Source organism: Phoca vitulina, unplaced genomic scaffold (assembly GCF_004348235.1).
Source record: "Phoca vitulina isolate PV1807 unplaced genomic scaffold, GSC_HSeal_1.0 scaffold6, whole genome shotgun sequence".
Classification (NCBI taxonomy): Eukaryota; Metazoa; Chordata; class Mammalia; order Carnivora; family Phocidae; genus Phoca; species Phoca vitulina.
Window position 1 is genome coordinate 7,113,816 of NW_022589709.1, and position 144,179 is coordinate 7,257,994.

The 144,179-nt window shown below is 35.6% G+C and overlaps 1 protein-coding gene and 1 non-coding gene across 3 annotated transcripts; both read left to right on the top strand.

Annotated features, from left to right (window-relative positions):
* The first annotated feature begins 17,156 nt into the window (after positions 1-17,156).
* GABRG2 (gamma-aminobutyric acid type A receptor subunit gamma2) lies at positions 17,157-119,295 on the top strand. Of its 2 annotated transcripts, XM_032403670.1 has the most exons (10): positions 17,157-17,686; positions 44,496-44,647; positions 46,164-46,231; positions 48,675-48,895; positions 51,945-52,027; positions 54,810-54,947; positions 101,627-101,779; positions 113,758-113,963; positions 115,940-115,963; positions 117,305-119,295. In XM_032403670.1, exons 1-10 carry the CDS (start codon positions 17,580-17,582, stop codon positions 117,578-117,580), a joined length of 1,428 nt encoding a protein of 475 aa, XP_032259561.1. In that variant the 5' UTR covers positions 17,157-17,579; the 3' UTR covers positions 117,581-119,295. The 2 variants fall into 2 exon arrangements, with proteins under 2 accessions (XP_032259561.1, XP_032259562.1); XM_032403671.1 differs by lacking the exon at positions 115,940-115,963.
* A 7,245-nt stretch (positions 119,296-126,540) lies between these two features.
* Positions 126,541-126,647, top strand: LOC116632543. The gene has a single exon (XR_004299458.1). It is a non-coding gene; the product is annotated as a U6 spliceosomal RNA (small nuclear RNA).
* Positions 126,648-144,179: the final 17,532 nt, after the last annotated feature.

Genomic DNA, 144,179 nt, shown 5'->3' on the forward strand with positions numbered 1-144,179 from the left:
TCTACTTTATCCGTTTTAAATGTTGTATAGTACTCTATGGAACTCCATGCTCTTCTACAATGCACCAAGCTTATTTAGTCACACATGTATGTAAGGGCCTTTCTATTTCCAGGGCTTTTGTTTGTTTGTTTGTTTTTGCTTTTACTTACAAGTAAGGTTGCAATATATATATTTTATTTAAATTGGACATATTCCTAAGATTTCTAGTATTGCTAACTGGGACAAGATGAAGTAAACATTTTAGTTTATTGACAGTTATTTACTGGTGATTATCCAACATGTCACAATGATTTATATTATCACTGGCAGTGTTTGAGACCTCATCAGGCTACTTTGGGCTGCAATGAACAGAAAATGTCAATTTAGTTTATTTAATAAGAAGATCCACTATCTTGCCGAACTCTAAGTTCAGAGGATGAAAGGGTAGTCTCCATGTCTCTTTCTTCTCCTGCTCCGCTATCCTTATATAGCTCTCCAAGGTATTGCAAGAAGCTGCAGCTGATCTGGAACAGACACCTAGAGGAGCTGCAGCCTTTGTTTGTGTATTCATTTGTCTTTTAGATTACACATGAGTGAAATTATATGGTGTTTGACTTACTCTGACTTACTTCATTTAGCATAATATCCTCTAGATCTATCCATGTTGTTGCAAATGGCAAGATCTCATCCTTTGTTATGACTGCATAATATTCCTGTGTGTGTGTGTGCGTGTACCACATCTTTATCCATTCATATATTAATGGACACTTGAGTTGCTTCCATATCTTGGCTATTGTACATAATGCTGCAATAAAGATAGGGGTGCACATATCTATTCATATTAGTGTTTTCATTATCTTTGGGCAAATACCCAGTAGTAGAATTATTAGGCCATATGGTATTTCTATTTTTTTAAAGATTTTATTTATTTATTTGACAGAGAGATAGAAAGCACAAGCAGGGGGAGCGGCAGGCAGAGGGAGAAGCAGGCTCTTTGCTGAGCAGGGAGCCGGACGTGTGGCTTGATCCCAGGACCTAGGATCATGACCTGAGCCGAAGGCAGCCGCTTAACTGACTGGGCCACCCAGGTACCTTGGTATTTCTATTTTTAATTTTTTGAGGCACCTTCATACTGTGTTTCACAGTGGCTGGTACCAATTTACATTCCTACCAGCAGGGCACAAGGATTCCTTTTTCTCCACATCCTCACCAGCAATTGTTATTTCTTGTCTTCTTGATTTTAGCCACTTTGATAAAAGTATAAGGTGATAGCTCATCGTGGTTGTGATTTGCATTTCCCTGATGATTTGGTGTTGAGTTGTAGAAGTTCTTTATATATTTTGGTATTAACCCCCTTACTGGTTATATCATTTGCAAATATCTTATCCCATTCAGTAGGTTGCCTTTTTGTTTTGTTGATGGTTTCCTTCACTGTGCAAAAGCTTAGAAATGGACTTCTTGATCTGTTTTTTAAAGAGTGTGCAAATCTGCAGAATTTTACCAGATTTTTTCCTCTTATCTCATTGACCTGAGTTATGTGAGAAATCCACACTTAAACCAATCACTGGAAATGGATTGGCTCAACAGGGTTCAACCCTGGAATTGCAAGTAGGGTCAGCATATTCTGCAGTGTCTATTACAAGCAAGAGGGAGGGCGAGGGAGAGATAGATATTAGGTAGACTTGAAAAGATTCGTGTGTATTGATCCAACAATAGAGGAGGGCCTTCAGAGTGTAAACCTCTCATCAGAACTGGATCCAACTTCATTTATTCCACTTCACAAATGTTCTCTTTTCCTACTGGTCTTGTTCTCTTTACTTCTGTGTAGGAATTTATCTCAACAATAACCTTTGCCTCTTGTTAATGTCTTTGAGGGGTGATAAATAACCTGCGGCAGTATGGAGGTAGTTATACAAATAGAGTTTAGGTTTTTCATTGAAGGGGGCACAGTCCACATGTAATGAAACATATAATTTTCAAAAACAAAATAGAATCCAAAACTTTAAAGATTATAAGTGCACTAACCTTTCAGTTATCTGGGCTGAAGATTTAGAATTTAATACCCTATTAAACTGTGTAGTGTCTGATAAGTACCAAAATATTTGAAAGCTTTTGCAAATAAGTATCTTTCTAAAGTATATTTATCTATTTATTTTTAAAGATTTTATTTCTTTCAGAGAGAGAGAGAGAGCATGAGTAAGTTGGGGGAGAGGCAGAGGGAAAGGGAGAGAATCTCAAGCAGACTCCCCACTAAGCATGGAGCCTCTCATGACCCTGAGATCATGACCTGAGCCGAAATCAAGAGTCTGATGCTTAACTGACTGAGCCACCCAGGCGACCCTCTAAAGTGTATTTATAGAATTTCTGACTACATATATAGAGTACTAAAATATACGGAACATAAAAAACACCTTGATGATTCAGTTTAATTTTACAGTGGCCATTTATTGAATGCATAGTAGATGTGCATGAATTAAATGAGAAATATAGGGATTTCTTTTGACTGGAAGTTTTTCTTCAAGGACCAACTCGAGCCATAATTGAAAGGGTGAAAGAGGGAAGGAAGAAGGGAGACATGGCATGGGTGGCAGAGGATCTGAAAGACTTTCTTCTGATAGCATGGAATAGTGAATGGGGATATAGCCTCTGGTATCAAGAAGATCTAGTTCCCAGACCAAGTTCTGACACTTCCTTTGTAAATATAATTTAATCTCTTTAAATTTTAGTTTTCTACTTATTTGTGAAAGTAACAAAACACTACTCCCTATTTCAAGGAGTTGTGAAGACTGAAGGAGATCACACATAAACCAGCTGAGATGGTGCTTGGCACAAGCACTCACTAATTCCTCTTCTGAGGCAGCTAAGATAGAGGGTCCATGTCAGTGACCACGTCTGTACCTTGTGACCCTGTCCTCTGGTCATAGTTGATTTAACAAAGGCATTTATCTTATACACACCAGTCCAATTTTTCTCCCACTGAGAAATGTGTCTTTTCTAATAGAGAAAAACACAAAGATTAGAAGGCTGTTGGCCTGCTTCTATTGCTCTTTCATTATATTATATTAGGCAGTCACTTAGCATTTCCAGACTTCAAATTATTTTTAGTGAAATGAAGAGGTTTTATTGAATTATCTGTCACTAAGATTCATTCAACAGATAACTGTACGGTTGTATTTGAAAACAATACTATATATATTTTAAATTCATTCTTCTTAATTGTGGGGATATTAAGTTCTCAATTCTGCATGTAAGGTAAAAAATGAGAATAATTAAAATAACCTTGAAAATACCAAAACAGTCCATGAAATTCATTTTATTCAACAATAATGTCATGTCAGACTTGGTAGAATGTTCACACTCTTAGTGGCATGTAGGAAATGAAGATAAATAAGGCCATAAAGAATTCATTTACTTCATCGTCTGCTTTCTCTGGGGTGTACAGTATGTTTAACAATAGAAGTCATGGGGAAAAATCACCTGGTCTTTACTTTCTCATTTTTGAGATTTCACTCTCTGGCTCTCAAGTTTGTGCTCACTTTCTCTTATTTGCATTTTCTACCCACTGTGATTACCATTCTTCATGACTTCATAGATCATTATATGTCCATATCTTTCTCACAAACCTACACATAATAATAGGTGATTGATAAATGTTTATTGAAACAAAAATCAAATTTAAGAATTTAAATGTTTTATGTTTACAGTGAGATGCTAATATCTAATGTAAAATTTTGCATATAGCAAATCATGTATAAAAATAGTTACATTGTAATATTAGCAGTAAGTGTTCACTATTATGATATTGTTCATTATATGCTTAGTATTATGTTAAGTACTTGATTGGGATTATCTTATTTTACTCCCAATGATCTGTGAAGTAGTTAACACTGTTACCTACCTTTTACAGATGAGAAAACTGAGGCTCAGAAAGGTTAAATAATAGGTATTGAAATATAATTAATACAGAGCTAGTGAATTTTCAGCCTATATCCAATCAATTAATTCTAGAAGCCAAAATATATTCATTCTAAGTATCAATCTGTCTACCATCCACTCATCTCTCTCTCGCTCTTTCTCAACTATCAATAATTTTTTAACTTTATTAAAATCATGTAATTATACCTTTTAACCCTGCTTATTTAGCAAAATGTCACCAATATTTTCCATGTCACTAAATACTTTAATATAGTCTTAATGAAACATATATATTTCCTTGTTTTTAACATTCTTGTTTTTCATCAAATGTAAATTGTGCTATTTTTATTTTCTTGTTAACCTATGCCTCAATACAAATTAATCTTGAGCTTTTTAAAAAATTCAAGAAGCATGGCATTTTACTCAAGAATTATTCATAAAATAAGTAAAATGTGGCTCTGAATATAAGTATGTATTCATTAATTAAGTATGCTTAAGAACAAAACAAAGCAAAACAAAAACAGCCCCTTTAAGTAGCTACATATCACACTGGAGTTTGAATTTTCCGAGAATTTTTCATTCATTTAAAGACTGAAGTGCAAAATCTGAAATAAAATGATAAATGACCAAATGGGTCCTCCCCCAGCATCTGGAGATGACAAGGTTAATATGGTGTAAAGGAAAATGAAAAATGTTTGAAAGCATAGATTTTTATGTTCAGAAAGAACATTTTTTCATATTTCTTTGCTCATACTAAGAGCTTAATGCTAGCTTAGTTGAACAAATTTGTCTCAAATAGAAATAAAACTTCTAATCACTGCTTACATTGCTATACAAAGTACTTTTAAAAAAAGTAATAAAAATAAAATACTTGCTTGTCAGTTGGGTAATTACCTGGGTAGAATCAAGATTCCAAGAAAGAAATAAGACTATCTGAAGGGAAGCGTAGGAGGTTGAGAATGTTACCAACACTGTGGTTCAAACCAAGTTGTATCATTAAATTATACTTATAACCAACTGAAACTACCTAACTGAATACGCCCACAACCTGCCTTTCAGGAGTAAGCACTCCTTCCTTCTACATCCCCAGTGTCATAAATGATAACTGGCCTTCTACTAATTTGAAGAGTTAAATAGCAAGACCCAATGAAAAGTAAATTATCCTTTAAGACTGGATAAAATAAACAGGAAAGAATTTCATATATTTCATCATATTCAAGAAGTACTGAAACAAATATTTTATGGTAACAATCTCCAACTTTGTCTTAAACTATAAACTAAAGTTGTTTTCTTGTGGTTTGGGAGAGGCAGATGAGGTTTTGTAGTTTGAAAATTGACACTTCCTATCCTGACTCTGTTATTAATTAGCTGGGTAACTTTGGATCAGTCATTAAACCTCTCTGGGCCTAATTCTCTTTTTTGTACAAGGAGAAGCATTGATTGGATATTTTCAAAAATCAATTTCAGGCTCTACATTATATTCCATGACTTTTTCACTGAGTAATTTGATAGCGATTAATGCAAATATGGGGAAGGTAATAAAAGTATTAAAGTATCTAATTTTATAAATAGAACATCAATGAACTACAGTAATTTCAAAGAGGTTTAGTTGATATTCTATTCAATATCAAATTCCCACAACCAGCCATGTGTAATCTCTTAGAATGTCAGCAAATACTCATCTTCTTAAGTCATTTCTCCAAAATGTACGTATAGTGCCCTGAAAGTGAACACCAGGCTGCCCTCGTAATGAATCTGTATAGGGGTTAAGGACAAAAGTCATGGCTTAGTCACCTTTATATTGCCAGCACCTGGTGCAGTGTCTGACACCTCATTGTTTTGTTTTGTTTTGTTTTTAGAGAGGGAGAGAGAGGTGAGTGGAGAGGCAGAAGGAGAGGGAGAGAGAGAATCTTAAGCAGGTTCCACACCCAGCGTGGAACCAGATGTTTGGGCTTGATCTCACAACCCTGATATCATGACCTGAGCTGAAAGTAAGAGTCAGACACTTAACCAACTGAGCCATCCAGACGTCCCAGCGTCTGACACCTTAGTTGACAATTAAAAGTTCTTGTTAAATGAATGAATGCATGAATTGATAAATTAACTTGAAAGCATACCGGTTTGCTTAGGTGTCTAGAGAATTAAGTTAGAAAGAATTTTCTATTAGAAAAAGGATTCAAGCGAGTTGGAATAAACTTTGTAAGTAGCGGCTTTACTAATATGAATTGAGGAGTTAATGTCAAAGGAATTCTCTCTTATTATTGTCATAATGTTGTGCAACCATCACCACCATCCATCTCCAAAATACATTTCTTCTTATAAAACTGACACTATACCCATTAAACAATAACTCCCCATTTCCTCCTCACTGCTTCCTCTAGCAACCATTCTGCTTCCTGTCTCTATGATTTTGACGACCCTAAGTATCTCATATAAGTGGAATCATGCACTTTTTCTTTGTCTTTTTGTGACTGACTTATTTCACTTAGCACTACGTCCTTAAGGTTCATCCATGTCATCACATATGTCAGAATTTCCTTCCTTCTTAAGGTTGAAAAATAGTCCATTATATACGGGCACCACATTTTGCTTATCTATTTATCTACTGATGCACCCTGGCATTGCCTCCACATTTTAGCTATTATGAATTCTTCCCTTCGTTTTAGGCCACAGGGCTGGAGTTCAAGAGAACCAGTCAAAGAGAATGATAGAAGGTCCTTGGTAAATTAGGGGGACAGAGGATCTGCATATGACTCAGAATTCTGTCTAAAGACAAGAGGCTATGACTAGAGCTTTCTGGTAGCAGAGGAAGAGACTGCGTGCATTGGAAACATTCTGTACTTTCAGAGCTTGGCAACAAATTTGTGTTTTCTATGAGTCAGATATGGCTCCCAAGGAAGAGGGTCGGCTATGGGCTGTCTTGAAAGATTCCACGTAAAGCATTTCTGATCGGTACAGAGACGGAGATCTACCTGGAGATGCACAAGCTGAGGGAATCATCAGCACCATTCAGATACGTTGTCTATCCCAGGAAAATTTTGGCAGCTCTTTGTGGGGTATCTTTTAGGAACCCTCAAAGGTGCTTCGTAAGACCGAGACAGTAATTGTGTATCTAAGGCCCTTGCACTGGATTCGAATATACCAATCAAGTGATATCTCCACTTCCACCCCTTGTTAAAAAAAACCCAGCCATAAGGTGTGTACATGTTTGTGTGTGTTCGCTGTGTTTATGTGGGGGTTTCCCTGTTAGGGACAGAATTAAGGGGAGGTATACCAAGAAAAAGCAGAAATGTCCATTAGTCTCCCCCTGCCCTTTTCAGATTTCTTATCCTGAAGTAAGTCTTCACTACAGCACCAATGTTCTACATTGGGAAGTGTATAAGAGATTTATGTTAAGTTGAATTGTACATGTTGATACCTGGTAAATACCTATTCATTTGTTAGCGGACAGTGCTGGGAAAAGCTGTGCGATGTGCCTGGAATTTCATGTGGAAGAAAGAAGAATGAGTGCATGGAGGGACTTGAAATGAATTTTTGTGAGAAAGATCTTATAAGAACTTATGTCTTAGAGACTGAGTTTAGATGCTATGAAACAGAAAGGAGGAGAGGGAAAGGGCTTGCTTTGTGTGCTAAGAGTGAGCATGGTAGAAAGTTAACTGGCTAAGCTGTAATCTCCCCAAGGGCACGAAATGGGTGTAAATTAACTTGGTTTAAATGATGCCTAGACGGAGGCCTGGTAACTCTTAGGTACTAATAAATTTTTTTTTTTTTTTAAGATTTTATTTATTTGCGAGAGAGACAATGAGAGACAGACAGCATGAGAGGGAGGAGGGTCAGAGGGAGAAGCAGACTCCCCGCTGAGCAGGGAGCCTGATGTGGGACTCGATCCCGGGACACCAGGATCATGTCCTGAGCCGAAGGCAGTCGCTTAACCAACTGAGCCACCCAGGCGCCCCCAGGTACTAATAAATTTTGATGAATGTTGTTAAATACTAGGAAAATACATAATGATAATAGGTAATTATTGAACTTACCATATAGGCCGTAGATTGTGTAAATAAATTATTATATATTAATTTACGTAACCCACAAAGCATTATTATTATTAGTCCATATGCAGATTGAGACAAATGTAAAAAAAAAAAAAAAAAAAATCTCTATCAGTTGTGCCCCAGGCATGTTAGTAAAATTTCTAATAAGGCTTAAAACGTGGATTAATTTTTCTTGCTGACCCCTCTCACTTTTTGACAAAGACAGTAGAAGTTTTCACATATTTTCTGTGGCTTTAAAGAAGCCATGTTTTCTTTTAAGTATTAATTTTGAGGTGCTGAAATTAGTTTCCTCAGTAAAATAGTCTGATAATTTTAAGCTGAATGTTTTTACAATTTGATAGCTCCATATTGAGTATTTTCAGTTTTCACATGTGTTTTCTGCTGCTGCAAACTGTGTCAAAGAAGCTGTGATGTTTCAGTAATTATTGTACTTATATTTGTGTTTTCCACCACAATTAAAATTTTTAAAAAATGAAATCATTTAAAAGATGATTGACCTTTCAACTGAACAACAACAACAAAGGAAATTAAATGCATTTGAAGAATGCCATAAATTATCACTATCATCATTTGCTGTCATTTTCATTGGTCCTTATTTTCCCCTGTGGTTTACAGTCCTCTTGTATGGGGTACTTGATTCTGGAGCCAGTGGGGGGTGGGGGAGTTTATACTACAGCTCCAAGCCTGTCTGTCCCACCAGTCCCATCCACTAACATTGTCACACTAAATGACACTTCTGTGACTCCAGAGTCTAAGAGAAAATCCCTGGGAGGCACATCGTTAACGGTGAGAGACATTAGCCTGGGAAAATTCCACTTTACTGTGTCATGATTGCCTGGAACATCTGAGAATCATTACAAGGTAATTCACAGCATTGATCAAATTCTTACATTGTGTGCCATGCTAAGTAAATGTTGAGAAGGCCTGCAGTTTTCAGACCACAGTTTTGATATAAAAAAAAAGATTATACCCAGTGATTTTGAAGGAACGGCCAACATGGCCTTAATCCACTGTTACTGCAAATGTAAACTTCATTTGTTTCTGGAGGATACTTTGTAAGACTCAACTTTGAGATTTTAGTAAATATTCAATGAGCAAATACTATGTGCCAAGCCCTCTTCTTAGGTGCTGAGGAGAGTGCACTGAAATTAAAGCAAGTAAATGCCCTGTTGTTATGGAGAACTGATGTTTTTACATGATGGCAAGAGCATTCCAAAGAGATGAAGATAAAAGTGTAGATGCCCTGTGAGGCTCAGACTTCAGAACTGACACATCTGTACATTCTATTGGACAAAGCAAATTCACGGTCAGTCTAGAGTCAAGCATGGGGAAATAGACTCCACCTGTGAATCTGGCTCATCCAGTACCCTGAGCAGTGAGGTCCTTTGAGTTTCCCAGGAGACCGAAGGAGACTGAGATTGAGATACCCAAGCCAATTGTGCAATAACATAGACATCAACCCTGTTAATGTCACGCTGTAACGTATTTGGAGGAACTATAGATACTCCATCCACTCTACTACCCCTAAACTGCTATTGGAATTATGGGTTACTAAATGTTAGAACTGAAAGGATCCATCTATATCACCTGTATCATCCCTCATTTTATTGATGAGAAAATAAATCCTAAGGGAATGAAGTAATTTTCCTAAAGTCACAGAGTTCATGACAAAACCTGACTCTGGACTCTGTTCTTTGTATTATTATCATGTGCCTCTAAAGTTTTATTATAGCTCATAATTAGAGAAGACAATAACTTTTTTTTTTAACCACCATTATGTTACTCAGAAACTGTATACTCATGCTTAAGAGTTCAGTTTTTCTTAAATTACATAGCCTATGTTTAAAATCTACTCTGCCATGGACTATATAATAAGTGTGGGTTATCTTGGGCAAATAATTTAACCTCCCTAACTTCAACCTTCCCATGTGGAAAATTGCAAGGGAATTGTACCTGCCTTGTAGTTTTTCAAGGACGATAAAATAATGCCTGTCACACAGCACTGTGCCTGATGCAAATTATGCTTATTGATAAGGATGCTATTTATTTTATCAATAACATTTAATATTAAAGTGAAATTAACATACAGTGAAATGGTTAGATCTTAGTGTAAATTTGATAAGTTTTATCAGTAGATAAGCCTGTGTTTAATAACCTTCCTAATCAAGATAGAGAATATTTCCTTCATCCCAGAAATCTCTCCTGTTCCTCAACCAGTCAATTTGCATCTATTCTAGGGAAGCTCCATTCTGATTTTAGTCACATAGACTTCTTTTGCTGCCTCTGAAGCTCATATAACTGGAATCTTTCATTTATTTATTTTTGGCCTGGCTTCTTTTGCCTAACATAGTATTTTTGAAATCCAACTATGTTCTTGAATGCATATATGTATAAATATGTTTATATATATTTATATATGTGTATGTATGTGTGCATGTGAATAAGTTACTCTTAAGAATATCACTAAATAATGCATTTTTCCATTTTATAAATATGGCATGGAATCTGATTATCCATTCTCCTATTGATGATATTGATGATATTGTTTCAAATCTAATAAATCTTCTACAGATTTCTTGTACAGGGCTTTTTTGGGGGGGCACATATTTTTATTTTTCTTTGATACGTACCTGTGTGGAATCACTTTGTCATATGGCAAGTGAATGTTTAACATTGTAAGAAACTGCCAAAATCTTCTGTAAATGGTTGTACCATTTCACAGTCTTACCAGAAAATGTATGAATTTTAGTTGCTCTCTACACTAAAAAAATTTGGTATTGCCAGTTTTGTTAATATGAAGACGTATCATTGTAGTTTCAGTTCATATTTTGTTGATGAATGCTGACAATGAGAACCTTTCCATGTACTTTTTAGATACACCATTTTTTTTCTTAAATATCTATTCAAGTATTTTGACCATTTTTATTAGGTTGTTGGCATTTTCACTAATTAGATGTAGGATCTCTTTATGTATATTGGATACAAGTTCTTTGCTGGATATTTTCATTGTTAAAATCTTCTCCTTATATGTGACTTGCCTTTTCATTATTTTTAGTAGAATCTTTTGATAAACAGAAATTTTGATTTTTCTGAAGTCCCAATTTATCAATGTCATATTTTATGCTTAATTTTTATACATTCTTTAAGAAATTTTTGCTTACCCCAAAGTCATGAAGATAGTGTTTCATTCTAAAAACTAATTTTTAGCTTTTGCATGTATGATGGAATAAAAGACAAAGGTTATTTTTTTTTTTAAATGCCTACTTTGGGAGTGCCTGGCTGACTCAGTAGAGCATGTGACTCTTAATTTCAGGGTCATGAGTTCAAGCCCCACATTGAGTGTGGAGCCTACTTAGAAAATAATAATAATAAAATAAAATTTATCCATCTATTCCAACATCACTCTTAAAATATTAAGCTGTCCCCTTTGAAATGCCTCACTTTTTTGAAAATCAAATGGATATGTATATGTAGAACTCATTAATTTATTCTTTTTCTAGCTTCTAAAGCCAGAAGCTTAGTTAATTGATTTTAATTTTTCTTCTTTTCTATATTTTAACAGTTAAAAATTTTCCTCCAAGTCCTGCTTTAGCTCCACAAAACAAATTTTGAGATGTTGTGTTTTCATTTGTTTTGAGGCAACTGTGGTTTCCTCTTTGATCTATGAATTAGTTAGAAGTACACTGTTCAATTTTCAAAATTTTTGGAACTTTTCTACCTATCATTGATTTCAAATTGAATTCTGTTGTAGTAAGAGAATATACACTGTAAGCTTTCAAAATTTGAAATTTATTGAGGGTTATTTTATGAACAGTTGAAAAGTATGTACATTTGCTAATTTACTCTGCAATTATTGAGTAAAGTGTTCTGTAAATGAGAAGTCAGAAGACTTACTATTGCCAACTGTGTGGGATATATCTATTTCTACTGTGAGTTTTTGCTTCATTTCATTTTAAGCTGTATTATCAGGTGTGTAAAATTTTATAATATTTATGTCCTCTTGATGAACCTATCCTTTTGTATTATAAGAAATAGTGCTTTATCTCTTCTCGTACTCCTTTTATTTATATCAATTTTCAGCCAGCATTTTGCTATTTGTATTCTCCTTGTCTCATTGTTTTCTCCCCATTCTGTCATTTTCTGCCTTTTCATTTATTAATTATTTTTTAGTATTTGGTTTTAATTTCTCTAGTAATTTTTAGCTATACCTTTCTATATTATTTCCAGTGGTGCTTTAAGGATTGCCATATTCATTTTTAATTTATCAAAGTCTATTTACAGTTCCTATTATGTCACTTCATGAAATAGAAGAAACTTGGAACAGTATAATTTACTTAACCCCAGCTCTGGGATACTTGTGCTACTATGCACGTATGTGTTATAAACTCCAAAATGAGCTGTTACAATATTTGCATTTAAAAGTCAGATCTCTTTTGGGGCGCCTGGGTGGCTCAGTTGGTTAAGCGACTGCCTTCGGCTCAGGTCATGATCCTGGAGTCCCTGGATCGAGTCCCACATCGGGCTCCCTGCTCGGCGGGGAGTCTGCTTCTCCCTCTGACCCTCCCCCCTCTCATGTGCTGTCTCTCTCATTCTCTCTCTCAAATAAATAAATAAAATCTTTAAAAAAAATAAATAAATAAAAATAAAAGTCAGATCTCTTTTAAAGGGAATACAATAAAATATGTGTTTTTTTTTCCTCAAATATTAACCATCTTCGATGTTCTCCATTTGTATAGATCTGGATTTCCATATGGTATCACTTTCCCTCAGCCTGAACAATTTATTATTTCTATCTCAGCTCTGCTGGTGACAAATTCTCTCAGCCTTCATTTATTTGAAAATGTCTTTTTCTTTTTTTTCAATTTTGAAGGATCCATTTACTAGATATAGAATTCGATGTATGCATTTTCTTTCAGCACTTTAAAGATGTCACCCACTGTTTCCTGGCCCTGATTGTTTTGATCGTCAACCATCATTGCATTGCTGGTCTCCAGCAATTAATGTGTTTCATTTTTCTCTGAATATTTTTAAAGTTTTCATTTAATCTTTAGTTTTTAGATGTGTGACTAGAAAGTTCCCAGGAGTAGTTTTCATTATGTTTACCCTGATTGGGGTCCACTGAGCTTCTTGGATCTAATGTAATATTTTTCACCAATTGTGGGAAATTTTTTGGCCATTATTACTTTAAATATGTTTCTGCTTTATTCTCTCTTTCTTCTCCTTCTACACAACTTTATTAGGCTTGATATTGTCACACAGGTTTTTAGTAGCGCTTTTAAATTTTTTTCAACACTTTTCTATGATTTTTATGTTAGATAATTTTTACTGATTTATCTTCAAGTCTACTGATTATTTCTTCTGCTATCCTGCAATTGCCAATCTGTTATTAAAACTCATACATAAACTTTCCTTGCAGTCATTATAAATTTCAGTTCTAGAATTTTCCATTTTTAAAAAGTTTCCATTTCTTTGCTGAGAGTCTCTACACTCATTGACCACATAAACATCATAACCATATTTTCCTTTAAGTCACTGAACTATTTAAAATAGTTGACTGAATATCCCTTATTTGCTAATTGCATCTCAGGTTTTGTTGGTTTATATTGAATGCTATTTTTTTTAAAAATATGTGTCCTATTATCCTGTACTTTGTGTGTCTTACTTTTTTTTTTGGGTTTTTTTGGCCATGTATCAAAGAATTTTACCATGTATCCATACAATTTATATATTTTGACATTCTGATTTTTAAAAATCCTCTAAAGAATGTTGATTTTTGTTTTATTAGGAGTTAAGTTATTAGCAAATGACCTTCATCTGGTGCAGGCTTAGTTTATACTGTTTTCAGGTTAGTTTCAGTTTTGTCCTTAGTTTAGAGCAAATACTTAGTCCTAGAATAGGAAGGGTTTTGGTACTGCTAGGGTTTTTAAGGAAAGTGTGAAGTATTTATTATGATCCTCTAACTTGGTGGATTCAGACTCCAAACTCGGTGTCCCCTGCAGTGATTGGAAGCTGAAATACTGGTTCAGCTTTTTCAGTCTTTAAGTTTTTGCTTTTCTCCAGGTTTCTTGGCATCTTTCCCCGTTTCACCCAAAAACAAACATCTAAGGGAAATTTGCATACAGATTTGGAGTCTTACCTCCCTTTATTGTTGCTGATTTTCTGTGATTTCTGCCCTCAGTTTGAGAGGCTCTGGCAGCCCCACACCCTCCTTTTAAATCTCAAACCAGTAAATTGCTGTGTTTGGATTCTAGTCATCCAGTCCCTCTGGGATGGAGGCTTTTCCTAGAATGTGGGACTTCCCATGCTAACACCAGGCAAGTTCATGGCAAATAGGGAAAAATTGGTCATCCTTTAACTGCCCTCAGTGGAAAAGCCACATAACCTTAGATCTCCTCCAATTCAGTTTCATCTTTCTGTGGCCAAATGTTCAACACTTTCTGCTTGTTTGGGGTAGTTTTCTAGTACTTTACACAATTGTTTATTTTATATCTTGTCTACCACTTAAAATTATTATATGCAGGATGGCTAGCCAATTTCATCATTATCAGAACTAGAACCTAAGTAATATGTTTTATTTCTCCAAATGATAAGAGATTTGGTATCAACAACCAAACTGGTCCAACTTTTGACCTCATAATTCACTTTTGAGCATAGTAATAATATAATAGTAATAATAAAATATGTCAAATTAAAAATAAAAATAAAACTTTAGTCAGAAAAAAACTGTAAAACTCCAGCATTTTGAGAATGGCTTGCTTGGATGACAGGATGCAGGTGGTAGTTTTTTCCTTTCTGTTTTACATTAATTTTTAAATTTTAATATAAATATATGTCTGTGAATACATATATAATTTACTGTGAAAATATAAGCATCATACTTATCACATAATGGTTATTTAAATATGCATTATAAACATACTTTCTTAAGTATGTAACTAAAAGGTAATTAAAAAATTTAAAATTTTTTAAAAAATAGAAAAAAAAAGAAATTAGTAGATAAGGTGTCTTGCAATTACCAGTGAATTCAATATGTATTGCAAAATCTTAAAAAATACATTAAAATAATTTTCTTCAGAGCACACATTAGATAGGAAAGGTCCACAGAGGCAAACTGAAGTCTAACCAGGAATAGTGCAGGTAAAATTGTACCCAAATACTATAAAAAGTAAAATTTCCTCTATGGATTCTCTTAATATGCTGAGAGGTAGTCCATTATTAAAATGGATTAGAATTTATGGAGATCATTGTGAGACGGATAAGGGATCAGTATATGAATTACTACTTTGTGAATGTGATAGCATTCATTCTTTCAGGTTAATATGCTTGTTACTAAACTTGGGGAAAAAAACTTACGTTGCAAAATTGGAAATTTTCTGTATGGTAGAAGACAGAATTGTCACATGAACTTTTTACGTGGTATGGAACAATATTTGTAACCTAATGGCCTGCCTGGGTTTGGTGTGTCCTCCTTTGTGTTTTAAAAATTAGGATTTCTCATAATTTTATTCCCATATCCTCTGGCAACTCTAACTGGAAGGGGGCAGTGGCAACTCCATTCTGATGGGGTGTAGTTACTCATCAAGTGTGTATGGTTTCCACTACTTTACTGATTCAGAAACAGCCCTTTTCTTTCATTTATCTCCCTGGCTTGGTTTTGGTAGGCATTGGGCCTTGGCTTACAAAAATACAATATAATATCTTCACTAAAAACAAAAATACGGCTATTAACAACCCAGCATCTTTTTGTAAATAAATGTAAATATGAGGAGGGCCAAATTTCCTCACAGCGCAGCAAGGAACAAGAGAATTACAAAGATAGGGATTTACATTTGTTCTCCCTCTATTTTAATCACAATAGAAAGAAGTCAGCTGCTGCCTGTGAATAGTGTTGTTTTGATTGGCTTTTGTTCAAATGACACAAAGTAAGGCAGATTTCTAAAGGCGTGGAATCCTCAAGGATTCCAGGTGTGTCTGTTAGGCCTTTTGTGCTTCATTGTCAGAGTCTCCTCAACTTCTGTCATTGGCAGGAGCTGCTAGTAATTCTTCTGTCCTTGGACAGTTTTTAGGGTTGAGGATGGGGTGTGGACCTACTCGTTTCATGTTCTATTCGTAGGCCTCCTGGACTCCATACTCAAGTTCCCTACCTGGAAGACTTTCCTCCTGTAGAAAAGGCACAGGTTTTGAAATGAATCCCTGCTATATACCAGCAGGGGGTCTGATTTGTCCTCTTCACCTGTATTTCTCCATGTACATCTTTGCTGTGGTCTGGACTCTACAGAAAAGTTGAAACACTCTTTCACTTTCTTCTTTATGATGATGAGTAAATGGGGTTTCCTCTGTGGCAGATGAACTAGGATGGCACAGAGGGATATCTCCCATGTATCAGTATCCATGGTAACATTCCAAGCAAGAAGAAAGCATGCTAACACGACTCATCCAACCCCACAAATTTTCAGGATTGTCACCAAGCAGAACGAAAAAAGTCAATCCCCACACAGCAAATAGAAATCTCCTTATATTGTTAAATGTCCTCTCAACCTTCCCCCTTTGTCCAAGTCTCTTCAAAAAGCAGCCCCTATTTTGTGGTCTGTATTCTCTATGCAAGCAGCTGTGTCAATGCAGTTATATTCTTCAACCTTCAAGTAGTTTGTGTCTTTATATTTTCACTGGGGATGGGGAACAGAAAAGGGAGGAGTGAATCTGGGGGAGCATGGAATTTTTTCATGTCTTTTAATTCTATCCATGTTTTCTCCCTTCATTCAAATTGAAAATTCACCAAATCTGTTTCCCTACAGGATGTTACAGAGAAACAGCCATTCCTCCCCCACTGTCTGCCCCTCCTCCTGCTACAGTGTAACCATGATTTCTAAGACTGCATGATTTTAATAAGGATTCTTGGCAGATCTGATGAGACAAACCTTCTGTCATTGGTGATACAGTTTACTGGCTTGTTAAGGCATCTCTTGTCCGCATGAAAGTCAGTCCTTCCATGCTTGTGTGTGCAGTAAGGAGTTTAAAGGCGCTGGGAAGACACCACGCATGTGTTAATTCGTGCTGCAGCAGCGAGCATCTCTTCCACTTTGACCTCAGTTAATCTGCGTGATAGTTAATCGCACAGAGACTCTTTGATCTTTTTTAAATTTCTTTTAAACACACACACACACACACACAACCCTATCCCAGCCTTCGCACGCTAAAAGGAAAAAAAAAAAAAAAAAGAAATCAAAACAGAGCAAACAAATAAACAGACCTAAAATGATGGACCTGGGGGACTATGTGTGAGTGTGAGGGGCATGAGTATGTGTAGAGTGTGCGCGCATCTCTCTCCCTTATTTGTATCGGTGTGCGTCTCTCTCTGTACCCTCCCCCTGCCTCAAATACATTATTCCCCTAGACTTGGAAGCCGCTCCCAGAGCTGACGCTTTGATGGTATCTGCAAGCGTTTGTGCTGATCTTATTTCTGCCCCCTGAATATTAATTCCCAAAGCTGGTGGCAATACAGTTCCCCAGTGACGGGACCTACTAGAGGCAGGTGGGGGGAGCCACCATCAGATCATAAGCATAATAATAATACAAAGGGGAGGGATTCTTCTGCAACCAAGAGACTAGAGGCAGAGGAGGAAAAAAAAAGCGATGAGTTCGACAAATATATGGAGCACAGGAAGCTCAGACTACTCGACTCCTGTATTTTCACAGAAAATGACGGTGTGGATTCTGCTGCTGCTATCGCTCTACCCTGGGTAAGATGTGTTGTTTTCAGCGTTGTTTTGTTCCAGAGGGGTGGGGGAGGGGGTGGGGATGTGGAACTAGGGAGACCACCCAGATTTTAAACACTGTTCTAGGATATGGGGTTATAATTTAGGGAAATGTGAAAATATAGGGTAGAAAATAGACGGATGAAAGAGGAAGGTCACTTTCGTTTATTTATTAATTTATTGGATTTTATTTGTTTTGTTTTAGAGTAGAAAAGCTAACGTCATAAAGACTTTGTGTTTGGGGAGTAGCATTTTGATAATACTGCAATCTGATGTCGAGGTGGGCTGTGCTGATACAAGCCGGCATTTGAGGCCATGTTGGAGGCGTTTTGGGTGGGGGTCTGGAGGAGATAACTGCAAATGGGATCCTGGAGAACACCCAGGAGATGTGTGTGTGTGTGTATGGGGATGGAGGGGTTCTGTTCCTGTACACCAAAGTATTGCTTGCTCCTGCACCTGGGCATTCTTAAAATCAGTCAGCCAGATTTTCTATTCAGCCCCATTGACCTGGCAGCAGATTCCCTGCTGGGCAAACATGGTTCAGCACCAGGGACAGCAGTCCCAGTTAGGGCCAAAAGGAAAGAGGTTTATCTAACCCCATAGGGAAATCTAATTCTATCCAGGACATCCCTATAGTACAGACAGAAGGCCAAAGGAGCCAAGGAGCACTAATGACTTCTGGGAGCCCTGTTTTGATTTCCCTACCCCCTCCTTGAAGATGGGAGGGGGCATGGGGTGGAGAATGTAGTTGATGAAAGCATAGAGGATACATGACTAGAAAAGACTTGGTCTTGCTGCAATGTTGAAAAAAATAAGCTGAACCAGGTGAATGTTAAGCCAAAATTGTCAAGTTATGCATTGATGCCTTAAAGCCTTGCTGCACTATATGGAAAAGATGGGAAGGGGGGAGATGAATTCCCCAAAACCCTGAGCCAGTGTGTGCTCTGAAGTGTTTTGCTCCTAAATTTTCTTGAACTTCATTGCACCAAAAGTATCAGTGAATATTCCTCCACCTATAGGTCATTATTTATCTACACACCCAAACAGCCCCTGGCACCACACATATTCATTCCCTCAGGATGTCCAGCCAGGACCAAAGGCAAGTTAGAGGTTCACTATTTACATTTCATGCTTTCTTCTATACTGTCATTTTAAAATAAACTCTATAAGAATTACTCTCATACCCCTTCCCCCCCCCCCAAAAAAAAGAAGAGAAAAAACTAGCTATAGAAAAAAGCCATTGCCCTAAGGTTTTCATGGGAGTTGACATTCTTATGTAGTATTTGTAACAAAAGGAGATAAAAGGGATAGGGGTTAAACTATTATTAAAAAATTTCTAGTTAACTTCTCTGGTCTTCCATTCTCTAGGGTAGGTAATGGGAGATGCAGATTTCTGATTAAGAAGAGACCCAGGGAAAATAAGGTGTGAAAGCTTTTTTTTTTTTTTTTTTGGAGTTTCTAAGCAGACAGGGTCTGCTTAATTATTTCAGCACTTTTCATACCTTTCTCCTTTACTTTAAAATAGAATGTGTTTTCATTAAGAGCATGAGATTAAATAGCTTTCTCAAAAGTGGAGACAGCCTTTTACTGGAAATGTTTCATGTGCATTACATTTGAGTGGAATCCTGGAAAAACATTTTTTCTATCTAAAATTTGCACATGTATTTTTCTGTTTAGTGTTATATGTAGCTCTTAATTTGTTTCAGAAGTTAGAGAGTTGATAGTTGCTTATGGATAGAAAATCATTCTCATATTCTTAGCATTTATGAAACCTGTGGATTGAAATTTAGACAAGACAGGGAAATAGGTCTTTCCTTCCTACTCATGTCTATCTTAGTAAACAGTTTTTTAACAAAATCGATGAATACATTATTATTATCTCCAATGGTCTTGTTTTAATGAAAAAATGTAATTTTATTATTATTCATAATGGTATGTTTAAGATGTCTTTTTATTGCCACACCTCTGACTTTTCCAATATTATGTAAAAAGTAAAACTTAGTGATACATTTTAATTTTTAATTCTTTGCATACTAGCCTAGATGAGCTTTGTAAATAGCCCTGAAAAAGGGAACTGTGTGTCATGTAAACTCTCCAATAGGATTTTCACATTTTCTCAGTAATGAGAGGGAATGGAGTCATTGCAGTTTAGTGCAGAGAATGTGATCAGAGTTTTAGTTTGCTGCAATCCCATAAAAAAAAAAGCCATTTGAGTGGCTGAATAGGGCTGGATGGAAATAGAAGCTTTGATTTCTAAAGCTGGTTCTAAAGAAGGACAAAAATCATCCGGGAAAATGTGGGACCCTGGAAGCCCATTTAAAAAGAGGCTTTTTGGGTAAATAGTGGCAGTACAAGCACTTAGAAAGTTGAAGGGGAATTAAAAAAACAAACATTTCATTGACTTTTTCATTTCCATAACTGCAAAGAATAAGTTTTTCTCCTTTATTAAATTGATTAAATTTATTATATTGTGTTTATACAAAAGTAAAACAAGGAAAGATATAAAGCATTGAGGTGAGGATGTTAATAGCTAATATCTCTTATGTGTGAAATATTAATTTCTGAACCTCAAAGTTATATAAACTGTCCTGTATCTTGTATATAGTGCTATCGAAAGAAACACCTAGAAAACTTGCTTAAATGGAGATTCCTGAACCATACACTGAAAGATTCTGAATCATTATGTCTGGGATGAAACTCAGGAATATTCATTTTCAACAAGTACCCTAGACCACACATTGAAGAAAAGTGGTATTTACTTTGCTGATTTCCAAAAGTTTATCACCGTATTTAATATTTACAAGTGGTTTGATTATTGCTACTTCACTATTCAACTGAGCATAATGAGTCAATTTCACATATAGAATTTTTTATTTGGAAGTCATTGGGCATATTATACAAACAACAAAGGATAAGGAATACCTATAAAGGATTTTAATAAATGCAACTCATGTGTGAGGAAACATGGGCTGAAAAATAAAATATGCATATATGTATGAATGTGTGTAATTATATTCACAAACTACATACATTCCATGTACAACTACTCATACATATAGGTTTTAAAACAAATTTCACAATCTATAAACTCTTTCAATGTAACTATTTTCCATCTCAGAGTAAAAATACACTAACAAGAAGAAATAGAGATACAACAAAAAAATTTTTAGAATAAATAGGAATTAAGTGTTAAAAGTAAATATATTTTGGGGTGCCTGGGTGGCTCAGATGGTTAAGCATCTGCCTTCGGCTCAGGTCATGATCCCAGGGTCCTGGGATGGAGCCCCAAGTCGGGCTCCTGGCTCAGCTGGGAGCCTGCTTCTTCTCCCTCTCCCTCTGCCTCTCCTCCTCCTCATGCTCTCTCTCTCTCTCTATCTCTGTGTCTCAATTGAATAATAAAAAAAAAATCTTTAAAAAAAAAGTAAATATATTTTTCTATTGGAATAAAATAAGATTTTTATAACAAAGAATTTTTTTTTCAAGGAGAGTAGAGATGAATTTGATTGACTTTTTGATCCTCAATGTGACCCTTACTTTGAAATGCTAGCAACTGAATTTTAAAAAAGAAAATTGAGTTAAAGATTCATAAATATTTTCTGTTCTTAGCTGTTGCCTGAACAGAAATGCTTCAGGAGACTTTTCTTGTGAGCTGCTAAAGTTTTGTGTTTTTTTTATCCCATAATCAATGTTTTCATAGTTTTTAACTTTAAGCAGGCTATGATCCTTCATGTAGAGGGGACATTGTGGTTCTTCCTTCTAACCCTGTTAGTTAACAATTATTCTCTACATACAACCTTAACTCTGTCCTATCTTTCCAAATGCTCCACTTGGTTTTATCTAGAAAAAAATAATTTCCTCAGCATACTTAATTGCTAAGTTGTTGATAGAACATTTCAAATAATCTACCCTGAGGCAAACATCTACCTGGGGGGAAAAAAAAAGAAAAGAAATATTATCACCCAGTATTTCTCAGAATCCAGCTGCTCACCACTCCAGACAAAACATTTAGATTGTAGGCAGGAATTTAAGAATTGGCTTTTAATTTAAATAGTTACATCAATGTCTCTCTGATAGCTTAGACTTCATTTAGAATAATCTTCTCAAAATAATTGGATCACAGAATATTTAATGATCAAGGTCTCTGTTCTACACACTTGAAAATTTGCTTCCATGTCAATAATTTTTCAAATTGAAATTAAGACTAACTTTGAAAATTTTATCTTTGTTGTAAATATGGTAGTAGGGCTATGGCTTCTTGTCACTGTCACAATTTCCTAGCCATTCCAAGACAGAATTTTCACAGTTTAAATACAGGTAGGCTTTGCTGGAATGACATACATTGTGGTTGAAGGGGAACAGGTATATATTTTTGTCTCACTACATAGACTTTGGTTCTACAACTAAACTTGAGTTCATGGCAGGGTTTCAATTATTATAAAGGATCTTTGCTTAAAAAGCATTCTTGTTTTCCCCACTATTATGTTATTTGGTATTCATATGGTTTTCCTTATTAATGGGTGGAGAGTATAATATCAGTGCTAGTTATTTAGTGTTTACATGGCACTTTATCTATAGAGTTATACAATGATTTTTATAATGATACAGAATTATTACCATATTTTGCACTCTTATCATAATACTATAGGGATTAATATGATTGGGAGTTAAATTTTATTTTTACTCTAAGCCACTAATGTGTAACTTAAAGAAGGCTTTTTATTTTCTTTTAAAGGATATTTATTCTCTAGAATATGGGAGAAATGAATAGCAAATAACCCTCCCAGTAAAGTCAACTGGAGAGGGCTTTTATATCTCAAAACAATCCAAGTATTTTCTTACCTTTGGAAAGAAGAGGGCTGGTTATACTTGTGTAGTTTGGATTATTGCCCTAGGAATATGACTAGGGGAGTTTTAATCCTGCTTTACAACTAATATTCAAGAAGACTTGAACTAGTGCCTTAATTTCTCCATATTTCATTTCCTACAGCTATTATACTATCTTCCTTATCAAACTCAGGAGACTAAACAGAGAATAAGAATGTGCATGCAAATATTCTCAGAAGAAAATGAAGCCCCAATTTCTAGTTGTAACTTCATATTCCTTTAAAATTAAAGCTTATGCACTTTAATATTATCGCATGCCAAAGTTAATCAAGCAGTTGCTTGTATGATTGAGGTGATTAAAATGTCAACTGTAAATATTTACATATTGCAGATCGCAGTGCCTGTGTGGCTCAGTCAGTTAAGCCGCAGACTCTCGATTTCGTCTCAGGTCATTATTTCAGGATTGTGAGATCGAGCTCCAGTTTGGGCACGCTCAGTGCAGAGTCTGCCTGTCCATTTCCTCCTCCTCTGTGCCACACCTCTCCACTCCCACGCCCCAGCATGTGTGTGTGTGTGTGTGTGTGTGTGTGTGTGTGTGTGTGTGCGCGCGCGCGCTCAGTCTCTCTCTAAAATAAATAAATGAAATCTTTAAAAAAAATACATATTGAAGTTACTTTACATCTTTCATTTTTTCTAAGGATTTTTGTAGATCTTTAATTTCATGTCTTCTATTAGATGATACTTAAAATCTGCCTGTATTTCCCAATAACGGATTTATTGAGCATGCTGCACTTAGGTCAATATAGTCTAAAAATTATATTTCTCTTCAAATCTTATCTGTTGAATCTCTTTTCCCCATACCTGGACAATATCTAAGGTAAATCCCATAAATTTTCTATTCATTTCAAAGTTTAGAATAATCTCATTTTTAGGTATTAAATTCTCACCTAAATTCATCTTTCAATCTCCCATTGAGTTTTGTTTTTTTCTTCTATTCTCTTATCAGGCTTAACCTAAGATTTCTTTAGTCTGACACTACTTCTTCACTTTTTTGTTAGGCCTTTCCTTCTCTCTTAGTATGTTGCTCTTGACTTTTGTGAGATTGGAGTGGAGGGAAAGAAGATAATTAAAGGAGCAGAAAGATCTTAAATTGTGTTATCTGGGTGACAGATACCTAGATGCTGAGTTATTCTTTCATGGGGGTGTTGGATGGGTTCCATGAAGATAACCCTCTTTCTCCTTTCCACTTTTGGGTACCTCCAGCATTGCACTATTCCCTGACATGAGTTATGCTATATGATGGCTGATGTCAGATGACACCCCTTCAGCTTCACTCCAAAATACATTCACCCCGATTCTCTGCTAGCATTACCTCACCAAATAGACAGTTTTTAAAAGATGTTTCCAACATGACTATTTTTTGACATCCATTTAGCTTGGGAGAGGGAGGGAAGGAAGGAAAGAAGAATGAATGGACTGAGGGATGGACTTAGCAAAACTGCCTGTCAGATTCTGGAAGTGAAGGTCTTTCTCACTCAGATTCACTATTCGGGTTATTCAAACCAGCCTATTACCTTTAGACTTTTTCAGGAAAGAATCAGGCTACAGTAGTCATTTGGACTGCTCAGATTATAGAGAATACAGGGCATATTTACCTAAGAGTTCTCTATCCACTTTGTGTTCATAGAGCACTAACAAGCAGGTATGCAAGTTTTCTATTTGGGGTAAAGATAGCATTTGCCTTTGTTAGTTTTCCATCACAGTAGACATCTATGAGTGGATTTCTTGACTTCCTTTTTTAATTGCCTTGAGCTAGAGGTGGTGCAAATATCTCCGCGGGAGGAGGGAATATGAAATTGCACAGCTCTTTCTACTCATAGGCCAATAAACTTCTTATACAAGAATGCCTCTCTCATTGAATCCTTAAACTTCTATTATGTGGCTACAAGTTGGGTGAAGGAAAAGGAACCCATGACTGGTTTTTAGCCTTCTCTAGAAAGTTCTGCCTCTTTTTGGCAGCCTTCCACATTCGTACTAAATGAGAGTCTAACACTCCTTACTTATATTTTCCCTGTTCTGAGACATTGGTTATGATAACAACAGGGAAAGTATATTTAATATTCTGTTCCCTATGCATTGTATTTCTCCCAGATATCCATTGGCTAATTCACCTACTCAAATATTACCTTCCCAATTATACTGATCATTCAGTGTAATATTGCAAACAACATTCAGCCTTCTACTCACAATTCCACTTATTCTCATCTATGTTTTATGCTTCCTTATACCTTGAGACTTCAGTAATTAAGTAGATAATTTTATACTATGTTGCTTACTGGTTTATTATTTTTACTTTTTATTTTCTGTTACCCTCAGTAGAAGCCAGGATTGATGAAAGCAAAGACACTGTTTTGTCTACTTATATAACCCAGGCTTTTAGAGAAGTGCTTTGCTTCTAAAAATGCTTAATAATTATTTTTTAATTAAATAATGAAAATTGCATTTTATTTTCCCTGTAATTTGTCTTATTTTAAAAAAGGAAGAAAGACGGGCGCCTGGGTGGCTCAGCATCTGCCTTCGGCTCAGGTCATGATCCCAGGGTCCTGGGATCGAGCCCCGCATCGGGCTCCCTGCTCAGCGGGAAGCCTGCTTCTCCCTCTCCCTCTCCCCCTGCTTGTGTTCCCTCTCTCTCTCCTGCTGTGTCTCTCTCTGTGAAATAAATAAATAAAATCTTAAAAAAAAAAAAAAGAAAGAAAGAAAACCCTTTTTATCTTCCCAACAGTATCTCACTCTAAGTTCGGTATATAGAGCTGTTAACAAAAACAAAAAAGCAAACAGGTCCTAAAGTACAGTGTGGTCCTTAAAGAGTATGAGCTGTGGAGCCACACTTGACCAGAATTTAAATTTCTATCCCTACCATTACTTGCTGGCCCTCAGTTACTTTCATAGAGCCTTAGTCTCTTCATATAAAGACAAGGAAGATAATAATTCTTCGTAAGTTTGAGTAGTAATTGATATGATACATGGTAAGGGCTCGACACATGGTAATCATCCCTTATATGTTGTCGTTGTTTTTGTTACTACTACAGGGTCATTATTTCCTGGGGATATTCCTAGGAGCAGAAGTATCTTCTCCACCTCTGTTAAATCGAAATTTTGGGAGAGTGCAGGAGAGGGTTTCTTAATAAGAATTCTCTTAATTCTTCAGTCCCCTACCTTAAGTTGTGTAAGATAAGAAAATAGGGGAAAGGTCCCTAAGTTTGTAGAATGCCTATACCAGTCATTCATTTCAGATCATTTTTGTAAACTTAATATTTCTAACATATGTAGATTAGATCCCAGTATAATAAGAAAATAAATGCTGACACATGGAACTTCTTGAAGAAGTTTCTCTAATGATATGCAAATAAGGATCTTTTTCCAGAGATAGTGTGAAACCACTGTCTTTGAGTTTCTGAGCAAAATTACTCAACCTATTATTCAGAGCAAACCCATGTTGTTACTCTTGATGGCAACATCTATATTAGATTTGAAATGGAAGCAATGGGTCGAATCTGGAGAGTAATGAGGAAGGAGACAATCCAAGCTGATATTTTGCTATTCAGGGTCATGACTAACTTCATTTTTCTTTGTGCCTAATAGGTCTGATCATAGAATTAAACTCAACATCATCTGTCACCTAGGTTACTAAATCAGTCACCTAAAGTACTTTCTGATGCCAGTTTTGCTGTCTTATTAATTTACTACACAGCAGAGAGATATTTCTCCTATTAAATATTTTCTTAATTATATAACTGAGATGTAATAAACTGTTCAGAATTTAGGTGTACAGTTAGATGAAATTTTTTCAAATGTATGCAGTAGTATAATCACCGCTCCTATATACATATGCATACACACACACACACACACGTTTTCAATATATATTAGTTCAGTCACATCTGCAGGTTTTCTTATGTTCCTTTTCAATTAACTACCTCTCTACTCTCCCTTTCCTCCCTTCTCCTGATAGTCTCGCTTGTGATTTTTCTCACAACAGACTATTTTTTTTTCTATTCTAGAACTTTATATTGATGAAACCAACAGTTTGTGTCTAGTTTCTTTTGCTAAACATAATGTTTTGACACATAATAATGTTGCATATATCATGAGTTCCTTTTTATTTTTAGGAATCCCATGGTATGAATTGTAACATGTTTACCCATTCTCCTCTTGATGTATACAATTTGAGGCAGTTTGGACAAAGCTGGCATGAACATTACGGTACAAGTGTTCCATTGGACCTTTTCTCATTTTTCTTGGTGGAATTACTGGGACATAGAATTTATTTTTATATTATAAGCAATTATCAGAACAGTTTTCTAATGTGTGACAGTTCAAGTTGCTGCACATCCTTACAACTTAAGGTATTATCTGCCTTTGCATTAGTTATCTATTTTTATATAAGCAATTATCCAAAACATTAAAAAATAACAACCCCCCCCAAAACCAACCCTCCCCAAAGGCAAGCCATGTCTTACCTCAAGGCTCCTGAGAATCAGGAATCCAGAAGTGACTTAGCGGGATGATTTTGGTTTAAGACCTCTCGTGAGGTTGTAATCAATTTGTTGAACAGGGTTCCAGTTCTCTGAAGGTGCTAGATAAGCCATTCTCAAGCTCACTACTATATTGGCAGGACTTTCCACTTCCTTCACTGGTGGTCTCTCCATGGTGTTGGAGAGGTGGAGTGAAAAGAAAGAGATCTAAAGAGAGGGAGAGAGAGAGAGAGCATTCAAGATAGAAGCCACAGACTTTTGTAATAAAATCTTATAATTATGTACCATCACTAATGCCATGTGGCATTAGTAACAAGGAACAATCCTGATACATAGTGGGAAAGGTATATGTGAATGTGTGAGTACCAGAAAGATAGGATCACTGGGGACACTGCAGAGACGGGTAACTAAAGTCTTTTGGATTTAAACCATTACAGTGGGAGTAAAATTGTACCTATTCAGGTTTTTTGGTGTTTTTGTTTGGTTGGTTTTTTCTGAGAGAGAGAGAGAGAGAGAGTGCTCTTGCATGCAAACAGGTTGTGGGGGGGGCAGAGTGAGAGGGAGAGAGAATCTTAAGCAGCCTCCATGTCTAGCGCATAGCCGATGTGGGGCTCAATCTCACAACCCTGAGATCATGACCTGAGCTGAAATCAAGAGTGGGACATTTAACCAACTGAACCACCCAGGTGGCCCTTAGGTTTTTTGTTTTGATTGATTTTATTATTGATTTGTAGAAGCACTTTATGATTTTATATAAAAACCCTTTGTCAGATGTAGAAAAATTTTTTTCCTGTCTTTGGGTTTATTATTTACTATTTTTTTAAAGATTTATTTATTTACTTGGGGGGGAGGGGGAGAAGGAGAGGGGAGGGAGAGAATCTCAAGCAGACTTCCCACTGAGCACAGAGCCTGACATGGGGCTCGAGATCATGACCTGAGCTGAAATCAAGAGTCAGACACTCAACTGACTGAGCCACCCAGGTACACTTACTATTTACTAATTTATTTAGGTGAGCAAAATGTTTAATTTTAAAGTACAATTTGTCATTGTTTCCATTATGGGTAGTGTTTTTTCTGTCCTAGGATATTTGCCTCCTCCAAATTTGCAAAAATATTTTCATATTTTATCTAGAGACTTTATATTTACAGTTTTCTCTTTTAGCTCTAATATCCTTCTCAATGTTTTATTATTTTCATTTAATATGTTAGAGAATGAGATTTATTACCCCCTACATTTATCCAATTGCTTCAGCCCCATTTTTTGAGGAGATTTTTCTTTTATTATTGATATTCCTTTGAACTTTGTCAAAATGTTAGTAACATATATGTCTAGGTCTATTTCTGAAATCTATATTCCATTCCATTGATCTACTAGATTATTTGTATGTCAGTACTATGTGACTTTGATCATTGTAGCCTTATAGTAAATCTTGAAACCAGGCAATGAATATGAAACACAACCTAGGTGTTCTTCTTTTGTAGGACCTGATTTGTCTATTTTGCATCTTTTAATATCCTTACGTATTTTCAGTAAATTTGTCAACTTCTACAAAAACAAGCAAAACAAAAATGTCCTGCTGTGTCTCTATTGAAATGGTATTGAACATATAGATCAAATTAGAAATTATTGACATTTTGACAATGTTAAGTCTTCCAATCCATGGACATGGTTTATCTTTCCATATGTTTAGCTTGTCTTAAATTTTTCTCACTATTTTATTGTCCTATTTCAGTGTAGGCACTTTGTACATGTTTCTTAAGTTTATTAAGTATTTTGTGTCTTATTTCAAATTATATACTTTTAAATTGTTTACCAAATGTTTATTACTATTATATAGAAAAGCAATTTATTTTGTATATTGATTTTATATCCTGTGGTATTTGTTCTAGAACTTATTCTGGTAATTCTAATAGATCCCTTATGATTTTTTATAATACAATAGTGTTATCTGCAAATAAATGTAGTTTTACTTAAGAATGACTTCTTACAATACAAATACGGTTGTTTTATTGCCATATTAAATATTTGCAATAACTCACCTTCTACCATAAAATCCAATTCTCTTAACTAGACTTGTAGATAATATACCATATATTTGTTATGCAAAATGGAGACATTTTTATAGTGAAAGAGGGCATAATTATTAATAATTGTGTCAGGATCACAGGTGCCAATTGGAACTTTCCCAGGCAAACTGGGCATTTGATTACCCAATATGGTCCTTCATGATCTGATCCCTGACAACCTCTCCAGTGTTAGCTCCTGATCCTTCATTGGACCCAACTTAACTGTCACACTGTATTTTATTAGATTCCTTCAAATGCTGGTTTCATTTTCCTACCTCCTTTAGAGGTACTACTTTCAGAGCTTCTTACCTCTCTTCCATTTTCTTTTGAAAATTTTCAAATTCTTTTGAAATTCTTTAATACAGAATTTTCATCGGAGAGATGTTTTAGGATTGAGAGATATTTTTATTATAAATCTTTTCTATTTCATGACTAAAAAGCATAGTGAATGGTATTTAAGCTAATTATTATATTTGAAAGCATAAAAAAATATTCAGTAATGAAACCCTACTGAAAGGGAAAAATAAAACAGAACTTCCCAGTCATACCACGTCACCTCACCAAAATCTTTTATATAATAAAATAAACAACAAATAAATTCAACTCAGTGCCACAAAACCAGAGCTATGTTGGCATCAAATACTCCTTGAAACATGTGATTTTTCAAGTACCCTTGTGGTCAACAGGCCATTAGCAGTGTTTTCAAGGTCCATAATGGGAGCTCCTTTTTGTAGATCTGCTACCATTTCCATATGCAGCTCAATTTCTCTGATGAATGAGTATATCAAAGTGAACTTTTTAGAGAATCACATAAGGAGGGAGAGATTTTCTCATTAATCTTATTCTCTTGGACTTCAGACTCCATGTAATCTCCTAAGCAGATGCTTAGTAAATGTTTAAGTATCAGTGAAGTTTATCAGAAAAATGCACATAAAGCAGAAGTTTGGACATAGTGGTTACATACTCTGATTTAGGTGATCTGAATAGTGCCCTTCTTAATTCTTATTTATTTTGGGAATCATGTTTTGTTTAGTTCCTAGCCACTCTGTTCCTGGCACTATGCTGGATGCTGTAAAGCATTGGATGAGGCAAACCTAGTCGTTGCTCTTGTGGAAGTATTTTCTAGAATAAAGATGTGCTTTTAAAAGCAAAACACTATACTATGTTATATATTATAATCATATTTTTATAAATTTACTTATAGACAGTGTTCTATTTTTTATTGATTTGTTTCACTTATTGCCTCTGATTTAAGGAAATTGTGTAACCAGATATACATTTCACAATCAATCGTTTTTTAAACTCATAGATCCATGTGATTCTGTCCATTTTCTCCTTAAAATAGGCTAACGTAGGATGTCATTCAACTCTTGTTGAGCTTTAAAGTGCTATGTTAAATGTGGAATGAAAATAAATGCAAAGTGGACAAACTTTTTCCTCCTTGTGTCCTGCCTTCCTGCCATAATTAAATATTTGTTGCATTCCTAACACTTGTTTGGCACTGTGGGGGTTGGAGATAAAACAGTGAGAAAAACTTCTATCTTCTTAATCCTCTTAGAGCTTGCAGTCTGGGGACAAACAGTAAACAAACTTCAGATAGAGGTAAAAGTTGAAGAAATAATTAAAAGTGTTGTGTGATGGAGAGAAGAAAAGAGTTACTTTAGGTAGAATGGTCAGGAGAGGCCTTTCTGACTAATGGGTAAGAAGTTGAGGTTATATGAATATTAAAAAAATTCAGCCATGAAAATATTCAAGGGAAGGCTGTTCTCATCATAGGTAACAGCAGGTGCAACGGCCCTGAATGGAGAAAGATCTTGGTGTGATTTAGGAACTAAAAAAAGGCCCAGATGGTTGGGCAGTGTCCAAGGATCAAAAGTCAGGATATAGGATTTGGGAGGCAGAAAGCTGCTTCCTGTTACATGGCCTTGCAGCCTTAGTGAAGAATTTGAATTGTATTCCAGATACGGGGTTTGTATCAGGAGAAATGCCTCATATAATATCAATTTTTTTCTTAAGACATGTGCCTCTATGATTTGGGGAATGGTGAGGGTTACAATTTACCTGCCAATTCTCAATTGCTTACAATTAACTAAATTTTTTACTTTAAGCTTCCTTAGAGTTATACATAGTATTGTTCTACATTTTGCTATAAAATCTTAGTGGGATCAAGAATCATTCTATTATTTCAGTTATTTGAAGCGTAGTAATTATTTTATGGCATTGTTATGAAATTATTGCATTATATTCAACTAATGTGTTTAAACAGATATGTTTTTATAAAGATAAGTACTTTGTATCTAAGAAATGGCAAAGATAGTCTCTTACTTACAAATTAATATGATTTAGGAGCAGTTATTTGGATGACTGAGTTTTAGATTTTAAGGGATTCTCAGAGAACATTAACAAAAGTATACTTATTTCCTATCCATAAAATATGTTGTTGAACTTAATCTGTGAACAACAAAGCCATGAAAGGTAATATTCCATCTAAAAGGCTGAAAGAGATCCAAACATCTATGTAGCAATTTAAAAGGAAACCACAATACCATTTCAGTAATAAAATTCCTTTCTCCCCAGGAGAGTTTTTATTTATTTATTTATTTATTTATTTATATTTATTTTTTTAAAGATTTTATTCATTTGACAGAGCATGAGCACATAAGCAGTGGAAGGGCCAGAGGGAGAGGGTGAAGTAGACTCTCTGTCCAGTAGGGAGCTCGATGCAGGGCTTGATCCCAGGACCACGAGATCATGACCTGAGCCAAAGTCAGATGCTCAACAACTGAGCCACCCAGGCGCACCCCCCCACCAGGAGATTTTTAAATGTTTGGGCTCAATTACCTCATACTTTAGTATCAGGAAATTTCACAAAAATCTTATATCAAAGAATATTTTCAAAAGTTCAAGTGATTTAAGTTTACAGCATAATAGCTTTTTGTTTTATTTTAAACGTAGAATAAAATTGACATTTATTGGTGGGCAGTTGTATGAATTTTAACACACATAAATTCTTGTAATTCAGTATCCCTTTTTTTTTTTTTTTAAAGATTTTATTTATTTATTTGACAGAGAGAGAGAGACAGCGAGAGAGGGAACACAAGCAGGGGGAGTGGGAGAGGGAGAAGCAGGCCTCCCGCTGAGCAGGGAGCTTGATGTGGGGCTCGATCCCAGGACCCTGGGATCATGACCTGAGCTGAAGGCAGACGCTTAATGACTGAGCGACCAGGCGCCCTGGATTTCAGTATCCCTAATCAGGATACTGAACTGTTCTATCACACCTCACCCCCACCCCCAAAAAACTCCCTCCTGGCACCCCTTTGTAGTCACACCTTTCCCCCTCCCTTAACTTCTGGCAACAACTGGTCTGTTATCATCAGTGTAGTTTTTTTCTTTTCAAGAATATTTATGTAGAATTGTCTAGTTCATTCAGTATAGTGCCTTTGAGATTCATCCAAGTTATTGAGATGTCAGTAAGCACAGAAAAAGAGGTTCAATGTTATTAGCCCTAAATGTAAATGTACATTATGATACCAGTATACATTTATCAGAATGGGTAAAATAAAAAATACTGGCAAGATTAAGTGTTGGTAAGGATGTGGAGCAACTGGAACTCTCCATTGCTAGTAGGAATAAAAATAGGGAAAAACTTGGCAATTCTGTATAAAGTTAAACATATTCCTGCATACATACTACTTAGTAATCTCCTATTTGCATCAGAGAATTAAATATCTTCTGGAATAATAACTTTTAAAGATTTTATTTATTTATTTGACAGGGAGAGAGAGACAGTGAGAGGGAACACAAGCAGGGGGAGTGGGAGAGGGAGAAGCAGGCCTCCCGCTGAGCAGGGAGCCCGATGTAGGACTCAATCCCAGGACCCTGGGATCATGACCTGAGCCGAAGGCAGACGCTTAGCGACTGAGTCACCCAGGCGCCCCTGGAATAATAACTTTTAAAAACTGATTATCTAGATTTTTTTTTTTTTCTTTCTGGAATGCTTACACAAAATGACCATATTAAGTTTTTCCAGACAAATGGAAGTTTCTTTTATTTTGACTGAGGTTGTACTCTTGATTGAATTAGTCAGGACCTTTTCATTGGTAGTGATATCATTGAAATGGTAATCAGTAATGTGATCTGTTTTGACACCAGTGGTAATTAGGTACCTGAGGATACTGGAAAGGATGGAAAGAAAACCGATAGGGAACTTGTAGGAAGAAACATGGATTCTGTGGAGCCTCTTTTTGCGATTTGTGCATTAGATTTGCAGTCTCTTGAAAAAAGTAATAATACATTACCTAGAAAAGGCAGTAAAGGACCTTGTTATTCCATTAAGGCACTCTCTACATGGTATGAATTCCTTGTCATTTAAAGCTTTTAAACTTATTGCATTGTACAGGATCTATGTTTGTAAATATATAAATGATACATACTAGCCTTTTTCTATTAAAACTTTTAATTTACCTATGAACCAGCATGATGATTTAAAATGCACTTAAACTGGGGTGAAGTTAGGGTGATTTCGAAGTCCATTGGGACTTTTTTTAAGATTTTATTTATTTGACAGAGAGAGTGCATACAAGCAGGAGGAGTGACAGGCAGAGAGAGAGGGAGAAGCAAGCTCCCCTCAGAGCAAGGAGCCAGATGTGGAGCTGGATCCCAGGACTCTGGGATCATGACCTGAGCTGAAGGCAGATGCTTAACTGACTGAGCACCCCAGGAGCACCCCCTTTTTTTTTTTAACATTCTTCCAGGATTCTAAGCACAAAAATAATTTTGGACTCTCTAAAATACATCCATAGAGTACTTATTCATGCTCATTTTCAATACAGAATTTTTTTTTGTTAACACTACCATATTTTCGTAAACAAAACGTACTGAGGATAGTGTTTAGTTTATAGAAGATGCCTTTGAATAAAAACGAATAAACACAAATTTCTGTGATTTGAAGTATTTATAATTCCTAGTTATATAAATTTATATTATATTGAGATAAAAATGGACTATTCATATAACAGGGGTAGGGACTGAGGAGGAAGAAAGCTGAAAGATGAGATAAGACTTTATTAACTTTTTAAAGTGATTAATAAAACCCTGATTTTGAGAACATGTTTTAGGCAGGAAGAGCCAAATAATGAAAATGTTAAGAGTAGTCTAGTAGTAGACATGACCACAGAGACAGATTTGAAATTTGTGTTGACTTGAACTTAAAGACTATGGTGCAATTTTAGAAAATATAGAAGAGGAAAAAAGTTTCCTAGAATCATGGTCATGTGGGTAAAATTCCACATAGAAGTGAAAATTCAATCAGCCACCTGAATAAATTAGCTCTATGTTTCCAAACATTTGAATATAAAGACAAAATTGAAATATTTCATTTTCTGCTCTCAAAGAACAGACTCCAATGAATTTTTAATATATTTTGAATATATTTGAATAAACATCTGAATATACGCAGATATTCCATGCAATAGGATCAGCCTTCACTTTTGTACACTGCTTTTCACTAACCCTTAAACTATCCTAAACCTGGGACAGTTTAACCTTTGGGAGAAAGTACACAAAGTTTCTCTTTTTTTTTTCAAGATTTTTTTTTTATTTATGTATTTGACAGAGAGAAAGCAAGAGAGGGAACACAAGCAGGGGGAGTGGGAGAGGGAGAAGCAGGCTCCCCGCTGAGCAGGGAGCCCGATGCGGGGCTCAATCCCAGGACCCCGGGATCATGACCTGAGCCGAAGGCAGATGCTTAACGACTGAGCCACCCAGGCGCCCCCACAAAGTTTCTCTTATTCACATGTGTGGCCTCCTTGCAAATATGAGAACAATTTTGCATGTTTATGTGTGTGACCTTTTATTTTGCTAGAAGAGGGATCAAAAGTTGGGTCAGTTCTTCAAAATGTTTTATGTTCTAGAGAAAACTATCCTTCTTACTACAGAAATTGAGATTTCATAATAAATGCAGAGGCACATTTATAGAAATAATCTTAACATCAAGTTGGAGGTACTGTAGACAGAGATTAGTCATGGTCTACCACGTGACAATGTTTTTATTATTGTCTTGCATTGTTAGTTCAGTGTTTCTTGCTTCTAGCTGTTTAGGTGTTTGTTTCCTCAAATAGATGAAAGGTGTTTTGGTATCAGCATTGAACTTCCTACTTCTTTCCATCTACAACTGCGCTTTGCACAAAAGAATCTCAAATAATTAACTGAAGGACCAAGAAATATAAAGCTATAAGGCATTGTTTCCCAAATCTGGCCACCTTCATGGTTTTTGCCACATCTAAGTGACACCTGATCATTTATTTACTTAATATTTTTCATAAAACCAGTATCTTTTTAAAGTAATTGTTTTATTTAATACATTTAATAATAAAAGTAATAAAATCTGGAAAATCAGTTTTCATAATACAAGCCACCTGCAAAGTAAATACAATGAAACCAGTGCAATGTTATCACATCTTAATTATATATTATTTTCTACTGGAAGTGCTGAGCTTGATGTTCTCCTTAGAAAGTAGATTAGCAAGTTGGAGAATGTGGTTAAAGAGAAATTATAAATAAACTGAGACACTGTCCTTAGTATAATTGAGTGTATTGAAAGAAAATTAAAACAAGAAAAATTTTCAAATTATGTGCTTCAATGTCTAAATGCTATTCCTATGTGACACTTAAATCTGTCTTGGTTACCAGGGACAGGTGTCCTAAGTTCCGGGAACCACTGATATGGGATAATTTTAATAGGACATAGATTTTGAGGATGATGCTATTTTGAACGTCCAGTGTACAATGAAACACTAGTAAGTGACATTTGACTTGGTTGAGAGTAATAACTAAAGTGGTACTTATTTTAGGAAAAAGCTCTATCACACTCTCTTGCACTAGCTCTTACTTCTGGCAGCACCTTAGAATTAGCTGAATACCAATGTCTTGGTCCTGTCCTAGATCAATTAATTGAGTGTCTTAAGAGGCAGGTCTTCAGCACTGGTATTTTTTTTAAAGCTCTCTAGGTAGTTATAACATGCAGTCTGGGTAAGAACGACTGGTCTATATAATGTATTGAACATTCAGTATATGCTGAACATTGTTTATTCCTAGTGAATGATAATCAAGTAGATAAAGGAAGAAATACAAATATTTCCTTCTGAGAATATTTCTTGACAGTAAATAAATTACAACCTTCTCTGATATTAGCTTGTAGTTTACATATTTCTGTGGTTAAAGTTAGTCTTGGATTTTCATAGTCAGAACATAGCAACTCAATGCAAACTCCATGTGTATTTCTAGAATGAGGGAGAGCAGCCCCCCAAATTGTATTGGCCTAGTCTATCACTGTGTTATTGCAGTCCAATAATAATACAAGTGCAGTGGCTAAGTTCTGCTACGTCATAGAAAAAAAATTGTTGCTTGAGACCAACATAGTTATAGCCCCACTTCCTTTTAAAAATTCCACATCAGTATATAGTGTGCAAGATGAGTTGTCTCAGTTTCCCAAGATCATTCAGGTTTTGAAGCCAAAGCCTCTACTCTGTGGCAAAATGTACACAAACAAGAAACCGAGTATTATTTTTATCACTTATTAAAAAATCACATAAAAGTACTTTATATATAAAGGGATAGATTAGGAATTTGTCAGTTTAATAATCATTATTATCATTATAAATATCATTATTTATACCCTTGTATCTATTGACATTTGGATGTCAAGAATTCTTGTATCCATTGACATTTCTTACCACAATTTAGCATCAACACTTTTATTTCTATTCTATCAAACAGTTATAGACAGTTGGTTTCTGGGGCTAACCTTGGTTTTATTTTCTTTTTAACTCTCAAAAATATCTTCAGTGCATGTTACCTGAGTTTTTACACACAAGGAATTATAGCATTCAATGAAGAAGGTGATGGCAATCATGTGATGGCATTATGTAGGCCACTCATTTTAATATTAGCTGTAATTGTTACCTATGTACATTTTTCAAGAGAGTGAATCTACATTTCCATGTAGATTTTCACAAACATTAAATTTTTTAAAATAACCCATACCCTCATTGATTCATCCAGTATTTTGGAAAGTATTCATTGCGTGTCTTGTTATGTGCCAGGCACTTTGGCAAATTTTCAGAAAATGACACTGTTGGAGACAGAAACGTTTCTTGCTCTTAGGAACCTAATGTTCTACTTTTAACTCTAACACCTAAACCTCATTTTTTAAATGCTTTGTTGTTGTTGTGAAGTAAAATGTAGAAAAGTACGAAAGACCTAAATATGGTTCAATGAATCATCACAAAATCCATATAACCCCCAACCACAACTGGAAATAAAATACTGCTAGCACCCTAGTAAACATCCTCCCTTACTTCCTCATTTTCTTCTTTCTCTTACCCCAGAGAATTCATTGTCGTGACTTTCAGCTCTATAGTTGAATTTTGCCTTTTATTAAATTTTATATAAACAGAAACATAGCGTGTGTGTGTATGTGTGTGTGTGTGTATGTGTGGCATCTTTTGCTCAATTTTTTTTTTTTTGATTCATGTTGCTGAATTTAGCAATAGTTCACCAACTTGTATTGTTGTATGATATTTTATTATGTGAATATACCATCTTTTATTAATCTATTGTACTACTGGATTATGTTCACATCTGTTTGGGTTATGTTTTGTTTTATGTTCATATCTATTAATAATGTAACTAAACATTCTTTTTTTTTTTTTTTAAAGATTTTATTTATTTATTTGAGAGAGAGAGAATGAGAGAGAGCACATGAGAGGGGGGAGGGTCAGAGGGAGAAGCAGACTCCCTGCCGAGCAGGGAGCCTGATGCGGGACTCGATCCAGGGACTCCAGGATCATGACCTGAGCCGAAGGCAGTCGCTTAACCAACTGAGCCACCCAGGCGCCCTGTAACTAAACATTCTTAATCAAGTCTTAGAGTAGACATGCACATGTGTTTCTTTTTGAAATAAATCTAGAGATGGACTTTTTGGGATATGAAATAGGGATTATCATTAGCAGATAATGCCAAAATGTTTTCCTTCCAGCAGTGAATGAGTCCTATTTGCTCCACATTCTCCCAATTTTATTTAAGAATGGTTAAAACAAACAACACAAGTATGGTGAGGTGGCTAACCAAGGAAAATGGACTTCAGGGATAATCCTAGACCTCACATTGATGGCTTTTTTCTGTGTACACCCCTTGACCCCGGCGAGCGTTGTGGTTGTCTTTTCCACATTTCCCCTCCTTGCTTTATTAATTATCCCAATTTTCATTGGGTGTATGTGAAATCCTCATGCCTTTTGTGAAGCTGTTTCCATCTTGGATACTAATAGGATAGATAATTAGACCAAAATAATCAACATAATCTCCTCTAGCAATAGATTTCAGTTTCATATGTATGAATTCATATGTATTTGGCTAGCGATGCACAAATTTAGACTCTCTGGGGACTTTTCTTTGTGAAGGAACTTCTGGAAGAGTATATCTCTGTTTTCATAGATGTAAATAAGGAGGCATAGAGGTGTAAGGAGTTGTTAGCATCTCTTGACTGCATAGTCAGGCCATCTTTGGGTTGAAGCTGACACTGTGGAGGATAGATGGGTGAACTAGAAAGAATCTGAGTTTTCAAATACCATAGTTGTGAAGCTATCTCGAGCACCGTGAAGCTGATCCTACATTAGGCTTTATGACTATGTATGTCAGTGTCTACCAATTTGGTTTGAATGTTCTGATACTTGCAATGAAATTTATCTTAGGTCATAAAACCCCACAGTCCGTTATTTGATACAGGTCACCGGTGATTGCTAATAAAATAAACAATTTGCATTTGCACATTGGATATATGTGTCTGATAATTGACTCAGTCAAATAAACATACTTACCAATAGCTGTTAACCTAATATTAAAAAATTGAACTTGGTAAGAGCTAAGGAAGTCATTATAAGTAGGACAATTCACGATCAGAATTGATGCTTGGGGATTTATTTCCTTGCTGTACCGCTCCTCTTTTTGATAATTCACATTCATGTGTACACAGACAAGCAGAAGCACCTTTCCCAACAGGTTCTACATAGGTTCCTTACATGTCCTTACTGAGAGGTATAGAATCCCATAGGCCACGAAAGACCCTATGTGAAAGACTAATTGGTGCCCCAGTGTTCTTGTTCACAGAATATTGCAGTGTCCCTAGAGAGCTCCCAGTTTTCCTGGACAATACAGAGTGGAGCCCCCTCCTCCCATGATCAGATTATGAGTTCCCTGTGTCCTTTGAGACATATACTCACCTTTCATACCTGCTCTAACACTTTTTACCAAAATCTACTTTTTGCAGTGGCTGGAGGACATCCTTTAAAATGAACTGATTGATATGTATGCCTTGCCCTGTAGTGTACATTGCTCTCCAAGCCAAGAAAGAGTGTGAGACAGTTTATCACATGTGTGAAGTTAAATTGTGAGCTCTGCTTTTATTCCTCAGTATGGGGAGATCAAATTATTGGTATCTGTAACAGCAAGCTCACGAAATTTGAATGCTATTAACTTTGTGTGAGGGTGCCATACTTTTATTGAGCTCAGGCATAAACTAATTTATTGTCCTAAAGGAAAATGAGCTTGAGCAACCATTTATTTTGGATTTTATTTTTTTTATGAATGTACAGTAGCAGATTCTTTGGATCCAATTTTTCTTTTTCAAAGCCTTGCAGCATAATGGTTAAACATTTTGGTTTTGGCAAACTGAAGTGACTGTTGGTAAATATCATTGTTTTTCTTCATTGGCAAAATGGGGATAATTATAGGAATATCAGTGTTTTAAGGATTAAGTGGGAGAATGTATGTGAAGTCCTTAAAATTATTCCTAGGACATAGTGAATATTGAAAAGTAGCTATCATTGGTATTATTATTTACCTTAGGAAAACTAGTTAGCAAGAACATTTATTCTTTCCACAAATCTTAATTAAACATGTACTCATGGAATTTGTAGTCTAGTAATGGAGACAGAATAAACAAATCAATACATAGACATTGTAACAAATGCTATGAAGGGACTGGCTAGAGCATATGAAGGGTGGGGTGGGTGACAAAGTTAGATAAAACAATAAGGGATGACCTCTATGTGAAGGTGATGTTTGTGTTGAAAAGTAAGAAGGAATAAGCCAAGCCAAATATTGGTTTGGGAGGTGAAGAGAAAAGATTGTAGGCAGGAAGGACAATACATGCAGTTAGACTGGAGTTTGGCCAAGTTTCAGGAACTTAACAAACTTCGGTAACATAATGAGGTAAGAAACAACACATTCGTCTCTCTGATGCTTTTGGAGTGTGAGGATTCTCACTGGATTCTATGGTCTGAAGAAAATGTGGGGTAGAAGGGTATCTCTGTGAAAACAGTAAAAAGAAGGAATAGAGATTAAGTTATATAAGCAGTGGAGATTTGCAGTAGAGGTAATATTAACAAAGCAGAAAATCCAATGCATAGGAATTTTTAATAGAAAAGATCCAAAAGGTTTCATTTTGCTGACCTATATATCTTGAGAGATTTATTTTGACATATAAAATACCCTGCATATAACTCATTGCACCTATAAAATAAAACTAAAACTTGTACCAACAAAATATTACTGAAACTATGAAAGAATGAAACACTAATTATTTAAAAATAGTTTAAACATAAAAATAAATGATTTTTTATTTTTTTATTCTACTTACCTATGTCAGAGAAAGAAAAAAAATATATATTCTGTCTTTATGATGCCAAATACCAATGCATTTTAAGATGCCTGAATGAAAAGACAAATGTTTTTATATCTCACCCAAATGTTTGCTGTTATATTACCCTGGGATGGTAAAGTGACTAGATTATTCCCCTCCCTCCGCCACAAAACTTAGATCTTTATTGAATTTGTGGGAATCTGAAATACATGGATTAAAATTTAAAATTCCATAAACTGCATGATTAATATTCAGTGTCAAACATACAAAATATGTACCAAAATTCAAGTATTTAGATTCTTCTATGTAATTTAGAACAACCTCTCACTGAACATCTATCAAATATTTCTTTTGTTTTTCTAAGCCATTTTTTAAAATCCGCTTTTGTTTCTGATTATAAACATGAGCTTATTACATGTTTGTAATAATTCATAAATTCAAATCATGCATAAAACTGGAAACATGAAAATAAAAATCTAATTTACAACATGGAGACTCAGAAGATTTAAAGTGGGAACCTGGGAATATGTATTTTTAAAGATGCCCCCGCCCCCCCAAACATTCTGTGACTGAGGTTCTCAAATGTTAATATGCATATGAATCACTTGAAGATTTGTTAAAGATTTTGATTCAGGAGTCTCAGGAGGGGCCCAAGGTCCTGCTTTTCTAGCAATATCCTAAGCAGTGCTCATGTTGCTGGTCCAAGGGTCCCAGGCAGATGGCTTTTTGTATCTCTTAAAAAGCTTTCAAAGATGAAAACTTTACAACCTTTTCTGGCACTGTTTTTGACAAATTTTCACTCAGACTATGAAAAAATGTTTTTCATTATGGTAAGCTAATTTAAGAGTAATTTCAATTTTAGTTCTCTCTTTTTATAAGATTACTTTTTAAAACTAAAGGACACAAGAAATAACTACTTGTAAAGGCTGTTACATTCGGATAGGTGGCTTTAGCTAGAAGTTCAACTTTGTGCTCAGTACACTCAACTATCAAGTCTGTTTTCTTGAATCATTATCAATCTGTTTCTGCCCAGGCCTTCTTATGGGGTTGACAATGCCACAGAATGCCTTGTCTAATGATCAGACTTCATTATTCCTAGACAGCCTACCTACAAATCAGGAGGTCTTGACTCCAGGGAATTCTAGAGAAACAGCCAACGTTGAATGAGAGAGGCTCTTTTTTCTTTTTTTTAAGACAAATCTGGAAACAATCCCAGATTATGCATCAGCCCCATTAATTTAGACCTCAGCTGGGAAAACTCTAGAGAATAAAAACTTCATTTATTTATAATGTAGGGGTTCATTATTTTTTTTTCCTGGAAAACATCTGTTTTTAGTTTTTCTCAGCACATATTAGATAAAAGCCTGAAAGCAGCATCTATGGATTCAGGTTTTAGTTACATGGTTGGAGCTGTTGTTATAAATCTAGCAGTGGTCACTTTATAACAATAATTATAACAGACCTATTTTCAGGGCTATGTGTCAGGCACTATGCAAAGCACTTAATAACCATTATCTTAACCTTACACAAAAATAAGATGAATACTAGCATTAACTCTATTTTAAAGATGAAAACTTTGTGAAGTTTAGCAAGGTTAAATAACTTGCCCCAGGTCATAAAATAGTAAATGATAGAGGTAAGAAATGATGAATCCAGAAGGTAAACCCAGTACTTTCTAACTCCAAAGTATATACTCTTAATTTCTCAACTCTTTTTTTTTTTTAATCTCTCTCTGGCTAAGGAGGCAACCTCAATTACGACAAAATCTATCACTGATACTTTTAAATGAAATAATCCATTTGTTTATTGTTTTGGCATCTAATAGATGATGATTCTAAAAGATTTATTTATGCAATTCTGGAAAGTAGTATTCCTCCTAAGCAGGTATCCCTTGTATTTTCACTTCATGTCTTTTTCCTCCTAGTCTGCCAGATGATGGTAATAACAGTAATACAGTACCATCATGCTTGGATTATTTACTCGTTAGTATGAGGAGTTGCTATAAGCGAGTGAACCAAATGATTTAATATCTATTCCCTCCCCTTGAAGAAACTTTAATAAGGTGCATTTGTCTGAGGGAGAGAGAGAAAGAGAGACACAGAGAGAGAGACTCAGAGGGAGGGAGGGAAAGATTTTTTTTTTTTTAAACACTTTTGCATGAACAAATTAAATGGTGGTAAAATTCCATAATGATGGTATCCAATGGGCCAACCACATTCTTTTCTCAGAGTTATTGGAGGGACTTGAAAATCTCTTGGTCAGAGAGCTGTTTTTTCTTCTTAAACTAGTGAGATTTAGGTCATAGAATGAGAACTCTATTAGGGAGTGTTTAGCAATGCTCTAGAGAAATGATGAATTAAGGCCCAAGAAGAATTTCCCTAGCCGAGACCTGGCCTCTGCCGACACCAGGGCCTTTCTCTTTGAGAGTTCCTTGAAGTTTTGTCCAGCCCATCATACCCTAACTGGGAGGTTTATGAAATTTAAATGTTTAAAGCCGTTCTGCTAATTGCAGTGCCAGACGTAAGACTGGCTCTGTGAGGTTTGATGCAGATGCGTGGCTCAGTTTTTATAATGGTTCCTCTTTATAAAGCTTTAAAGGAATAAAAGAGGAGATTACTTGCTTACTAAATTGATCCATGCCAGTGATTACTCTTAAAACTTCATCTCCCATGCTCATTCTCAAACCAGATTAATCATGCAATCAGCTTTCTTCTACCATACGGAGTCATCTACCTATCTATACATGCACACATATACATACATATATTTTACATATGTAAAATGAATGAGTATGATTCCAATATCTTTCCAAAGTCAGCCTTAACTTCTGGCCCTAATTGTGGAAGTTTTCTGACAGGTTTGGGCATGGAAAACTGAATCACAGGATATTATGTAGCTTTTAGATCACTCAAAGTAGGCAGTTTCAATTACACAATTATAGTATATTAACTATTAGCATGAGTTTCTGGATTAGGAAATTTTGCTATAATAAAGAGTGGTTTAAAGTCTGCAACTACGTTTTTCTTCATAGTACCAGGTTCTTAACAATCGAAGATAAATGAACCGCCCTTGCTTTCAGTGCAAGTGAGGGGAAAAAAATACACATACACACACCCTGGGGGAAGAAAAAGCAGCAAGACTAAGTTCTCCTTAGTAGTTCAATTGAGAGGGGAGAGGCTTGTCTGGAGGTTTGTGGGAGTGAATCTAATTATCAGTCTCTTACTTTCATTAATAGGTTGAAGCAAGTTAACTTCTTCGGGGAGGAAGAAGTAGACATTATGTCTGAATTCTGAGACTACATTATCATCATTTAAGCATCATTTTCACAAAAATAGTTTTTTTCTTAATAAGTCCTTTGTGAGGTTGGGCAGGTGGACAGGAAGAATATCAACTATGAGAAAGGCAAAAATCACTTGTAAAACATGGTATACTTATAGATGGGAAGACAGAGCATTCTGGAAAGCTGGAGAGTACACTTTAATAAATTTGAATCTACATCTGTGCGGTTTAATTAGCTAGATGGAGCCTCAGTGAAAAATTTCACTGTCGTCCATTGTAATACATTCCTGTAATCCTAGTTCATTTCTCCTTTCTCCCCAGTGGACTGTGAGTAAAAAGTCCTCTTGGATATAGTCTATATATTTCCTGACCAATATTTTTGTTTTCTTAGTCTCACTAGCCAAAAATCTGATGATGACTATGAAGATTATGCTTCTAACAAAACATGGGTCTTGACTCCAAAAGTTCCTGAAGGTGATGTCACTGTCATCTTAAATAATCTCCTGGAAGGATATGACAATAAACTTCGGCCTGATATAGGAGGTATGTTAAAGTAATTTGTGATATAGTAGAGATAGAAACAAACATGCCTACCACACTAGAAGAAAACATTAGTATGTTTCAATAACCAGAAATACTTAAATGATCATTATATGCTGTAAAAATAAAGTATGTATAAGTAGCATTCAGGCATAGGGGTGGGAGGGGCCTTGATAAATGCAAAATGAGGAAAGAGCATTGATAATCTTCAAATGAGGCATGAGAGCTGGAAATTCAAATTCTCCTAGATATCTTAGACAAAGGCTGTAGAAGGAATATGACAACTTCTTTATGAAGTAACATCAAAAATAAACAAATAATGGTAAAGAAAGGATATATTAGCTACCTACTGCTGTGTCACAAACCATCGCAAATCTCAGTGACATATAATAATAAGCATTTATTTAGCACTTTGCCAGGTGCAGTCTAATCTAAATTAAGCCAGGTTGGACCTGCTCATTTAAGAAAGCTGTATTCTCATTCTACTCCTGGGGCCAGGAGACTAGCTAGGATTATCCTTCTTATGAAAATAACAAAGAGCAAGACAGAAAGTAGAGGCTCAAACATAAGGTTCAATGCTTGGGATTAGAACTAGCGTACTCACTTGTCCATGTAGTATTAGCCAACACAAGTTAGATGGTCAAGCCCGAAGTTCAGAGGCAGCGAAGTAGCCTCACTGGAGTGAAAGCAGAGGCGTAGATGTAGGGACTAGTGAAGAATTCAGTCCAACACAGAAAATTACAGCATGGCACTTTCAGGGAGAGTGGATAAAGATGAGAAAAATGTACTTGTTGAATTGAAGCACAGAATGATATTACGAATCCTTGTTCATTAAATCTTAAATGAAAATGGAGCACATCCATTTGGTCATGGATGTAATACTACATGATTTTTAATATCATTCCTCTTTGACTAGTAGGTGTGTATTGGGTTTCCATATGGTTTCCTCATATTATTTGATGAGTCACACAATTGAGTAAGTCATTGAGGAAGATTGATTTTGGGTTGGCTGAGGTGTATAAGGACAAAGTGGTCATGAAAGGAATCAACAGAGGGCAATGTTTCAAAAACAATTCATAATATTTGTTGCTCTTCATGTCTATTTCATGTTTCTAAAGCATATTTTTTCTAGATCACTAAGTAGTTATTTTTTCTACATGGGTCAAGTCAGGTTACCATGCCCAAATAGATTCCAGGGCTTAAAGATATATCTGAGATATCTGAGAGAAGGCTGAAGAAAATCTGAGCAGCGTTTTCTTATTTGCTTATTTTAATACACAATTTTAAAGGATAATCAGTTTCAAACTCTAATATGCTTAGTTACTGCATTTACATGCTTAAAAGGAGATTTTTTGGGAAAACAAATAGTTATTTAAATGTAGTGAATTAGTTACTGACACCAAATTAATTGTGAATAAATCACTTATAATGTAGCAAAATAAATTTATTTCTAGAATAACACTAGAACATTAAAATGTTGTGCTTCACCACATGCACATATCTATCATTTTCTTTACAGTGAAACCAACATTAATTCACACAGACATGTACGTGAATAGCATCGGTCCAGTGAATGCTATCAATATGGTAAGTTTCTAATTGTCTGTTTTGTTAACATATTAGAGAGGAGATGTGGCATCATAAAAATAGCAAAGAGTATGCTGACAAAAAAATTCATAAGGGAGAGACAATGTTTCAGATTCTTTTTTCTCTATTGTAATATAAAGATATTTTTTATAATTTGTTATGAGAACTAAGTGTGATCATATGTATATAAACTATTTTTTGTAAAAATGATATACTTTTAAAATTCAACAATCATTGCTTACTTGGTAAGTATAGCTTACTAGAAAATAAAATACAGTACTCCACTAATTTTTAGAATTTGATGGTATGGAGAAGGCATAGTTTGCTTCAAACTGGAATTATTTATCAGAAGAAATAGTGAATTAGATGTAACAATAAATATAGCTTTGTTCTCTCTGAATCTGAAAATAAGAAACTAGGTTGGAGTCTAGAATAAAGTAGAACATACTATAACATAACATAACATTAACAAACATAACATAGTCATAGTATAATTTTGAATAGTGTTTACCAAGCTAGCCGTAAGGACACTCTGTTGAGTCAGGGAGATGAGAAACTCTAAGTGTTCTCATTTGGGGTGATAAAAAAAAGTCTACCACCACCTGCATACACCATGCAAGTAAACCATTAAAGAAATACCAACACAGGTCTTCCTTATAACTAAAATTTTCAGTATATTTAGCATTCTAATGCAAATTATAAATAGTTAAGAAAAAGCTATATGGATAGTTTATTTAATTAGAACTTTTAATTTCAGGAATATTAGTTCCCAGAACTGCTATCGCAGGACCACATTTTATGAAATGCTGGTTCAATGAACCTTAAAGCTTTTATTTTTGTGTGTATGTGTATTTTTTTTCTTCTTGCCAAAATGTAGATCAGAAGCTATTTAATTACTTTACCTACTGGCACATCACTAACTAGTTGACAAAGAATTTCATAAAATAGGTTCTCTTCTTACTGTTCGTAGACTACAAATATGGAACTAAGTGGTGAACAAAGTGATAAGGCTTAACGCTAGTGGAAATGTAGTTAGTTACAATACGGTAACACAGCAGGAGGTGCAAAGAAATAGCATAGAACAATGCAAATGAGGCAAAAGAAGAAGATTCTGGTCTGATCCTGACAGGCTGTTTTTTGGATGTGTAATATGTGTAATATGGATGATCTCATTGCCCAGCTCTCATATTCTAAGTACACTGAATTTTTCTTCAATTTTCCCATTTATAGACATCATTAAAATCAAGTTATAAAATAATGTTAAATAATATCTAAATATGACAAACCAGAACTTGAGTGTTCTGACTCCAGGTCTGTGGTCTGAATTCACATGACACTTTACTTCTCTCTGATTGAAGTCAATCACTTGCCACTTTAGTGATATATATTTGAGGGTAATCATTATAAAGTCATTGCTCATCACAGCACTTTGTGAATGTGCTTTGTGATGTGGTTAATACAGTAGTAAAGACTATTTTTTAATTGGTTCATTTCCTCTTATTTGGAGAAAAGGACAACTATAATAGTAACAAATTTTGAGAAGTTACCTTACATTTGGTGTTTGCTATCTGCCAGACACCGCACAAACTACTTGATGTGCGTTCCCCTTTTCCATCTTCACACTACCTAACAAAACAGGTGTTGTTTTTTTTTAATATTTTATTTATTTGTCAGAGGGAGAGAGAGAGAGAACTCAAGCAAGGGGAGCAGCAGACAGAGGGAGAAGCAGACTCTCTGCTGAGCAGGGAGCCCGATGCAGGACCCGATCCAAGGACCCTGGGATCATGACCTGAGCCAAAGGCAGTTGCTTAACTAATTGAGCCACCCACGCATCCCAACAAGACAGGTTCTTAAAGATCCAAATTTTATTATGAGGCAACTGAGCCTCCAGAGCTTCAGTTTAAGATTGTTTTGAATAGTATGGACTTCCTTCACTCTTTAGCGGTGAATTCTGAACCTGGGTGATTGTTTTCCTAGAGACACATGTGGCAATGTCTGGAGATATTTTTAGCTGTCACAATATGCAGGGGCTTGGGGGGGTGCTGTGGTGTTTGTGTTACTGGCATCTAGTGGGTAGAGGATAAGAATGCTACTAAGCATTCTAAAGTACACAACACAGCCCCCACAACAAAGAATGAGCTGGCCCAAATTAACAAGAGAAACTGCTCTAGAGACCCAGAATGCAAATGATTATATCACAACTATGATCTTTTGCTGGAATTCATCTAAACAGATCTATTTTTTCATAAAAATATCAATTTGTCTAGAAAAGATGGGTGTGTTTCCTTAGCAAAGCTTTTGCTTTCTTTTGGATTATTCAAAACTAAAGTAGCTTTGCTTTGTATTGGCAGTGAGAATACAAATGATAAATATAAACAAATGGTCTACAATACAATTCTGTGTTAAAAATGTTCTATTTCACCTTTTTTTTTAAAAAAAACAGGAATATACAATTGATATATTTTTTGCACAAACATGGTATGACAGACGTCTGAAATTTAACAGCACCATTAAAGTCCTCCGATTGAATAGCAACATGGTAGGGAAAATCTGGATTCCAGACACTTTCTTCAGAAACTCCAAAAAGGCTGATGCACACTGGATAACCACCCCTAATAGGATGCTGAGAATTTGGAATGATGGTCGAGTGCTCTACACCTTAAGGTATGCTTTTGAAAAAAAAAGGAGTAATCTCTGGGAATAAAACAAAGATCAACTACACACTCTTAAAACAAGAGGAATGAAAGAAATTTCAAACCTACATCAGGGTGGGCATGTGTGATCAAAATAGTATGTGATAGTACAAAATTTGCTTTTCTTTCTCTTATCAATGAGCTTTTTCAAATCATAGGTAGAACTTTACTTTCTGTGACTGATGTGAGAACTCTGTTTTCTTGCAGGGACATGAAATTTCCCTTGCCTTTATAAGGTTACCTGATTTTTGCACCAGTCTTGGCTTTTGCCTGTGTGTTCTGCTACTTTAAAATAACAAAACGAAAACACAGACAGTTATCCTTGGGACCACTAGTTGTTATGCTTGGAAATGTCTCTGTTTCCAAGGAAACCATTGCTAAAGGAGAAATTTTGGTGTGGAGGTCTCCTGGTACCTCCTCTTTTAGCTGCACAACAGCAAGTATGATGAGTTCTATCTCCCAGCACTCACTCTGCACTATATTGATAGGCTATTTGACTTAATTTACTGGCTATTTTGGAAATAGACTTCTTTAAGGATAATTTGAAGGACCTTTCTTTTATTTTATGAACTTAAATGATAAGTAACAGTTGGGAGCTTTTCTACTTAAATTACTGTATGCCATTATCTTAGCACTTAATACTTACATGCATTTAAAATATTTTGATGTTGAGGTTTTTCATGGGTGAGAGTATATTATTAAACAACATAATAGATTAGTACATAGACTTAAGAACCAGACAAATCTGGCTTTGGTTCTTAGACCTGTATCTTACTATCTATATGAATTAGGGCAACTCCTCAGAATTTGTATGTAGAGGACTTAGGGGCAGCTATCTTGTTGCAGGGGTCTTGGTGCTAGAAGGTGTATCTCAAAGTTTTATTAGTAAGTTTGATGTTTTTACTTGGTTACATCTTTATTTAAAGAAATTAGGTAGGAATTGATGGAGATTATTGGAAAAGAGGTACGCACCACCCCCATGGTTCATGCCTCCATCCAAGACAGTCTGAGCAAACTCTTTTCATTTCTTTAATTTCTATAAAAAATAAAATAGAGATAATGATTCTTATTATTATAAGGACTAAGTGGGCCAATATGTAAAATGCTTCACATGCAGCCTGATAAGCACAACAGATATTAAAATTATTTATATATATTTTCAGTAAAAATTATGGATAATATGATTTTTCTAGATCTTAGGATCCTGGAAATTCTAGCTTCAAAATGATTCCTTTTAAAAACTCTTGTGGCACATACTTTATTCCTTATATAACACTTGGCAGGCAAAATAAAATACTTTAAAATGGCTCCAAAACCTTTATCAGAGTTATGTCAGTAACTAGGAAAAATGGCCATAATTACAAAAGAAATTCATGGCATACAGTTTGTATTCATCATGGGTTTCATTAAATGTGAGAGATAAGGTAATGACTGAAATTAGAATCTAGTGGAAATCAAAGTTTGATAAATCAGAGTCAGTCTTGCTTTTGAAATATTAAGTCATTCACACTATCCCAAGTCCCTTGATTGTTCTCATAACTACACTCATTTTTTCACTTCTATTAATCTGTAGAATCTCTATACAATATTTAATTATGGAAACCACCTCAAAAATGCCACTCATGAGATTCAAAGTTTGAATGAGTTGTGAACTACAGAGAGAGATGATTTTATTCTTGTTGCTAATCTATAATAAGTTAGGAATATTTGTGTGTGCAGAGATAACATGTATCTGTCTTTGCAATCTCTCTAAATTATTTTTAATTTAATAATTCCAGTTTAATTTGAAAATAATAATAAAATATCAAATTTAATTATAATTTCACTTATAAATGAAACTAACCTTTTCTTTGGAAGAGCACGTAATTATTGAGTGACAATGATTAAAACCTTTGGCTTTGGAGACAAATAATCTTGGGTTCAAATCTCAACTGTGCTGCTAGCTTTGTGACTTTGGACAAGTTCAAGTACAATAAAGCCATAATAACACTTACTAAATTAGAGAACAATTTACCATACCCAGTGCCACATAGACCAATAAAGGCTCAATATTATTATTTATGTTTAAGATCAGTAATTGTCCTATTATGCCATAGAAAAATGAAATCTCTCCAATTAAAAATTATGCTGAATTGTAAAATCTTTTAAAATAAATGTTTATAATTTTTTTTACTTCAAGATTAATACCTGTAAGATATATAGTTAACAAATAAGAAATCTTAAAAATCATCAGCCCATCACCATTACAATTTTAGAATATAGTTATGCTTCTCCAAAGATGGTCAAAACATCTGGAACTCCATTAAATTTCTCCCTCATAGAGTCCCAGCCCGTACTGAAATCCAGAAAATCTGTATCTTTAATAAGCACCCGGATGCAAACTAATTGAGATTCACTGGCAAACATTTTTCTAATATGTCTGTGTATGTGTATTTAACATTTCTTGTTTACCGTTAAATATTCTTCTACTCTATAACATCCTATTTATGGCTTCATAGTGTTCCATTATCAGAATGCATAATACTCCATTGTGAAATACAAGTATTTTAAAAGTCACATATAGTAATTTAAATCTAAAAGCTAACAAGTACTTACAAACAGAAGGTTCTGCTTTAATTAGCAGGTAAGAGCTGAGAATTTATCAGCATTCATTTACATGCAAACAGTAAATGAGCTTAAGTTCTTAAAACTGTTCTGTTAAATATACTCACCAAACAATCTCATGTGTGCAGTTAATTTGCCACAAAAATTATCTGATCATAAATTTTGGAAAAAATGGAGTTGCTGTCAATGAAATCCTATTGATTGGTCTGTAAAAATGGTCTACATTAAGTCTTGAGTAATTTTCTCCTGGACTTGGTGGGTTTCTTCAGGGAGAATCACCTTGTATTATCGATAATAATATGAGATGTATTCTCGAGGAACAAAGACGAAGAATAGTCATTAAAAATTGTACTAATGTATATTCTTAAAACTATGTCTAAACGATTTCTATTGAGGTTTCATATCTTTCTATTTAGGTTGACAATTGATGCAGAGTGCCAATTGCAGTTACACAATTTTCCAATGGATGAACATTCCTGCCCCTTGGAGTTCTCCAGCTGTAAGTAATCTCATTCTGTATTATGTATTCTGTATCCTCTCTCACCAACAGTTTTCTAATTGCAATGCCAACTAATTGGGAGACTCCTAGAGAATGCAGAATCAAGCAATTTTGTTGACTTTGAAGATTTTGACAGTTACTTTCATCATAATACCAGTTTATTCCTATTAGAGTGATTCCTGCAAAAAGGATCTATTTTATCAGAAATTACAAGTAGGCTTCACTGGTGTATAAAATTTTAATAAATTTGCAGTGGCTGCCTGAAGACATTTTTCAAGAAGGATTATAAAGCCAGGCCTGGCCACAATGGAAAGGTATAATGGTGGATTTTGCATCCTTATTCCCTGCCCCTATCCCTCCCTGTTCCTCCCACCCCCGCCCCCACTACTCCCATAGGCACAGGAGAAGAGAGTAGCAAAATATTTGCTACTTATTTTCTCCCTTACACATCAGGAGGTACATAGATTCAACAGTGTCATTTGCTTATTTCAATTTCAGTAATACCTGTTAAAGATAGCAAAATTGAAATTTACCTTCTCCATCTGGAGTTCAAGCGATATCTAGAACTAGTTATTTACCAGTGAGTAAAAGACTAATTTTTGGTGTCTTATGGGTCTAGTTCAAATCCCCACTCCATCACTGTGGACTTGAACAAATTACTAAATCTTGCAGTGAGTCCACATTCTCAGGTGCCCAATGGAGATTATGAGACCTGCCTCACCACAATATTGTTTTGTTGATGTAATATATGTAAAATGCTTGGTATGCTACCTCACACACAATAAGATTCACCAAAAAGCTCTATTAATTTTATTATTATTATTATCAGATAATAGACTATATACCAAGATGATCCATGATGATTCTGAAACAAATTAAGCTTTAGTAACCTTTGTAGATATTTCCTGCTTGAATCAAAACCAAGCTTCAGTTTCCCCCAGATGTTTGCCTGAGTTATTTGTTCAACACTCACTTAGGTTTCTCACCTCTTCCTTATTTTTGGTCTGCCAACTAGGCATACTAGGCAGAATGAAAAACTGATTATAAGTTTTAAGTTTATATGTCTATAAATAGAATTTCTCAGGCAGGGAGTGACAGAGACTCATAAGAGCCAACTAAGTCATAGTAACTATATTTTTAAAAAAATCAATGATGAGAGAAACAATCATCTGTTCATCATTACATCAATTCCAGAATGAACTTGAGGAAAAATATCACTGTATATCATATGTATTTACAAAAGTTCCCATTATACATCTTATTTCATATGTTTTGCTTTATCCAAGAATGGAATGTTTTTAAGTAAAATCTTCCCCAAGCTTTAGGAGATTAGACTTCATTTCTTTTAATTTCCAACTGGGTCTACTCCTTTCTGAGTCAGCTAAAATTTAAGAACTGGTGATTTCTGTGTCTTTAGGTCACTGATGGACAACTGTCTTCTGAACCCAAACACAACTTAATGTTACTTATTGCTCTCAAAAAAGTTAAATCACCTACGTGTTCTCCATAGGAAATTTCCTAACATCATCATTCTTTTTCTCAGTTTTCAGCACATTCTGCCCCCCTTCCTCTGCTCCATGCCAATATGGGGATCATGCTTTCTTTTTTCTTTCACCTTAGTCAATAAACACATAATACACAACTACTTGGACCAAAAGAAAAGAAAAGGAAGACACATAGGGATTTTATTCCAAGTAGTCAATCAGCCTCCATAATTAAGACTTAGGTTTATATAGCATTATTAATAGATAAATAGTTTAGATGATGTCTAGTTTTGTTTACCTATTTATCTATTTTTACTTGAGTTTATTTAATTTTTTTTAAGATTTTATTTTAAGTAATCTCTACTCCCAACATGGGGCTTGAATTTACAATTCCACGATCAAGAGTCACTGAGCCAGCCTGGCACCCATACTTGAGTTTATTTTACAATTAACTTAATAATGTTTATCCATTCAACAAATATATATTGACCATCAGTTTCATGAAATAAGTACTACCCTGATCCCCATAAAGAAACAAATAATTTAGGAAAAATAATGAAGAAACTTTTCTAGGGTATTATGGCCAGCAAATGGTACTGATAACCACTACATTGTCAGTACAATACTTCTTAAAAGATGACTTTCTGTTCTCTTGGCTGAACATGATTGACTTCTTCAGAATCTACATAGTACTCATTGGTATCTTCCCCTGGGCATTTCTACTTTACTAGTCTTAATTGTAGTAGTAGAATTTCTACATATATTAAAAGGAAGTCCCAACAAATTGAGAAAGAGAGAATAATGTAAGTAGTTGAGGTTATTTTTCCCAGTCACCTTCCACTCCAAGGGCATGCCCTGGAGAGGCATTTGAGTCTGCTCCTCTCCTATTATTTTCTGTTTCTGCATGACTCTCAATACCTTGCCCTGTTAACTCTCCTTCATCATGAAATAATCCCTGTGTGTATGTACTATTGCTTATATATTGGCTACTTTTTATATCTTCCCCTAGACAATGTAAAGTATGAATACAGTATACATGAAACCATGTACAGTATACCTTCTATGCAAATTAAGTGACTTTCAAGTAATTTTGACCTCATAGTTTTTAAAATTCCCGTTGGGAGAAAATGTCATTGTATTTATTTCTTCTATTGTGAGATTCTTTAGTTCAGGATCTTCTTCTAATTTATAAGTCAGTCTCTCTCACACCTACCTCAGTGTCTTGTTCATAGGAGGTGGCCGCTACATACGTTCACTTATAAATAATTTTAAATGTGTGCTTTCCCGTCTAATGGCAGATGGCTATCCACGTGAGGAAATTGTCTACCAGTGGAAGCGTAGTTCTGTTGAAGTGGGTGACACAAGATCTTGGAGGCTTTATCAATTTTCATTTGTTGGACTAAGAAATACCACTGAAGTAGTGAAGACAACTTCTGGTAAGATGCACTTGGAATTTTAAGTGACCCCTTCCAGAGTTAAAATTCTGAGATATATATAATTCAGAAGGCTTTTCAATACTTGTCTACAAATGATATGAAGAAAATTAAATGAAGTGTTTTAGTTTACCAGAGAAAATTATAATTGGTATTTTAGCATAATAAATATAAATGGATTCTATCATTTTGAAGCAAAATGGATTAAAATTGGATTAGTAAATTATTTGTGTAATTTCTTTAAGCAAAAATGAGTAGCAATTATTTTAAAAGCAAAATATTTATGAGGTGTAGGTGTAATGTTTCTTTTAGGAAATAGGTTTCATGGTATATTGAAATAGCAGCATTTAAAGTAATCACACAAGGAACATTAACTTTCTACAAATGCAGAAATGTGATCATATTGGATATGGACTGATTCAGCATTCAGTAATTTAATATTTTGAATTGCTACATCATGGATATGGGACAGGCCTGGTTTTAAATCCCAAATCTATCAGTTACCACCTATAGATTTTGAGAAAATTACTGTATTTCTCAGGGATCAACTCTCCCAGATATCTAATGTGGACAAAAAGACCTGTATCACAGGTATACTATGTGTGTGAAGGGGAAAATAAAAGGAAAATGCTTAGAATGATACCTGGCACTTAGCATTCAATAAATAGTAGCTTTTACTAATATTAATTATAATTCTCAGATGTGTATGGGACCTAATGTGCTCAGGACTTCAGATTTCTTAAGAGAAGCTAAATTTTTTTTTAAGATTTTATTTATTTATTAGAGAGAGAGAGCATGAGAGGGGGGAGGGTCAGAGGGAGAAGTAGACTTCCTGCTGAGCAGGGAGCCCAATGCGATGTGGAACTCAATCCTGGGACTCCAGGATCATGACCTAAGCCAAAGGCAGTGACTTAACCAGCTGAGCCATGCAGGTGCCCAAGAAGCTAAAAATTTTTATTTTTATATCAAATATCATGATTTTTAATGGTATTAATTGAATTGATTTAAAAACCCATGTGGTGTTATTTAAACATATTTCCAGACCTGATCTGTCTCATGGGTGGCTAGTATAAACCCTCTGCAAAACCCTCCAGCTATTCCTTTTAAAATTATGTGAACCTAATTATGTCCCTGGTTCAAATATAAACATTGTGTTCTCAGCTTAATATCAAGACATGTATTTTGATAATGTATTTCTCTGAGTTGAGCTGTTTTCTGTTGACTTATTTGCAGCATACCTGATTTTTTTTTTCTTTCCTGAAATTCATAGGACCTATTTTTGTGTTGACTGATTTGGAATAGGGCCTTGGTCTACTATACATAGAGAAGCAAATTAAGGATCTACACAAAAATATAAATTTAAGATTATATCTTCATAACCATCATCCTTCAATTCAGAGCTATCTGGTCCTAACACTTGTTACCAACAGTGTTTGCAGATTTCTCAACTCTCTTAATTTGCAAAAAGAATATAAAAGAAGGTCAAAGAAATGCTTGAGTATATTTTTGAAAAGTGGCCTTCTGTTCCCTTATTCGCTGAAAATCCTGAACATCAAGTACTAGAACAGTCTTTTATTTGGTCCCCAAAAAAGATTCAGGATTGCCTTAGAACTGGTTTTCCATCTGTGAAAAGAGGAACATGTGTAAAAATAATCTCTAAGTCTGCATGCTTCCAGAAAGAGAAATTGGGCATTAAATTGTGTTGTATATTCCTATTTCTGTAATTATTCCAGCACCCTAAAACAGAACCCAAAAATCGATGACTACCAGGTCTTTTTAGTCATTTGAGCCCAGAGGGGCAATAAAATCAAATGGCGGTGAGGGATGGGTTGGCTTTATATCACAGGGCCTAATATCATCCCCTCTGCATTCTAGAGTATTTACTGTCTATTAAGAGATATTTCCAGAAGAAAATGATCTACTTACTTAAGGCATGGCAAGAAAAATTACCAAGGTGTCACGAAGTTATTAATCTTCCTGAGGAAATCAAAGCAAAACTTCATTGATATCAGATTTAATATTGAGGAGCATCATTTAATTGATTGCATCAACTCTTTGTGAATTTTAAATACGGTGGTTAGCTTCCCTGTTGGTCTTCTTATCCACTTCCGGCTTTTGCTGGTTTGTATTTTGTGTGCAGTACCATTTTAATTGCATCTGTGAAGAGAAAGGACTGAACGGAAACTTAACACCAGTGCTAAGAGGCAGCCTGATTCTTGTGATAGTTGATTTTGTAATGACTGGAAGTTTCTGCATGAACATTTGTTTGATTTCTGATGCCATCTTACCTTCAACGCAGAGCTCCATAACTAGTTACTACCTACTAGGAAGTTATTAAGAAAACTTTCTTGGGAAATTATTAGAAGATCAAATTTATACTCCTTTTAAATCTTTACCTTATTACAATGTGATTTTTCTCCTAGACTTACAGTAAATGTATATCCTTTTCAAAAGCCTTGGTCAATACTGAGTGAGAATATTGCCTAAAATCTGACCTAGCTTACTACAGGGATTTCTAAACTTCATTCATTTAAGCCCACCTCTCATGACTTTGTTATATCCAAGTGGTGACTCTACTGCTGGTTCCTTATATTAGGACCATAATTGGAAAAGCAGAAGCATCTGACACAATAAAAGTTGATACAAAAATATAATGAAAAGCAAACAAATGTTCTTAAATTTTAAGTGCATATATGTGTGCTCTGCAGATTAAGTATATTGGAAAAGAGAGAAAGAAATGGGAAAGTGCAGCTGCTACCAGAGCAAAACAATTCACTGATGTAAAGAATGACCATTACACAGGAAAGAATCTTCTCACCATGTAAATCAGTGCTATTTGACAATCTTTGCATCCACCACCTGAACCATCTTGTTTACCACCAGTCCTATCTGTGTCATATTTGAGAAAAATATTACCTTGGTGGTACATTGATAAGACTTGAAGAACACCTTTAGTTCATAGTCAATATATCAAAACGGATTCTGGATCCACGATTTCTCCTCCAAACCATCATGTCTTTATAATTGCTCTGCATCTGGGAAGAGCGCCATTGTTGTCCCGGTGAGCCAGGCGTGAACACTCAGAGTCATGTCTCTACCTCCCACCTCCAATGAATCACAAAGGCACTTATGCCTCTGAAGCATCTTGTGTAACTGTCCTCTTTTCACTTGCCGTCGCCACTGTCCTAGTTCAGGATTTTGTCTGTGCTCATCTGGACTGTGTTGGTAGCCTATTAAGGTTATGTCCCTGCTGTCAGTCTCTCCCTTCCACAGTCTGTCTTTTACACATTAATCATAAAGTCTAGCACTTACTGAGCACTAACTACACACACTGTAGCAAACCTTTTATCTAAACAACCTACTTGAATTCTCATAACCGTGGTCCCATTTACTACACATCAATACCCAAGATGTCGTTGTGGATGAGGAAACAGACGAGGCTCATTTACTGCAGGACTGTAATTTCACATGGCTTGCTCCTAGACTCATGCTCTTAATTATTACACTATTTTATTCCCATTGTGGCCCAGTGGGTCTTCTGGACACACAACTTTCACCATGTTTCAAGAATTTAGTAGGTCAATTAGCACAAGCTATTGTTCCTAATATGCAAGCACCTGACCTCAGGAACTTTCCAGCTTTGTTTTCCATAATTTCCTATCTGATGACAGAACTAATCCATTTATGTTTTCCTGAATATAATAAGCCAATCCTATAAACAAACTGAATCTTAGTCTTTCTCTTTTGAATGGCTTCTCAACTCATCCCTACCTTCTTTATGTCTTTAAGGCTTAAAAGCACAGCACTTCTTCAATGAGGCCTTTACTTACCTTACCGCCAAAACAATTTGGAGCAATTTTTAAATTACATGTCCTCTTGGAGTCAGACAGCTCAAGTTTGAATATTGGCTTGTATTATTATTTAATATATCTAAGCCCAATGTCACCAGTGTTGCAGGGTTGCTCTGAGGATTAAGTAAGACACTCCATTAAAAATGCTTAAAATTTTGCCTGGAACATAGAAAGGACTCTGTAATTGGAAGGCATTATTGTTAATACTTATTATTATTATCATCATTATTTCATTAACTCTTCCTCAGAGCATTTTCACCCACCTTATAAAAGCATAATTTCTGCCTTGTGTTGCTTAGGCATTTTTTATTTCTGCCCCCTCATTCCAATAAATCACAAATTTCACAACAGAAGCCTTGTTTTAATCATATTTGTATCCATGATATTAGGACGGTGGCTTGCTTAGAGTTGTTGATTAGTAGCAATTGTAGAATTGATTGCTTGTGACAATTATATTGATAAAACTGTAAAATTTCTTTCAATTTAATAAGCAATGCAGAATTCTATTACGTATACTCCCATTACTCATTGTTTACTCCCAAGTAGAAGACTTTGTTCTTTCTGATCATGTTGCCATTGCCAGTTCACCAAATTATCTACATGATCTTTAGTATCAAGCAGAACTTTGTTCCTTCATGTTCTCATCCTGAAATGTGGGTTAGAAAAGTGGGCAAATAAGTTTCGTAGGAGAACCTATGATCCAAATGCCATCATCCTGAATCAAAAAGAATATATCACATTCTTCCTTGTCAGAATACCTTTAAAGCTTCCATATTTTCTTTAGGAGTGCAAACATCAGTGTTTCATGAAATAACCCCATAAGTTTTCGGTAAACCCATGAACATTAAATATTATTTACTTTCTTTTTGTCTTTAACTCACCTTTTAGGCTAGGATTCCATGTGCTAGTTATATTTTCCTGATTTCTATTATAAGAAATACACAAATATTAAAATAAAAAGCCCACATACCACTAAATTTACCTTACTTTCCAATAGTACCGGGCAGACTGCAGTTTTAGAAATACTAGCTCTATGGATAAAGTTCATGTTCATTGCTTGATTTCTAAAATATTTATAATCTACCCTATATCTTTAAACCTTGCCCACGGTTCTCCCACGGTACCCCTAACCCCCCTGGGGTTTTCTGGGTAGGTTGTACTTACTTCATGTCTTTGTATCCTATATTCCTTATTTGGTACCAAGCTCAACTCCAACCTTCTCTACGTATATCAGTGTATATGTACTGGTCAAATAACTCTCCAAACAGAAAAAAGAAATAGATCCTACCTTCCAGACTGTGTTTTAATTTAGATGTCTTTGGCAAACCAGGGAGGCACTTTAAAACTTTACTCATCATGGAGGTAAACTATTTTAAGGGAAAGAAAAAGGAAAATAATAAAAAAAAAGATACAAGTTAACAGTAATTTTTTTTCACCGAAGAAGTTGAAACAAAAAATATTAAGAAACCTAGGTGTGAGGAGAGAAATAAACAACTGTGCATTCACTCCACAGTCTCCTGTGACTTTGGAGTCAAAGTAAGTTGTGAGCTCATTTTCGTCAATAATAAACTTTCAAACTACTTGAAGCAATGCAATGTCTTAAAATAAATCAGTGGAAGACTTCACAATAATTGATTTTTATTTTATTTTTAAGCTTCAATTTAGAAAAAAAAATTAAGTTTGGTTTCAAGAGAAGAAAATGTATGAATAACAAAGAGAGCTGGGCCAGGAGTAGCCATGGGGAGGTCATTTGCCTTCTCTGGGTTGTAAGTTCCTTGTTTATAAAACGAATGCACTTGACTAGATGCTTCTTTGAAGTCCTCGTTCTTAGACCTATCTAGAACCTCTGATGTAACCACAGGTATACTATGGATGTCCTAATGTAGGAGCAACTTTCTTTATAAATTAATGTTTTCCTTCATCAAGTTTTCAGTATGTTTTCAAAGCAAGTCAAATGCAAAAACAAACTCCTTTAGATTTTTAATTTAGAAGGAGTGACAGTCCCACCCATATATTTGTTTTTAGTGATATATGATGTTATATATAATGTTAACCCAAGATTTTATGTGTTACTTTCTTTCAGTTGTGATATTAGAATATTTATATATTACATTTAAAAATCCCACATCAGTTTTTTAAATTCCAAGGTTGCTCTGACATTACCTAGTGGGGAGATAGGGCTTGAGAGACACAGAGAGGTTGCATAGAGAAGTCATATGAAATCTAAGGAAAATTGTTTGGCTTCAAGGTGACACGCTTTGTTTCTGCTTATATTCCATTGGCAAGAATGTTGTATGTTCCCGTGGAGATAAAATGAGTCTGGGAAATGTAGCTCAGTTGTGTGCTAGGAAGGGACAGTGGGTTTTATGGCTTTTTAGGGTCTCAACATGCATGATCTCATTTTATCTTTCACAAGCCTCTGAGAAATACATTCTTTTGCTATTTGACAGATGAAGCAACTTAAGTTTAGAGGGGCTAAGTAATTTGTTCAAGGATAGTCAATAAAGTAGAGTTAATTATCCAGATACCAAAATTTTTTTTAAAGATTTTATTTATTTATATATTTGACAGAGAGAGACACAGTGAGAGAGGGAACACAAGCAGGGAGGAGAGGGAGAAGCAGGCTTCCTGCTGAGCAGGGAGCCGGACGCCGGGGCTCAATCCCAGGACCCTGGGATCATGACCTGAGCCGAAGGCAGACGCTTAACGACTGAGCCACTCAGGCACCCCTCCCTTTCCTTTTCCAAAAACATACTTATTGCCTATGAGATAATACTTTTCACTTGCTAAGTGGACCTATTGGTCACCATCCAAATATGGCCTTAATTAAGAAACTGTCAGATCCAGTTCATGTGTATAAATTTGTTCCTCACACAAAACTCTGATCAGAAAGAAAACCTAATAAAAGGTTTGCATGACTATTATTTACAGTAATTTTGGAGATTAATACCTTATTTTGACAGTCTATCAAAACCAACTAGGTCAAGATGTTAATTTTTATCCAAGTCTTTGGTGTTTCCTAATCCAATTGAAAATCCTATTTTGCTATATTTAAAAGACACATTCATCCGTGTGACTGATATGACTAATGGAGCCCTCCTGTCGAGCTGCTGCCCCAAATAAATGTAAAACATTAAATAATTTTTAAAAATATAAAAATGTGAGATAATAGAGACTGAGTCGACAGACACTGTGCTCTACACACAAACTCATTGACAGTTCCTTTCACTCTGATGCAATTGAATAATTTCTTCACCTTATTTTTGCATTTTCAGAAAATAATGCTATTCGGTGTGGCAGATACGCAAATTTAAGCTTGTCAGAGACTGAAAAGGGAAGCAAACAGCAATGAGAAGGATTTTTTTTTATTAACTTTCTTTTTTTTTTCAAAAGGAAGTTATTATGAAGGTCACAGTACATTGCAGTGCATAATAGTCCAGAAAAGAAATTTGCTGGGCATACAAGCTGGGGAGAATTTGTTTACCATTCTCACCTGTATCTCATATAATGTAACTCATTTAGAAAAAAGCAAGAACAGCTAGTATTACTAATCCATTCCTGAAGGGCAGAAAAGCCCAAGGAAACGAGAATTGACAAATACGGTAAACATGACTTAATTAGTTTTTGTTTACTTTTATATATGGATATCTCCATAATTGCTGCTTAAGAAATTGACCGTGCTTCTCATTAGCATATGAGTCACATCATAAATGTTTAATTTTTCATATTTGTCTTCCAATTTGTCTACCCCTGAATTAACTTCCCCTTGCTATGCATTATTTCTCAGAATAATGACAAAAAGAAATTCCAAAAAAAAGCATTTTCTTAAAATTACAGTTGTTCTCCAATCCCCATCACAAACCTAATTGTGTTGTCCGTAAATGCTTCTCTGTCAGCTCTGTAAGAACACTGAAGTACAATAAATAAGTGACATTGCTGAGAAGATGAAAGCTTCAGCTGAGACAACTAAGTTTACTGGAATAGTTTCCAAACATGATTTCTGGTATGCTTATGTTCACATGACTTACAGCACCAGGCACCCTGATTCTGATCGCTAAGTGGTGAAGAACTATGTAATATAAAAGACAGTGTGTAATTCATGAGCTGTGTAATAGCTCCTTGTTAAAGAGACAATGTAATCATGGATATGAATTATTACCACCTAATGATTACAATTTCTGAGTTGGTGATTTCTTGTTACCAGTCTCCATGACAGAGAGTGAAAATAGACTGAGAGAAAAATAAAATTTTAGGGCTAACTCTTGAAGATCAAGCCCAATTTTAATTTTACTTATAGGGAATTTCTCTGAAGAGGTAAAATCAGTGGTTGTAACTTGGTAGCCAGTTGTCCAACCTCAGCGTAGAGCATGGGTCATTAGACATGGATGAGTTTAATTTTATTTTAGTCAACATTGTACAATTGAAAATTTCCATATGAAAATCTTAAACATCTTTACATCTTAAACATCTGGGTCTTCATTCGTATTTGAAAATCATTGGGTAGAACTGAATTATGACATTTCTGAATAGGTGAGGCACATAATCTCCAATTTACCAAAGTTCCTACCACTTCCTGTTGTATTTTTGTGGTTGTATGTCTTTCTTTGTGAATTACTGTTTCCTTATTTTTGAAAAACTAAGTGTATCCATATCTTTGAGGAAAACTGGGGCAAATGAAAGATAATCCCCAAATGAGAGCACATATGTATGTGTGGAAATGAATACATTTATTTATTTTTTTTTTACTTTTTTATAGGCAAAAAGAAATATGTGAAAACTATTACTCAGCTAAGGTTTGCTTGAAAATAGTTGCAGGGAAGTGCCAGAACCTGGCCAACCTACGTTTCACTTGCTTTTTTACATTCTACAACTGGGTTTATTTGTCATAAATATCTAGCCTATGCAGGGCCCATCGATTTTAAGTTTACTCAGTTTATCTCTATGATCCACTTTCATGGAAGATGGATTTTCAATAAACATAAAATGGTGAAGTTATATATGCAGACATTTGTGCATCTAGTCTTGTTTGTATTTGTCCTTTTTAGCTCACATCTAAGCAGTCAAAAGCTTGGTTGCAATTTTCCTGCACATTACTGATTAGTAGTCTTGCATAGCCAATTGACAGTTTTTCCTGTCCTGTTGTACTTTTCTGAAGATTGATACAATTATTGCTCTGCAATAAAGCTCTGTCTTTATTTTCTTTGATGAGGTGAGACAACTGGATATTGAGCAAAAACTGATTGCTACTTAAGAGTTGCCTTTGTGGTGATGCTACCATATAGTTGAATGACCTTGTGCAAGTCATATTTTGATTTGACCCTTGATTTCTTTGTCTCAAAAAAAAAATATCAGACTAGATTGAATTTGAAGCTCCTTTCACCTCTAAAATGCTGTGCTATATTTCCTGATACCTGGCAGCTTTGTTATAAAGCAATCTTCTGGTGGGCAGTTAGGTTTCCTATGTCCCCACAAGTTCCTAATAGAAACTTCCTCAGGTTTTCTTATTCTGTAAAAATTTAGAAATTAACAGATCTATTTTATCTGTCATGTATAGAGAACTTCGGTGGTGACTGTGGGGGCAAGAGGCCCAGAGTGTTGCCATAGAGATGGTTGGTTAATTAGTTAAGGTCTGAAAAAATGAATTTGGCATGGGAAAAATAGGCCCATGGTGGGTGTGAGGAATGAGGGTGGATGCTAACTGCATTTATACTGAATGAGAAATTAGGAGAGGGCAAAGATAGGACAGTGGCTTTGACATGGCTTTCAGAGAGGAGGAAGAACAGACACTTTGTATCCTCAAATAGAAAGAACACTTGTAATCAAGAGTGCATAGTATGACCTCAATTTATTATTTTATTTTTAATAGCTTAATTATATAAATTTGGCTGATGGATAGTCTTGAGAATTGGAAGTCCATTAAAATAGTACTGATCTACCACCTCTACAATAATAATATGATGTACTAGCATTTGTAAGCTCTTTATATAAGAATCGTCTCATTCACTTTTCACAGTATTTCTATAGTGCGATATTCATTTTCCGGGTAAGATGATGTACAATCAGTCTTGTAGAAAAGTATCTAGAGAGGGTAAAGGCCTTGTCCAAGATCATAGAGTAAGTCACTAAACAGACACTCATAGGTCCTGACAACGCTCATTTTCTAATACAGTGGTGACTCAAATATCAGGGCTGTTTCTGAATTTGTGTTTGCAGAAAGACTTGCTTCTGGCCATATTTCTTTATCTACTATGTAATTTGTTTTCTCTTTATTGTGATGGCATCTGTCTACCTTGCTGTCTAGCTATCTATCCAGCTATCCTCTGTCTATCTAAAGCTAGTTGCATACTAGTACGGCAGAATCCTACTGTATTAGTCAGTTTAAGCTAGGCTATGCTATGGTAGCAAAGAGCCCTTAAGTATCAGTGACTTAAAACTCAATAAAAATTATATTGCATTCCATGGCATGCTATTCTCATGGCTGAGGGAGAAATAGTAGAAGAATAAAATGATCCTTAAAGTTTCTGCTCTGATAGGCATTAAGTCGTTTGGCTCACATTCCTTTTGCCAAAGCAAAGTCACAAAGAGAAGCCTGTTGCCCATGGGGTGGGATGCATGCTTCTCTTACACAAAGGGCCACTGGGCTAAAGGCCTTTGTAGGGATGGACTTGGTAGGAAAAGAGACAATATTTGGAACTGCAAAATCATAATCAAAATTTACCATTAGTATAATCCTTTATGGTGTACATGGCCCATCTGCCTGGCCAAGTAAAGAGGTATAGCTTGAGATAACAGGTCAGGAAAAAACACCACTAGCAAGGGAAAGGAATGACTTACTCTCAAAGACAACAGAAACCAGTCATTAAAATGTCTCTGAGTCTGAGATTTATTCTCTTCAAAAGAGACTGTTTTGGGTCAAGCTTGCTTCTTTGTCAATGACCTATAGCCATGATTTCCTATTTATGTAAAATTGGCTTCAGAGGGAGCAGATGAAAAGACAGAATATTAACATGAAAATGATTGTAGGGTGATAGGAACTGTCACATTTTATAAACATGGGCAAGATTTTCCCTGATACACTTCTGGGACAGCTTTATTAATTACATTGAAAAACAAGTCTGTAAATATTGGTCCCGTACTAAATTAAATTTTACAGATATTAGGTAGTGTAACTTCTAAGAAACAATAAACCAACATCATCCTCTTGTCACTAGGAGGAAGTAATTGAACATGATTTAATAAAGGCCACAAAATAACGAAAGGTTAGGCTGTCTTGATTGCTGTTACTTTTTCATGAGAAAAAAATTGTCTCTAATAGTCTTGTGTAAGAAAAGAGTATAAATAGATTAGTTTCAAGTAAAATTTAAATCCTTTCTTTTATTTAATCTTAACAATTAGCTATAATTTTAACCCTTTCCTCTATGAAACATTCTTAAAATTAATTCTGTCCCTCTATTTTATAGGTGAAGTACATGAAGTATACTGCTACTAATAATTTCAAACATTTTTGCATGGCTAGTTATTAATAGAATTAGAACTAATCAACAGGCATCTGTGTCTCCAATCTACTGCTCCCTCCTGGCCACTTGCCTAAGATTAAGCTAATATAAAAAGGAATTTTCATTTCATTGGCCGATGCTGAATAAGTTAGTAGTAGGAGATATTTTGGTCCTAAAGATCTGCTACTATTAATCTATACACAGATAAATGGTGTTGATAATGATGAGCTGATGGTGGTGGTGGTGGTGCTGATGGTGGTGAGGATGAAGATGAAGATGAGATGCTAAAGTCAGCTTTTCTTGGACATTTTATGTATGCCAGCCACAATGCTAAGTATTTTACAAGGTTTATTTATATAAACCTGCAACAACTTTAAAAGGTAGATAGTATTTTTAATTCCATGATCATATAGCTGGTAAGAGGCAGAGCCAGGATTTGAACCTGTGCTCTGAGACTGAGGCATAGCATTTTTGTTGGGTCTCATTTGTAGGAAATAGTGATTTTCTCTTCATTAAGGAAAAAAGCTATTCACATGAACAGATTGTGTGTGTGTGTGGGTGTGTGTGTGGGTGGGTGGTACACAATAAAGAACACATGTTTTCAAGAGACTTCATGCCACTGGGAAACCATAACAATCTAATACGTTGTGTTGTTCAAGTCGATGGCAAAATTTAGAGTGTTGATAACTAGACATATGAAGTTAGAGTCCGTTTTCTTTTACAAAGATAAGAATAAGGAAGTAACAGAAGCATCTTGAACAAGGCTAGTTAAAATGCTTTCTATTACTAGAAGAATTATCTATGACTCAAAATAAAATTATGGATAAAAATTACATGTGTAGTATATTAGTAAGACAAGACTTTTAGTAAAATTTGAAAGGAAAGAATACTTGGCTAGGGGTGAGATGAGCTGGCCTTAAGTCCTAGCTGACCTTATTAATAGATGTATACATCTGGCCAAGTCATTTAACCTCTCAGACCTCACTTTATCTGTAAAATGGAAGAATTACAATTTCCCTACCACAGTTGCTATGAGTATCTGAAAATGCTTAGGAAATTGTGAAAAGCTTTGGAAATAGATGACAATGGGATCATAATATAATTGTATTTTCCCTTCTTTCTCATTCTTTTCCCTAACCCTTGAAATTAAAATACACACAAACACACACACACACGCACGCACACACATGTGTGAAGATTTCAGGCATATTTAATGACTCTGAGAAAGGAAAAGTGATTTATAATTGAAAGTTCATAGAAGATAGTAATTGATGCAGTGATTCACTTCTGCTTGCTTTGTAACCTTACATTTAGTCTAAAAAAGGAGAAGAAAGCTGAAATTTTTCCAAAAAGGGCAGATGTGTGCGTGGGAATACTCTTTAAATAGCTGTCCCATAAAGTGACTTTGGAAGGATTTGGGAAGGGGATATTAAGTTGACTTGTTGATTGACCGTGACCAACTTGGGGTCTCTAACACACACACACACACACACACACACACACACACATATTTGCTAGATGTGTTGGAGCAATTCATTATTTTTCCATTCCACACTACTAACAATGCTGCAATTATGTAATAAAGTCAAAAACCTGCAAGTCAAAGAGACTTCATATTTGCCTAGTCAAGGGCCCTTATTTCCCAGATTAAAAATATAATAATAAAGCCCAGGGAAGTGAAATAGCTAGTGCAAGCTCTCCTAACTAGTTTCACAGGAAATGAAGCATCTAATGATGAGTTTCCAGATTTCATTGCAGCAGACCTCTCTCAAGCCTCTCTGTAAAGTTCTATAACTCAAAAGTTTACAGACAGGTCCTTTCCCTTGCATCAGATATTGAGGTAAAATAAAATGAAGAAAAATAAAAAATAAGAGGGAGAGAATGACTGAGTTGACCAGATGAGCGATTTCTACTTCTATATTGGCTAGAAGATGTTGCAGTCAGTGCTGAGGAATAAGTCACATGTGGCTTAACATTGCTGATAGTGGTTATAACTGTACATTCTTAGTTGGAATATCATGGAGTGGGGACAGAAAAATTGGAATAAGAATCTTAAAACCCAGGTTCTACTCGCAGGCTTGCCTCTAACTTGCTGCATTCCCGTGATCAAATCCTTTTATCCCTTTTTGCTTTAGTTTCTGTAAGATGTGCATGGCTTTATCAGGAGTCCTTTCTCAGAGAGGTATGGGGAGAATCAAAGGAGATAATGGATGTGGAAATGCTTTGTAACATGTTGGGAGTGCAGCACATATCCAAAGCATCATCGTCATTACTTTAACAATTACCTCTAAGGCTCCCTCTAGATCTGAAGTTCCAAAGTCATGGCTTGAAGGTAAGGCTTAAAGGTATATAAATCTCTGTGCCAGTAAGGAAACCAAAACATTAAAAAAAAGAAAGAATCATTGATCTCGGCTCCAGACGGAGCAAGGCTGGGAGTGTGACTCAAGTTCCTGCCTCTCACTTTTGGGTCCCTGTGATCAGATTTTGTCATCAAGACTTAATGAGGATGACAAGCTGATCAAAATTAAGGGTATTATTAAAGGCAAAATTCTTTTTTTTTTTTTTGGCTTACTCTAGGGGGAACCTGCTATTAAAAGATCAAGGCTAAATGTAGAAATGAAAGGGTAATGAAAGTTATACTCAGTGGAAGACACAGGGAAAATGGAATTTGGCTGTTTCCTAGGATTAATGTATTTTCACCTAAAGTCAATAAGAGACCTGCCGCATTTGACAATCTTGGAGTTGCTGGGGGTTTGCGAGATGGCCAAGCGGGCTAAGTTCAGTGTTTTCACTTTTCTGGGGATCAAAAGTTAAACTTTTAGATGGGGAATGTAGGATGGGAAACATTTTGAAATTAAACTTCATGTAGAAATTTAGAAACATATTTCAAAAGAATTACTTTTTCCTTTCAAAACATTCAATGCAGTCTCTTTTTTTTTTAAGGTTTTATTTATTTTTTTGACAGACACAGTGAGAGAGGGAACACAAGCAGGGGGAGTGGGAGAGGGAGAACAGATTTCCCACGGAGCAGGGAGCCCCATGCGGGCTCGATGTGATGTGGGGATAGATCCCGGGACTCTGGGATCATGACCTGAGCCGAAGGCAGACACTTAACGACTGAGCCACCCAGGCACGCTGTCAACGTGGTCTCTTGACTCTAAGTGTGGATGCAAGAAAATTGACAAAATTCAGCATTAGTGCTAGTCTCCATTCTGTTTGGGACTAAGAAAAACAGAAGCTTATTTCTTCTTAAAAACTAGTATCCTCATTGAACATTTCTCTTGGGATAATTGCTGTTTATTTTAAGACATCACAGTTATCCAGTGTGATAATTAATAACATGACTTATTTATTGAAAACATACTACATACAACAAACTGCCCATGGCAATTTCTATGAAATTTCTCTTTTAATTCCCGTAAAAGCCTCCGAGTAGATATGATTACTACCCTGCTTTCAGAGATAAGAAAACTGTAACTCAGGGAAGTTAGGTAACTAGTCCAAGCCCTCAGCCAGTAAGAGAAATAGGGGATTTGAAATCAGATTGAAAAGGCCACATATCCCAGGTTCTTAAACAATCTGCTCTGTAGAATTACTTAGGAGAATACTTTTAGGGAGGGGTAGGGGATAGAGAGAAAAAGGAAAACTAATTCTGTAGTTAAAATTTACTTTAGAAATCAATGTAAACTGAGACCAGCATGCCTCGGGGGCACTTGCCAAAAAAATGCTAGTAGATTTTGCCAAAGGCAAGTTCAACAGTGCTGCTTTAGCTTCTCAGTAGCATAACTCACCCTGTGCTAACTGATGAAAAGAAAAAATGTTAAAGGTCACTTGCCAGGCCCCTGAATGTATCAGCTTCCTTTTTTCTTCAAGGCTCTTTACTAGTGAATTTCACCAACACTAGGAATAGTCAGAAACTCAATGTAGATGAAGGATTCATGCAAATTAGTGGGTAAACCCACTCAAAACATATTGCCTAGAAAGATGTTTCATGTTTACTGTTTCGTGTTGTTTTGAATTGGCCCAGGATGTTCAATCCTTAATAGAAACTGTACTTCATTTTTTGGGGAAAAGTTTAAAAAAAATCTAAAAAGACTTTTTTTTTTTTTGCTATTGAAATAATTGATTCCTAGTACCAGTGTTATTTAACTCTCTCAATTACTGAATGCAGTGGATATATTAATACAGCCATTTTATGAATGGAAAAATCGAGGCTCAGAAAGGATAAGTAACTTACAAAGGTCACACAGTGAGTGGAAGAGCTGGGATTCAGACTCAGTTGAGACCGCACAGCCTACCCGTGTGCATCATCTATGTGATGCTGTTAACCTCCACCAAGAGGTAGCTCCTTTTCAGCTCTGGTTAGTTCCTCTCTTTGAGCTCAGCTAAGTTCTGTGTATTGGTTATTTATTCAGGACCTCCTGTGTTCTAAGCACCATTAATAGGGTTCAAGATGATAAATTAGGCATGGTCCTTGCCCTTGAGCAGTCCACAGTCCAATGGATTGACAATGAGCTGGATCTAACTGAATTTTAAGTAATTTTTACATGAACCTGTATGTGACAAGACTGATGAAATATCACACACAACAATCCATACTTTTTACTACATCAGAGCACATTAATGCTTACATGCTTCAATAGCATGTCATCCTTAGTTTCCGCCCCCCCCCATGAAGAAACTATTATCCTAAAAATATCCCAAATTCTTAAAATACCTTAGTATGTGTTTGGAATATAATTTGAAAGTACCAGTACAGTCATTATCTCGTTTAAGAGCTATTGTAATTCTTAATTGTGACTGCTCCAGGGGCTTAATTTAGTGAGGTGCCTATCTCCACCCACCCCTCTTTCTGGTGGTCGGGGATGCTTGTCCCCACGCCTACGATGCTCAGTGCCTCCCAAACAGAGGCTGGTGGGAGAGAGGTGTCTGCAGAGGGTAACTGCCAGGGTAGCACGCTGAGAACTGGAGTTTTCTTGGGGAGCCATTGCTAACACATCAGTCAGTGTGGTATTTCAATAGCTATGCTGGCTTAATGCTGAGTGAAATGCTGTATGGTTTCTATCTGCCTTTTCTTGTCTTTTACATTAAATTTTTGGCCCATGTGAGTACCAGTCATGAACTTGGCAACCATAAAAATCTCATCTGTCTGCAGCTCCAGATATGATAGTCATTTGATGTCGTATCTAACCTTTCAGTTCGCATTTAGTTCCTCAGGATTCCTTTTTGTGGCCAAGGAGAATATAATAGATCATAGCAAGGAGAGTATCAAGATCTCTTTGAGACCCGTAGCCCTAGAATTGCAATTTCATGTCTAAACGTGACATCATATCTACTAGAATTCTCTGTACAGTGGTGATATATATTAGGAAGTTGCAGTCAGCGCTCCAGACTGTAGCTTTCACTTGAATAATGCATCTTTCTAGTGCATTACTAATGCATTCACTTGGGTGAATTCTGGAAGAGGAGTCCGATAACCAGAGCTCTGGCACCGTCTCTGCAGGCTGCATGGACTTGGGCAAGTTTCCTAGCCTATCTGAGCCACAGTTTCCAGGCCTATAAATAAGGACTAAAATATTCTATTTAGTCAACCATACAGAATCTCTCTAATAAGTAAATGAGATTAAAGTATACAAAAATGGCTTTGTATTTCAAAGCACTATATACTTCTATAGGATCATTTGTACAGTATGATACCAGTTCAGTTAGTTATTTCGTCCATTATTCATTTGGTATTTCCTGAGCACATATGGTAAACAAAACATTTTATTGAGGGATATTAGGTTCAAAATTATGTGAGATCATAATCTCACTGTCAAGAAGCTTAAAATCTAATTATGTTAGTTATTCTAATAATTATAAAACTATAGAGGAACTGTTTACTCTCCTTGTTTAAATCACTTCAAACTAGTCTGCAGAGCTACTTTTTTCCATTCTCTCTGTTGTCCCTGGCAATCTGAACACTTGAAGCTCATGGGTTGCTCTATTACATGTCCATATAATTCTGCCGAATTTAATACTTACCCAGAGTTGTGTTTCTGCCCAAATATGTTAATGAATGTCAAACTATTTTCATGATATATTAGACATTACATGAAGTCATATATTTAGGTGTGAGCTAATTGTAAATGATTATAAAAATAAGAGATACTAAAATTTTACACTTCAAATTTTTAAGGTAGATGAATTTAGATTTATGGTCTATAAATTTAAGGTTTATTTATGTGTGAAGTGACACATTGATAAACATTTGGCAGAATCTTGTTCAAAGAAAAAGAGTTTTAGGTCTATTTTTTTTAAGTGGTGGATAAAGTGTACTTTTGTAGATTTTTAGGTTAAAATGCATTTTAAGACAGTCTACCACAAGGTTTTTATATTTGTTGAGAGGGCTTCTCCTTTATAATTATTATTAAGAGTGAATACAGGGGTGCCTGGGTGGCTCAGTTGGTTAAGCATATGCCTTCAGCTTAGGCCATGATCCTGGTGTCCTGGGATCAACCCCTCTCCTTCTGCCCCTCCCCCTGCTCATGCTCTCTCTCTCTTACTCTGCACGCTCTCTCTCTGAAATAAATAAATCTTAAAAAAAAAAAGAGTGAATCCAGATAAAATGTCATGAAAGTCCAACTTCATTGTCATCTCCTTAACAGCTAGTACAGGGCCTGACAGAGAGTAGACACTCCGTAAGTATCTGTTGTACAATTGAAGGAAGACAGCTAGAAGAAAGAATCATGGAGACAGAGCACTTGAACTCAGAAACTTGAAAACAGGGAGAAATTGGGTTTGACAAAGATGTGGACAGAACAGAAAGAATATGAATGTATCTTCTTGAGAGCAAAGGATTGTGGTTTAATGTAATTTAAGATTTGTAGGCACATTTTAGAAAATGATTCAGAATTCTGGGCTTGTACTCAGAATTATTGGCCTTCAACAGAGACTGAGAGTATGACATCAGGAAAATTAATTCCTATTTTTGCTGAAAGATCTTAGTTTGGCATTTGAATGTCTACGCTTGTAAAATGTGGAAGAGCTAGATATCAAAGGGTCACATAGAAACATGCATGCTTGCATGGATAAATTAATGTTCTCGCTAACTTTGCAATATCTTAGTGTTACTGAAGGCAAAAGTCAGATTTTAAAGAGTTTTAAAATTATGTAAAGAAACATAATAGAATTTGTGGAGTTGAATGGGTTGAGTTTAATATACATCTTTCCTTATTCCACTAGATTAGAGCTTGAAGTATTCTGCTAACTTTATAAGGAACATACAGACACAATCACACTGATGCGTATACTTATTTTAAAATCTGACAAAGTATGTACTTACATATTTTGAAGTAATTTGAATAATTCAGAAAGAGAAAGTTGTGTTGGTTAAAATTAAGGGAGAATTTGAATATTTAAGTGTAATTCATAGACCCTATATCCTAATAACTATGAGTTAGACCTCTGCTACAATGTTGTGCCCCTAAGAATCAAGTCAAACCAAATCCAAACTAAACTAACTGGACAACTCTTCTATAAAATGGAGTTAATATTGTCTACATCACATGATTATTATAAGATGCAAAGAGCTACACTATAGGAAATGGGCCTTGCCCCATAACAGACCAAGTGAATGATGAGGAGGTATCCATTTTTTCCATCTCCTTCCATGACAGTTCTATTCCCCTTCTTGAAATACTGAACCCCTTTCTCTATGGCCAAACCACAACAACCTTCAAACTCAAGATCTAGTGATACTCTGTGCATGATGTTTTCCCTGATTATTGCTGCACATATTGCCATCTTCAATAATTTCATTGTACTTACAATTCACCACCATGCAGCTAAGCACTTTGTGTTTAATTATTACAATACGTTTCCTGGCTCTCCAAAAGGATTGTAAATCCATAGAAAACACAGATGTGTTAAACGACCTCCTCTCGTGGCACAATTTTCAGTGGATATTTGGGGAATGTCTAAAGCCTAGTTGGATACTGGTTCCATTCAAGAATGAGCAATCCATATTTCCAACTTATGTAATGATACTTATGTCCCCTTTGTCTCAGTGTAGTCTAAGTAAAATTTACTTTTATAATCAAAATATGTGTCATACAGGATTATTTAAGTCATGAGTATCAAATACAGTAACTTAAAAAAATGTTTGCCAAAGATCTGGGTTATTTTCATGTCTTCCATCTTCTATCCATGGTGTTGGCTTCATCCTCAGACTTAACGTAGTGCCACCATGGAGATCTGACTCCTCACTTTGTAGTAGTACATGGCTGCAGTGAGACCAGACTTCCTATTTTTCCCACTGTCAACGACAGAATCTCTCCTTGGAATTTCTGATTTTTCTCTTCTATTAACTTTAAATTTGGTCACGTTCACATCCCTGAACCAATTGCTCTAGCCATGAGGATAGGATCATCACATTAATCCCCACCTTAGGATCTGGAATGGGATGAGTACCACCCAAATTCAGAGGCTGAGAAAGAAGAGAAAATTCCCAAAGGGAAAGTAGGGTACTTTGGTCAAAGAAGAAGGGAGGGAGGAGACAGTAAGTAAAAGACCAGTAAACATCCATTACAATGATGCTCTTTTTCTTAAACCTAGAGAATATTAAAATAAAATCCCAGTAATAAGAAAAATAGGTGGGGGTGCCTGGGTGGCTCAGTCGTTAAGCGTCTGCCTTTGGCTCAGGTCATGATCCCAGGGCCCTGGGATCGAGCCCCGCATCGGGCTCCCTGCTCAGCGGGAAGCCTGCTTCTCCCTCTCCCACTCCCCCTGCTTGTGTTCCCTCTCTCGCTGTGTCTCTTTCTGTCAAAATAAATAAATAAAATCTTTAAAAAAAAAAAAAGTAGGTGAAAAGAAAAATCAGTTTAAAAATGTGTTAACATCAAATTTACTACTTCTCATTTAATGTTAAACCTAGAGGTTAAGAACAATCTTTGGTATCAGATCTTAAACAGAACGTATTTTTCTTGTATTCCTTCAAAAATGCATTGTTGGCGAAGTGGTCCAAGGTAGGAAAGACTGGTATTGTCAGTAGCAAAATTATCACACAGCATTATTAATGTTTACTTTGATCATTGTCTAAACTAGGAATGAAAACTGAAGCCAATAATATCTTAGATACAAAGCAATAAAACTGGGTAAGAGTAGATTCTAAGTGCTGTATCAATCCAGAGAGGTTAGATTATATTGCAGTAGCAATCACATGGCCATGTCTAACTTCAAAGGGAGTGAATAAATGGTTTTCTACCCTGGTCCAGAAAGAAAGAAAAATGGGAATATTTGTAAACTGCATAAAAACTATGCAGACACATAACAGACAGTAAATCATTTTAGGAATTAATGAAAAAGGATTTCAAAATTGTATTTATATAGCCACTGAAGCACATTTGTCTTTTTTAATTTAGTTGTGAATGAGAGAATTTTTGAGAGAAGAAATATAGCATGGCATAAAGAATACTATCATTAGAGTGTCCGCCATGTTCCTCTCCTGGCTCTGTCGCTCACTAGCCTGTCTTTGAGCCAATCACTTTAACCCTCTGGGCCTCAGTTTCCTCACCTTTACAATAAGAGCACGAAGATGTTTTTCATAGGAAAATAGTGAAAAGAACAACAAAATCATATGTAATACACTAGGTACAATGGCAGGCAAATATTAAGTATTCAATGAAGTATAGCTTTTAAAATTCACAGTATTTGATCTCAAGTTACAGTATTAATTTGACAGTTGAAGTTTTTATTTCATTACCACAAAAGTAATACAACTTGATCTCAACTCATTTGGCTGAAAAAACTGACCTGAAAAGACATGGAGCTTGGTATAGACTATGTCCCATTTAGTGTGAATATTCATACCTTTTCCTGCAGAAACATAACCATGTTTGATCATAGTGACTGTTCCAGCCCCTTCTGAATTGTTCCACAACCCATGTCCTATGCATAGTGTTCATTTGTAAAATCTTTTCAGAAAATGGCTTCAGAAACACATTCATCCCCAAGAGGTGTAGGGGAAAGGATTTTGATGTCTTTACTTAAATCTCTGCAGTTGATCCAGATGACTGTGTTTCTCATATGTCAGTCATTAAGATGACTTATAAAGACAACTGGTTCTTTCTCATCTTACAGCAATGTAAGGACTCTGAAATAAAACAAAGTAGAATTGTCTCGTTAACTTGTCCTTTACCCCTCTGATCTTTGTAGAGCATGATTTCTCACAATACATTATAGGTATCCCAGCATTGCTCCTGCTACTTACTCAAAATACAAACTTCCAGACCCCCTCCCCATATTTGTGGAATAGAGTCTCCAGAGGTGTATCCCTAGATATTGTCAACAGGATCCCAGGGTGATTCTTAGGCATAATGAAGTTTGAGAAGTGCTGCTTCTGATGTTAAGGATAAGCCGGCCTTTTTCTTTCCTATTGCATAAATGATTCAGTTCAACCCTGACACATTTCTTCCCATATTACATTGATTGTGTAATGCAGTCTGTATTCCTACCTCCCATTTGCTATCATTTGAAGTCCCTTCTATTATATTTGATAGGCTTTTTAGTCCCCTGGCATACTTAGCTATACCTTTATTATTGCCTATGGTTGCCACCGGGGCTTTCTAAGTAGAGGTCTTGGAACAGCTCCTAGAAAAGGAGAGTACATTGACCTTCTTCAGAAAATTAATCCAAACAGAGCTAGGATACTGGGAAAACTCTTGTTCCTTTTTTAGAAATGGCAGGAATGTAACAAAAGTTATGCCTTCTTTCTTACTACAACATCTGACCAAAGTTATTAAGAGCTGTGTGATGATGTGGGAGTCTCAACGGTCGAATAATACTATAAAGCTTCAAATATTTCAAAGACCAACATCTAGGAAGACACTAATTTAACTCAGAATTATAACTTCAAACTGGCCTTGGTTCTTCAGACAAGCATGGGGAAAATATGGGCTCAATAGTTGGAAAAATAGAGGTTTAAGCCACAAACCCACAATTGGCAGTTTAGTGAGTCATTCATGTTGGCTATTTTAAATGACCATTTCTTCATGTATAAAATGGAAAAAAAAAAATATTTACCTCAAAGTTTAGTTGGACCAAATGAATAATAGGGCAAAATACAGTGTTTGGCATTTTGTATTTTGTTTAACAGAAGACTCTCTTCAAGCCATTCTAGAATTGGATTATTTTCTTAGGAAAATAGCTGCAGATAAGAAATCGGGATACACTTGTGAGCATTGTCATACACAGCTCAAGGGGAAGTTTCTACCCCAAGAAAATGAAACTATTGAACAATTTATGAGTATCCTCTGTGGGTGTCAGTGACAGCATGAAATGTGGAGATGAATGTGGGCTAATGAAGAATAAAACTGTTTATCCAACCATTTATTTGTAAACTGTTGAAATCAGCAACATGAATGATAAAATATAAATGTATAAGCTGAGAAGTGTAAGACAGAAATCCTTCAAAAGAAATTCTGAAGAGTCCAATTTCAGAAGTTGCTCATTTGTGTCTTTGTCTTAACATTCTTTCGTAACCATGTTATGTACATATCTTGAATTCTTAGACTTGAAGCCTAATCTGTTCAGTAGAAATGGGGAAGTTGAGGCCTAATGAACACTGGGCTAAGAGTGGCAGAGCTAGGATCAAAACAACATGCCTTTATTGTTGTATACAGTGTTCTATTCATTACAGGGACCCTATCACTTGATGAAACTTACATCATAAACGTACAGACTTATAAAATATTTTGTGAGTTTAGTCTTCACTTTCCCACCTGCAACTCATGATCATATATTTTAAGGCTCATTTCCATTAGTGGCATTACAGGCCCCACCAATGCAACTGAGAAAAAATACTGAAAGTTTATTTTGGGGTCTGTGAAATTCCATGAAATGGAAATGACCTGTTAATGACATGCCATTTTATGATCTCTTAGAATATAAATCGGATAAGCCAAATAATCAGATAGATCTTTCTAGACGATATCTACAGGCTAAAACTTTGCTTACTGTGGCTTTTCCAGCTGCAACAATATTTTGTCTTTTTTATGAACATATTTTATTGAGGTATAGTTGACATAAAATATTAGTTTTGGGTGTCCAACACAGTGATTTGACAATTATATATGTTACAAAATGCTCACCATGAGAAGTGTAGTTACCATCTGTCATCATGCAAAATTATTACAATATTACCTTATACCCTATGCTGTCCTTTTCATCCCTGTGGCTTATTTATTCTATAACAAGAAGTTTGTACCTCTTAATTCCCTTTACCTATTTTGCCCATCCTCCCACAACCACCAGTTTGTTCTCTGTATTTATGAGTCTATATCTGTTTTTTTTTGTTCATTTTTTTGTTTTTTAGATCGCATATATAAGTAATATTGAGCATCTTTTCATGTGTCTCTTGTCTATCTGTATGTCTTCTTTGGAAAGATGCCTATGCTGCCCGCCCATTTTTAATTGGATTATTTGTGGGTTTTTTTTGTTGTTGAGTTCTATGATTTTTTTTTTTAAGAAAAACCTCTAATTTATTTATATTTTTATGCCTTTAAATGTTTTATTTTTTAATTTTTTATTATTATGTTGTACTGTATGGTGAGTTTTATGATTTTTCAAAATATATATATATTTTTTTGAAAAAAATATATATGTATTTTGGATATTAACTCCTTATTGGATATATCATTTGGAAATAGCTTCTCCCATTCAGTAGGTTGCCTTTTTGTTTTGTTGATGGCTTCCTTTGCTGTGTAAAAGCTTTTTAGTTTGATCTAGTCCCAATAGTTTATTTTAGCTTTTGTTTCCCTTATCTAGGGAGATAGATCCAGAAAAATATTGCTAAGGTAAATGTCCAAGAGATTACTGTCTATCTTTTCTTTTAGGAGTTTTATGGTGTCAGTTCTTACATTTAGGTTTTCTAATCCATTTTGAGTTTATTTTTGTGTATGGTATAAGAAAGTGGTCCAGTTTCAATCTTGGAGGTAAAATTCTAATCAAGGTGTTGACACATCTACTTCAGTGTTAGTTCATGTAAGAAGTTCAGTAAGAAGAATGTTAGTTCATGACCAAGTCACGTTTTATTCTAAGAATGAAAGGTTGGCTTGATAGTATAAAATCAATCAATATATGCTAAATTTATCACAGTCCTAAAATAAAAAGGGAAAAACATATCATATCTCTGTGGATGCAAAATATTCATTTGGAAAACTTAACATTAATAATAAAAACTATTAGTAAACTAAGAATAAAAAGGAATTTCCCCTATACAATAAAGAGTATTTGCAATAAAAAACCTACAACAAACATGTAGAGGTCAAATAGTGAAAGATTCCCCCCTGGAATCAAAATTTAGTAAAATCACTAAATCAAATGCCAGTAGAAAAATCATTTTTATTTCTCGATATTAGAAATAATAATTAGAAATGCAACTGAAAGCTTAGGTTGTTTTCCAGATCCCCTCTTTCTGGTCTGTCCAGAAGTCCATTTTTTACTGTCCTAGCAACATAAAAGTCCTGAATCAACAAATGCAAGTGACTGCAGTTTTCTTTTCTCTTGAATTTTGAGAGGCATCCTGGATGCCTCCTTTGTTACCTAACGTCTTCAAACAACATGCTTTCATTTCCTTTCAAAAAATTTTATCCATTTCCTTTTTAAAAATGGTCTTATGCTTTTGTCTCATCTGGAGGTTTGGTGTGATATAAGTTTCTTCCTTATAGTTTGAAATGGACATCTGATTGATTATTTTTTCTTACTCTTACCATTACTAACATACCTTAAATGTTTATTTTTGAATTTTTTTTTCAATTGCAGGTAAGTCAAAATTAGCTTTGAAGAATAATTTGTCCTCAATCTTTGATGCTTTTAACCCCTACCTTTATTATTTTTATACATTTCCCTTACAATTTTTGTTGACATTGATTAAGGTAGGAACCTTGTTGTCTCTCTTGGTCTGAATCTGAATATGTTCTCAATAAATCTTAAAAATTAACTTATTTAATTGATTCATTTTACACCTTAATTTCTCTAAAATCAAGACATCTATTAAAATCAATGTTATTTTGCAATACCTGTAAGACAGGTAGATTTTGGTATAATCAAGAAAGTACCAATATTAAAACATTTTAGAACATATTTTGATAATCATATTTTAAAACAAAGTGCTTAGTCCTTTTAGTCCAAAGATGACAGGTTTCATGTTTGGATATTCTGCAAGGACTTAGCAATCATTGTTACGGCATTACCATTTGATCATTACAGCAGCTAAGGGTAACTGAATTATTATTATTCTGCCGATGACAAACTGAGACTTGGAGAAGTTAAGAAACTTGCCTGGGCACACTTACTTAGTATGTGGCAAAGCCAAGACTTGAAAACAGGACAGTCAGACTCCAAAGAATGTACTCATAATCATTGTGTTAAATACTTTCATTTGTGTGTGAAACATTTAAAATAATTCCCACTATAGAGTTAACATATTTAAACTATAAGTCATCACGAAATCTGGGAGAAAAGTCAATCTCTTATGTTCACATGAGCAAAACATGGTGGTAAGCAACAAATTAGGATTAGGACAGTTAACTAGAGTTAAAACAGTGCCAGGCACAGAGATGCATGATAAATTGAAGTAGGCTCCCTGGAAGATACAGTGCTTGAGCTGGGTCTTGATGTGAGATTTTGATAGGCTGAAGAGAGAGGAGAGGCATTCAAGCAAGGATGATAGCATAAATAAAGGCTCAGATGTAGGAAGCACCGAGCTTATTCAAATGATTGTGAATGTTGAGTATTTAAGGATTCCAATTAGTAACAACACATTTTTGCCTCACCTGTTCTAAAACAATTGAAAAATTAAAGGAGTAAATTGAAAGTGACCAAAGCATCCTCTTCATTACTGGTAAAGCTGATCTTGAAAAATCTCGCATATACCTGTGTGAGACTGAGCTTTACAATACTAAGTCCCAGAACTAGAATTACCCATCTAGAAGAATTAAGATTACCATGCTGGGAATAACAGAGTGAAACATGTATGTCTTTTAGGTATTTGCTCCCAAGAAGAACAGAAAGGAACTGGGCAATGAATGTCTAGTTTCTCCTAAAGCTCATCACTCATCTAATCAATTCTATCTCCACCCTGGGGGTGATCGAAAGGAAATGGAGTGGCCAATAGTGTTATTCTAATGAAGTTCCTTCACAGGGCAGGAAACACTGGGAGCAGAGATGAAGCATACCACCAACTTGGCCAAACTTGAAATTCTATACCTAAAAATCATAAAAATGGACTCCTTTTCTTAATTTTCTACCTGGCACACAATGCTAGAGATCCAGGCCTTCATTCCTAGCTCCCCTTAAATATTCCCAATAGCAATGAAATAGAACTGAAATACTTCTGTACAAAGTAGCTCAAGGGATATCATAAGTCACCCAGAAAAGGCATTTTTTAAAATGTAAGAACAATTTTGAAATAAATAAGGTACACTGTTCTCAGTTCCTTTTGGAATGGAGGGACACATTCTTTTTGGAATAGAGGGACATGTTTACACCTAAGCTTATGAAAAACTGAATGGAAGACAAGGTTTCTCAGATTGGATCATGGTATCTTTTCAACTGTACTTCATATGTGTTCAATAGTTGAAATAAATCTGAAAAAAATAAGACCTTGGGATAACTATGTTATATCCTAAGACTTTCACTTTCTGGTAGAGAAACAACTAGAGAAATCTATTGCCTAGATATATATATTTTTTTAATTCCTAGAATTTATATTTATTTCCATTTGAATCTTTGGGTCAACTCTGTTTGGTGCTAAAATCCTTTTTTTTTTTTTTTTTTTAATTTTATTTATTCATTTGAGACACAGATACAAAAAGAGAGAGAGAGCATGAGCAGGGCGAGAGGCAGAGGGAAAGAGAGGGAGAAGCAGGTTCCCCACTGAGCCAGGAGCCCAATGTGGGGCTCAATCCCAGGACCCCAGGATTATGACCTGAGCTGAAAGCAGATACTTAACCATCTGAGCCACCCAGGTGCCCCTAGAATCCTTTTTAATTATCTGGACATTCAGTATTATCTCATTGTCTCCTCATGTATCCTTTCTATCATTAACTTCTATTTTTATGAACAATTTTAAATTCTGTTATTAAGGTAAAATAAATAGGGTTCTAGTAATCACATCATTTCCCACCAAGATTGCAGGTGATATGGGCACTGAAGAGGCCTCAGTGGAAATGTATGTAGCAGCTACACTTTAAGATCTGATATATAAGGTTTGTTTGGGTCCTATACACCATTTTGGAGTTAGGATTCTCAGATTTCTAGATAGTACTACCTACTTCTCCAAGCGTTCCTTCTCTGCCTTTTCCTTCACTCATTCCTGATACTCTATATTATACCCATAGAACTGTTTGTAATTTCCCAAATATTTCAGGCTCTTAGCCTCACATGCCTTGCTGTTTCTTCTACATATCATTTACTTGCCTTCTTCACCTGATAACTCTTTCTGGCCTTCATGATTCAGTTGAGATGAAGTAACCCCTGAGAATGTTTACACCTCTCTTGCTTTGTTCTCTTTCATGGCACTTGTAACAGTGCTATGAATTGCCTATTTACCTCTCATTTTGCATGACTGGCCTTTTGTGAGCTGAGAATTTCTCATTTACCCTTGTATCTTCAGGTCCTCCCACTGGGAGTGGCTTATAGCAGATAATCAATAAACATTGGTTACTCTAAATCTATTTGTTTCTGATAGCAATCAATCTTCCTTAACTTTTTAAAACTTAAAATTCTAAAATTTCAGAGGAAATTCCCAGACATCATTACCTCTGCAAACCTACCATCATTAGAATTCAACAGTGGCACTATTAAGGGATGATGAGAGAGAAAAAAAGGTTAAGTACAGACATCTAAGTAATAGAGATTAAGAGACCATGATTGCCCGAAGCTCCTTGATTTGTGTTAAGGATTGTTTTTAGCAAAGCTATCAAATCTCCAACACTGACAAAGTGTGTGTTTTGAATATAAATCATTTCTTTTGGCATGAAAATCTTGACTATTGCCTGTACTTTAGGTATTTGGGGATAAATGGATTTTCCTCCAAAATTAAAACAATGCTCAAAAAACTTAAGATTATTCTAGGTTGATATTAGGATGTTTTAGTCTGTCTTCTCTATCTAATCATCTATATGATCTGCTTTAGGGTTTATGACTTAATCTAAGATTTTTGTAAGATTATAGGATTGGGAGTATCCTTATTTATCATGTAATCCAACCATCATTGGAAGCTCACATCGCCAAACATGAGCAATACTGAAGTTTGGCCTTAATGGTGGATTAGACCGTCTGTCTTCTCAGTGTAGTTTTAATGGCTCTGGATATGATGCTAGACTCATAAATGCCATAACACCAGAAATCACAATATTGAGAGTCTTATCCACTGAGTTAAAGTATTGTGTCTACAGGATTCCCCTATAAAAAGCAATGCTGTTAGGAAAGATAATCATTAGATATCTGGTCTATCATGTTGTCTTCCTTTCTACCAGTTCCGTCAGAAGGGAGGAAATGTTACACAGAAGAGAGTTGAGTGAGATGTAGAAACATGTTCCAAGGAGTTAAGTAGCTTACCTTAAGTTGATTATCTAGTAAGAACTAGAGTCAAGGTGCAGATCCAGATTGAAACTCAAAGCCCACACCGTTTTCACTGCATAAACTTGTTTAGAACAGAGAGTGTTGTTGCTCAGGGCAAGCAGGTAAGGCAGAGGCTCTGGGTGAAGTTGGGCAAGGGCTGCGAAGGAGATCTTTGGTCACACAGGACAGAGAGCATCAGGAGGAAAAGACCAGAGAAATGGAAAACATGAGCTATAATTTCAGCCTTTACCATGCTTTTGCTTAGATCCTCATAATTTACGAGAAAAATTGTGTTTTCCTATAACTGCTGGTCCAACTTTCTGAAAGCTCTTCCTTTCCTGGGGATTAGAGAACATGGCTGCATGCCAAGCCAAGTATCTCTCCTGCTTAGTTATCCCAAGTTCTCTTCCCTGGCAGAGATACAGTGAGGAGGTATATTGATTTCGCCTCAGATTTTCATCTCGGTCATTCAACCTACATTAAGCAAGTGGCATTATTTTACTCCTCGAGGCAGAGAGACACTGTCAGTCTCTCCCTGGAGGACAGTTGACTAAGTGTGGAGAGACGGTTTGTTGGCATCCCTTCCCTTGTCTGTGTTTGTTTTACTAACAGCATGCCACAGCTCTTCAAGGAACAATGCTAGAAACTGCCCTGGTTTCCCTTCTTGAGACATGTAGGGAGGAAACATCAGTACTTGCAAAATGCTGTTGCTCCAAGCTCAGCTCCCAGCTGGCAGATAATCAATTTTCTCCAATGCAAAGTTACTTTCTCTCCTCTCCTCTCCCTCTTACACCATATTACACAAGGTAACCTAGGACAGAGCACTGATAGCTTCCAGTTCTCTGGGAGGAAGATTGAGGAGTAAGGGCTTTCCTTTCTTCATTTCTAAGATGCAAGTATTGAACAAGTTGATATCTAGAATTGCATATTTCTGTGGTTTTGGTTATTGAGTTATTACGTCAGTGCATGCAGCAAAAAATTAGGTGTAACACTTTTAGTGAAAATTCACCAGGAGAGAATTTCAAATTGAGAATCAAGCTACTGGAATTCTATATTTAGATCTGATGCTAACTAATTGTGTGGCCCTGGATGTATCATTTTAACTCTGAGCTTCATTTATAGCTGGATTAGATGATCCTTGAGATTTCTTCTAATTCTAAAGTCTAAGCTATATGTATTTTCTTTTTCTATTAATACCTCTTTCACTTACTCTAAAGTGATAGTTGTTTAAAGGAATTACTTTGGAACTAGGAGCAAAGGAATCTGTTTATAGTCTATCCTTTATCACTGTCTTTTCTTAATAAGAATAATGGTCAAACTATATAGAGGAGTGATGAAGGAATGTGGGCAAGGCTTATGTCACCACAGTTAATGTCTTTCTACAAAAGATGAGCTATAGAAGACACCTTTTGAACTGTAGTAATCTGTTATTTTCTTTCAGAGATATTAATTTGGTAACTTTGTGTAAACAGCTAAAAATAAGTAAAGGAATAGCCCTAAATGCCTAAAAGATCTTAAAAGTGTAGTCATAAACAAATTTTCACTTTGTCTCCATATTGCCCAATAATTAAAAGCCTTTGATATATCTTTCCTACTAGAAATGTTGTAGGTTCATTGGATAGTGAGGTCAAAGGGCACTCGGGGTCTTCAGGCCGTCGTTGAGCCCCTCCCATCTTCCTTGCCAGCTCCAGGCAACTGGGGTCTCTCTGAGTGCAGGTCTTTTGTAGCTCATTTTGGCCAAAGTCATTTTAAGATTGCTATTCTGTATCATAATTTTAGGGTGTTCATAAAATCTTGAACAGTTTTTAAGTTCAAGCACTGTCTCAGTTATCCATTGGGAGATCAAAGCTCTTACGCACTTCAGACATATCCTGTACCAGGCTCTACTTCATGTTTAATTTCAGTTTTGAAAGCGAAATGTCAACATTCCTTTAAAAGTATCCATGTTCTTTTAAAAACAGATCTTCCCCTATCTTTCATTTCAAGCAATGTTTTCTTCAGCTTTTGTAGAGATGGGTCATACTGCTAATCTTTGAGCACTGTGTGTGTTTATAGGACACTGAACTCTTCACACTCATTGTGGATTTCTCACATGGGTTATTTTGGTCATCAAAACAATCAAATCAGCCTTGATTGAATGACTGTTAGGGCACGATGTTTCCTATTTTCAGTCTGTTCTAGTTCCTTGTACTTGATTATTCTACTTACATAATGAGCCCCAGTGACACCAAATTTAGCTTTTCTTGTTCCCTCATTGGAGCTGTCTGTGTTAATAGGGGCTGCCTCACATAATTCCTAAATTGGGCTCATCGCATTGTATTGCATTTTTATGATCTTACATGAAGAGAATCTATACTGGAAGTAAAATATACCCACTAAAAATTTTTGGCCTTGAGTCTCCATTAAATGGTAGAATCCATGTTCATGCAAAAAATGGCTGGGGATGTTTGCTTTCTTTACCTTACACTCAGTCAGCATGGCTTTCAGATAATTCTTTATTCAAGTAGATTGAAGTCCATCAATCTGTAATGAAGTAGCTATGAAAAAGAATGTATATGTCTACTAAGTACAGTTTAATGCTTTATTTTGCTAAAATGCCTTTAATATAATTTAGTATGAGAAGTTTAACCAGTTTTTCTCATTTGTTTTATTTTATCATTTTTTACCTGGTTTTTGAGGACCTAAACTTATCCTATACATGCAGGGTTTTTTTAAGCAAACCTTTTTTTGCTTCTAACTTGTCTGGCATTTTTCTCTTAAGAAGAATTGGAGAAATAATTGCCATTGAAGTTGATGCATAATACAGATGTGTTAGTCCAGCAGGCTGGTTCCTGTTCCCTCTCTATTAATTGTATGACTATGAAAGGAGTATGTCTTAAATAATTCAGTTTATTTGAGATACACATATTAGTATACTCTTAATTGTTAATAAAGTTAAAATCTTTTAGCTTTTAAAAAAAAAGTTGAGCTACATATAAGCTTGGTGAATTTGACATTGGGGTAGATTGCAGATTGTTCACCAAAGACATAAGTCTTAAAACATGACCAAGAGTTTCTTCCCTAGCATTGTAAAGATTAAATATACTAAATATTTAACTTAAAGCAGCTATTTCCAATTCTTTAATATCATTGAAAATTTATAACCTTGAAAACCAGGTTTTATAAATTTTTCCAATTACTCTTTCATGCCACCAAATCCAGTATGTTGTCAAAGAACTGTTTGGGCCAAAGGGGCTATAAATTCACGTTAATAAGTTCTGCAAAGTGCACATCCTTTAGAAACTGCTTGAAAAAAGGTGAGGTGTTTCATTTTTTTTTCTCCCTGCCAAGAAGGCTGCAGAGGGGAAGCAAGGCACTTCAATTTGCCATTATTTAAACACCAGATTCCAAGTAGGCTATAATTTTAGTGATGTTAACATCAAATCCTCCTTGAGAGATCTCTTGTGATTAGCTGCTAAGAGGTTGTTGCCTCAATGTTGATAGAACAATAGTGCTTAGCAAATAACAGCTCTCTACAGTTAATATTATTTTTATCTTATTTGCAAATCATAAATGCAGTTATTCTGCAGAAAGAATTGGTTACTTTGAAGTTTATTTAGGAACTCAAGTATGGGAAAGGAGAGAGAACATCTAATTAAATCTTTAATACATAAAACCATACTTCAATTTTACAACTCACAGTTTAGTTATTCAAATGACAGTATTAATGAAAACAAAAAAGCTCTCAGGGGTAAATTGAGAGACCTAACTTCTGGTGAAGGTTCTGTGGTGTGACCTTTGGCAAGCTCCAGTATTCCTCAGAGCTTCACTTTCTCATCAAGAAAATGAAGAAACTGGCCTGATCTCTAAATTCTCTTTCAGCTATGACACCCTAGGATCAAATCCAAATTCAGCAATGAAAGTACTGAAAATTCCCTATATAATGAGGCCAAAGACACTTTGAGTTTTGGTGAGCAGAGCATTAAACCATTGTTCTTGATGCTGATTAGACACGGAATACCATCTGTGAAAATAAAGCAAGTGCCAATTCAGGGGAAAAAAAAAAGGATTTGGAGGGCCTTTAATAATCTCCTATATCAATCCTGCAATAGCAGAAACCTGATATGAGGCAGATACCTACATGCCTTGGTTCCCATGATCCTTCTCCCAGAACACTTGCTCCTGGAGGTCCATTTTGCCCAAAAACACAATTCCCTATCTCCCTGTGGACAGAGAATGCTGAGCATCAGCCCTCTGATCTAGACTGTCCGTTATAAATTGAACGAGATACAAGACTCCATGTGGCAAACAGATTGATGTTAGAATTCATTCTCTGAAATATAAATCAAAAAGCCTTGAGATGTGATTGCCAAATAAAATCAGCAAATGGATGTGGTTGCATGCTTTTCTCAAATCTTTGTATTATTTTCCTTTATTACTCAAGTCACAACAAGGGCTTTTTGGTGGGTAAAAGGAGGTGATTGTGTCTAATAGTTGAGTAGAGGCAGGACACAGGTCATCTCACCAGCCCTGGGCTTCTCTTAGTGGGCACTATCGTGAGTACAAGGACTGCTGACCGCCAGTAGGGGGCATTCTTACATCCCTGCTATGCTGTGGCCTTCTCATGGTTTTACGTCTGTAATGGAGTCTTGTCAGGGGAAGGAAAAGGATAGATTGTTCTGCTCTCTTATCTTTGACTCCAAGGCCATTACAGTGTAAGAGGTTCTGTCAGGTGTCCAGCTTTTAAATGTCTTACATTTAAAACCAGAGGAGGAATGAATGAGACTAAGCTTTGCATTCCTGACAAATGGAGAAAAATGGATGTTTATTATAGAAACAAATCAAAATGAACAGCTCTGGTATAAACTAGATTCTCAAGGCCATAAGATCCTCTGAGTTATGTGAAAACATTAGGAAAAGGAAAAAAAATAATGGTAACAATGTTCAGTAACATTTATTAAGCACCTACTATGTCTCAAGTCCCTGTTCTCAACACTCAACAGGAATCATTCCACTTCACCAGAATTCTAGTAGGGAAGAATGACTATTATCCCAATTTTTCCATGTGCTAAAACTGAGACTAGACAAGTAACTTGCTTAAGGTCGTAGAGCGAATTAATGTCAAACTCAGAAATTGCCAGGGTTTTTTTTTTTTTTGTCATGTATCTCATTTCTTCATTTTTCATAAAGTTTAGAGCCGTTGGTGAATTTTGGATATGTTTCAAATATGCAGATTTAAATAATATCACTAATAATAAATTTAATATTAAAATCATATTTTACATTTTATATAGGGTCCCCACAAGATCCATTATCTAAGTGAATAGTTTTATTTTATAAAAAACACAAAAAGAACCAGAAAGAAAAATGGATTTACCCAAGATTACACAAAAAGATCATAAACAGGCAGGAATTAGAGCACAGGTCTGCTGACTTTGAGTCCAGTGCTTTCCCAACCAAAAGATACAGCTTCCTTTTTCAGAGAAGTTGAGCTTTTTGGAACCAACTCTATGTAGTTTGATATAATTTACAGAGTTTTAAAAAAAATGTTAGTAATGATTTTTAACAAATATCTTAAAAATTATCTTGAATATCACAAAATGCGAAACTTCCTGGGTGAGAGAATTCTAGCAGGGGGAAGAAAGCTTTAAAATTGAGTGGTTGGGCATAGAGCAAAGAGCAAGTGAGGTCAAGTCTTTAAGCTTATAATTTTGCAGAGTATCCCCAGGAGTGATTTGACGTCGTGGGGAACATTTTGTGATTTGACCTTTTCCAACCATTGCCTGCAGTTGCCTGAATTTGGATGTTCTTTTTCCAGCTGCTTTCAAAGCTGTTTTAGAAAGCTTGGTATTCTGATAACATTAGGTTTCTCAACTTCTGTGGAGCCTTTTAAGAAAATGTCAGTGCCTGGGTTAGATTAATCAGGTCTGGCTTCAAACACAAAATTATGCCAGGCCCATCAGATGAATAAAAATAAGAAATTACAGTGTTTCTACTGACATGGTTATTTCTCCAGAAAAGTTTTCTGGGTTTGAATTAAAATCATTAATAACATTTTTCTCTTTGCCTCCGGATTCTGAAACCATCTGTGAGATACATTCATAAATCCACCAGATAGAATTCAAATACCGTCTTTATTGCTGGTAGCACTGATTTGGAAGATTCGTATTATGTCTCATCCAAATCTAATTTTTGGGATGACCCAACTCAGAGGAGAAGTTGGTGTACAAGACCGACTACTTGCTTGGAATAGCAGGCTGGCAACAATTGGGTACCTAAAGTAGGGACTGGGTGAGAACAACTTCTGGATTAACCTCTAAAAATTAGTCCATGGCTTGACTCAGGAGATGTTACCAAATGGAGAACAGATGCAAGAAATTATTAGATCTATCCAGTAAGGAAACTCCTAAGTGGGCAAGTGTCTCAATTTTGCCTATCAGATAACAGAATGCATGAAGTGGGAGAAAGTCAGAGTGGAATCTCTTCTTTCTGGTACTTTCTAAAAGGATGGAAAATAGAGGGAACTGTAGCTGCCCATGGCCAAAGACTCCATTTTTCATGGACAGAACTGTGGACCATGCCTTTTCATGTTGGGAAATCTTGTTTCTTTCAGCAGGTTGCAAGTAGGATTTCTGTTCTTTTCCTCTGTGAAGTGCACTCTCATCATGTATATGTCAGAATGGCAAATGTAACATATTGACCCCTTTTCTGTGGCTCTGGGATTACAACTGTGACAAATCAGTTACAATCTGTAATTACAAGGAGCAAAAAAAAAAAAAAAAATCCTTCATTATCTAGCACTTACCTATGGTGGACTGGAAGTAAACAACTACTATTTTTCTTAGGATTTCTCAAATATCCAGCCATACCTCTATTAAGCCACTTTAATTTTCTTATCAAAGTTGACAAATTTAACTGTACTATGGTATGTGCTTCTTATTAGTCTCTCTCTCTCCTGAGTTGTTGAAAATACTTCTAGTCAGCAACTTAGAGCCAAGGGAGCAAAGTTGCTGGAATATGAATTCACATTTTAAAATTTCCCCCAAAATGGGACTTCTCAGAGAGATAAATTAGGAGATCTGGTGGTGTTGTAGTAATACTCTACATGAGGACTAACCATACATAAAAGGATATTTTGTCACCTTTGACTGCCAAGCCATGTTGATATGTAATCAGTTCATACTTCAGTGTCATGTTGAACAGAAGAGATGATTTTTGTGACACAAATCTGTGACCTATGTTAAAATGATAGTATTAATGATGTTCATGGATACAATGACGTTCATATAAATAAGAATAAGACTGAATGCTTTACTATTACTCCTGATGGTTGCAGGTAGCCTTTTAACATAGGATAAAAACATTTCACTCAAGAAGAAGCTTACTTACCAATACTATAGAATGCCAATACCAATCTTCTTTGATGCGTCTTTAAGAGGATAAATTGGTTGATATGGATAAATTCTAGGACCCTTTCTAACCAATTCTCTTTTGGATAGGGAGTACTATTTCTTCTATGTTTATATGTGCCAGAATGGTGTTAATAATATTACAAAGATTATGCTGCTATGTAATAATATATAACGTGTATACATCATCTCTGAAAAATTACAAAGCACTTTTCCTACCATTAGCAAATGTGGTTTTCACAACAGCCTTAGGTATGCTTATCCTTACTTTCCTGGGAGAATTTAAACAACTTATCCTACTCTCTGGACCTTGTTTGTGTCATTACTAGTACTTGAATTCTGGGACTGGATTCTGTGTATTTTCTGCTACCACAACCTATTCTGCACTTATATAAAACGTGTTTAGTATCTAGTCAGATGTTTGTAGGAGTTAGATTTAATTATGCTGAGAAATTGCATTCCTTTTGGATGGATCAAAGTGGCAAATGCATTCATTTCTATCTTCAGTTTTAGATTTCTGAGCCAGAGTTGTTTTATTTATATGAATCTCAAGGTGAATTTATTTGCTATTTGCTACTATTTGCTATTTGTTGGAATTTGGTAATGAACCCCAAATAATGAATTGTATTACAGAAGGTCACAATGAGCTAAGAAACTGTGGCTTCTAAAGCATGTGAAGAAGAGGAGTGATTTACACTATTAAATCTAGTAAAGAGAATTTTCTAGTACAGAACTGCAGAGAACTAAGATATTAGCAAAACTTAGGTTCACTGTGTAAACCTAGGGGAAACCACTAATCTCTGGAGGCTTTACAAATATTAAGCTTCCTTTTATCTAAAGCTATTCTCCAGGAGGACAACTCTAGTATGGTTGAGTTTCCATCCTCCTAAAAGTAATATGCCTATTACATAAGGTTCAAGAGCAAACAAAAGGAATTTTTCTCTTTGTTGTTGGGACCCCCAGTTATCCAAACCAGCTATATTAACTACATTCAGTAATTGTTCAACTTTCTGCTTTCCCTCCCCACCCCCCCTTTATTTCCATGATCCTAACCATTGGCTTAAAATGAACAGGCTATTTACTACAAAAGGAGTATTGCTTTGGGAAACAGGAGTCAGGGGTCTGCCACTAGGTAGCTCTGTGTCCTTGGATAAAACACCAATCTTCTTTGATGGGTGTTTAAGAGGACAAAATTGGTTGATATGGATAAATTCTAGGACCCTTTATAACCAATTCTCTTTTAGATGTAGAGTACTATTTCTTCTATGCTTATATGTGCCAGAATGGTATTAATAATATTACAAAGATTATGCTACTTTGTAATAATATATGACATTAATGGGCCTTTTATTATGGGCCAGGAATTATACCAAGCACTTCACATATATTAACTCTTTTTAGTTTAGTTTCACAATAACCCTGTGAGGTGAGGTTTTTTACTATCCCTATTTACACGTAAGGAAGTTGAGACTCCGAGAATTAAGGTACTTTCCCCAAATCACACAATCAGTTAGTGGCAGAAGTAAGACTTTTGAACCTAGCCAGTCTGACATCACAGCTCTTGTAGTGGACACTTTTTTTTTTAAAGATTTTATTTATTTATTTGTCAGAGAGAGAGTGTGTGAGCAAGCACACAAGCAGGGGGAGTGGCCGCCAGAGTAGGCAGAGGGAGAAGCAGGCTCCCTGCAGAGCAAGGAGCCCAATGTGGGTACTCGATCCCAGGACCCTAGGATCATGACCTGAGCCGAAGGCAGATGCTTAACCAACTGAGCCACCCAGGCGTTCCTGTAGTGGACATTTTGATGACCCCTCCTTCCCTTCTTCTCTGAGCTGGTGTACCCATCCTCCAGGTGCTGTAAGAGGTGGCTGCTTACAGCCCACCACTGTCCCCTTCTCTACAGAATTGCATTTGGCCAAAATAGAACCATCTCAACTAGGAGATTAAGGCCACTCCACCACAGCCTACAGAGCGCAAATGACGGCTGCTCTTGCCTCGAGGGGGCACTTTGTGGTACAGTTTGTTCCAGAACCTCCTAGAAGTTCTCCTACTTATGCTTAGCTTTTTTTCCACTGTGAGGTCTTGCTTCCTTCCCTCACTCCCCTTCTTTTAACAGTTAAACCCCAATAAGTCACTCACCCTTGCAGGAATTCTTGACTCTACCTCTGCTTCTAGGAAATCTAACTTGACGCAGCTCCTGGTCTTCACCACAGTTCTATGCTCTCTTTGCTCAGTGGAGAAGTCAGAGGGAGTCTTTAAAAGATAGACTTAGCCTAGAAAAAAATTATAAATTACACTTTTAATTTTCCACTGTAATTTTTCCAGTTGCTATTTTGTTTTTTGCAACATATGAGCTTAAAGAAATAACAGGTGAAATAAAAACGGTGAAGTTTTGAAATGAAAACACATCTACCTATTAGACTTAAGGTGAAAGGCTGATTGATCTCTTTCAGCAGCCAAGCCCCTTTGTTGTCTCTCTCATTAATTGGATCTGGTTGAGAAACTCAAATCACCAATCGATTCTTTAATAAGCATAATGCGGTCACTTTGATATAGCTGATTTCCCTTCCCTTTTTTCTTCTTGGCAAGCAGTTAAGATTGCTAACAGCTCATTGTGACCTTATATTCACATCTCTGGGGATTAAGTTTAGCAAGGTATCCAGTAAAAATATTTCCAGAAGCAATAATTTCTAAAGTGAAGTTTTAATATTTCAAAAGCTCATGTTGATCTCTGTCTTGGTCTTAAATGTTTTTTGGTATAGGGTTCACCCAGGGTTTTCTTCATTGCTTTCTAAGCTAAAACATTTATTCATTTAACAAATAATTGTTGAGCTCCTTCTGTGTACCAGGCACTGTACTAGATGCTGAGACTAAAATAGGTAACTAAGTATAGCTACTTCCCTCATGGAACTTGTGAACCAATTGAATATTATAATCTAATAGTCACACCAATCATATTCTTTAAATTGTGATCAGCTCTCTAGCTGTCATATAATACTATGAGGTTTTACTGAAGACATTAGATCTATTAAGGACTTCTTTGATGATGGAATAAATTGACATCTGAAGAAAGAATGGAGTTAAAGAAAAGATGGGGGTATTAGATTTTTAACCAAGAGAATCAGCATGTGAAAAGATACTAAGGCAAGAAGTAGTGGGGACATTTAAGGAACCACAAGAACACCAGTTGGAGTATGAGGAAATACTATTTAAGATGAGGCTAGAGATGCAGTCAGGGGAAAGACTATACAAAGTCTTAAAGGACAAATTAAAGGATTTTAGTGTGTCCTGATATCAATGGACACTTATTGAAGGGTTTGGAGGAGTGTATACATGTGTGACATGAACATAGGAACAGGGGATATTCCTGAAATTGGAGGTAACATGACAAATGAAGACAAAAGAATGAGCAGTACCTATTCTCTTAGGAGAATAGAAAGTAAATCAAGTTGGGTGGGCATTAAAGGGGGAAATCATAAATGGTGTGAGATACAGCGGGGATGGACCAAGGGTAAAATGGACCAGAAACACATGCTAAGCAGTATGGATTTTAAACTGAGAAACTTGAAGGGAATGGAATGAACAGAGGTAAATTTTAGAAAGATTTGTCTAAACTAGTACTGTCCAATTGAGCTTTCTATGATGAAGTAGCTTTTCTGTGATCTATACTATCATAATATATATGTAGTTACCGAGCACTTGAAAATGCCTTGATGAATGGGGGGATAGATTTTTTTTTTTTTTAAAGATTTTATTTATTTATGTATTAGAGAGCAAGAGAGAGAGAAACAGCATGAGAGGGGAGAAGGTCAGAGGGAGAAGCAGGCTCGCCGCTGAGCTGGGAGCCCGATGTGGGACTCGATCCCGGGACTCCAGGATCATGACCTGAGCCGAAGGCAGTCGCTTAACCAACTGAGCCACCCAGGCGCCCGGGGGGATAGATTTTTAAATTTTATTTAATTTTGTATTTTACTTAAGGTAACTACCATCTTAGCACAAGTCTAGTCATCGTACCGAGTATGTGTGTGTGGTAGTGTGGTAGTGCTGGGGACATTTGGAAGTTGGAATGAGGAAAAGGAGATGTGCTAGGAATCTGGGAGAGACAGGAGGTCAGGAAGAATAAAGGCAGAAAAATCATACAAATGTGAAGTGAAAATATTTAATTTACTTTGTCTACATGAAGGGAATAATGAGAAATGTCTAGGTTAAATTCAGATTATAGACCGCCTCCCATGCCAGACTAAGGGGCTTGGACTTTCTGTGAAGAGGAACATGGATCTCTTTAAGGTTTCAAAGATTGGAATTATTTAAGTAGAATTTCCAGAAATGTGCTTGCCAGATACTTCATTTTATTATGGTGTGTAAGATAAATTAGCGTGTATATTTTTTGTTAGAGCCCTTGTGCCACTGAGTAGTGTTGCTATATCCCTATGTCTTCTTAGCCTGAGGACTCCCTGATGGCAAGAATTACAGTTTGGCTATGTTTTCCCTTCTGACCTCACAGGACCTAGTTGCTGGAAGAATACTGAATGTAATTCCAGAAAAGTTAATAGGGGCCTCAGACACCACTGGGAATGGTGGGCAGGTGATGGATGCAGAAACACATGGGAGTGGCATGTATAGAAGTTAACAACTGATTAAACTTGAAAGTCATTACTTACCCATAATGCTCTAGACTCCATAAGCTCAGGGACTGTGATTCTGCCCAAGGAATAGGTATTCTACTCATTCTTTTGGGAACACAGCAAACCTGGAGAAAAGTGTGGTGCCAATTAAAAGGCAATATTTACAAAGCATTTTTGGGGCAGTGTTTATTCCAGATATCTTGAAGTTAAATATTTTTTAAAATATATTTTCTGGAGCACCTGGGTAGCTTAATTGGTTAAGCATCTGCCTTTGGCTCAGGATCATGATCCCAGGGTCCTCGGGTCAAGTCCCATGTTGGGCTCCCTGCTCAGTGGGGAGCCTGCTTCTTCCTCTCCCTCTGCTGTTCCCCCTATGTTCATTCATGCTCTCTCTCAAATAAATAAAATCCTTATAAAAAAATATTTCCACATTATCTTTCAAAAAGTCAATGTTTACCCCTACCAAAAGTGTGTAGCTCTTAGTTCACATCTTGTCTGTACTTCCTGCTAATATAATAGGTTAAAAGTGAAATACTATTCTTTTACTTGGCATTTCACTGATCACTACTGAAGTTGATAATCTTCATATACCCATCAATTATCCATTCATTTTTTTAACCTAATTAAAATTTGGGTTTCTTTTCTCAATGATTAATGGGAATTGTTTATGTATCAGTGATACTGGCCTTAAATTTCTTATTTTGTAGATATATTATTTAAGTGTTGTATTTTCCTTTTAAAATTATCTAAAGCATTCTCTTTCTTTTAACTTTTTTAAAAGCTGTAGATTGATTGATTGATTGATTGATTGATTTAGCAAACTCTGTCCCCAGTATGGGGCTCAAATTCACAACCCCAAGATCAAGAGTTGCATGCTCTACTGACTAAGCCAGACAGCCACTCCTAAAGTTTTACATGTTAAATGTGTAAATATTTTTCCTTTATGCTTTTTATGTTTCCCCAAATGCAAATGTAGCCAACATCTCTCTTGCTTTCCTGTGGTCAAAAGCAACCTCATAGAAGTATACCACAGATTCAAGTATTTAATAAGGGGTGATATAGTTAGATCTAATGCATTGTCTCAACACATGTCTCTGTCTATCTGAATCGTAGTCAAGAGAAAATTATCTTGTTCCATCTTAATCTATTTAATTTAGAATCAGTTGTGAGATTCCATAGGTCTTAATCTCCATACTCCCTAAAATAGAGGGCTGTATGCATAGCAGTGATTCAGAATATTTGTTAACTTAAATAAAGAGACTAGAGAAAGGAATGTAAAGAAGAGCATAACACTAACACTATTATGAGCATAAGGAGAGCCTAACACTATTTTGTCTTTAAAGTCAATCTAGTAGAATAATATAAGTTCTATTCAACTATATTTAAGTGGAGTAAGAATCATGAGTGAGGAACAAAGTGAAATCTTTTTTTTTTTTTCGCCAACCTGACAAGATATTAATGATGTTGAGATAATGTATGCAAACCATTCAGCCCCAGTCTCTGTATATAGTAGTTCTCATTCCAGGTAACCAGAAAATACTTCTTGTCATTATTTCAGGTGTTCACGGGGTAGAAGATTTTTCTACCACTGGAATTGTTAAGTTTTTAAGAAATAGTTTTGCACCACAGTTAAAAAAAATTGGAATTCATCGTTCATTAACATTGATAGTCTCTTCCTAAAACCAGATGTGAGAAGCTTATAAAAGATAAAGAAAGAATGGGCATTAGTGGGTGTTATTCAAATTATGTCTTCTCTTTTCAGTCATAGCCTGTGTCTATAACATTCTAAATTAAGACACAAACAGGGACCAAACTAATTTATTAAATGCTATGACTTTAAATATCATATGTTAGACTAAATCAATGGAAGGAATATATTTGAAGTGGCTGAAATAACCACTTTTGACTTGGTTGGCATTTAAACCTTTTGGGCTTAGGAATCACTGATGTGGCACTTTCAGGGGTTTTGATTTTATAGGCTCCTTGGCCCAGAGTTTTTAAAAATACAAAAAGCGTTGTGGCCTTAGAGATAAGACAGGCATCAGGCTGTCACTGTGAAGCTGCTTTGCTTTTAAATGGCCTGTTCCCAAGTTTGAATTCATAATCTAGTGGTAGAAAAGCTTTGGATTTGCTGGCAAAGATGAAAGATGCTCAGAAGCTATTACCTTCAAATAGAAATTGATGGATAAATAGGCTATGGACGTTTAGATTATGACCTAAAGGGAAGTGGAGTATTGAATTGAGGTAATTATCGTATTAACTTGAGACAAAATTAAAGTTCACCTTTAAAAGAGTCAGATCATTAATGCAAACTCTCAAGGACTCTGAAAATAAGGAGAAAAAGCACCACTGAATATTACTATTTAAAAAGAAAACCTCTCCTTGTTTTTCCTATCTAGAATATGAGAACTTGCATTTGCCTACAGTATTCTGATCAAAGAAACAGGAAAGAAACAGACATTAATAGGGATCATCTCAAATTAAGTGTCTTTATTCCACAATTATAGCCTGGGTCTATTATATTGTAAACTAGAAGAAAAGCAGAGACCAAACTAATTTATGAAATGGCATGATTTTAAGTAGCTTAAGTCCAGATAAATCAACATAGAGAAGCATAATCTTAGAAAACTAATCAAAACCTACTTACTACCAACAAGAAATTCCCACTTTAAGTTTTCAGGGATAGTTGCTCATTAATGGCTACTTAATGATCTCTGAGAGGGAACTGATGTTCAAATGGAAGGTAAATTCCCTAATTAGTTTCTGGGTCACTATCACTGTCTTAACAAAGCTTGACTCAGACAAGTGGCAGTACATCAATTTGCCAAAGGCAGTGTTAAGAGGTTTTTATAACCACACTTAGGAAACACTGCAAGGTTAGGGGGAGAGTCTTTACTCCTTGGAAGAGTAGCCAATGGAGGGTTTTCTGTCTCAGCAGCTTGGAAGGCGGTGGAATGACACTTGTGAGTAGGAAGGAAGAACTGGACTAAGGAGTGAGAACTCACTCTGCTAAGTCAATCTTCTGTGCATGAGGCTTCTAAAGTACTTTATTTTCAAATCAAATCTAAATCAGCCAAATAAGTAGAGAAACAGGCACAAAGCCAAATAATTAAACTAAAAGCACAGGATTTGGATTTGTTCTTCATGTATTTTAGGACAAATTATAATTTAGTAAAGAAAAAAAGCAACATTTGAAAAGTGGTCTCATGTTCATCTCACACTGCAAGAGCAGATATAGTCTTTGACACTATTATTCCCTAAGAGTATGTAAGAAAGCATAAATATATAGTAACTGGGACATGTCTCCATAGTATATTATCTAAAAATTTTAATAGTATATTATTTAAAATTTTTAATGCTCTGAAATTTCACTTCGAATCATATAAGATGAAAAAGATGGAATTTTTAAAAAAATTAGAGACATCAAATTGTGTCACATTAAATTGTTCTCATGCATAGCCATATGGTTATTCTTTGATTCCTTTATTACTCTACTATCAGGATCATTTACATAAACTCCGTTTTCAACCCAATGTTCCAGAACACATCTTTTTGATTTTTGTGTTTTTTTCCCCTCTATGTTTAAATTTATAAATGCATTCTTTCTTTTGATCATTTATTCAACAAATGTTACTGAATACCTACTGGTAGCCAAACAGGATGCTAAGTACTGGTCCTGCAGTGGTACGCTAAAATAGGCACTGTTTGTGAACTCGTGCAAATAAATTAATTCTAATAGGAGAGAGATTAAGAAAATAGCCACACAAATGAGAAATTAAGAATTGCAGTAAGTGCCATGAAGGAAAACCATATGATTCAATGAAAACATTAGAAAAATGTCTCAGCATAGGAATTTGGTTATAAATGGAGTAAAACCGGCATTTACTAGTGTCAGTTACCAGTATATTATTCCTCTGTGGCTTGTGTAGAGAAAGGTCCTGAGAACAGGAGGAAATTGTTACAAACCTTAGGGTTCATTGCAGGTAAGAGAGGCACAGTGTAGAAACACTGTTCCCCTCCCTCCCCACCAAACAAGAAGTTTTATACTGTGTATATTAAGCAGGCAGAGAAGGCACCCTCCAGAAACACCTGAAAGAAGAAAATATTATCAATATACTCAAAATGTTTCCTTCCATCTGGTAGTCACATTACTTATGAAAGGATCAGAATTCAGTTTAGTCTGGGTTTTTGTTTGTTTTTTAACCCAAAGGGGAAGAAGATCGTTTTCAACATACCCCTTGTATGGAACTCTGAATTTAAATGTGTGAACATGAGAGTTGAATACATGCTTATTTTCAAAAGCTTTGCAGTTTTTTGTTGACGTATAAATGACATAGAGTATCCTATTGGTTTTAGGTATATATCAGGTGATTTGATATTTTTATACATTACAAAACGATCCCCACAATAAGTCTAGTTACCATCTGTCACCATACAAAATTATGACGATATTATTGACTACATCCCTATGGCTTATTTATAACTAGAAGTTTGTACCTCTTAATCACCTTTACCTATTTCATCTACCCCCAACCCTTCCCCACTCTGGTAATCAATAGTTTGTTCCCTGTATTTATGAGTCTGTTTCCGTTTTGTTTTTTAGTTTGCGCATGTAAGAGAAGACAATATTTGTCTTTCTCTATTTTACTTAGCATTATACCCTCTAGGTTCATCCATGTTGTCACAAGTGGCAAGATTTCATTCTTTGTTTTATGGCTAATATTCCATTGTATATATATTACATCTTTATCTATGAATGGAACACCTAGGTGGTTTCCATATTTGTAAATAATGCTGCAATGAACACAGGAACGCATATATCTCTTCAAATTGGTGTTTTTGTTTTCGGGTAAACATCTAGAAGTAGAATTGCTGGATTGTATGGTATTTCTATTAATAATTTTTTGAGGAACCTCCATAGTGGTTTCCCATAGTGGCTGTGCCAATTTACTTTCTCAACAACAGTGCATGAGGATGGTTATCTTTTCTCCACATCCTTGCCAACACTTGTTATTTTTTGTCTTTTTGATAATAGCAAATCTGGCATGTATGAGTTGATATATCACTGTGGTTTTAATTTGCATTTCCCTGATGATAGTGATGTTGAACATCTTTTCTTTTGCCTGTTGGCAATATGTATGTCTTCTTTGGAAAAATGTTTTTTCAGTTCCTCTGTTCATTTTTTAATTGGACTTTTTTTATATTAAGTTATGTAAGTTCTTTATATATATATATTGGATATTAACCCCTTATCAAAGATATCAATTGCAAATATCTTCTATTTCAGTAGGTTGCCTTTTCATTTTGTTGATGGTTTCCTTCACTATGCAAAAGCTTTTCAATTTGATGTAATTCCATTTCTTTATTTTAAGAAATAAAGTTGCCCTTGCCTTACACTGGTCCAAAAATATATTACTAAGACTGATGTTGAAGAGCTTATTGCCTATATTTTCTTCTAGAAGTTTTATGGTTTCAAGTCTTTAATCCATTTTGAATTTATTTTTTTATATAGTTTAAAGTAGTCATCCAGTTTCATTCTTTTGCATACGGCTGTCCAACTTTTCCAACACCATTTATTGGAGACTGTCTCTTCCTCATTGTATATTCTTGCCTCCTCTGTCATTGATTGACAATATAAGCATGGGTTTATATCTGGGCTCCCTATTCTAAATGCTTTCCAAGTTTGATAAGTGTTGGCATGATGCTCTGTTCTGTTCCAGGAGATTATGTGGTCATGTCTGTCTACTTTGACCTGAGCAGAAGGATGGGATACTTCACCATCCAGACCTACATCCCCTGCACACTCATCGTTGTCCTATCCTGGGTATCTTTCTGGATCAATAAGGATGCTGTTCCAGCCAGAACTTCTTTAGGTGAGACACGTTTCTTTTTCTTTTAGTGTTCCAAGATAAGTATCTGGTATCAGTAATCTTCATTCCCCTTTCTAAGTTGATTTGCTGTTAATTCAGTCAGCAATTACATAGAAATGCCATTATTTTATTTTAAAGAAAACTAGCATATTTAAAAAAAGGTGTTTAAAAGTTTTCCAGTTCTAGTTTTCCTTTATTACCTCAATTCGCTTTCTTTAGTGAATTCTCTTAATAAATTTAAGTTTGACTAGGAAAAAAACCAAACTTCTGATTTCAGTAGATTTTGTGTTTTCGTCTCTGGGCAGTTATTTGCGGAGCTGCTCACACAAGCTCATGAGAGCTGGTTGTGTTTATGCTTTCCAAATGTATTGAGAGATGTCACATTGGTAGATTGAAGTCAGCCAAGGTGAAAGTATTAACATCATAGAAATCGGCGAACACTAAAAATCAGGACTGCCTTTTTTCCCCTAGAGTCAACTGTTACACATTTACCAACACATGGCTGGCTATTAATTCCAACATCCATAATTATCATAATGACATTTGAAGATGTACATACACAGCAATTGGCTCTAACCATTGAAAATATTTTTGGAAAAATACCTGTGACATTTTGGGAATACAGCCCCTCCCCACCTCAAACACATACACTTTTAAGATTATTTGCATCTTTCTTGATGTATTATATATAGAGATACTTATATTTTCACATTTTTTTCTCATGTGAGGAATAAGGTTCAAATAGATTATTACAAAGCCACAGACTCACAAGGACATTGGAGTCTAGGTCCATGAATGTTAAGTAGTTAACTAAGAATTAAGCTGTTGAAAGATGAATTATACAATCACAGTCCTCTTTTATCAGCTATGTGAAAACCAGAACCACATCTCTTGCCCGCTCTTTGACTAGTGAGTAAATATAATTGCAGTAGTTAAGAGCTCCAGTTTTAAAACCCAATAAATCTGGATTTCATCCCACATGTATAGTATGGCTTGGAAATGCTCTTTAGTTTCTGTAAATCATATGTTTCACATTTGAAGAAAATATATCATTTTCTGTAGGGTTTTATGAGATTAATCTAGGTTAGGTACAGAAAATACTTAAGAAAATAAGGTATTCCACACAACATGGACGAAACATACTAAAGCATTAGAAATGTTAGCAACTACAGTTGACCCTTGAAATATGTGGGGGTTAGGGGTTCTAACTCCACCTGAGCAGTCAAAAATCCACGTATAACTTTTAACTCCCCCCAAACCAATAGCCTGTTGTTGCCTGGAAGCCTTCCCAGTAACACATATATTGTATGTCACATGTATTATGTACTGTATTCTTACAATAAAGTAAGGTAGAGAAAAGCAAATGTTATTAAAAAACTGATAAGGAAGAGAAAATACATTTATTGTACTGTGCTTTATTTGTTGAAAAAATCTGCATATAAGTGGACCCATGTAATTCAAACCCATGTAGTTCAAGGGTCAACTATATATCATTTTCTGACAAAATGCTCTGTACCAGGTTATTAAAACTGAGGGCAAAAGAGATTACTGGGAAGAAGACATCATTTGCATGTTTGTCCTCTTCCAAATCTAATTTAGTCTCCCATCTGTTTCAAAATAATTTTGTTCGGACTTTTCTGTTATATGCGGTACATTGTTACAAGTCCTATTCAACACTTAGAATATCTTGTTTACTTCTACCAGCTGAAATAAACCCAAAGTATGTCGAGCCTATTACTTTAGGACTGTTGTCACTGTGAGTAGAATGTATTGCCTTATATGCTTACATGTCTGTCTCTCACATCAGAATGTAGATGTTTTTTCATTCCCAGTATAGTGCCTGGCCCATAGCTGGTTCTTCATTGATTATTCAAGTAATGTATGCTCTTATGAATGGATGGAACAAATGCATTAATACATTCCAATCTACCCATACCAAAAATATTTTAAGAAAAAGATTTCAAATCAATCTCTTCTCTTGAAGTCCAGACTTCTGCTGGTCAAACCCCTCTTAAGGCCACTTTGGTAATTCATTTCAACCAGTCATTAAATGAGCCCTTACTGGCCAAAACTGCTGTAGGAGAAGGGATCAAGGTGAGTGAGCTAAAGAATGAGGAATGAGAGAGAGGCCCCTGAACAAATAACAGGTATGTGCTCCTATATGTTGATCTTTGACTATAAGTCACGCCTGTTTAATATAGTCCCCGTGACTTTTCTACTCTTCACAACTACTTACAGAAATTATAGTGATAATAAAAATTATTAACACATTTTGTAGGGCTAAGGAAGCAGAGGTGCTGCAAGGTTAAATGACATTCACAAGGTCACACCCCCAGCAGATAGTCTTTCTGCACCTTGGCTAATGGGGCTTAGAGTTGCTCTGTGTGTGAGGCTTTGTTGAAGGCCACTTGTGGGGAAAGGTGGGCAGGAGAGACAGTTTCTCTGTGTTAACTTTGCTTTCTCAATTCTCTAGATCAGTGCTTCTTAAATTCAACCGCACATTTATATCACTAGGATGCCTTTACATGTATAGCTGCCTCAGTCCAATCACAGAAGATGCTTATTTAAATTTTGAGAGCTTGGCCTGCATGTCAGGATTAAAAAAAAAAAAAAAAAAATTCCCCAGGTGATTCTAACATGTGATCACATTACCTTTTCCAGTGTTTACAATCAAGCATTAAACCAGATGACCCTAAACACCTGTGGACCTAAAGTTTATTGTCACAGAATAGTTAAAGCCAAGTTGTTGGATGAGTGAGATAAATATACCTATACGGCTCAGACTCTTTCTGAGCTCAGACCACAAGAGCATGGGAAGCAGTCATCTTGGGGCTTACAACACTTGAATGTAGTTTGGCACACAGGTGGTAGCTGGTAAGCCTTAATCATGGTTCAATGTCGATGGATGAAACAATAAAAACACCAGTTGGTATTTTTCACACGAGTAATCTGAGGTGAGGTAGTATGCCTGAAGAGCTTACCTGATGCCAAGACTGGAGGAATTGATAAAAGCTATGGATATTTTTTCATCTATCCCAGGTAAGCCTAATCCTTTGCTTAGCAAAACTGGACTTTAAAAACCACCCCCAGATATCTTGTTGTTGGTGGGTGGATCAGTTAAAACTACCACTCATCTCCCACCCACTGTTCTCTTCCCCGCGGATCCAACCAGAAACCTGAAAATATCATGAAGTGGTTCTTCAGGAGTCTTCCTTTACAATACATGGCTGTGATGAACTTCCATGTAGCCTAAATAACATCTTCCTAACTTGCTAGATAAGTTTTTAACTTACATGTTAGATCAGATTTTCTTAAGTGGAATTGTCTATGGTATCTGCTGTAAATTACGACATTTTCACTCCTCCATAGGTCAAGTGTGGCTTGAGGCCTGAATGTGAAGTGAAGGCCAAGGTTCCCCCCATACACAAATAATGAATCATTGGACACCACATCAAAAACTAATGATGTACTGTATGGTGACTAACATTAAAAAAAAACTACCCTCCTTAAAAGTGATATATTATCAGCTGAATAATACATGATGAGAATTCCCAGGGGCTATTGTTTGTTTGTTTGTTTATATATAATAAAATTACAAATTTAAGTAATCAAAAATAAATTCTCCCCCCGAAAATATATCAACTGTAATTAGGTATAGTCAAGAACTTCTACATGAATTATTGCATGGACAACTTGAGTGAAGTTTTTTTAATTTGAGAAGCAGACTGTTCTTCTCTAAAATAAATAGCTTACATTTATTGATATTTTACTAGGAATTGCAGTTAGTGAACATTACTTAATTTAATCTTCACAAGAACACTATGAGGTATGCCCCTCCCCACGCCACCCCTAGTTTGTAGATGAGAAACTTGACCATTGCTAAGGTTCTATCATGACAATATGGAAGACCCACAGTCCACATCATCCTGAATTAGGAAAATACACTAGCTCCCAAGTGTCTGGTGCTTCATGCTGCATATTAGGTACATATTCATAGAGAGGGAATATAACAATGTGGGTCAGAGCACAGCATTTTAAGTCAGACTTTGTAGGCTTGTATCTTATCTTTCTCACTTTCTACCTTGGACAAATTCTTTATTCTTTCTGTGCTCAAGTTTTTTTCACCTGCAGAAAAAGGATAACAGTGATAATCCTCATAGTGAGGATTTTGTGGGATAATATATAAAGTACTTGAGGCAGTACCTGGTCAAAGAAAGAGATCCACTAAATGTTAGCTGTTGTTATGTACAGTTAAAATTCTATCCCACAGGCCATCAATGTGGATTCCTGTTTTCAGATGTAGGATGAATCTCTCTGACCTATCATATATACATTATTCATTGATTGCTCCATTTATGCATTCAAAAGGGTATTTATTGAGTCCCAGCACTATACTTGTCTTATGAAGTCACAAAAGACATTAAGACAGAGGTCCTTTCTGTTGTCACATAATATACAGATTACAAAGGGAGATGGGCTATTCCCTAATAATAATATAGGAAAGAGGTTATGATTGTAGTTTATAACTGCAGTTCCCTTGATCATACTTCTCCTCTATGAAAGGCTACTCTTTTTTTGTGAAGTTATTTCAACCAACACCAATTTTTCACCTCTTGGGAATTTCATAACAGAAAATACACTGAGGAAACTTGATACTAAACTAAGATCTAATGACCCAAGAGAGCCACATGGTTCTTGGGCTTATTTATTCTACAACTGGAAGTTTGTACCTCTCAATCCCCCTCACCTATTTTGCCTATACCCCTATCCATCTCCCCTCAAGCAAACACCAGTTAGTTCTCATGAGTCTGTATCTATTTTTGTTATTGTTTGCTCATTTGCACATTTTATTTTTTTAGATCCATGGCATTTGTCTTTGATCTATTTTACTTAGGATAATGCCCTCTAGGGCCATCCATGTTGTCACAAAAGGCAAGATTTTTATTTTTTTCTTATGGCTGAGAAATGGTCCAGTGTGTGTGTGTATACCATATTATATTTATCCATTCATCTATCAGTGGATACGTGGGTTCCTTCTATATCTTGGCTATTCTAAATGCTACTGCAATAACCATAGGGGTGCATATAACTTTTGAATTGTTTTCGGGTTTTCGTTTTCTTCAGGTAAATACCCAGAAGTGGAATTACTGGATCATACAGTATTTTCTATTTTTTGTTTTTCGAAGAACCTCCATACTGTTTTCCAGAGTGGCTACACCCATTTACACTTCTAACAACAGTGTACCAGGGCTCCCTTATCTCCACATCCTTGCCACGACTGTCACTTTTCGTCTTTTTGATACTAGCCATTCTGACAGGTGTGAGGTGATACTGTTGTTTTGATTTTCATTCCCCTAATTATGAGAGATGCTGAGCATCTTTTCATGAGTCTCTTGGCTATTTCTCTGAGTCTTCTTTGGAAAAATGTCTATTCAGGTGTTCTGCCCAATTTTTATTGGGTTATTTATTATTATTATTTTTTGGTGTTGAGTTGTAGGAGTTCTTTATCTATTTTGGATATTAACCCCTTATCAGATAAGTCATTTGCAAATATCTTCCTCCATTCAGTAGATTGTCTTTTTGTTTTGTTGATGGTTTCCTTTGCTATGCAAAAAGCTCTTTAGTTTTATATAGTCCCAATTATTTATTTTTGCTTATGTTTTCCTTAGCTGGCGAGACATATTCAGAAAAAATATTGCAAAGGCCGAGGTCCGTGAGTTTACTAGCCCTGCTTTCTTTTAGGAGTTTTATGGTTTCAGATCTTACATTTAGGTCTTTAATCCATTTGGAGTTAATTTTTGTATATGATATAAGAAACTGATCCAGTTTCATTCTTTCTCATGTAGCTGTCCAGTTTTTCCAACACCATTTACTGAAGAGACTTTTTTTTCCCATTGCATATTTTTTTTTTTTTTAAGATTTTATTTATTTACCTGAGAGAGACAATGGGAGACAGAGAGCATGAGAGGGGGAGGATCAGAGGGAGAAGCAGACTCCCCGCTGAGCAGGGAGCCCGATGTGGGACTCGATCCCAGGACTCCAGGATCATGACCTGAGCCAAAGGCAGTTGCTTAACCGACTGAGCCACCCAGGCGCCCTCCCATTGCATATTCTTGTCTCCTTTCTTGTAGATTAATTTACCACACAAGCGTGGACTTATTTTTGTGCTTTTTATTCTGATCCATTGATTTACGTGTCTGTTTTTCTGCCAGTACCATACCATTTTATTACCATAGCTTTCTGGAATAGTTTCAAATGGGATTGTGATAACTCCAGTTTTGTCCTTAAGATTACTTTGGCAATTAAAGGGTCTTTTATGGTTCCATACAAATTTTAGGATTGCAATAAATGCTATTGGTATTTTGATAGAGATTGTACTGAATCTGTAGATTACTTTGGATAATATGGACATTTTAACAATATTAATTCTTCCAAATCATGAGCATGGTATATATTTCCATTTATTTATGTTGTCTTCCATTTCTTATCATTTTCAGAGTACAGGTCTTTTACTTCCTTGGTTAAATGTATTGCTTAGTATTTTATTCTTTTTGATGAAATTGCAGATAGGATTGTTTTTGTAATCTATTTCATTTTTAATGTATAGAAACACAACAGATTTCTGTATATTGATTTTGCATCCTACAATTTCACTGAATTCATTTATTCATTCCAAGAGTTTTTTGGTGGATTCTTTAGGGTTTTTTATATATTTGTATCATGTCATCTGCAAATAGTAGCAGCTTTACCTATTCCTTACCAGTTCAGATGTCATTTATTTATTTATTTTTTGTCTGATTGCTGCAGCTATGTTGAATAAAAGGGGTGAGGGTGGACTTCCTTATCTTGTCCTGATCTTAGAGGAAAAGTTTTCAGCTCTTCACCATTGGAGTATGATGTTGGTTGTGGGTTTTTCATATATGCCCTTTATTTTGTTGAGGTCCGTTCCTTCTATACCCCCTTTGTTGAGAGCTTATATCATGAATGGATTTTGAATTCTGTGCAATGCCTTTCTGCCTCTATAGAGATGTTCATATGATTTTTATCTTACATTTTGTTAATGTAGCGTAAAATAGATTGATTTACATATATTGAACCATCCTTGCATCCCTGGAATAAATCTCACTTAATAGTGTTGAATGAATGTATTATTGAATGTATTATTGAATTCAGTTTGCTAATATTTTATTGAGAATTTTTGCATCTATATTCATCAGGGATATTAGTCTGCAATTCACTGTCTCTTTGTAGTGTCTTTTTTCTGGTTTTGGTATGAGGGCAATGCTGGCCTCATAAAATGAATTTGGAAGCATTCCTTTCTGTTCCATTTTTTGAGTAGTTTGAGAGAGATAGGTATTAACTCTTCTTTCAATGTTTGGTAGAATTCATCTGTGAAGCCATCTGGTCTTGGGCTTTTGTTCGTTGGGAGTTTTTTGAATACCACTTCAATTTCATTACTAGTAATTGGTCTGTTCAGTTTTTAATTTCTTCCTAATTCAGTCTTAGATGATTATATAGTTCTATGAATTTATCCATTTCTTCTAGGTTGTCCAATTTTTGGCATAAAATTTTTTATATATATTTTTTAAAGATTTTATTTGACAGAGAGAGACACAGGGAGAAAGGGAACACAAGCAGGGGGAGTGGGAGAAGCAGGCTTCCCGCAGAGCAGGGAGCCTGATCCGGGGCTCCATCCTAGGACCCTGGGATCATGACCTCAGCCGAAGGCAGATGCTTAACGACTGAGCTACCCAGGTGCCCCTATATTGTTATTTTTTATAGTTCTGTTTTGTCACTTATAACTTCTTTCATTTCTGATTTTGAGTCCTTTATTTTTTTCTTGATTAATATTACTAAAGAATTATCAATTTTATCTTTTAAAAGAACAAGCTTTTAGTTTCATCTTTTCTTTTTTAGTCTCTATTTCATTTATTTCCAAACTGATCTTTATTATTCCTTCCTCCTACTAACCTTAGGCTTTGTTCTTTTTCTAGTTCCTTGAAGTGTAAGGTTAGATCTGAGATTGTTAGGTTTGAGATATTCTTTTGTTTCTTGGGGTGGACCTGTATTGCTATAAACTTCCTGTATCCCAAAGATTCTAGAACTATAGTATAGCCATTTTCATTTGTCTCCACATATTTTTTAAAGATTTTATTTATTTGAGAGAGAGAGAGAATGAGTGGTGGGGCAGGGCAGAGGGAGAGGGAGTAGCAGACTCCCTGCTGAGCAGGGACCCCCCCCCCCTCCAACACAGGGCTCAATCCCAGGACCATGAGCTAAGCTGAAGGCAGACACTTAAACAATAGAGCCACCCAAGCATCCCACCACATATTTTTTTTATTTCCTCTTTGATTTCTTCTTTGACCCATTTGTTCTTTAGTAGTATGCATTTTAGACTCCATATCTTTGTGTTTCTTCCAATTTTTTTCCTGTAATTGATTCCTAGTTTCATACTGTTGTGATTGGAAATGATTTCAGTCTTGTTAAATTTATTGAGACTTGTTTGGTGGCCTAACATGGGCTCTATCCTAGAGAATGTTCCATGTTCCCTTGAAAAAGGATGTGTATTCTGCTAGTTTTAAATGGAATTTTCTGTATAGATCTGTGAAGTCCATCTGGTCTAATATGTCACGTGAAGCCACTGTTTCTCCACTGATTTTCTGTCTGGATATTCTATCCATTGGTGTAAATGGGCTGTTTAAGTTGCCTACTATTATTGGATTACTGACAAATTTCTCCCTTTTTGTCCGTTAATATTTGCTTTATATGTTTAGGTGCTCCTATATTGGGTGTGGAGATATTTACAAATGTTACGTCTTCTTATTGTATTGGTCTTTTTATCATTATCTTTGTCTCTTGTTACAGCCTTTGCTTTAAAGTCTATTTTGTCTAAGTATTGCTACCCAGCTTTTTTTTCTCACTTTCATTTGCATGGAATATATTTTTCCATCCCTTTACTTTCAGTCTGTATGTGTCTTTAGGTCTGAAGTATTCTCTTGTAGGGCAGCATATAGATGGGTCTAGTTTTTTTTAATCTATTCACTCTATGTCTTTTGATTGAAGCATTTAGTCCATTTATAAGGTAATTATCAATAGATATGTATTTATTGCCATTTTTAAAATTGTTTTCTGGTTGTTTTATAGTTCTTTTTTCTGCCTATATTCTTTTGCTCTCTTCCCTTATAGTTTGAGAACCCTCTTTAGTGTTATGCTTCAATTACTCTCACTTTATTTTGGGGGGGGGGTATGTATTATAATTTTTTGGTTTGTGGTTATCATGTGGTTCATATATAATATCCTAAGTATATAGCCATCTATATTAAGTTGGTGGTTGCTTAAGTTCAAACATATTCTAAAAGCACTAAATTTTTACTCTCCATGTTTATGTATATGATGCCATATTTTAATCTTTTTATGTATTCCTTGACTAATTTTTGTAGCTATAAACAATTATACTAATTTTGCATTTTAGCCTTCATACTAGCTAAATAAGTGATTAATTTGCTACCATTAATGTATGTTTGCTTTTACCACTGAGATTTTTTCCTGCCATAATTTTCTTATTTCTAGTTATGACCTTTTATTTTCCACTTGAAATCCCTTTCACATTTCTTGTAAGGCCAGTTTAGTGGCGATGAACTCCTGTAACGTTTGTCTGGGAAACTTTTTCTCTTTCAATTCTGAATGATAGCCTTGACAGGTGGAGCATTTTTGCTTGTAGGTTCTTTCCTTTTAGCACTTTGAATATCATGCAACTCCCTTCTGGCCTGCAAAGTCTCTGCTGTAAAAAAAAAAAAAAAAAAAAAAATCAGCTGATAGCCCTAGAGGGTTTTCCCTTTTATGTAATTGTTGGTCCCTCTCCTGCTGCTTTTAAGATTGTTTATCTTTAAATCTTAGTGTGGACCTCCTTAGGTTTAACTTGTTAGGCGCTTTCTGACCTGGATGTCTGTTTTCTTTTCCAGGTCAGGGATGTTTTTATATTTTTGGTTCTGACTGGTTATTTAATTTTTTCTGTTTCTTTGTTCTGAGTTCATTCACTCACCTCTCAAGTTCTGTGAGTATCTTTGTGACCATTACTTTCAACTCTTTGTTAGGTAGTTTGCTTATTTCCATTTTGTTTAGCTCTTTTTCTGTGGTTTTGGTTTTTTTTTGTTTGTTGGAATATACTCCTATGTCTCCTCATTTTGTCTCTATGTTTTTATTTATCAGGTAGGTCAGCTATATCTCCTGATCTTGAAAGTAGTGGCCTTACGTTGAAGGCATCCTGTGGTGCCCTGTAGTATAATCCCCTCGTGGTCACCAGAACCAGGTGCTCCAGGGATGTCCCTTGTGTAGGCTGTGTGCACTGTCCTGCTGTGGGCACAGTGGTGGGTAGGGACTGCCCCTAGTACAGTGAGCTAAGAGGCCTGGTTACAGCTACTATGGACATGCTGGTGTGTGGGGTTAGCTCCCCAGTCCCTAGGGCAGGGTTTTCTTTGGAGGGACACTGATTCTGGCAAGGGCCGCCTGCCAGGTGTTGTGGGGCAGTAGTCTCTTTGAGGGGTTGCTGTTCCCAACTGAGGTTACCTGGCCAGTTATGGCAGGACAGGAGTCCCTTTGGAGGGGGCTGGAGAGGGTGGATTATGTAAGATGGACCTGTTGAGGAATGATGGGGTGGGGCAAGTGCTGCTAGCAAGTAGAGAGTTTCAGAACTGGCTTTTGCAAGCATATAGCCATCCAGGCTGAAGTAGGGTAAGAAAAATGGTGCCCATCAGCACTTCTGTTCCTGGAGAAAGCTTCTGCAGATTCTTGCCCCTCTGACACCAGTTCAAAAATCAGTCAATAAATCTCCTTCTTATCAAACTGGTTCTTCTGTGCTGGAATACATGGTGAGTAATATAGCATGCTGGCTCTTTAATTAAAAGTGGAGACTTGGTTTCCTCTGACCTTTCTGGCTCTCCTAGAGTTAAGCCCTGCTGATTTTTAAAGCCAGACATTATGGGGGCTCATCTCAGTGCAAGCACCCAGGGATGGGGGTGCTCATCCCCTTGTTCCTCCATGCTTGTCCTATCTGTCCCACTTCTGGGTAGTCACAACAGTAGTTTGGTTCCTAACCATACCTCTTCCCTCCTACCCTTCTCCCTTCTTGATGTGGCTTTCTTTTTATGACTTTAGCTGTTATAGACTATGTTCTGCCAATCTTCAGGTCATTTTCAGAATGAGTTGCAATATATGTAGTTGTTACACCTTGGTATATCCCTGGGGATGGTGACCTCAGGATCCTTCTACCACACCCATCTTCTCTCTATATAATAGTTTTTTAAAATTCATTAATCAGAACATGTCACATAGCTCATTTCCTCTATTTGATACCCTTAATGGATTCTCCTTGTACTTTAAATAAAGTGTAAACTCCTTTACATGCTCTGCATGATATAACTTCTGTTATCTCAGCATCACTTTGATACACTTGCCTCTCCCCAGGTGCTAGGTATTCTAAATTTTTTTAAAAAGATAATGTGTCCCTTCCTCAGTATCTTCCTTTATTTACTCTACAATTAGTCAGAAGTTGGTGTCTTCTAACTTTTTAAACTTCTCCTTAAATAGCACCCCCCTCAAAGATGTCTTTCCTCAGTATCCCATCTAATTAAGTTTTCACCATCCCTGCTGTTCTCCATCACATAAACCATAATTTGTAATTATACTGTCCTTTGCCCCCTTGATTTATAGTGTTCTCTGTCACTAAAATATAAGGTACATAAGGTCAGGGAACATGTCTTAGTTTTCAGCATATACTCAGTGTTTGTCATAGTAACTGATACTTGGTAAGCAGGCAATAAGTATTTGTGGGCAGAGTGAATGGGTTACAGTTAGTTATGCCTCCTTCCCCATTACTGAGGTTGCTTATCAGAAGTCACAAAACAAATTTGGTCTCAGTAATGACTCAGTTACCCAACTTGCTGATGAGGTCACATGATCTGTTTTACTGTACCTTTCTTCAGGTATCACCACTGTCCTGACAATGACCACCCTCAGCACCATTGCCCGGAAGTCACTCCCCAAGGTCTCCTATGTTACAGCAATGGATCTCTTTGTATCTGTTTGCTTCATCTTTGTCTTCTCTGCTTTGGTGGAATATGGCACCTTGCATTATTTTGTCAGCAACCGGAAACCAAGCAAGGATAAAGACAAAAAGAAGAAAAACCCTGTATGTATCATTTCCCATTGGGATCACTGAAATTTTTATGTAAAGGCCACCTGATTTTGTTTTGGCTTGGTCTTAGCCTGTCTGCAGGCTAAGCCTCAACACTTTGGGATCCAAAATGAAAAGAGAATGTATGATTTTGACCAGGCCATAAGAATTTTTACTTGGGAGAGACCTGATTCACTAAGGCAGACTCTTATTCTCATTTCATAGGGATTATAAACGTTTCTGAGACATGCATTTATTCTAGGTTTCATTGATTGTCATCTTTCTGCTCCCTACTATAACATTCTTAAATTATTGATGTTTTAAATTAACATTTTCATTCAAGGCTTTCCATTAGGAAGCCTGAATGTTCTTGAAGTTTCAAAGATTACCACAATTTTGCAAGTAATTGTGTGTGTTTTACCACAAGAAGACTACAATTGGTTTCATACTTAAAAAGTATCATTTTGTTTTTAAATGAAATGGATCATCTATTGTTTGGGCAAGTTACTTAGCCTCCCTATGTCTTTGTTTTCTCATATATAAAATGAGTATTATAAAAAATATATAACTTAAAGGGCTGCTGTGGTAATGAAGGTAAAAAGCATTACATGGTGCCTTACACATGAAAGTCCTTACCATTAATTAATAGTTGATGATGATGGTTGATGTTGATGATTTATACGGTTACCAACCTGGATTGATTTCAATGATTTGGAAAAAGGTAGGATGACTTCACCTTGTCACCAAACTTTAAATAGAGATGATAAGGCACAAATATACAAGCCTAATATAATTATCCTTTAGTATGGATGTTGAAGAGAGCAAGTAGCTACTCATTTATGCACCTGAGTATAGTGGCTGTCTGGCTTCTAGGAAGCCCCATTGAAGTTAAGGTCTATTCCCTTCTAAGACAGGGGCAAAGGAAGTCACCCTAGCTTCCTGAATTCATGCTTTCCTGGTCTGTCATAAAGGCCATGAAGGCCTTGATATTGGCTAGCGCTCTGACCCACCAACTTTGGGGGAACTACATTTTAATGAGGAAATATAGCCAATTCTAGGTTGAATCCTGATCTCCAGGAACGCTGGTGAAATTCTACAAATGGCATATATTTATCTGAATGTAAGAATCTGTAACAGGTAAAGAAAAAAAATCATTATTCTTGATGATTAATAATACAAAAAGAAATGCTAATCCTTAATTTCCCAAATATTCACTATGCTTTATGCAGTCCTTTCCTTTCCTGTTTGCCTCTCTATCTTTGCATTTTTTCTATCCTTATTTTATTTTCCTTACTGTGTTTTTTTTAATTATTATTTCTCCCCATCCTTCACTTTCCATTACATTTTTCCCCAAGAAGAGGGTTCTATGACACTCAGCATTATTACATGCCAGCATTAACAAGGATGTGAGGGTGAACTTTTAAACAAGAGTCCTTTGGAAAAAGCTCTTATGCCCTTTCTAACAGCTCTATCATTGCAGAGGGGATTAAAGAAACTGAAAAAATCTAATTATCTGAAAATTTTATGGATTTCCCTCTTATAAGCCAATTAGATGATTTATCACAACTAGAAAGAGCCTAAACTGTGAATGAGAAGCTGAAATTTCATTTTTCCATTAAATATGCCCTTTGGTTCATTGTGCTAAGACTTACCTAGTAAGGCCTCCTTGATGTTAATTAGAAAATAAAATCACAGTACTTTTATACAGGGAAACCAGGCAGTGGAAAGCTTCCTCACAAGTGAACAACACTGGCTTCTGTAGTTAGATAATTGTGGATTAAATTATTGAAATCCCCAAATTCCATTTTCCAAATTTAGGCATATACTTTATTCCAAGCCCAGAATTGTCCTTCTGTGTTTATAATTTCAGTTCATTTTACTGTTTTTAAAATGTATTTTTAATTTATCTTATTTTGTCTTTTTCTTTTCTTTTTTTTCTTCTTTTAATTAAAAAAAAAATGCAATTCTCTTTTCTGTCTACAAACCCAAAGCTTCTTCGGATGTTTTCCTTCAAGGTATAATGTTTTTGGAATGAAAATTCACTGCATGCCACTGCTGAATTTAATTATTAATGCTTACATGGTGTTTCGATTTTTTTTGTTGTTTTTTTAGTGAGTAGATATTTAAGCATTCTACGAGAGGTAAGACCTTTGAGATGAAGAAAGTTCTATAGTCATCAACCCTACACTAATTTGCAGAGGTTTGACCCTATAAAGCTATAAGCTCTAGGACATATCATTAGAAAAGAGGGTTTCTTTAAACATCAAAGTCAAACCTTATCCTCCCTTCTCAGATAAAATTCATTGACTGTACCTACCATATATACTATAAATGCTCTTAAAATGTAACTCGGTAAATCCTAATTCAAAACAGGATTGTTTTTTGATAGGTAACTTTTTATAATCTCCATTGTTCTGAATTTTGAACCTATCAATTCTATAAAAGTAACATTCTCTTTGAAATGCTTTAAAGAAAACACCCATCCCTTCCATTTAGGATAATCCAGGGGCCTTTTGGCTCTATCATGCAATAATGCAATGATTTCTGATAACTTAGAGACACTAGGGTTCATATTTATAATAAATATCCTAAAATTAATTCCTCCGAATTAATCATTGTGATTTATTGTACTTTCATAATTAAAGGGCAGCAAAGATTAAATTGTCATTCAATTAATTGGTATTAGTTTATTCTCAAATACTAAAAAGACGGTAGCCTTTTTTTTCCGAATTTTCACTCACATTAGGTAAACATTGCTGACATTCTGAAGTTTCTAGATGCTGAATGGTAGACAAAACACTGTATTTCTTTAAAACATAAGCCATACCATTTGTGGTATAAACTCAGAAAACTCCTATATTTATATATATTTTAACATTTTCTTTTAATAGCGTTTAGTACATTTGCTCAGTGTAATGGGGTTTACTATTTGCCTATAGGTAAGCATGACAAAAAATTTGAGTTCAAAATTGATGCATTTTATTTCTCTGTTCTACTCACATGCAACACCATTAAATGCCTTCATGTAACCAACCTCACATCTAATATTTACTAGAATAAGATTCCATGTAGTTGTTTGATTTAAATCTTTAAACTTTGAGTTCTTTTGGTGTTCAATCTTCTTGCTATAGCTATTAGCTTGATGGTATTATTTTCAGCTGCACTGCTTAAGCTCAAAATTTGAAATCTGCAAATGTGCTCTCCTTCTAAGTTCAATTTTACCATTGTAGATCACGATTTCATAGCAATTCCTGAGTACTCATTTTCAGATTCATCATTCACCTTGGTGACATTGTGGAGACCTAGTCTAGGATTTATGAAGTATAACTAACTCTTCTTCCCTACCCTTGTCTCAGGCCCCTACCATTGATATTCGCCCAAGATCAGCAACCATTCAAATGAACAATGCCACTCACCTTCAAGAGAGAGATGAAGAATATGGGTATGAGTGTCTGGATGGCAAGGACTGTGCCAGTTTCTTCTGCTGTTTTGAAGACTGTCGAACAGGAGCTTGGAGACATGGGAGGATACATATTCGTATTGCCAAAATGGACTCATATGCACGGATCTTCTTCCCCACTGCATTCTGCTTGTTCAATCTGGTTTATTGGGTTTCCTACCTTTACCTGTGAAAGAGGTATGGGTTTTATTGATGTGGGTCTTATTCACTAAATCTCATGGAGAGAAGATGTCCTTTCTAAGTCCACTTAAATAATCCCCTGTGTGGTTTATGGTAATTTGTTTCTATGTTCTAACCTGCTAAATTGTATTAATGTCCTATTGTTTGCCCAACTCTCCTGTGGTAAGTGTAATTTGAACTTTAATGTTTGCTGTGTTTCAAACCTGCAAGGCGAAGTGAAATTAGAGCAAGAACACTAGATCTTTTTCAGCTACAATGATTGAAATAGTGGAAGCCGTGACTACTTACAGTGGTGGTGTCCTTAATCAATTCACAATACAATTAGATGCAAAAGGTCCCAAACTGTACCCTATGTTCATTTGGGGGCAGGTTGTAATAAATTTGGTCCCAGTAGGATATCTCCCTCATTTGAGAAAAATCACAAGTCACTTTAAATATAAGAGCCTAGATTAGAAATCTATTACACCTCTATCCCAAGATAGGAAGAAAATTTCCTCCACATCACATGTACAATGATGTAAATATTTCAATAACGTAGAATGCTTCAAGTTTAATGCATGCATCTCTTTAGAGCCAAAATAAATGGAATGAAGTTAACATCATAAAGCATTGTCTTTTATTCTGTGTCTTTGGGCTATAAAAGAATCATGAATGTAATTATAAGGGTTTGGGTTTGGAATTGGAGGGAGGAATTTTCTCTACCATCTCCCTCACGCATGAAGATTCAAACAGCGTATTTTTTTTTCCATGTAGGACATACTAAAACACTTTAAGTAAAATATAGACTGAATAATTGACATTTGCCACCTCTAAATATGCCCAATCTCATAGAGTATAAAGTAATTGTATGTGCTTGCAGCTACTTTATCTTCCTTTAGGATGATAGATTATAACAGAATTTATTCTCCATCTCAAGATCTGCTTCTAGTGATTGTGAGTGCCTTGTGGGCAAAATCCTTGTAATTTCCTCTTTGGGTCCTCAGCACCTTATATAGTGCCTGGCACATAGTTGGTGCTCAACAGATATGTTTTGAAGTGAACTGGCTTCATATGCTTCTGTGAATCTCTTTGAGCCAGCTGCAACCAGTGATTCATCTTTTCACATAGGTATTGTCAAATGTTATTTGGTCTTGTGAAAATTAACAGAAGGATCCAAAGACCTTTGCCTAAAATAAATTTTTGATAATGAACAAAAATAGCCAAAGTCCATACTTCTTTTAAAACAATACTTAAGTCCTATGTTTATGCACAGAAATGGGCCTACTAGGGCATAATTAGAGTTTGTATATTTTTTCCCAGGTTTGGGGATGAGTTAGCTTTGACCCCATCCACAATTCCACTTGAAGACATGACAGGCAAGGGCAGGATTCATACCTGACTGGTGTTTAGAATGTTGTATTCTATGCTCTGTTAAAAAAAAAAAAAAAAAGAAAAAAGAAAAAAAGTACTGAAGATTAATTTTTAAAAATTGAAAGAACAAATGAATGACTTACATGGAGGTTGAACCTATGACTGTGGCCTCATTCAAGTATGTGATAATCACATGAAGTGGTTGTCCCAGACTTCAAACATGATGAGTTGAGCTCCACCTTCATGTACTCATCCTGAATCCTTATTTTTCTAAAATAGCACCCGTTGTCAGTTCTTCTTTATGGCAATCATTTTTCTAAGTTAGAATTCAGTCATAGCCAGTATTAACTTGATAATCTAAAAAGAGTAGAAAAGAAAGAGTGGCTTTGTTATGAAACTGTGTAAGGTCCTCATTGAGTTATCTGGATGAATCTTGAAACACATTCAGCTGCCACTTTTACAAACCTTTAATATATCAGTGCTCTAGTATATAACCTCAAACACATGTAAATAGAATTATTTTCATGTTTTGAATTGTTAACATATTTAATGTTGACTCTTTGGGAGAGTTGTTGGCAAATTTTCAATGGTAAGAAACACATTATTGTCAACTTGAAATGTATTCTGTAATGGGGACACTCAAAAAGCTAGCTTTCCAATATGTGCATAGTACTGGCAATATGAATATATATTATATGTAATCTAATTCTTTATTAGCTGCTCCCCATCTATGTATTTAAAAAACCTTTTCACAAAGGGAATTGCCTAATATGTGGACTTTTACAATAAAAATGCTGCATTCTAATTGATGGTTGCATGTCGGTGGTCTGGCTGGACTTGTAAAGATTGTGACCCATCTTTCCTGTAGCATTCCCCAATGCTGCCTTCCCTTTATGTGAGCTTTATTTGTGAGCAGTGTGATCTTATTATGCATGGGGATGCTCCTCACTTCAAAGAAATTAAGAGATATATTTGGGGGTATGGAATGGAAATAAAAGGAAGAAATGTCACCAAGTAAGTAAAGCTCAAACCTCAAAACTTGTGGTGTGGTTAAGAACATGGACACTGGTGTCAGACATAATTGTGATCCCAACTGTACTATTTACCCGTTGTTTGACAATTGTCAATTCTTCCTTTATAAGCCTCCATTTTACCAGCTAAAAGGTATAATAATGCCACCCCATGTAGTGGCACTCAGCCCTCAGCAAGTGGTCAAAAGTGTCTTCCTTCACTTCCAGGGCCCATAGTATTCTGTTGCCACGATCCTCTCACCTCCATCAGATCAGCTTTCCTTAAAAAATCCAGCAATACTCATGTATGTCTTAATGTGATTCTACAGTATGAGGTTTCATTTTTAAGGAGTATTTGTATTGCAAACATTCCTTTAAACTATAGGTTGAAGATCTGAGACTCTCTTGAGAAAATCTTACACATTAGTTACTTTTAAGGACAAAGAACCTTTCTCTGTATCCCCAAAACTTAAAAACATAGGGAGACATGCTCCAGAGATAGTGTCATATTTCACTGAAGTCCTTTGAAATTCTCCAAAGAAAGTAGCATAATCCTTTACAAGCACAGCTGCCCTAACCTTCCTCTGCCTGTCATTCTCTTGGCTCTTCATGGCTGCCTGCATCCAATTTAAACATCTCTTTCTCACCTTCCAGACATGTTAAAAAAATAGCTTTCACTTAGATTGTGTCTTCTGTCTAACCCAATGCCCTTATCTTTAGCTGAGTACATATTCATTATATGGCCTTCATCCCCTCTTTTAAGTCTCAATATTATTCTGACTAGTAGCAACATTTTTTTGTCTGTGATGAAGGTCAAATTAAATTAACCAAATGATGTGGTCTTTGGGGATTATGTCAAAAATTGCTATCTCTATGCTTTGTCACTACGAATTTTTGTCAAATGTGTAGGAGTAGGGAGAATGACCTAGACCAAAAGCTCTGCTATATTTTTTACTGCTGGTTGAATTGCCCAAAGGTCACACAGCCAGAGGGAGAGGCATCTGACCACTGCTCTTTCTACTGGGCCTTACAGTGTTTCAGGAGTATTCTGGAATACTTTCTTTCTGTTAATACTTTAGGATCTGCCAAACTTGAAGATGCCTTCTTTCTTTGATCTCGACCTCACTTTATTTTATTGCAATGAGACAGAAATTTTAGAATACCCAGAAAAAAAGATAAGATGATAAATTTTGCATTTCTTTCATTCTCTACCTAATGTAATGATCAATCAATAGTCAGTTTTACCTACTGCTTTCAGAATTCTGTTTGAAAAAAGAGATCTCCAGTTATCTGAAAAATTCCAGACTCAGAGTTGGCCTTTGTCCCTCAGGGCTTGAGACAATGGACAACCAAAGAGTTTCCCATGACTAGTCTCTATAGGCTCATTATTTCTACCAAATCAAGAAAGTGGTAGAACTTATTATTACTTGTTCTGAGGTTAAAAATCATAGACCAATTGTAAATCCAGTTATAACTTTCTTCTGCCATATCTGGGATATAAATAAAAGGTTTCCCTTATTATTTGTATAACAAAATGGCAAAGCAGAGATTCTTGTTCCAGCTTACCTAGGTTCAAATCCAGGCCCTTTCAAGACCTATTATACCTGAAAATGGGAATAATAATGGTTTATAACTCATAGTTTTTTATAAGGAGTAACTGAGTTAATACCAAAGAGGGACTGGATATTAATAATTTTCCTCAGCACATATATGAAAGGTCAGAAAAGAAAGGGCACAGGATCATAGTTTACCTTGCCTTAGAATAATGATTATAATTTATGAAGTGAATTACTATATATTCCCACTTTGTGGGAATAATAAACATCTTTACTGATATAACATGCTTGGGAAATTCATGTACATGAAGAAAATTACAGAGCCAAGTATTGGTGAGTAACTATTCCCAACTGGAACAGTATCATTTAAATTGCCATAGATGATAAATATAAATATACATGTAGATAGCTTTTAAAAAGTAAAACATGATTTTCCTTAAAAATAAGGAAATGCCTAATTGGACTGCTAAATAAACATAAGTGACATTATCAATAGCTGTGTAGTTGCATTTTAATATAGTATGTTTTTCCAATATAACTAAGCTAATAAGTTATTTTTTAGCTAAATTTATAAGATCCTTAATGAAATGAACATGAGGACTTTTATTGCTATAAAAAAGAAAAAAGTGTCACTGGACCAGGGATAGAAAATTCAAGTCACATCTGGGGATTTTCTGACTATTCCTATTTTGGTCCCTTCTAACCCGTCTTAATTCTATCACTCTAATGTTCTTAATACCATCTAACATTCAGACTCTCCTAAACTGTGTCATATCTCCACACAGTTGACTCATTTGTCCCTATTTCCTCCTTGAGTCTTTTCCAAAATAGTGCCATATTACTAGAATGCCTTTCTCTGTTCACACAGTGAACAGTTGCTAATTAAAAATTCTACCTAGTCCATGAAGCCTTTCCAATCTGACTAAAGTATGATAGGCTATTTTATTTCTTCCAGTACTTACTGGGATTGTTGAGTAGCCTAATCCTAATGTTTACCTCAGCTAAGTACTTACATTTATTCAATCCTCTAAGTAAGCAAATTTTAAATGAACAATTCTGTGACAAGAATCTGATATAAATAATTCAACACCATTTGCATCTTAAATCAGGTTATCTTCTATCTCCCTGCTATATAAATTTGCCTTTTAGTTTTTTTCTGTTATTTGTATTTTTTTATGGGTCCCTCATCAAAGAAGTTTTGATTAAGCATCTATAAAATCAATTTAATATAAAGCTTTCAGTAAACACCTATCAGGAGCCTCGCAAAGGGTACTATGAGTATAGGAAGAAATAAATTTTAAGGCATTCTCTGCTTCAAAATGCCCATAACATGATAGAAGAGTCAGATAAGAATACAAGTAACTATAATGAACTGCACTAAATAGTTGCAGATAGAAGAAATTATTATTCTAATTGGGTGAAACTAGAAAAGATTTTCTCTGTAATACAAAGCATTCCACCATATGTGAGGAGAACCCATTACTGCTTTAAAACTTTCTGAACACGAATGAAAACTTTTTAGAAAAATATGAAAAGCTGCAAAGAAAAAAATATCCTTTATCTACTAGCAAGAGTTAACCACTAAAAGCATCATTTATTTTTTTCTTTATATAGTGAGATAGATGGATAATAGAGGTATAAACATGATATGGATATAGGTATAGATATAGATCTATTTTATAGCCTGATTTTTTTTTTTCACACAGTCTTGCATGTATGTATGTACATATGTAACAAAAATTTTCTGGCATTCTATTGTTATATCATTCAGCTGTATCATAATTTATTTAGTCAGTCCCTATTCTGAAAATTTACATTATCACTTATTTTTATTGTTATAAATAATGATACAGTGAATATCTGTGTATCTCTCCCACAGGCACTGTGTATATCTCCCACTATTTAAATAGAATAAATCTCTAAAAGTGGTTTACTAAATAAAGTATATGCATTTAACAGAGTCCTTGAAGAAATCAAATGGTACACTAGGGATAAATGAAGAAAAATTAATGAAGGGGTTATTCACAAAGATGTAGGCAATGTTAAGGTTCACCAATGAAAGGATGGTGTAGTACCATGAGAAAGCCATTATCATCTGCTTCAGTTTCCTATTACCACTGTATCAAATTACCACAAATTTTGTTATTTAGAACAGCACAAATTCATGATCGTACCTCAAAGTCGGTAGTCTCACTGGCTAAACTAAAGATGTTCTCTGGGCTGAGTTTCTTCTGGAGGCTTTAAGGGAGAACCTGTTCTTTGCTTTTTCCAGGTTCTAGAGGCTTCCTTCATTTCTTGGCCAGTGGCCCTTTTCCACCTTCAAAGCCAGCAATTACACTACTCCAAACTCTGCTCCCTCCATCATACCTCTAGTTCTGACCTCCTGCCCTCCCACTTATAACGACCATTGTAACTACACTGGGCCCACCTCCATGATCCAGGATAATGCACTCATCTCCAGACTCCAAACTTCATCACATCGGCAAAGTCCTTTTTAATAAGTAAGGCATCATATTCACAAGTTCTGGGAATTAGGACATAAACATCTTTGGGGTGTTATTCTGTCTACGACACCACTCTAGTCCTGAAAGTGCAAGAGGAAGGAGTATTGGAACATAGAAAATGCCATAGAATAGAAGCCACATAACAGGAGCTGTGATTTTAGATAGATGACATAGCCACTGCCAAACAGTGGCCAGGCAGAGAGGGAGGGTGGGAACAAACACCCAGAACTCTCTCCGCTCCTACCTAAAGCATCCCACTGGTCAAACCAAATGGAGAGTAGAAGGCAAGGAAACCCAGATAGTGTGGGCTACAGAGATTAGCCTCATGGGGTACACCTCATGGTGAGGAAGGCTGGAGAACGGGTCTAGGGAAAAAGAAACTATCCAGCAAATCTCCAAAAATTAGTACATGTAGTGCATCGCAAAGCCTCTTCATTTGCATCATAGTCATCAAAACTCTGATTATAAAGGTTAAATTTAGGTCTTTTCAGTTGATGCCTAATCCATGAAAAAAAAGTAGTCTTTGAAGGGAATCACATTGGAGTACTAAAAATTGATATATTTTACACTGTGTATTCTGTTCAACATGAACAACTTTCCAATCGGCTTTATAATAGTCAAGGAAATGCCTTCAGGAAACTGTTTTTGGGGAGTTAATGTGGGCTGATAGCTATGGCCCTCTTGTGAGCCCCATGGCAAATGTCCAAGTCAGTAAGTGATTTATAGGGTAAAGCAGCCTGGAGCTATCTTAACAAAATGTGGACCTTCTAAGCCAGTATTTCTCATCCGCTATTGCTCAGTTTAAAAAAGAGACATGGTTTCTGAGTTAGGAGTACCCCAAGTGTACAATTCTATACTGGGTTGATGCTAAAATTAGTAAAGCCAGAGTCCTCTTTCTGTAAATAAAATGACTATAGGGACAATTGAGACTTTATTGGATACAATTTAACCTAAAGTGACTACAAATAAAACCAGACGGAAAATGGATCAATTTATAGACCCTCTGAACCCAGCACTCAACAGGGTACAAGACTACAACTTCCTTAGTGAACAGTGTTCTGACTCCCTTGAAAGTGAGAAGGAACTGAGTGCTCATGAAGACCAGATTTGAACCCTGCTGAATAGTAGTACAATTATACTTGGTACTTAAATTTAGTTCCTTTTCTCTTTTAAGCCTCTACTGACTCTGCCTCTCCCTTTTTAATCTTTTACTTTTTTACCCCCAAAATACTTGATGCCTCTGTAAAGTAATGAAGATATGATTCAATTCAATAAGTATGTTGAGTACTTGCCATCTGCCAAGCACTGCACTGTGCTTTGGAGATATGGTAGAAACTACTGGCATAGGCTTTGTCCTTACAGAGTTTATACTGTATTGCCAAAAAAAAAAAAAAAAAGTATTGTATTTGAAATTCAATAGGTGGTGAGAATTATTAATGTAAAAGGAAAGATCTAATCACAAAATCCTTACCTCTCCCCAGATCCTATATAATTTTATATATATAAACCATATATATATATATGGTTTATATATATAAACCATATATATATATATGGTTTCTTCCATTACTTTTAATATACAATTGATCCTTAAAAATTCAGGGGTTTAGGTACTGACTCTCTGTGCAGATAAAAATAAGCATATAACTTTGGATTCCCTCAAAACTTAACTACTAACAGCCTGCTAATGTTGACTAAAGTCTTACTGATAATATAAACAGCTGATTAACATATTTTGCATGTTATATGTATTATAAATTATATTCTTACTGTAAATTAAGCTAGAAAAATGTTATTTTAAAAATCATAAGAGAACATTTACAGAACTGTATCAAAAAATCTGTGTATAAGTGGATGCAAACAGTACAAACTTGTATTATTCAAATTTCAACTGTATTTATATCTTTTCTGTCTATATTTATATTTATAAGATACAGATAGAAAACAAGACTAGAAGGTGGTGGATCATTGGGTTTCCTCAGGATAATACATTTTTCATTAAAAAGCCCCCACTAGAATATAATTATTGAGGACACTTGTTAACAACATTATGAAAGACTGTTCAAGAGAGGCTACAGCAATGGGGGTTTTGCAGTGAGGGAAAACCACAAATATAAGGACAAGTGGGAATTTATGGCCACAGAGTACAGTAGGACTCAGTGGATAGAAAATTATAAAAAGGACACATCAAGGGATTTTTGCTAGATTGACTCAACAGAATTCTTGCTGAACCTGGGCAATGCAAAGGTGAATACACAAGTCCAAAAGTTGAGCCTATTTGAGATAAAGGACTCAGAGAAGTTGTACTAAAGTTTGGTCAAGGAGAGAAACTTTATTAGTACCTAATAGATTAGTGAATCAGTTTTTCTTTCAAAATTGTCATTTTTGTCATTTATATGAAGTTATGTAGCCAACATGCATTTCTTTTGAACACGTATTTGTTTTTAGGCACAGTGACATTACCTAGGAACTAAACAGTAGAGAATCTTAAAGTGCTCTGAAAGATGTTTTATATTAAATTGTTGACCTCTTGTATTCACTTTGGCAGCACATATACTAAAATTGAAATGATACAGAGAAGATTAGCATGGCCCCTATGCAAGGATGACACACAAATTTGTGAAACGTTCCATATTTTTATGATTTCACTCATATGTGGAATTTAAGAAACCAAAGAGTCATAGGTGGAAGAAAGAGAGAAGCAAGCCAAGAAATAGAATGTTAACTACAGAGAACAAATTGATGGTTACTGGAGGGGAAGTGAGCAGGGCATGTGTTAAATGGGTGATGGGTATTAAGGAGTGCCCTTGGGTTGAGCACCAGGCATTGTATGTAAGTGTTGACTCACTAAATTGTACACCGAAACTAATATTACACTGTATGTGAACTAACTATAATTTAAATAAAAACTAAAAAAATAATGAATAAACACAAAAATAAATTGTTCACCTCCCTAGTTTGGCAGTGGAGAATTGATAATACTTATTAAAGTAAAAAAATTCCTGCTACTGCCATGAAAGCTATGGCTTTCAGGCTTATGTTGAGCTATGGTAGAAAATTATTTTACATTACAAACTAATGCACATGAGCCACTATAAAATAATGGCAAAAAAGCATTAAATTGGAAATTTACCAGGTAAGTAAAAACCATTAATTCAGAAGTAAAGATCTGGCCACAAAATCCTTACCCTTCCCCAAATTTGTAAAATGTATATATGATATAGCCTTCCTTGTAAAGCTAAAAACATCTTAAAAGTGGGGGCTACAGTTTTTACCTCTGAATTTTTATTAAAGCATAGAAAAGTCCTCACCTATAATAGGCAGTTGAGAGATAAAGGAGAATTTTCAAAATAAAATCTGTAAAATGAATGCAACCCACTATGATTTGTGAAATTTTCATTTAAAATACCCATATATATATATTTATTTTTATTTTTATTTTTGAAAGAGATTAGAGCAATATTTTTTAAAAGATTTATTTATTAGAGAGAGAGAGAGCACACACAAGCAGGGGGAGCGGGAGAGGGAGAAGCAGACTCCCCCATGAGCAGGGAGCCCTACACGGGGCTCGATCCCAGGACCCTGAGATCATGACCCCAGCCAAAGGCAGATGCTTAACCAACTGAGCCACCCAAGCACCCACTCAGGGCACTATTTTTTAATAGCTTATGTCTTGAAACCACTCAAATGCCTATCAACTACAGAATGAATAAAAAAAGCTGTAGAATATTCACACAACAGCATATTCTACACTACATAATTTACAACAATCAGATAAACTACAAATAACGACATGAATGAATCCACATGTATAATGTAGAGCAAAACACCAAACTCAAAAGAGAATATTTTAAGTTCCATGTATATAAAATTCAAAAAGAATCAAAACTAATCTATGGTGGTGAAGGGGAATTCTTATGGGAATGGGAAAGGAGAGGATTCCTGAGCACCAGAGAGGCTTCTGGGAACTGATAATACTGTTTCCTGATCTGTATTTCGGGTACATGGGTAGGTCATTTTGTGAAAATTACTTGATCAGTGTCTTTTTCAGTATATATATTTATTTAAAAAAAGACAAAAATACTTAAAGGGATATAATTACATATGTACATTTTCTATATTCATTTATATCTATCTATAAACAATATTAATCTACCATAAAAATAAAATATAACTGTTGGCTTTTAAGCCAGGGGCACAATATAAAGAATCTTGAAAGAAAATTAAATCAATTTTATTCTAACTCTGTTTTTGCAACTAACCAGCATTGTGACCTTGAGGAAAAGAGAGCAGGTTCAGAATAGTCTCATGAGAAATTTGGACCACATTAATTCCAGGTTTACTTTTTATAACTTATATAAGATATGAGTAGAATTTCACATAAACATCCCAAGTACAAACACTGCCTTAAAAAAAAAAAAAATGAAGGGAATGGATATAGTTTCTGGAATATCAGTAGACCCATTGTTATGTTTATTTAGGTTTATATTAGTTTACTTTACAAAATGCATTTTGTAAGTGCATGAGAAGTTTTAACTATGTAATTGCAAGTAGAAAAACTTAAAATAATATGTTAATAGTTGGAAAATATTCTGTAAGATGTGTGAACAGAATAATCCAATTGTTGTGGAAAATATACCTATATGTATATCTGCACCCATACAGTAACCTTCATTTCTTAATTTAAGAGAATAGTGGGGGTGTCTGTGTGGCTTGGGTAAGTGCCTGACTCTTGATTTTGGCTCCGGTCATGATCTCAGGGTCCTGAGATTGAGCCTTGCCTCGGGTTTCCTATGGGCTCACACTGGGCATGGAGCCTGCTTAACATTCTCTCCTCCCTCTGTCCCTCCCCACCACTCATGTGTATGTGCATGCGTGCACATGCACTCTCTCAATCTTAAAAAAAAAAAAAGAGAGAGAGAGAATCATGAACCCTCACCAAATGCAATTTAAAAAAAATTTTTTTTTTTAAATTGGGGTAAAGTACACATAACCTCTGCCACTTTAACTACTTTATTATTTTAAGTAATCTTTATCCCCAAAGTGGGGCTCAAACTCATGACCTTGAGATCAGGAGTCACATACTGACTGAGCCAGCCAGGCATCACCAAATGAGGAAATTCTAAATGTTATTTTCCCTGATGTGTGCTATATACATTTGCTGAGAGAGAATTAGGCACATAAAAATTAATTGCCTTTGTGACCTGAAATCATTGTTTTCTCTATTCACTGTTCTAATACCTGTGGGTCCATATCCCCTGACCAGAGTTACTTGACCCTCAAGCTGTGCCTAGATCTCAGATGCTTTGAAAGCTGGCTCCCAAAAAGAATTATCCAATAAGAATCAAGTCCTTTGCCACCCATCTGAGATGGAACTACAAAAGTCACTCACATTTAAAGCAAATCATGACCTGCAACTTATCTAGGATCCTAACTCTTGGCCTCCAAAATAGATTTTTAGTATGTACCCTAGTGTATTTTAAGTCAGAAAATCATGAAGATAACTCCCAAATTTGGTAGACAGAATATGTAATTATGAATGGATGGATGGATAGGTAGATGATAGAAAAAAAATGCTAATAAAATCACTCTGAGTTTTCTAAAATTCTTAGCTGCGCACATGATTTAATAATCAGAAAAGGGATATGTTATTAAACTAGAAAATTGCTGTGATAAAAATCTGCATTTTTAGAATACATTATATGTGGTCAGGATAAAAAAGAGCTTTCTTAGAGAACAAGAAATTCTACCCAAAAAATCACTACCAGCAATGTAGAGGACAGTGGTACATAGACAATTAGCCAGAACAAACAAACAAATAAACAAAAAAATTTTTAAATGCTAAATGTTCTAAAAACCAGAAGTAAAGTGCATCCACTTTCCATTGTTGTTTAAACACATTCCCACAATCCTTTCCTCAAAACCCTTCCTGTTTCAGAAGGCATTTCAGAAAGCTATTTGAAGACTCAGCTTCTTCCACACCCACACTTCTCTTTCAATTCCATTTTTTTTTTAAATACAGAAAATGTTCACGGGAAGCACCAGAATAATAGCTCTGGAGACTGGAGTTCTCTTTATACTTCTGTCATTAGTGGAGCTCAGGTGGCAACAGTCGATCTGTGTTCCACCATCTCAGTGTGTTTTTAATATTTCTGAAGTGACAGGGCCCAAAAACTGGGTCATGGTGGCCCTTGTCCAATTAGTCACAGTCACTCTGCTATGAGGCTGATGAAAGAACATTGCAACACTCCACTTGCCTAATGTGGACTGGTTAAGGATGATTAAATAGTGTGCTTTGCTCTCCACAGTACCCACACAGATAATAATGTGATGTGTTTGAAGAGGATACTGTGGAAGGTACATATTGATTTTTTAAATATTATAGAATCTTACAGCTTAAAGGACCTTAAGGATCATCTACTTCATTCAGTAAGACCTTTATTTAATTACTCATTCATTCAAAATATTAATCATTTACTAAGAGCTAGAATTAATGCTCCATGCTGAGGACAGAATAAACAAATCACAGAAATTTGCTTCCTTCTTAAATTAATATATGTATGTAACTTATTCATATGTAAACCTATTTAATAAATATTTTTGATACCTACTATGTGCCAGACACTTAGAGGCATTAAGTCTAGAAGAGTAAACAAGGCTGTAGCTAATGCTATGGAGACTCATATTCATCACCCACATCCAGTGTGTAATGGCCCTACCTTCAGTTGCCAGCTCCTAAATTTCTTTGATTGAGGGCTTTTGGATCACTGGAATTAATTTTGTTGTCTACACAACAGGCTACAAGTGTCAGGGAGTTAATATCCACTTCTCCACTCACCTGCCATTCCCTTAGATGCCTTCAACTAGTAACTGGTAGGAGCTGGTGGTTAGGGTGATTAACCACTCTGGTTTGTCTGGGATTAATCAGTGCTACAACTTAATGTTCAGGGCAACCAGGACAGTATGTGAACACACAAACTCTCTCCTAGGTTGGGGTAACTCTGAGATGCAGATTTTACACTGGCTCTCAGAGGACCTCAGGATATTAAGTTCCACTAACCTATAGTGGTAATGCACTTGAGCTTTTCATTGGCTACCTTCCCTTCCCTCTCTTCTTTAGTCTGCTCCAGTGTTTCCAGAGATCACCTCCAAAATTATTTGTACTTGAATCCTTCCCTCAGGCTCTGCTTCTGGGGAAAACTAAACTAAACTAATGTCATGATGCCACCATTGAAGGGATATAAGTGCAGCGACAGATTCGGTAAGAAAATGAGTAATAATAATGCAGTGTGATGAATTCTATAAGGAAACAGCTATGCACTCTGGGAGAACATAGGAGGATCTTGATGGGAGAGAGAAGGCTTACAAGAGGAAGCTCCATCTAAGTTGAATTATGAAGGACCCATTGAATGGGGTAAGAAGGATACAATTTTTAGGTGGGAGGAAATATTCTTTTAAAATTTTAGAACTGAAATGAAGCACAGCCTGCTTAGGTTGGAGTTTAGAATAAAATGAGTAGTTTGGATGGAAGAAGACAGAGATGTAAGGAGATACTAGGTCACAAATAACCTTGCATGCCCTGGTAAGGAGTTTATCCTGAGGGCAGTGGAATGGCATTGACAGGCTTTAAGTTGGCAAGGAAGTGACATGATTGGATTTGACTTCAGAAAATCATTCAGACTGCCTTATGAAAAATAGATTGGAGGGGTCATGACCTGAAGCAGGGACACCAGTTAGGAAGCTGCTGCACTGATTCAGGTAATTGTGCTTTGAACAGTGGGGATAGATAGAAAGTCCTGCATTTTTAAACTATTAAGAAAGTAAAAGTTATAAAATTTGTGATTTATCCGATATGGTCTATAAGCCAAAAAGTCTAGTTTCTTGCTTGTATGAACCGATGGAAAAATGGAAAATCATTGTGATAGTAAACCAGATGGAAGATTTCAGTTTAGGACCTGCTGGATTTGAGTTTTTGTGGAGAACTCCTTGCATATTTAACCTTAGATGTAGTATAAAAAAAATGGCTAGCAGTGTGGGATTAGGAATTAAATACATCTGGATTCTAGGATTCTAGTTGTACATATTGAGTAACTTATTAAATAACTCTAAGTCTCAGTTTACTTATCTTTAAATGGGGACCTTATTTGAACCTACTTTATAAGGCTGTGATAATTCATGAAATAGGCTTAATGGAGAGCCTGATTTGTAGTTATTTCTCAATTATTATGATTCTTATATTTAGTAGTAGTATTACCATCCAGGTTGTGATATGCAATAGAAACTTGGATATTTAGATTGGAACCAAAAAGAGAGATATAGACTGGAAATATTGTCTAAATTATTAGAAAATAGTACATGAAGATCAGGGACTGGATAGGATTACTGAGGGATGATGTTCAGAATAAAAAAATAAAAAAGTGGATATAAACATGAGAAAAACAAAAGGAAAATCCAATAAAAAGGCTCAGAAGGACTTAGCAAGAAGTGTGCGGGGTCACAGCACTCCACCTCCTCTGAAATAGAGTGCAATGCAAGGAGAGGGTAATGAACAGATCAAGTTCTGCACAAAGTTTAACTAGAACTGGGATTGGGAAGTTTCCATTCAATTTAGTAGCAAAGAAGTCAATGGTGATTTTATCTACAACAGTTTCAGCTGAATGGAGGTGGCAGAAGTCAGATAGTAGTTGTCTAAAGCATAAATAGAAGGTGAAAGAATGGAGACAGCAATTGCAGACAACTCCTTTAAGACACTTGGTTGTGAATGGAGGGAGAGAGATAAGAAAATAGCTCTAGGGGGTCTAAAAGAGGTGAAGGGAAGTTTTTATCTTTTTAAAGATGGGAGAGAATTTTACATGTTTAATACTGTCATCAAGAAAAAGTTGAAGACAAAGAAAATAACTTGTATCACTAATGATACAGACTCTTAATGAGACTAAATGCAATGGGATCCATAGGCAAAGGAAAAACATCTTTAATATCATGACTAAAGAAGGAGCAAAAATTCGGTGATGTGGTGAGATGTGAAGGTGGTCTGTCATGAAGACTATAATGTACCTGGTGGACCATAAGTTCTAGGAAGGTGAAGGGGTAAATACTGATGGAGATTGTTATAGTGAAAAGTCACAGAATACATCTAAATTATACAGATTACCAGATACCAGTCCAGATCTGTAGAATCAGAATCTCTGGATATTGGGCCCAAGATTATACATTTAACAACTTCCCAAGTAATTTGTATGAAAAAGAAGTAGATTCAATTTATGAAGCACTTGAGAAGCAGTGACCTAATTGGCATTAGAGAATAGGTATTAAACACACACACACACACACACACACACACACACACACCCCTAATGCATTTATAAATGCGTTAATCCCATTCATAAAGGCTCCATCCTCATCATCTAGTCACCTCTCAAATGTCCCACTCATAATTACCATCACATTTGGGATTAGGCTTCAACATATGAACTTTGGAGGGGCACAAACATCAGGAATAGCAGTTGGTCATCTGCCTCTCAGCTAGAATTCCACCAAGGGTGAAATTATAACAGAGAAAGCCCCATTTCTTGCTCTTCAAGTAGCTTTGAGATGTCTAAATTGTTCTCAGTCTCTTATGAGGGCTCTGCTAGCCACTGGATATTTATTACACGATGTTAGTTTGCAAACAAGGAAGTTCTACACCAGAGGTCATTGGTGCAGAAGTTAATGGACACCCTAGAATATTAATGAATAGATTTAAGGGATTCTATAAATCCTCTGAATTTATGTGTATTTTTTTTTCCAACTCAAATAAATCAAAGAAGAACCTACATGCAGGGTATATAATCTGAAAGAAATGCTGGGTAGTTTTGTTCATCCTATTCTTATTCTTAGTTTTCATATCTAATAACATTTGTCTCCAAAGTGGCTACATCAATTTAGGCTCCTGCCAGAAAGAATATGGGAGAAAAATGTTTTTCTTATTCCTGCTGATATTACTTTAAGACTTTTAATACTTTTTCTAATCTTCTAGGTGTGAAATTGTGCTTTGTTTTAAATTGCACTTTCTTTATGTTAATGAGGTTCAATATCTCTCCTTACCTACGTGATCATTCAAATTTCTTTTGTGAATTGACTAGTCATATCCTCTGTATATTTTTCACACTTTATCTCTTCTTTCATCCTTTTTTTTTTTCTTTTTCAGTCTTATTCATTTGTAGGGTGTTTATTTTGTGGTGAGCATATTTAGCCTCTGTTGTTGATACACAGATGTTGTATTTACCTTCTCCCAGTTTACCCACACTGTTTTTTAAACTTTATGATTTCTAAAGCATACAGAAGGTTTTAATTCACAGTTGTTGTTTATGTACTTTTCCTTCAAAAAGTCTTCCTTAAACAGTAAAAAGCACATTTGTATATCTTTTTATAATAGTTTTGTACTTTTCTTTTTATATTAATCATTCTAGTTGGAATTTATATGATTTAAAGTAAGACCTAAGTTATTTCATATGCTTAAACCTAACCCAACAAAAATTACTCACTAATCAGGTATTTGCCACATTAAAGTGCCTGCTACTTCTGTCATAAAATAAATTTATCATCTACCCATCTATCATCTATCTATCATCTATCATCTATCTATCATCTATCTAACCTTTCCAGAAATCTCTATTCTGATCTATTTATTGTAGTACTGCAACATAATATAATGTCCACGCAAGTTTAAAAAAGATATGTAAAATTATATATAATACATGCACTGCTGCATTTATGTTAATATAAGATTGAAAGCAACCATTAAAGAGACCGATTATGGGGCACCTGTGTGGCTCAGTCGTTAAGTGTCTGCCTTCAGCTCAGGTCATGGTCCCAGGGTCCTGGGATCAAGCCCCGCATTGGGCTCCCTGCTCAGTGGGAAGCCTGCTTCTCCCTCTCCCACTCCCCCTGCTTGTGTTCCCTCTCTCGCTGTGTCTCTCTCTGTCAAATAAATAAAATCTTTAAAAAAAATAAAAAAAATAAAGAGACTGATTATTACAAGCATGGTACATCCATGTATAGATTACCATGCAGCAGCTGAAATAATGATGTGGATCTAAGCTCATTAACATATTTTTATTTTTATTTTATTTTATTTTATTTTTTAAAGATTTTATTTATTTATTTGACAGAGAGACACAGCGAGAGCAGGAACACAAGCAGGGAGAGTGGGAGAGGGAGAAGCAGGCTTCCCGCAGAGCAGGGAGCCCGATGTGGGGCTCGATCCCAGGACCCTGGGATCATGACCTGAGCCGAAGGCAGACGCTTAACGACTGAGCCACCCAGGCGCCTAAGCTCATTAACATAAAAAAAAATCCATAATATATTGCTAAGAGAGAAAAGCACATTGCAAAATTATATAGACATAGAGATTTAGTCACCAAGTTGCACTGGTGTGTATATCCCATATGTAAAAAAAGCGTACCTATAAGTGCCATATACACAGAGATACATAATAAATGTAAATTTTAAAATATGGGAGGGTTTACACTAATTCTTGAGAATGCTGATCTCAGCACTACATGTCATCCTCGAGGCATGAAGAAGAAAGAGAGGAAAGGCAAATGAGAGAGAGGAAAAAAGGAAAGAGGGAAGGAGGACTGGAGGGCTGATAGATGGGTGCGAGGGAGGGGGTACAGTGAGAAGAGGAATGCTCACTTTGTTCTTTCTACTGGTACATATGCCTTTAATATTATACAACAAGCACGATTTATTTGTACCATAAGAAAGACAGGAACCCTCTATATAATTAGAATGGGTATATCTCAATTTCCATAATCACACTCATGGCCATAACTATCTATTATCAAGTAAAACCCAAAAAAGATGAGTTCTCCTATCATGTTAATAGAACACTTGCTGATGCATTGACTGCTTTAATTTCAGAGAACTCTACTGAAAGTCAAGGGAGATGTTATTTGAGCTTGTGTGATCAGAATGTCCTCTTTAATGAGGTGACATCTGAGTAAAAACCTGTACTGAGTGGGAGTGAGGATCTTGCAATAAATCCATGGGAAAAGTATTAAAGGCGGAGGGAACATAAAGAGCATGGTCTAGGACTGAGGCTACGCTAGGAGCAGTATGGCTGGAGACAGTAATGCCAGGTGGGGAGGCAACCATTAGTTATATGAGGACAGAACTTGAACCTATTAGGACTTTGGACCTTAATCTTCTGTTGACATGTTTGGACAAGTGTGATGGGATGGGAAAAACAGATAATAAAAAAATAAATGAACAAAAATATTTAAGACACTGGTAGGAAATTCAAGAGGCATAAAATAAGAGACTAAAATATGAGAACAAGTAACTCACAGAGGCAGGTGCTATGGAGCCACCAATTTTGGTTGGAAGCCTATAAAAGACTAGCCACTCAAAAGAACCAGCCTTTTGTTTGCACCCTCATTTACCTCACTCTTGTGGTTTTAAGAATTTCAATATTCTGTCCAGCCTTCTTTTGTTTCTCTACCTAAGCTTTCTTGAGTTAACTGCTTATTATTCTAATTACCTATTAAATCTAGTGCATTTCTATCCTCCAACGTAATAGATTCCTCTTTTGATAAAAACTGCCCAACCCTTGGTAACTACAATATCCATTTTGTAAATAAGGAAATTTTTCAGAGGGGGAAAATTAGCATATCTAAGATCATTCAGGGACTTACACATTTTCCACACAGTGTCCTAAGTTGCAAGGAAAAATAATCCATCCTGTGACATGATTTTAAGCAGGGGTCTTATTTCCTATTCAGACCAAGGACTTCTCTCTTATTCCTTGGTCATTTGTTAATTCTAAACTCCTACATTAAAATGATGGATAACCCTGGTCCCCATTCCCCTCTTGCTGCATAGGTATTGTTCACTCTTTATTTATATCACCTATAGATTTTCTTTTTTTAATTCCAACTTTGCCTCCAAAATAATTTGATTTATGTTATTCAGAATTTCAAGATGTTTGTAGCTATAATCATGTCAGAATTAGAAGTCAATGGGTTTGTACAATTGAGGAATACTATGTTCTCATATACAAGGGACATAAAAATCTAGGTTCATTTGCAGTGTTACAATGTTAAAATCAAATTGTAAGTAAGGATGCAAGGACAACACAGGCTTTTTGTTGTTGTTGTTTGTTTTTTGTTTTTAAACCAGTGCTACAAAGACCAATTATTTTATTGTGTTATTGTAACACGGTTATAGTATCCTTTCTTCTCAATTTATCTTTATAATATAGAATCTCATCAAAATTCTTGAGAAATCTGAATTTTCTCCTAGCATATTTAACTATTCATTTTTTGCTTGTTTTAAGCCAATAGTCCCCATTTTTTTGTATCAATCAATTGGCCCATGTTTAAGTTATTGTACTTTAATCTTAATTTGATATTAAGATCACAAAAGACAGAACTTTTAGTAATGTTTCTATGTAATTTCATGTTGAAAACTATTTATTGTACAGGCTTTTCCCTTCTAATATGTACACTAAATGATTTATATATTTTTTATGTTTGCTTTTCAACCTATAATTCATCGATCTATTACTATCTTAATCCATACTCATTTTCAGGGGCAAAATTTCTAAACAGGGAAATGCACAAATCATGAGTGTGCCATTATATGACAAATGCATACACTTGGGTAATGAAAACCAATTTCAAGAAATATAACATTATCACTCCTAGAGAGTTCACTTATGTCCCTCCCCTGGGAAGTCTATCCATCATCTCCCCAGAGACAACTACTTTTGTGAATTTTTTCATCATAGTTGAGTTTCAACTCTACTAGTATTATGTAAAAGGAAATATACCATGTGTATTATTTTGTGTAAGGCTTCTTTCACTTGGATAATGTTTCTAAGATTCATCCATGTAATTGCATATCAGTCGTTCCTTTATATTTCTTAGTATCTTCTTGTAAAAACATACCTAAGTTTTTTAATCTATTCTTTGATGAAAAATTAATTTTTTTCTAGTTTAAGGCTACTATAAATAAAACTTACATGAACACTGTTTTTCAAATCATTGTGGGCATAAGCTTTCATACATCTTGGGTATATATCTAGTTATAGACTTGCTAGGTCATAGGGTAGATATATGTTTAATTTTATAAAAAAACATCAGAACTTTTTCCAAATATGTTGTAATACTTAACAGTACCATAAAAAAATGTATGAGGATTCCAGTTGTTCAATATCCATGAAACATTTGTTGTTGTCATTTCTTTTAATTTTAGTCATTCTAGTGAATGTATCTCCTTGTGATTCTTTTGTTTACTTTTCCAAAACTGTTTGAATGAAGTTGGAACTTCCAGGAAGATATGGCATGATTACTTTGGGATTTTGCATACCACCTGCAAGAAATCACCTATTTCAGAAGACTATGCCAGTTTGGAAGTAGAGCACCAAGAGTTAATAAAACTGTGTTCATTTCAGCCCAAGTAATGCAACACTAGATGGCTTAATCAAATTGATTGATTAGATGTAATTTCATTGAGAAAAGCAATTTCAGAGAAGAGTTCGAGAAAGCAAGGCACATTTTGATTTGCCAGATTGCAATGTTCTTGGTTTTTAATTTAACCATATATCTAATAATTTTGTATATCTCTGTTACAAATAAACCAGAGTATATTAACTAAATTAGAGAAAAAATATTAAAATATTGCTATTCTTATAATATTTTTTTCTGCTTACCTGGTTGTTTTCCTAGCTTTTTAAACCTATAAAGTGTAAAATAAATAGTTGACCCTTAAACATGGTTTGAACTGTGTGTCCACTTGTATGTGAATTTTTTTTTATAAATACAGTAGAGTACTGTAAATGTATTTTTTCTTATGATTTTCTTAATAATATTTTTTCTCTAGCTTACTTTACTGTAAGGATGTAATATATAACACATGTAATATACAAAATATGTGTTAACTGACTGTTTATGTAATTGGTAAGACTTTTGGTCAACAGCAGGCTATTAGTAGTTAAGTTTTGGGGTATTAGAAAGTTATACATGGATTTTTTTTTTTTTGATAGAAAGCACAACTGGGGTGGTGGGGGGAGGGGCAGAGGGAGAGACAGAATCCCAAGCAGGTTCCATGCTCAGTGTGGAGCCTGACACGGGGCTCAACCCACAACCCTGAGATCAAGACCTGAGCTGAAATCAAGAGTCAGATGCTCAACCAGTGACTGAGCCACCCAGGTGTCCCTTTATACACGGCACTGGGGGAGTGGCGGGGCAGTTGAGTCAGTGTTCCAAACCTTTGTGTTGTTCAAGGGTGAACCACATTGCCTGGCATTATAAACTATACGATAACAGGTGATCCACTGGGTAAAATTTGTAAGGATTACCAAATTTCTTCTTGTAAAATCACAAGATCTCATTTTAAATGGATTGTAAGTTCCTTCACTTACTTCAACTATGTTACACCATTAGTACATGTCTTGCACCATTAGTACATGACTTCTAAAGAGATAATTGTTTTTTTACAATGTTTTTATTAACATATAATGTATTATTTGTTTCAGGGGTACATGTCTGTGATTCATCAGTCTTACACAATTCACAGCCTTCACCATAGTACATACCCTCCCCAATGTCCATCCCCCAACCACCACATCCCTCCCAACCCCTCCACTCCAGCAACCCTCAGTTTGTTTCCTGAGATTAAGAGACTTACAGTTTGTCTCCCTCTCTGGTTTCATCTTGTTTCATTTCTTGTTCTTCATTTCATTTCATTTCTTCTTTCATTTTTCCCTCCCTTCCCTTATGATCCTCTGTCTTGTTTCTCAAAATCCTCATATCAGTGAGATCATATGATACTTATCTTTCTCTAATTGACTTATTTCATTTAGCATAATTCCCTCTAGTTCCATCCATGTCGTTACAAATGGCAAGATTTCATTTTTTGATGGCTGCATACTATTCCACTGAGTGTGTGCGTGTGTGTGTGTGTGTGTATCTTCTTTATCCATTCATCTGTTGATGGACATCTAGGCTCTTTCCATAGTTTGGCTATTGTGGATATTGCTGCTATAAACATTGGGGTGCACGTGCCCTTTTTGATCACTACATTTGTATCATTGCGGTAAATACCCAGTAGGGCAATTCCTGGGTTGTAGGGTAGCTCTATTTTCAACTTTTTGAGGAACCTCCATACTGTTTTCCAGAGTGGCTGCATCAGCTTGCATTCCCACCAACAATGCAGGAGGATTCTCCTTTCTCTGCGTCCTCACCAACATCGTCGTTTCCTGACTTGTTAATGTTAGCCATTCTGACCGGTATCATATGATCTCACTGATATGAGGAATTCTTAATCTCAGGAAAAAAACTGAGGGTTGGTTGGAGTGGTGGGGGTGGGAGGGATGGGGTGGCTTGGTGATAGACATTGGGGAGGGTATGTGCTATGGTGAGTGCTGTGAATTGTATAAGACTGATGAATCACAGACTTGTACCTCTGAAACAAATAATGCATTATATGTTAAAAAAAAAAAAAGAAGATAGTAGGAAGGGAAAAATGAAGAGGGGGATTCGGAGGAGGAGATGAACCATGAGAGACTATGGACTCTGAGAAACAAACTGAGGGCTTTAGAGGGGAGGGGAATGGGTTAGCCTGGTGATGGTTATTAAGCAGGGCACATACTGAATGGAGCACTGGGTGTTATAAGCAAACAATGAATCATGGAACACTACATCAACACTAATGATGTAATGTATGGTAACTAACATAAGACAATAAAATAAAATTAGAAAAAATAAATATTAAATAATAATAATAAAGCATCAGAAAGAGAAATTAAGAAAAAAAAATCCCATATACAATCGCACCAAAAATAATAAGATACCTAGGAATAAACTTAACCAAAGTGGAGACAAACCTATACTCTGAAAACTATAAAACATTGATGAAAGAAATTGAAGACAATATAAAGAAATGGAAAGACATTCCATGCTCATGGATTAGAGAGCAAATATTGTTAAAATGTCTATACTACCCAAAGCAATCTACACATTTAATGCAATCTCTATCAAAATACCAGCAGCATTTTTTCACCGAACTAGAACAAAAAATCCTAAAATTTATAAAGAACCTCAAAAAATCCTAAGTTGTCAAAGCAATTTTGAAAAAGAAAAGCAAAGCTGGAGGTATAATTCCAGACTTCAAGTTATATTATAAAGCTATAGTAATCAGAACAATGTGGTACTGACACAAAAATAGACATACAGATCAATGGAACAGAATAGAAAATCCAGAAATGAGCCCACAACTATATGGTCAATTAATTTTCAAAGCAGGAAAGAATATCCAATGGGAAAAAGACAGTCTCTTCAACAAATGGTGTTGGGAAAACTGGTCAGCTAATGCAAAAGAATGAAACTGGGCACTTTCTTACACCATACACAAAAATAAATTCCAAATGGATGAAAGACCTAAATGTGAGACAGGAAACCATCAAAATCCTGGAAGAGAACACAGGCAATCATGTCTCTGACATCAGTTGTAGCAACATTTTTCTACATGTCTCCTGGGGCAAGGGAAATAAAAGCAAAAATAAACTACTGGGATTACAACAAAATATAATCTTTTGTACAAGCAAAGGAAACAAAAAACTAAAAGACAACCTCCTAAATGGGAGAAGATATTTGCAAATGACATATCCAATAAAGGATTAGTATCCAAAGTATATAAAGAACTTATATAAATCAACAGCCAAACACCAAATAATCCAGTTAAAAAATGGACAGAAGACATGAGCAGACATTTCTCCAAAGAAGACCTCCAGATGGCCAACAGACACATGAAAAGATGCTCAACATCACTCATCATCAGGAAAATGCAAATCAAAACTACAATGAGATATCACTTCACATCTGTCAAAATGGCCCAAAACAAAAAACATAGGAAACAAGTGTTGATGAGGATGTGGAGAAATAGGAACCCTCTTGCACTGCTGGTGGGAATGTAAACTGATGCAACCACTGTGGAAAACAATATGGAGGTTCCTCAAAAAGTTAAAACTAGAACTACCCTAGGATCTGGTAATTGCACTACTGAATATTTACCCCCAAAATATAAAAACACTAATTCGAAGGGATACAAGCACCCCTATGTTTATAGCAATTATTTATAATACCTAAGGTATGGAAGCAGCCCAAGGGTCCATCAGTTGATAAATAGATAAAGAAGATGTGGTATATTTATATATACAATGGAATATTATTCAGCCACAAAAAGAATGATATCTTGCCATTTGCAACAACATGAATGGAACTAGAGAGTATTATACTAAGTGAAATAAGTCAGTCAGAAAAAGACAAATATGATTTCACTCATATGTGGAATTTAAGAAACAAAACAAACAAGCAAAGGAAAAAAAAAGAAAAAAGAAAAAGAGAACAGCCAAGAAACAGACTCTTTACTGAGAACAAACTGATGGTACCAGAATGGAGGGGGGTGGGAGGGTGGGTGAAATAGGTGATAGTGATGAAGGGGTGCAATTTTTGTAATGAGCATTAAGTATTATATGGAAGTGCTGAATCACTATATTGTACACCTGAAACTAATATAACTCTGTAGGTTAACTATACTGAAAGTAATAAAATAAAATAATTAAAATAAAATAATACAATGCAGTAAAAAGGAGGTATGATGATTTAATTTTTCAGCCATGTAGAATCTGGTTGTTATATTTCCTTCATTTCATTCTAGTGCTTTTCTTAACAAGAGAGTTTTTCATGAAGATTCTTAATTAAATCAATGGAAAAACAGTAGAATACATACATAACTTCCATTTAATGAAAGGCCAAAATCAACCAGTAGAGTTTAAGGCTGCACAAATGATGGATACAGAGACATAATTTGGAAATTTGCCTATTATTCTTACTTTGCTTCTATTCTGTGGCATTAAAGTAGAACTAGCAATAGTCTATAATTGTTGTACTGTTAATCTTTGCAGTTAACCTTTTTATAAATATTCGATTTCCTTTGTTCATTTCTTTGTAATTTACTTTTAGGAGAATATTATCTGAAAGCCCAAAGATCTTGCATGTGTCCATGCCACTTTGCAGTAAGAAATGGGACTTTTTAGCCAATGTGCTGATCTCTTCTGAATTCCTATTCCCATTCTTAATAACTTTTCAAAAAAATATTATTGTCCCATATTATAAATAAAACCTACAAGATGTTCTGATTATCTCACAGAGATAGGATGGACCCCCCCCCCAATACACACACACACAATTTGGTTTGGATGTTGAGACTGATAATGTTACACATGCACCATAATGGCATGGAAAGATTTATTACACATTCCCAACTGGTCCAAAAATGAGAGTAGGGAAAGATTGGCTTAATGGTGACTAATGGGTGAGGCTGGGGGATGTGGGTTAAGATGCAGAGGCCAAGTATTGTATGATTCTAACTCTCTCTGGCCCCAAAGGAGGGAGTACCCAAGCTTTATCATCACATTTCCCAGATGTGGTGCAGAAAGAGAGCTGGTTTAAAAGCCCTCAGCAGTCATGCATCAAAAACGGAGTTAGACTCTTTCTTAGAAAAAAAAAAAATTCCCTCTGTTTGGCAGAGGACCATGTACATAAGGAATGCCATGATATTATGCTGAGTGGATGAGTGGGTATTAATTCTAAGCTTGAAAGATCTAAAAATAATAATTTAAAATGCCAGAGAAAAATAGTATTTGCACATATGCTATCTCAGGCTATGGATATTCAGGATCCCCTTCCTATCTCTTCCTGAGACCTTATTTCCAGAGCACCCATATGCCAAATGAATGTGAAGACTATGCAGTAGGACATAATTCTAAGTCAAGAAGCTAATTTTTTAATAGCTTTTTGTTTTCACTTTGCCACGACTTGACAACTGGCAAGGTCTTAATGGAACTTCAGCTTCCATGGGTACATTTTTATATGGCAGAGTATGTGTTGTGCTATTATCATTGTTGCCAACCCACATATAGAACCCTGACTACTGTCCATGTCTTCGTTTATAGTCACACTTTTCTTACATAGAAGCGACTGTGGCCATCAGCTCAACTCTCAAACACACTCAGGCACACAAAGAAGAAAAAAAATATATCATTTATGGATCATTACAACAATAATCTTACAGAACTCAGTTGTGAAGAGAAACTCACATATTTATGTCATCTAACTCCCTCACTT

Bases quoted from the DNA above. Each gene is read 5' to 3' on its own strand.
- GABRG2 (XM_032403670.1), top strand. From the start codon at position 17,580: ATGAGTTCGACAAATATATGGAGCACAGGAAGCTCAGACTACTCGACT. The intron at 48,896-51,944 runs GTATGCTTTTGA...CTTTCTATTTAG, and splicing joins CGAGTGCTCTACACCTTAAG to GTTGACAATTGATGCAGAGT. The intron at 101,780-113,757 runs GTGAGACACGTT...ACCTTTCTTCAG, and splicing joins TCCAGCCAGAACTTCTTTAG to GTATCACCACTGTCCTGACA.